A 117,152-nucleotide genomic window follows, 5' to 3' on the forward strand; every position below is an offset into this window, starting at 1 on the left:
TACCTCCTAGGAGCTGGCACAAGTATTGCCACAAACCTGATGACCCGAGTTTGATCCCCTGATTCTGTGTTAAGGAGCAAAGGGAAAACTAACTCCACAGAGCCATCCTCTGATCTCCACATGAGAACCATGGCATACATGTACCAGAGTTCACATATCATGCACACACACAGTGATAACCATAATAACAACAACAGTAATTTAAAACATACATTATTATGGGGCTGGAGCCATGGCTCAGTAGCTAAGAACACCTATTGCTCTAGCATTGACCAGAGTTAAATCCACATCTGGTAGCTTACAACTGCCTGTAACTCCAGCTCCAGAAGGACCCAACACCTCTGACCCTGCAGGCACCTTGACTCAGGTGCGCCTACCCACATACATACAAATAATCTAGAAGATTATCAAAAGATAAAGAATTATATAGCATACTTACCAGTGTGTACCAGTGCTCCTAGTTTTATTATAAATGACTAGCCCAGGTATAGTGTGTGCCCCAAAGCAGTCTCTTACAACGTCCTCATTAGTAATGTAACTAAGACCTAGACAATCTTCAGTTTTAGAGGAATTCATCAAGAGATCAGCCTGGGGACCGGGAGAGATGGCTCAGAGGTCAAGTGCACTCGCTCTTCCAGAGGCCCTGAGTTCCATTCCTCATAACCAACTATAATGAGATCGGGTGCTCTCTTCTGGCCTGCAGGCGTACATGGGTGCAGAATGCTGTATACATAATAAAAATCAGAGAGAGGGAGGGGGGAGGAGGAGGAGGAGGAAGAGGAAGAGGAAGAGGAAGAGGAGGAGGAGGAGGAGGAGGAGGAGAGGGAGGGCGCCCCAGGAAAGATACTCAGAGCCTGGACAGGGTATGTATGTATGTATGTATGTATGTATGTATGTATGTATGTATGTATGTATTCATTCATTCATTCATTCATTTGTTATCTATGTATTTTTTATTTTTATTGAGTGCTTGTTTTATATGACAAAGTGCTCAGACCATCAGGCTTGGTGGCAAACGCCTTTACCTAACCAGCCATCTCACTGGCCCGAGGGTGCAGTAAGATTAGATCTTAATGCTTTATTGGGGAAACTTTAGCCACATTTCCCTTTCCACCCAGACAGCAGTGTGGGCTGAGTGCTAGGAACCCACCCTCAGAGCCTGTGAATCCTGAAGGTCATCCTTCTAACTGTGGGGCTCAAGTAAATAAGGGCAGTGAGCTCACTTTGGGGGCAGAGCTGAAAGGAGGATAGGCATTGCTTCTGTGGCACAGAAGCAACACTAAGCACTTACTGTATACCTGGGCTTTCCAATGACTTTTTTTTTTTTTTTTTGGTTCTTTTTTTCGGAGCTGGGGACCGAACCCAGGGCCTTGCGCTTCCTAGGCAAGCGCTCTACCACTGAGCTAAATCCCCAACCCTCCAATGACTTTTAAAATAAAACTCTGTAAACCATTTAGCCTGGGGCAATGAAAATGGACATCTTTAAGTGTGGCCATGTGGAATAGGTTTGCTCAAGTGGTCTCCACACACTGGTGTCTGCAGGGCTCGGTAGAGATTGGGAACACGGGTATCTGGATTTCTAGCTTGACACACTTGCAGTGTAATGTTGGGAATGGCCAACAGGAGGGTTGTCACTTTGTCCATCTTTCCCCAATAAGCCAGTGATGTAGACGCTGTCTGGATTCGGGGTCTTCTCTGAGTTTCTGTATGTTGTCCCAAGGTTAGTCTGCAAACCTTGATAACTAGCTATTGTGTATCTTTTCTTGGGGAGACACAAAGACACATCTTTTTATCCGAGAGAGAGAGAGAGAGAGAGAGAGAGAGAGAGAGAGAGAGAGAGAGAGAGAGAGAGAGCGCGCAGACAGATGGAAGAAAGGACTCTGAATAAGTCCAGCTTGAATAAGCCAGTGAACTTGTCTGCATCACACAGAGGATGTTACCAGATGGGTGTTCCCAGGCGTCCCATGCATGATGTGATGTCCCTTTATAGCTCAACCAAAGTATGGAGTAAGATGCATGTTTCTGGGAAGTTGGACTTCCCTTTTGCTGGTTCTTCGTCATGTTGATAAAAGAATGTTTTAAATGGAGGCAGAAGGAAGCTTGAGAGAAAAATGGCAGGGCAAAGTGTAATTGCTGGCAGATACCTGGAGCACAGAAACACAGAAGAACGCTATTACTTCCAAGTTAGGGTCAGCAATGGAGGTCAGCAAGCAGCTGTGGGAAAGGAGCATTCTTCAGAGAAGCGTCTTTACCCAGCTCTATCAGGAGCATGGGCAGGTGAGTTACCATTGCGAGGTCCCACTCTCAGCAGCTGTGATGGGAATCTCAGGAGTCTCATTTGGGACTTTCCCCTTCCTTCCTGGATGAAATACTGATAAATCCCCTCTTGCGATGGTCTAGTGGGATCTTCCCCAATCATCTGCTTCAGAATGATGACAGACGTGTTCGATCTGGAGGAGACACCATCATCACACTATCAGCCCCTGCTCTTGAACCGTCCCTCGTCTCCCATCCCAATGCACCCTGGGTCATTGCGTATACTGTTTGGAAAAATGAACCCCAGTGTGGGGAAGTGAAGATCCCTAAAGCTAAACCTAGTTTTGTTGTTTGTTTTGTTTTAAATGTTTAAACGAAAGGCTCTCCTGGGCATTGACTGACTCCTTTGTTATTGAAGTTTTTCAGGTAAAAGACTGGACTCTTGTAGCCCCAACAAGTTAGTTTTAGTCACCCATCCCCGCCTGCTCCCCCCTCCCAAAAACAGTTGAAAAGGCAAGTCATTGTGAAATGCAGAGCAAGATTTAGTCAGGGTGGTCATGTTAGTAGGGAGAGCAATTAAAACGGTCTAGTTGTCATCAGCAAAAGAGACGAATCTCCAAGTCACACTGTCACCTGTCTGAGGGAGTCATTTTGGAGAACTCCACCCAGGCAAACTCCACGGTTTTGACAAAGAAATGAATGTCAAGGTGAGCCAAGTATGAACCAAAGTTGGATTAACTAAAAGGAGAAAAGGTGCCTGGAGGGAGGAAGGAGGAAAGAACCTGAAAGTAGTGTAGCTTCTCTGGGAGAGTCCTGGGGAGATTTTTTTTTTAAAAAAGATTTACTTGTTTAATGTATGTGAATACACTGTTACTGTCTTCAGACACACCAGAAGAGGGCACCGGATCCCCATTACAGATGGTTGTGAGCCACCATGTGGTTGCTGGTACTTGAACTCAGGACCTCTGGAAGAGCAGTCAATGCTCTTAACTACTGAGCCATCTCTCCAGCCTGGGAGATTTCTTTACAGTGGAGATGGATGGAGGATTTTGATGGCTCTGAGGTTACATCTTTAAAAGTTAAGAACCCCCTTTCACCTTTTAACACTGCTCAAAGAGTGTACCTTGCAACATGGCTAAAACTTAGAAGTATCTAGGCTGAGCATAGCGTTGGTCTTTGCCCCCATCACTCGGGAGGCAGAGGCAAGTGGATCTCTGAGTCTGAGGCCAGAGGTCTACAGATCGAGTCTGAGGTCTACAGATCGAGTCTGAGGTCTACAGATTGAGTTCTAGGACAACAAAGTGAAAAGTCAAAGTTGTGGGCTGGAGAGATGGCTCAGCGGTTAAGAGCACTGACTGCTCTTCCAGAGGTCCAGAGTTCAAGTCCCAGCAACCACATGATGGCTAACAACCATCTGTAATGGGATCTGTGTGTGTAATCGTATACAAAAAATAAATAAATCTTAAAAAAAAAAAAAGAAAAGTCAAAGTTGTGAGGTGAGTGTGAAGGCTTGGGAAAGGAGGACAGGCTGGAAGCCTTGAGTAAGCACCATCTGCTTACCTAAGGCTAGCAACCTTGAGTAAGCACTTCCTGTCTTCGGGGAAATGAAAGTTGCCTCTGAGAGCAACTTTGCCTTTACTCTGCTTTACTTTGCTGGAAATTTTTAATTCTATGAGCAGGAAAGGCAAACCAGATTCTGTTCTTGTGCTTTCCTTTCCATGGTCTCAGAAGTGTTTCCTGTCTTCCTGTCCTGCCTCACAATGACCTCAAGTCCCTCTTCAGGACGCTGACATGAGGTTTACCTTCCAATGACCAGAGGTGTGCATAACTAAGGGGTGTCAAGGCGTGGTCCATCCCTTCATTGACTTAGCTCCGTTCTGCAAGGTGATCCAATAGGTTGTTGTTAATCTGTCAGTCACCTGTTCATTGTTGAGAGTGCAGACATGGGGAAGGGGGTATAATCTGTCTTTAAAAAAAAATTGCTCTTCCTGGAGTTCAGGATGATTCAAGAGGAAAAGTTAAGGACAGTGATTTGTCTCTCTGCCTCCAAAATCCAGACACCAAATGAAACAGAGATGCCAGGCTTTCATTAGTTAACTATTATAGCCTGGGATCATAGCTCTACCCCAAGAAGCCAGCTTTGACCACCTGTCCTCCAGAAGCAAACAGCCAAATTCATAGCAAAAATCAGAAAAAGATAGGAGCTAGAGATGTCATAGTGGTTAAGAGTGCTTGCTGCTCTTTCCAGAAGACCCGAGATTGGTTCCAGCACCCACATCAGGCAACTCACAACTACCTGTAACTCCAGTTCTAATGCCCTCTTCTGGCCTCTGTGACTACCTGTGCGCATGCACACATTGTAGAGAATTAAAAGCAATAAAAATAAATTTTTGAAAAGGAGAGTACAGCTGGGCTGTCTCTTTCCTGAGTGATCATTGGATGCCGTCTGCCATAATTTATTGGTTTACATGTCCTTCCTTCTACCCAGTTACACAGCGAAGAAAAGCTTCATTTCTTCCCTACAGACCTCCTGAATGTGGTCCAATTAGGGTACTCAGATGGCCTTACAAAGTAAAAACGAATTAGGTGTGGTGGCCCATGCCTATGATCTCAGCCCTTGGGAGATTAAAGCAGGAAGATCAAGGAGTTAAGGCTAGCCTGGGCTACACAAGACCCTGACTGAACTAACACCAAAAAGAAACAACCAAACTCAGTAGTACAGGGTGGTGGTTTGAGGACTTACTCCTTTTTTATGTCATGTATGTGAATGTTGCCTGAGTGTATGCCTACACACCACTACCATGACTGGTGCCCACAGAAGCCAGAAGAGGTCATCAGATTCACTGGAAATGGAGTTACAGACCATCATGATCCACTATCCGGGTGCTGGGAACTGAATTCTGGTCCTGTGTAAGAGCAACCAGTACTCTTAATCTCTAAGCCATCTCTCCAGTCCTAGTGTAAGGTGTTTTAGAAGCAGAACCAGTGAGTGTAGAGCCCTGACTTACAGAGACTGGACTCTAGCTCCTAGTTGGCAGTACAAGGGTCTGGATCTCGTGCTGATAGGTCGGCGCTGCATTGTTCAAGGGAAGACATGATGAAACCACCAAACTAGATCTCTCATAGGTAAAAGGAAAGGTTTATTAGGGACCAAACTGCCCAGGCTACCTCTGCGGGTGGGGTGGGCAGAGAGAAATGCAAAATGGTGAAAGGCAAGCAGATTTTATACCGCAGTCAGCAAAGGTAGAGGGGCTTCAAGAGATACAAACGTTATTGACCAGGAACTAGATGCCCTTGCCTGAGGTAGATAAGAGATCCTGGCAAATAAGGGATTAAGGGAAGTTCCTGGTAAACGGAAACCTACCTTTCAGCTTGGGTTTTTCTGGCCAAAGTTCTTTTATTTATAACATTTGTCACCAGCACTGCCATTGGGGTGGTGCACACGCACTCGGACATTTGTGTGTGTGTGTGTGTGTGTGTGTGTGTGTGTGTGTGTGTGTGTGTGAAATTCTTTTCCCCAAAGGCTGTTCAGAGGTTATGAAAGCAGACAGGTTTGTGGGAAATGGGAGCCAGTGTGGAAAGGAAGATGAGAAAGAGAAAGAAAAAAAACTATAAAAATAAACCACAGCAAGGGACTTTCACATGTCACCTTAGTCGCTGCCAGTGATTTTAACCCAGGACAGCCAGTCTTAGGGAGGTCTGCCTCCTGCCACCTCTTGGCTTGAACACAGCAGGGCTATGGCATCGTAACCTGTAGGACATTTGATACCAAGCTCCAAAAGGGACAAAGTCCTGTGCCCCAACTTAAATACCACAGGCCAGCATCTTCTGACCTAACTTGAATGAGAATTAAGAGAAGAGGAAAGAATTCCAGGAAAAAGTGGGTGTGTTCTTGCTCCTCAGCCAGAGTCTAGAATCTCTCTGGGTTCCAGGGCTACATGCTGTGGAGTCAGCCGCTAGCTAGCTCTCGGCCACTAGATCTCCTGCGCCCTGGGAATTCCCCAGCTGCCAAGAAAGGCAAGAAAGGGTGTGGCTTATGCGCTTTGGTATTTGGAAAGAGGGAAAGGGTAGGGTAGAGGGAGGAGGGAAGAGGGAGAGAGATAGATCACCTGCCTTTGCCTCTCCCAGCATGGGGTTTCTGAGGGAATTTCCTTGGGGCCCATTGTCCAAATGTTCTAACTGATGAAGGGAGGGGCACTAATGTCTCCTCCCCTGCTGGGGACATTACAGCCCTACTCTGAGGAAGAGCAAACCAGGGAGGTTGCCTAGCTGCCAGAGGAGATGATGTCTGGAGGTCTGGGGTTTAGTGCACTGCACCTGCCCTGGCATCATCTCCCACACCCACCAGAGTCGCCAGATGGTCCCGAATGCCAGAGAGCTCGTCCCAGTGATCACAGAAATAAAAAAGGAGGCTTCAGTACGAGCTACCAAGCAAAGGCTCTATTAGAAATGGGACAAAGGGGTTTGAGGATTTAGCTCAGTGGTAGAGCGCTTGCCTAGCAAGCATGAGGCCCTGGGTTCGGTCCTTAGCTCTGGAAAAAAGGAAGGAAGGAAGGAAGGAAGGAAGGAAGGAAGGAAGGAAGGAAGGAGAGAGAGAAAGAAAGAAAGAAAGAAAGAAAGAAAGAAAGAAAGAAAGAAAGGATGAAAGAAAGAAAGAAGAAATGGGACTAAGGAAGAAGACACAGCACCGGGCTGCTGCTGACAGCAAGCCATTTTGCCAAGTGGCCAGAGGGGGGCAGGGACTTTGGGGACTGGAGAGTGCTTTATGAACTTTCTTCTGCATGGTGGGACTTTCCTGTGTAAGACATGTCAATGGCCAGCTTGTCTCTGTAGGCATCATAGCGCTGTCCTGTACCTGGTTGGGTTTTCCCTTGTGATAAGTTATAAGGAAATAGAGGCAGATATACACCATACATTGCTTACTAAGGAGGGGTGAGAATCAAAGGTTAGCGCCCTTGGTGGACTAAGGGCGTGAGAAATTTGCCTCTTGTTCCTGAATGTATCTCTGATACTATTTTATCAGTACTTACAGTTTTGATGTAGTATCAAGAAGACTATCTGGAAGCTGAGGCAGGAGGCTGCCAGCTCAAAACCAGTCTAGATTACAGTTACTTTCTATAAAATAAGCAATGTAGCAAGCTTATCTCTATTATAATTAATTAATTAGTTTTTTTTTCAAGACTGTTTCTTTGTGTATATTCCTGGCTGTCCTGGAACTTGCTCTGTAGACCAGGCTGGCCTCCAACTCAGAGATCAACCTGCCTCTGCCTCCTGAATTCTGGGTGTGCCACCCCCACCCGGCAAGATTTATTCTTTACTTTAAATGTATGAGTGTTTGGCTAGCGTGCACACTAAGTGGGCCATGTTTGTGAGGTGCCTAACTAGAGCTACAGACGGGTGTGAGCCACTGTGTGTATCCTGGGAACTGAAGCTGAGCCCTCTGCCAAGAGCAACAAGTGCTCATAACTGCGGAGTCATTTCTCCAACACATTTTATTTATAACAACTACAAAATAACTGTTACTGTTACTGTTGTTGTGCTCCTAGAATCCCAGCCAGCAGGAAGTATAGGCAGGAGGATCAAAAAGTTCAAGGTTATCCTTGATTACATAGTATCACTGGACTGTCTCAACCCACCAGCTTCCAATAATGACACAGACACTCTTATTTATTTATGAATGCTTAGGCCTTATAGCTTTGCTCTTTTCCAACTAGCTCAGATAACCTGTTTAATCCAATTTCTGCCCTGCCAAGTGGTCCATTACCTCTCCTTCAGTCCCTCCATATCTGTCTGGCAAATTCCCTACACCTGATTCTTTCCCAGAGTTCCTCTCCGTCCGGATGTCCTGCCTTTCCTGCCCTGCTATAGGCCATCAGCTCTTCATTAGACCAATCAGAAGGTGATGGAGATGAACCTCTAGGAAACACTGAGACATGTTTCAGGGAAATAACAATACTAATGTCAAGACAGTGCTCAGCACTCTGCTGGTACAGAAATCCGCATTTGAACGCTACAAAGACAACCTTTACACAGTGCACAAGAAGATTATCCCGATAACGTAGTGAGTTTAAGGCTAGCCTGGGCTACATAAATCATACCTGGCCACCTTTTATTGGTGGCTGTCTGGGGTCAGTGTGCTTATAGGGTGACTGCACCTTGAACATTATCAACTAGAGAGAACAAATTCATTTTAATGTCTCCCTAAAGCCTGATGTTGTGACTGAGGAAAAATAGCCGAAAGAAGGGCTGGTGAGGTGGCTTAGCCTGTCGAGGTGCTTGCTGCCACGCCTGCTGACTGATTTCACTCTTTGGATCCCAAAGTGGAAGAAAAGAACCGACTCCCAAAAGACACCCTCTGCACCCATCACACATGAGACCCAAATAAAAGTTATAAAAAAAATCATGCAAAGGAAGAAGTGACGTCCTCGTGTCACATGTCACAAAGGCACAAGAAGGAAGCTGCCAAGACTTCTGTTTGCATGAGGAGCCTGAAGGTTTTCTAGGAGGCAGGGAAGCAAGTTGAAAGAGATGGCCAGCCCTTGCCTGAGACACTGGAGAAGAAACAGGGTAAGAGCTGCCTCTTGGAAATGTGAAGCCTTGTTTCCCAGGGTTCCCAAGGTTCATTTCTGAAAATAAAATAAAAATAAAATAACAACGACAACAACAACAACAATAATTTGGTGGCTCAACAGAGAGAGGTGTTATGAGCACTCACAGTCCCACAGGCTGGGTCAGAGTCCAGGCTGAGGTGGCTGGGGAGACTGCCACTCCATCTGCTGTGCTTAGATGGCGGCTGGTCAGGGCAAGCAGAATTGTGGCTTGTGATGTTTTACCTTGTGCTTCCAGACTGCATGAGAAAGAAAGTGGTCTTTGCAGCATGGAAACACATGGTTTTGCTTCCCACCCACAGGCTTTGGTGTGCGATGGACACAGAGTGGAAAAGGAAGAGAAGGTCTGTTATCCCCCCTTTTCTTCCCTGACCCTTTAACCACCCTTCTCTTCGAAATTCACATCTGAGACACTCCCCTCCCCATTCCCCTCTCCTGCCAGTAACCCCAGCTGCCTGGAAAAGAGGCAAACATTAGTTCTGACCTAGAAAGCCTGCTTGGAGCTCACATTAAAAAAAAAAAAAGACAAAAAGAAAAACAACAACAACAACAACAACAACAACAACAACAACAACAACAAAACTAGGCTGGAAACTGGGAAGACACAGTGTTGGAATGGTTCTCAACCTGTGGGCCATGACCCCTTGAGGGGAAGTGTCAAATAACACTTTCATGGGGGTCACCTAAGACCATCCATCATGAATATCGGATATTTGTATTCTGACTCACAAGAGTACCAAGTTTGTAGTTATAAAGTAGCAACAAAGTAATTTTGTGGTTGGGGTTACCACAACATGTACTAAAGGGTCTCAGCATTAGGAAGGTTGAGAACCACTATGTTGAAGTTACAGGCATGCACAGGACCAGAGTTCTTTACAGAGATCTCCATTCAAACAAACTCAGAATACTTAGCAGAAAAGAATTTTCGGACAAGCTAGGTATGAAGCAGAGTTAGGGCTCATTAAGATAACCTTGAGAAGGGTTTCTCTGTGTAGTCCTGGAATTTGCTTTGTACAATAGGCTGGCCTTGAACTCAGAGATCTGTGCCTGTCTCTGTCTCCAGACTGCTGTCACTAAAGGCGTGCACTACTGTGCCCAGCTCATTGACATGTTTATCGTTGATTTTACGTTAAGGGGAAATAGCCACCAGAAGGAAAGTAGGGAAAGTCGCTCGCTTACTGTTCCCACGACTGCTCAGTCTTGTGAGATGTAATGTGGAGGCAGCGGGAGTAAGGGGGTTACCTTGTGGGCCCATGCCAAGGTGTCCAACTGAGAAATCTCACCATGTGACAGACCTAGTATAAGGGAAGTTTATTGTCAGGGAAAGTAGGGGATTGGGGACCTAGAGAAGGGGTAGAGGCAGATTGATTCGCAGGAGCAGAGAAATTGGGGATAAAGGACAGAAAGAAAGAGGCTTGTGGGAAGAGAGAGAGAGAGAGAGAGAGAGAGAGAGAGAGAAGGGAGAGGAGGAGGAAGAGGAGGAGGAAGAGGAGGGGGGAAGGAGGAGGGGAGAGACCAAAAGGGAAGTGGGGAAAGGGGGTAGGTGGGGCAGGGGTAGCAAGCAATCCTCTTTATATGCTGCCACACCTGACTAGCACCTGGCAGGCAATGGTGGCAGGTGATGATGGCAGCTATTGCTAGGTTGCTGTCAGGGGGAGCCTAGCGGACTTGTCTGTAAGCCAACACTTGGGAGGCGCAGGCCAGAGGATCAGATCACAGCACACAGACTGTACACATACACACGGACAAAAGCATTCATATACATGAAATGAAAATAGACAAATATTTTTTTGAAATCTTGATTTCTTATAAATCTGGTACCTTCCTTCTATGCCTAACATAGTAAGATCTGGTACAAAAGAGAACAACTTGTTAGAAAGAGATTTAAAAAGATACTGTGTAGTCATTTGGTTTCTTTTATAAAGTGGTAATCCTTTTCTCTTCTCCAAGCTGGAATCTGTTATAAAACCAAGATAACAGGACAAATCAAAGTATTTATGAGGATTATTTTGTCATTATTATTGAGACAGGGTCATATGTATTCCAGGTTCCTCTCAGCCTTTCCGTGTAGCTAAGGAAGACCCACTTGCTGCCTGGGTGAGGAGATCCTAGGAACAAGCCTTCCAAGCATATGGTGGGGACATAAAACATATGGTTTCTACATGAACACACATAGTGCTTAGCCAACGGGGAACTATAAACTGAAGTTCCCAGAAAAGAAAAGCCACACCTATGTTAAAGATTCTCCAAGGCTGATCAAATGATTAACTTACGGAGTTTCCGGTGTTAAAGATCCAGAATAATTATCTGATCATTCTTAATGGCCCTTGATAGCCATTGGTTGCCCAGCTCTGAGCTGATGTCCTTGCCATTTCAGGTAAAACTTCTGAAATGTGTTCTTAGTATTAACGTCCACCAACCCCAAAGCTAAGAATGTCGTCAGATAGCATCAAGTGGGTTGATCTTTCTGCTCTGGTGTAACCCGCCTGCCAGATCCTGTTGTCTATGACTTAATTTGTGACTTTTTTTGTTCTATAACTATAAGAATTTAATGGCTTTTGTGAGGACCTGTGTCCCTGGGCCATGGTCACTTATATTTGGCTCAAGAATAAAGTGTCTTTTATTCCCTTTGAGAGCAGAGTCGTGTTTTGTGTCCACTGGGGCTACACAGGTGGACTGAGAGAGTGCCTTGCTCCTGGTAGAGAACCTGAGACTCTGAACCTGAGTGACTTTAAGGGAAATCAGCAGTTGTGACTGTGACCACTAGGTGGCAGCATGGAGGTGGCTTTGGCATCTGTGGCGAAGATGGAGTCCTGAACTCTATTGGGACAAGGAAAATGAGAGGAACTGGACCTCAGTGCCTACTGAGACCTGAGTCTGACCACTACTGATCCCTCGTGGGTAAGCACGGTATATTTAGGTGGCAGGTTGTCTGGGGGAATCACCCTCTCGAGTAGGGTATATGAGTGGGGAAATTCTTTAAAAATACCAACGTCGGGGTTGGGGATTTAGCTCAGTGGTAGAGCGCTTGCCTAGCAAGCGCAAGGCCCTGGGTTCGGTCCCCAGCTCCGGAAAAAAAAAAAAAAAGAAAGAAAGAAAAGGAAAAATACCAACGTCACACTTGCCTAGACCTGGAGTTACAGTTGTGAGCAGCAATGTGCATGCTGGGATTTCCAAGTAATAAAGGTATGTAATGTTTTGGAGAAAAAAAAACATAAATTATTCCCTGCCCCCAAAACACACCCTGTAATTTTGAACCAGTTACTCCCCTAGGAAACATCCAAGGGTATAGAATATTCTCCTCAGGGAGTGCAAATTGTGGACTACTACTCTGCTATCAAAAAGCTATTGCTTCATGCATCGCCACTGAAGAACCCCAAAGGCATTGTGCTCAGTGAGAGGAGCCATTCTCAGGAGGTTACATCTGCAATGATCTCATTTCTGTGACCATTTTGAGAAGACTAAGACTATGGTGGAGATGGTGGCTGTCAGAGCTCCGGCCAGCAGGAAGGTGTGACTAAAAATCATAACCTGGGGCTGGAGATGGTTCAGCAGTGGAGAGTGCCTTCGTTCTTGCAGAGGACCCAAGACCAGTTCCCAGGACCCACATATGTCAGCTTATAACTGTTGGATCCAAAGGAGACTCTAATTCTTCAGCTCTGCAAGGCAGAGAGGCTCAGTCTAGACTGTAGCAGGACTTCTGGTAATTAGATAAAAGCCAGCCTTCCTCAGGAATTCGTGAAGCTGGTTCCCTTCTAACAAAAGGAGCCATCTCCCTCACGTCTGACAGAAGGAACAAATGGCTACCTGTGATGCCATCAGCAAACCAAAACACATGCTGGCCTCGGGGCTCCCTCAGCATCACAAGTACCTTTTATGCGCTTCCAAGATAATGGAGCTAGCATCCCAGCCCTTCTTACCTCCTTCCCTCCCCTAACCTTCCTCCAGCTAATGAGCTTTCCTTCCCTCTCCCAGCTACTCACTCTCCTTACAACCCGGCTATTTTTGAGTCTCTGGTTCTCTGTCACTCCTTCCGTCTCTTTTTTTCTGTCTCTGTCTGTCTGTCTGTCTGTCTGTCTGTCTGTCTTTCTGGGGTGTGTGTGTATGTGTGTCTGACTCTCTCTCTCTCTCTCTCTCTCTGGTGTGTGTGTGTGTGTGTGTGTGTGTGTGTGTGTGTGTGTGTGTGTGTGTGTGTGTGTTGCTTCTCTCCTGGCCAGGTCCAGTCTGCTGGCCATGTTCAGTCTACTTCTTTTTCTCTCTGTTCTAGATTCTTCCAGATGCTTCTGAATGTCTCTCTCATCTATAATAAAAGCCTTCCCTGTAACCATACTACGGGGTGGTCATGTTCTCTGTTTAAACATCTGGTACCCAAACCTGAGAGGGGTACAAATGGGCCCCTTTCCAAGGGACCCACTTCCCCTGGGTGAGCCAAGCTGCTGGCTGGACTCTCCTAAGGTTTGGGTCACCTGCTTCGTCTGGATTCCTGTCTACTGTATTATATTCAACAACGAAGTTTAGAGTTCACCTCCTTAGCTGGTTGTTCTCTCTACCTGCTCTCTCCTGCTACTTAGGTAACTGTGACCTGGGAGTTGTCTGTTGTCTCTTGTCAGTTCCTGGAGCTTCCCTGCTCAGCTCCCTCTCGGACTTTACTTTGTCTCTAAAAAAGCCACACCGATGTTTTAGGCAGCTTCTCTAGACCTATTGCCCATCTGAAACATGGAAAGGGACACCTCTCCTTTGTGACTGGAGACATTTTTGGGGACAAGTCCTTTGGCTTCACTTGGGGACACCCCAGATTGGAACTCTTGTTGACACTCTCTCCTCTCTCCCTTCCCACCTGTTCTCAACTCCCTCCAGAGCTTGCTCTGTCTCTAACCTGCCTTCTTTAATTCCCTTTCCTCTTTGGACACAGAGCTTCCTTAAGCTTAAGTGTCTAACTGCAAACAGCTTGGCCTCAATACAGCCAATAGCGCAATGGCACACTAGATTTTCAGATTCTCACAGATTTTTAACAATCTGACACCGCACAAACAAATGGCACCAACATCCCTTACCTACAAACCTTTTCTGCTCTCTGCTCGCAAAATGGACTCCACTGGATTGAGTTAATATTGGTCACTGGCCAAGGAGCTGCTCCATGCCTTCCCTGCCACCAGGGCCCTGGCCAAATGTGGACACTGTTAGGTTGACCACTCTGCTCTGCCTCTCCGAGGTAGGTCAGTTCTCCTAAGTTCTAGCTACTATTATCACAGTCATGGGCTCAAACATTTAAATTTCCTTTGGTTGTTCTCTAAATATAGACTTAAAAGTGCTTCTCTTTGTGCTGCAAACATCTCTGTCATGTGTGTGCACACATGTGCGTGTGCATATGCATGTGTATAAGATATATATTATATGTGTGTGTGTGTGTGTGTGTGTGTGTGTGTGTGTGTGTGTGTGTGTGTACATATGCACCTATGTATGGATAGATGTATTTAGATCTCCAGTCCTCTGGAGAGAGGAAAGAGTGTTCAAGCCTTTGACTCATTCTTTTGGGCACTCCAGCCTTTGCTATGGCTCAAATGCCTGAGGCTATTCTCATTGTTTACAGATGCTAATAACTGCTTTTTCTATAAGGAGGATTCCAGTGCAGCTTGAAGAGAGTGGTCCTGCTAACACATCTAAAACTTTTATCTTTTTTTTTTTTTGTAAACTTTAAAAAAGTCATGTAAGTTTCAGGGAGTCTCAACTTAGATTCCCCTGTCACAGGTCAAAGGGCCTCCAGTTAAGTGTTCCTGTCAGTCAACAGCTTACAGTTTTTCTCCTGCTGCCTATCCCTCCTGCTGGGTTCTCTCTTTTCCCTGTTTTTGGGGCTCTTTCTACCCTACCAGGACCACAGGGCTGGAAATTTCAAGTATGCACTTGTAGAGTGTGAGAGCTCAGGGAAAAGACCACAGACTGGATTTTAATTAGTTGAATTTATTAAAACGGCAAGCAAGACAGCAGTCTCTGAGTCAAACTAGAGGCTGCCATTGCAAAGGGTGGTGAAGGAATAATGTGTAAAGGCAAAAACCACAAGAAGACCCTGAGTATCTGCACAAGGAGGGTCAGGTCGTCAAGGCAACCCAAAAATAGCCCTTGAATGTCTGCACAAGCAGGTTACAGAAGCCAAAAATAATCAATTAGTCACATCACAACAAAGCGAATGGTCATGACTGTCCGTTTCTGGGTAGGGATCAATGAGTCAGGGTTACTGGGAGTTGATCTTCCAGGAACTGGAGTCAGAGACAAATGGCTATTAGGTACCAGAATGGATGCCTAGCATAAAACAGAGCTCATTTAGCCATCACAGACCCAAGATAAAGATTTTCTACAAAACTCCTGAACTTTACCTTCTGTCCTTAATCATTATCTGTCACAGCAGATTTCCACTCAGCTGATAGACAGTAGCCAGGAATCAGCAGCAGGACACAAGCTGTTCCAAAACAGGCTGTAACATGCCAGCCTCAGGCGGTCCTAAAGAACCAGCAATTCTTGCACTTGCTGAAAATCTGATGTAAACCTAGTCTGGCCAGGTGGAAAGAAGTATTTAAGCCCTACATGGAAAAATCTAGGGCTTCCAGGGACCAACTCCTTTGCAGAACTCTCATTTAAATCTCCCTTGGGCCCCTGGCTCTTATGTCTCCTTGGCCACTGATTTTCATACTCCGTAAGGATGATCATTTCCTAGGTCTTTCAGATCATTTCAGGAAAGACTTGGCAGAATCACCCAACAGTATGTAGACCAGATGCGTCTGATGTAATTTCCTCAGGTCTCTACCATCACCTTCCTAAGGCCTAACCCCTTCCTCAGACCAGCATTCCCAACTTCTTCAAAGTAGCCTGTGCTTTGCTCCCTGAGGTGGTCCTGCAGAAAATCAGATGTACCCTGCTATTGCTTGAGTCCCTTCCCCAATCCCAGCCTTTGACTGGAATTCCAGCCTTCGTGGGTCCTGACATCAACGTTCTGATCTCAGCTGAGAAATAGAAGAGTTCGTTCCGTCCCTCATCATCAACAGAAGGTTGGAATGTCAGGTTCAAAGGAGACTCCAGTTCCCCCAATCTCCAAAAGGCAGCCCAGATTGTTATGATTTAAGTGGACACCACAAAGTCACACCATGCAAGATCTCGCAGGGAAAGTTTATTGGGGCTGTGGGGAGGTGGTGTATGCAGAAGCTAACTCTGAGAGAAGGTGGAAGGGGAGAAGGGTAGGGGGAGAGGAGGCACTGTCTTTTTATAAAGGGCTATAACACATACACATGGGGAAGACACAGTTCGTGGTGACTCGTTGTGACAGTGCAAATGTGTTGCATCTTGGTGATTATGTGTCTTGCTGTCTTTAAGTTACTGAAGATGAGCTTGGGGTGGGGTTTCCCAACACAGATATCCAGAGATGGTCTCAACCTCGACTATAAGAGCATTTCTCACATCCCTCTACCAGAGGAGCCATTTTTCTGATCACTGGTAGAAGTGATGTCCTAGCATAGGACATTCTGGCTTCCTGACTCCCTCAACATCACAAGATCCTGTTACACATTTCAAACTCCATGTGAGCATCCTGACTCTTACCCCTCGTAACATACACTCCCTCCAGCTCATGGCCTTCCTTTAACCCAGCTACTCATTCTCTGTATAACCCTGTTTTGGTTTTGTGTTTGTTTTTGTTTTTCAAGACAGGATTTTTCTGTGTAGCTCTGGCTGCCCTGGAACTCACTCTGTAGACCAGGCTGGCCTCGAACTCACAGATCAGCCTGTCTCTGCCTCTTGATTGTTGGCTTTAAAAGTGTGCATCAAAATGTCTCGTTTGGCTTTTTTTTTTAAGTTTTCCAGATAATAGTCTTTGTTTATTTTTTTGTTTGTTTTTTGTTTCATGTGCACTGTAGCTATCTTCAGACACATCAGAAGAGGGCATCAGGTCCAATTATAGATGGTTTGAGCCACCATATTTTTGCTGGGACTTGAACTCAGGACCTCTGGAAGAGCAGTCAGTGCTCTTAACCACTGAGCCATCTCTCCAGCCCCTGGTTTGACTTTCTAAAAAGAATGTCCAATTACCATCTTTTTCTGTGGTACTGAGAGTTAAGGCTTCACATAGACACTAGACAAGTGCCTTTCCCTGGGCTCTATCTCCTGTGCTATCAGCAAGATGAACTCCCTCTTGTTTCAGCTTCTTTCACAGCCCATGGAGAGGGGACGGGTTCCTTCTCTATCTCTGGGGACTAAAAGAAGATGTATAAGCCTTTTCTAAGGACATGGATTTTTTTTTAAATGCTACTTTTAAAAATGTATTCATTTGTCTTAAAAATATTAGATATACTATAAGAATTGTTTTTTGTTTTAATTCCAGGTTTGGGGATGTGGGGCTGCTTCACAGCAGCTGACTATGATTTGCCTCATGCTCTAGCAGAGGAGTGATTTTGCCAGCTGCAGAGAGTTTCTGCAATTGTGTGATGTTTGGAATTTTGGGGACTTTTCAGAGGGTGCATAAATGCTAGGGCCCTGAGAGGTGGGGTGGCTATTTGTTGTTTTGTGGTGGGTTGTTGCTGGTTGGTTGCTTGTTGGTCATGGTTTGTTAAGTAGTCATGCGCAAAGAAGGAGGAGAAGAAAGAGGGAGAGGAGGAGGAAAGAAGAAAAAAGAAAGAGAAGGAAAGGAAGGAAGAGAAAAGAAGAAGAAGGAGGAGGAGGAAGAGGAGGAGGAGGTGGAGGAGGAAGAGGAAGAGGAAGAGGAGGAGGAGGAGGAAACTAGATATTCTGATGGTAAAGATCAAATGTGCCCCAGGAAACTCCATGCCCTAATCAGCAGGAAGTGGCATAACAATAACATTATCCCCTTTCCTTTCTATCCTGTTTTCTCTCCTATTTAGTGTCAGGGGGTTGAAAGCGTAGAAAAAGGATGGAGAAGGGTGGAAGAAAGACAAACCCACAAAGTAGCAAAAGACAAGCAACATCTGGGTCCTCTGCATTGTTGTCTGCAGTCCTCTCTCCAGCTTTTTAAATGCTACTTCTGTAGTCTGCAAAGAAAACAAAAGTTAGCAGGTGGTAGAAGAAAAAGGAAAGGGAGAACTCTAGAATGAAGTTTATAAGTTATGCATATCCAGCACTTATCCCTGCCAGATGCTTGGCTTGAAGCTCTTCAAACTTTTCTGAGAAGTGTTATCAGTGACCCTGGTTTCCGGACGGAAGAATTAAGGCCCAGAAAGATGAAGCAGTTCCCTTAGGACCACACAGCTACTGAACAGTGGTGCTGAGCTTGAACGAAAGGTTAATATCAAGGACTGGAGAGATGGCTCAGCCATCGAGAGCACTGGCCTCTCCTGTAGGAGAGCCAGGTTTACTTTCCAGAACCCATGTGGTTGCTCACAACCAGTGTAACTCCACTCCTGCTCTCCTCTGACCTTCATGGATACCAGGTACACGTGCAGTGCTCACAGATAAGTGTAAATAAACATTCATGCACACAGCAAATAGAAAACACATCTAAACATTTAAAATAAAGTCAGTACCCAAAGAAACTGCGTCACTACACCATTCTCCAATCCCTGCCATGGCAGCCTAATGCCATGGACTTTCTTGATGTCTAGATTTGAGGTTTCTGTGTAGGTACCTCTCCTTTTGACCTACAGGTTCCTCCTGTCTCCTCCTCTGTTAAACAATCCTTGGCTGGTGTTCTGGTGGCCCTTGGGTGAGGTTTGGAAGGAATGAGCATGGTGGCATAAGCAGCAGCAAGCAGGTGTGTGCTTTGATGGACAAGAGATGCAGGTGTGGGCTTTGATGGACAGGAGATGCAGGTGTGGACTTTGATGGACAAGAGATGCAGGTGTGGACTTTGATGGACAGGAGATGCAGATGTGGGCTTTGATTGGCAGGAGATGCAGGTGTGGGCTTTGATGGACAGGAGATGCAGGTATGGGCTTTGATGGACAAGAGATAGTCTTTCTCTGTTAAGCTTGTAGCTCTCTTACCTGGCATTATAGGCTGCTGTTATGTCTGGACAGGAGGGCTGGATCCTGAGTCTCTCATTTCCTATAGTGGATCCTCTTATTAATTCTGAGTGAATTCATTCTTATGAAGCCCTGGGTACAGAGTCTGTGGCCTTGTCCTCTCAGATGAACCTCTTTAGAGGTTTGCTTGTTAAGAAAGATTTTACTGGAGAACTGAGGAAATGAACTTGGGGGCAGGAAACCACGTGCCGAGTGTCTCAGCAGCTTCCCCTTGTCCTGTGGTCTCCCTTTCTGGAGACCCATGAAAAAAAAACCTCTTCACCCCCAAAATAAAGGGGACTGGCTGACCAATTAATGATACTTTAGAAGGATTGTGAATGGGGGTGACTCACTGACAGCCCCGATCAGGTTTTTACCTCATCTTTAGCACGGTACACTTGGAACCTTGTGGTCAAGGGAGAGTCTTGTGACTCTTACAGCTTCTCTAAGAGGCCATTTGAGCCCAATCAATACGACCTAGCTGTCTGCCACATCTTTCTGTTTCTGTCTTTGCCATAACTGCGGGCGGGCTGAGGTCTGATGAGTCACCACAGCCACTTCATCACAATGGCGACGGTCATGCCTAGCCCCAGGAAGCAGGGACACTCTACTGTCCTTGGATTTGGGGGACAGAGCCTGCTTCTCTCTTCACATTGCCTGGGGACCTGGCTCAGAGTTAGGAACTATCTTTAAAAAAATCATTAATTCTCCAATAATCCTGTCCTGGTGAGTCTTCCAGGCCACCTTGCCCCTTTTCATGGCCATTCATTGCCTATTTCTGTGTGAAGGAGGTGGAGGCCACAGAGGTTATTGTCCCAGAGCAAACAAAAGGAAAACTGAAGCATCAAGAGGCCATAATGGGGCAGTCTGTGACAAACATGTAAAGAACTAGAGAAAAGCAGAAAAGTCCCAAGGGAGGTGGGACATTGTGAAATGCTACTCCTGATGAGATGTGAACAAATATCCACTCGCCCCAGATAAGGAACTGGTGACAAAGTATGAAATCCACCAAAGTCCAACTTGGTGAAGCAATGACTTTTTATTGAGATTACTAACAGGAATATGGGTGAGGGGTTAGGTACAGGAGCAGAAATGACTCAAAGACAGCTGTGTCACCAGAGCCCACTCCAACACGCGTGACAGTTCACAAAAGCTGGGAACTTAGAGCTCACTGCATAGCCTGTAGGCATCTGAACGGTTGGACAGTGCCCTCTCCAGATGGCTCAGTTTGCTTGTGCTTCATGGCAGATAGCTCAACTCTTCTATGCTGCTCGGCTGGTCTCTGCCTCTTTCCAGGCAGCTGGGATTGTCTGAGACTTCTTTTCAGCCTAGCTTGTCTGAGGGTGACTCTCAGCAGTCTTACTGTTTACTCATGGACAGAGGGGGAACTTAGTGAATCCAGTCAGTTTCGGGAACTTCCTGAAGCTCTTTTTTTGTTGTTGCTTACTTCCTATTTTACAGAACTTCTCTGCAGGATAGAATGTTTGACCTCCACTACAGCAGTTCTCAACCTGTGGGTTATGACCACTGGAGAACCCCCCAACCATAAATTTCTTTTCCTTCCTTCTTTCCTTCCTCCCTTCCTTCCTTCCTTCCTTCCTTCCTCTCTCTTTCATTTTTCTTTTCCTTTTTTTTTTTTGTTCTTTTTTTTCGGAGCTGGGGACCGAACCCAGGGCCTTGCGCTTCCTAGGCAAGCGCTCTACCACTGAGCTAAATCCCCAACCCCTCTTTTCCTTTTTTAAAAGACAGGTTTGTGTGTGGTGTGTGTGTGTGTGTGTGTGTGTGTGTGTGTGTGTACATGTGTACTCTGGCTGTCCTAGAACTCACTCTGTAGACCAGGTTGGCCTCAAACTCATAGAGATCAGATAACAGTCATGTTCACAGCCATAAAAACAAATGTGGAAAAATATATTAGCCAGCACATCAGACTCATACCAAAGCAATAGCAGTTGGTTTTCACTGGAGCCTATGACTTCCCTGGCCATAGAATTCAAGTAAGCTTCCAGTATGGATGTGACGTCCCTTCGTGGAGCAGATCTTAAGTCTAATGAGAAATCTAGCTTTATCTATAATTATTTGTGCCCTACTGCAGTAGCTGACCCAGCCTGTCTGGGACTTCCATCACAAAACATGCAGAATCCACAGTTAAGTAGTACGTTGGGCTGTGATTCTCTCTGGCAACCTTAGTAGCCTTGTGTATCACTAGAAGAACTAGATGGCAGGCAGGAAACACTTCCAGCTCACTCTTGGTTTCTTCACTCCAACTTTTGTAACCAAAGTCAGGAATCTTTGGCAATAGAGTCTTATCATCCAGTTCTGGAGTGCAGCCAACAGCAATGGCAGTAGCCTTCATTGTTTTATTGGCCTCCAGGGCCTCGGTGGCACTAACTCCTAGTGAGTGACTCATCCTTAGAACTGGGATTTTCTTAACAAAAACACTTTATGATTTTTGGGAACACCTGTTCTTCCTCTTTGTGTGTGTGTGTGTGTGTGTGTGTGTTAACCTGAGCACAGCTGCCTTGGAGACCAGGAGAGGGTGCCAGATCCCCAACACTGGAGTTACAGGTAGCTGTGAACTGCTGGGTGTGGGTGCTGGGAACTGAACTCAGGTCCCCCTTGAAAATAAGATTTCCCATCTTTATTTATTCTGGCGGATGAACCCATTTTCTCAAATGTGTCCTTAATCTGTAAAACACTAAAGGGACATCCCTCCCCCAACACACACACATGCATGCACGCACACACACACAACCTTTTTAGAGGATAAGCAGAACAATTCAAACTCTTGAACTGTCATCCTGTAATAAGTAGGGGGTTATGGAGACAGTCTTAGTAAAGCATGCTGAAAGTCGGCCGGCTTCTGTTCTCAGCAAGCATCAGATGACCTCAGAAATTTGTATCTAAGGAGATGCTAACGTAAATGGCTAGCAGGGCTGATGTATACAGCATGAAAAGGTTTTGCCCTTTTTGTATTAGTTATCTGATTGTCTCATCCTGGGGCCCTCACACAGGGCTTCCATGTGCTTCTTTCACCCCTGATGAACCTGCTGGAGCTGCCTCTGCCTCTAGCTGATTATTCCAGCCCAGGGCCAATGAAGGAATAGTCACTTATTCCTTGGCTATGTCTGCACTCATCTCCTGGGTAGGGTGAGCAATTGCTGAGAAGTCCGCTGTCCACTTCTCAATCAAATGTAATCCCTTTAACCTATATTGTTTTCTATGTTTACCTACTGTTGGGAAACCCTGCTTCTTAAGGTCACAGTCTACCATGTCTGGACATCTCCTCGGAGCTTGCTGCTAAGTGGAGAACTCCCTTTTCCAGCAGAGATTCCCCTTCTCTGACCTTATCTGGGGAGCCTGACCCCCACACCCTTTACCTGAGCCTGCCCAGCAAGTACCTGAGATTCCTGGAATACCTCTCCATACAAACGAGGCATTCCCAGTACTATAAACTCTGGCCAATGATTTACACTCACCCTGAAAATGCCTCTGATTCCCCAAGGTTCACATTTGGCCTTTGTTCACCTCTAGTAAGGTGTATGCATACAAGCTGTGCCACTGAACATCTTCAGAAGAGGGCTTCATACAAAAGAGCCCAACCAGACCAGGATCCTGCAGACCCCACCCATCCTGGGCTCTGCTCCATCCTTCCATCCTCCTGTGATGTAGCATCTGGACACCCTGGAGGGAAAGCGGAAGGAACCTGGAACCACACCTACTGACGTTCATTGCCTTTGAAGCTCCCGGAAGCCATCAGAAACCAAGGCATACCTGCTGCCAGTATTCACGAAAACCTAAATGTCTTCAACATTAGCAGAAGACCGATAAATCCACAACTGGCTTACTTATGTTCAACAAAACTTCCCCTACCTTACAAAGATCACATCCTACCATGGTACTCACCGGAGCCACTAAAACTGCATCCCAACCCCCGGTCACTGATAAACTGGCCTTTTCCTCAACTCTTGGGACCAAAGTCAGGTCATCAGGTTTCGTGGTAAGCGCCCTTAACCTCTGAGCTATGTCTCCAGTCCTGAAAATAGGTTTGTTTTTTGAGACATGGCCAGCCTGGAACCCCCTATATATACAGGTTGGGTGGTGCAGGCCTTAATCCTAGCGCTGGGGAGGCAGAGTCAGGTTGGTTTTTGTGGGTTACAATCCAGTCTGAAAAGGTTTTGGTAAAAAACAAAAAGGCCCCATGATGATGATGATGATGATTCCTGAGAAGTAGCTCACAGAGTTGAATGGGTAGTGAAGACAGTTTGCTCTACGAAACCACAAAACCAACAGAAAAGGAAACAGAAGAGAAGGCAGCAAACTGAATAACACTGGTGTAACTAGGACGATTCTTCTTTTTTTTTTTTTTTGTCAAAATTTCTTCCATATAAAAAAAATGTTCTCCTTCCTTCATAGGACAACACCACAACTAGATGTCATATTCTGCAAAATAAAACCTCCTGAACTAATGATGGGTTACCTCAGAGTTATTGGCCAATGGGGTCCCATGGATCCCTAAAGCCTGTTAGGCTATTACCCCTGCTATTGGTTACCCAGGGCTTGACGGTAAGGCCCTATTGCTGAAAACACTACACTCTTGAGTCCTAGAACATGGAGAAATCTAGCTGGTTCTCTACAGGAAGCGTCATACCTGTCGATTAGCGTTCCTAGTGCTGGAAGGAGCTAGGCGTGCTGCTGGATGAGAAAAGGAATCATCAGGGGTTGGGGATTTAGCTCAGCGGTAGAGCGCTTGTTTAGCGAGCGCAAGGCCCTGGGTTCGGTCCCCAGCTCCGGAAAAAAAAAAGAAAAAAAAAAAGAAAAAGAGAAAAGGAATCATCCATCTTACTCAGCTGTGAGTCCTGTGAGTTACAGTAGCAACCTGTCTGGAAAGACAGACCACTGGTTCAGTAGTACAAATGCTACCACGATAAAAAAAATCGCTTAAAAAAAAAAACTTTATTATGTATGCATGTACACCTGCAGGCCAGAAGGGGGCACCAGATCTCATTACAGATGGTTGTGAGCCACCATGGGGCTGTTGGGGTTTGAACTCAGAACTTCTGGAAGAGCAGTCAGTGCTCTTAACCACTGAGCCATTTCTCCAGCCTAACCGTTCACTTTTTAAGAACTGGATCTAAGGCCTGCTCCAAGAGACAGAACCCATATTTGACACTGTTAATGAGATGAAGAACATATGGCTAGATAGGCCATAGGCATTAGGGGGAAACCTGCTGCTCTTCTGCTCCCAATGGTTTATTACCATAACATAATCAGTGCATCACTCACCACCATTAGAGAAGCTGCTTCTTGTAGTAGATGACACGTAACACAGGAAACCCACGTCAATGTCAGAGAATCAGAGGCAGTGGGATGCTCAGCCCTCCATGGGAGATCTGTATCACATCCCTCCCCTCAAAATTCAGGGATCCGTATGGCAGAGGGAGCACAGAGAGTGTTAGAGGCAGAGGTGATGAATGACTTCAAAGAAACAGTGCTTTCCAGATACAACAGTGCAGGTGCACGTATGTACCCAGGGACTGTGACCTCGAGGACACACGAGGTCTACAGAAGCTCCAGCTACACAAAATCTCAGTGTGGAGGAGGGAAGGTAAGCATGCAGTCTCTCCCCTAGCTGCGATGCTCCTGGCCCTGAATTCCTCCTGAATGAGGGAAAGTCAGTTTTCTTCAATGGAGTGATCCCCGGTTGTTATGTTTTATAAAAAGCCAAGTAGGTTTGGCAGAGTGTAGTATAGTGTGGTGGGAGGAAGTCATAACCGTACTGAGGCACCCCATACCCCCAGGTACCAGCCCTATGACGAGTGTAGTATAGAATAGAGTATTCGGGGGGCATGGGAAGGGGAGTTGAGAAGGGAACAGAGGTCAGAGAGGGAGAGAGAAAGAGAAGAGGTCAGCTGGGAACACATGGAGAGAAGGAAGGGGAGAAAGGGAGAGAGGGAGAAGTTGAATCAGAGAGAAAAGAGGCAGAGAGGTCGAGGAGGGGACAAACAGCCTCTTTTAGAGAGCTAGGCCTACCTGGCTGTTGCCAGGTAACTGTTGGGTGGAGCCTAGAAGGAATACCAAAATGGCACCTTGGTTATTGTTCTATGGCTGTGAAGAAACACCCTGACCAAGGCAATTTTATTTTTAAAAAGCATTAATTGGATGTTTGCTACTAGTTTTAGAGGGTTAGTCTGTGATCATCTTGGCAGGAAGCAGACAGGAAGGATCCTGGAGCAGAGAACTTTTCTTCCTCCTCTCCAGACAGCAGGCAGAGAGAGGGGGTGGGGTACTGGGCCTCCTGTGGGCTTTTTAAACCTTGAAACCCAACCCTAGTGATTCACCTCTGTCAGCAAGGCAATACCTCCTAATCCTTCTAATCCTTGAACGGTCGCACTCTCTGGTGACAAAGCATGGAAATACATGAGGCATGGGTGCCATTCTACTCAAACCACCACTGACAGTATATCAACCACACTAGGCAGAGCCATGTCCCGGTGTCATCAGAAGTACAAACTGGACTTGACTCTTTTAAAGAGAGAGGCAGAGTATAAGGTTGGGTGGGTTGTGAGGTAGAGGAGGATCCGGGGAGGAATTGGCTTAGGGAGATGAACGTGACCAAAAAATTAGTGTGTTTAGACAGGGTTTCTTTGTGTAGCCCTGGCTGTCCTGGAACTTGCTCTGTAGATCAGGCTGGCCTTGAACTCACAGAGCTACAGGCCTCTGCCCAAAAAAACATTTTATGAAATTCTTAAAGAATACATAGAAACATTATTTTAAAAGAAAATAATACTTAAGAGTTAAGTATTAATTCCTGACTCAAACCTAGGTATATCTGGGCTGGGGTGCAGCTCAGTGGTTGAGTATATGCCAGATACAGCCGAGCCCCTGGTTTCATTCCAGCACTGCAGGGGAGGGGAAGCCCATACTTTCAATTCTATTCCAGTTGCCCCAATGCAAGAGAAAGGCCTCCTGGCTTAAACCTGGGTCCTTGCTAGCTGGGAGTCTTAGATATGGTAGCACGCTCCTCCAGTCCTCAGTTTTCTCATCAGTAGAATCGATCGGAGAGGGAGCAGTACAGTACAGAAATGGCCACAAACACAGGTTGAAGGCCAGAGTCCCCTCCCGCTAGCTTGTTTTTTATGCTCATCTCAGTCCAGCAGGGACCCTATTGTTGGGCCCCTACCTTAGACCTGCCAGTGGGACTCCAGGACCGAGTTCCTAATGGCTTTGTCTCCCTGGGCACCCAGAGCTGCCACAGCCCTGAGAAACAGGACTTCCATTGGAGGCGAGCTTCTGACTCCCTTTCATCTTCCTTATCAGACCCAGGCGGTGAAACCCGTGGCCCTTCTGTCAGCATTCTTTCCCATTGGAATTTAATCAGAACCCAAGGCATTCTGCCTTAACCTGCTTCCTGCTGCTTCTTCTGCTGCTACCCGTGTTTTCAGATGCGTCATGTGATTCAAGCAAACACAAACACAAGACACACCTCCTCCCCACCTCAGCCTCCTCTCCCTTCTCAGATAAGCCCTCAGCTGCGAAGGCTGACCATAAACTTAGTGTATAGCTCAGGCTTGCCTCACACCTGCCTCAGTCTCCCAAGTGCTGGAATTGCACACGTGTATATAATATTGTACTGGCTGGGTGTGTGCGCCAACTGACTTGAAACAAGCTAGAGTCGTCAGAGAGGAAGGACCCTCAGTTATGGAAATGCCTCCATGAGATCCAACTGTAAAGAAGGCATTTTCTCCGTGATCCACGGGGCGGGGGGAGGCCTCAGCCCATTGTGGGTGGTGCCATCCTCGGGCTGGTGGTCCTACGTCTTATAAGAAAGCAGGCCGGGCAAGTCATATGAAGCAAGCCAGTAAACAACACCTCTCCATGGCCTCTGCATCAGCTCCTGCCTCCAGGATTCTGCCCTGCTTGAGTTTCTGTCCTGACTTCCCTCAGTAATGAACAACAGTACAGAATGTGTAGAATGTAGGCCAAACAAACCCTTTCCTTTCCAACTAGCTTTTGGTCATGGGGTTTCATGACAGCAATAGAAACCCTAGCCAAGACAGGTATCATGGCAGGCTCGAACACCAGACTTCCTAGTCATAGATCAATGTGGGGAGGGAAGTGGATCTCAAGGCACCAGTTACCTTGAAACCAACAGTGAGACTTGGAGGCTTTTCAGCAAGGAGCCTAATTAAAGATGCTTGGAACCTTTCCCAGTTGTGCTGAGTGGGGAGGGTTTCCCAAGATAAGCACGGTTCCAAGAGTAAAGAGTCCGTGTCTGGTCCAGTGACGGTACACATCTCTAATTTCAGAGTTCTACGGCACAGTGAAGACGATCTTGAGTTTAAAGCCATCTTGGGATGCATACAGAGATCTTGTCTCAAAAAAACCCAAACAAACAAGGAAAACAAAATTTCCAAATAAGCCAAAAGGACAGAGGCCCTTTTGTGGGAAGGCTGCTGTGAGTGGAAAAGGTGTTTTCACTTCATCTCCTTCCAATAAAGTCAGGCTGCTGTGTTCATGGGATCCACTCTGAGGGCTATGCCAGGAACAAAAGTTCCCAAACCCTTGTCTAAATAGCAGAAGGGAAGTCATTTAAAAGCACACTGATTTTACAGTTCCTTTAGTCAGCAAATACTTATTATGAAAGTTTCTTTTGTCATGAGCCTGGGCGGGCACACTGCATGACTATTACCCCGGCACTTGGGAGGCGGAGACAGACGAGATGGAAGGATAAGTTCCTATAAGTCCCTATAGGGGAAGTTGCTTGAGTAAGACGTACATGTATTGGTAATTTTGAAAGATATGGTGAAATTGCTGTACGTAAAGGATTGACTAATTATACTCTTGATGGCAACATCTCAGAGCCTTTTCGAGATGAAAATGTTTTATTGTCTATGACGTCTCATGTCTATTGAATGGTGGCCCCAATCTTCAGTGGGTTCCCTTTGGTCTTTTTTTGTTTTTGTTTTATTGGGGGGGGTGTTGGTTTTTTGAGATGGTTTCTTTGGCTGAACTAGAACTCACTTTATAGACCAGGCTGGCCTCAAACTCACAAAGAGCTGTCTGCCTTTGCCACCAAGTGCTGGGATTAGATGTGTGTCACTACCACACAACAGGTCTTTTTTAAAAATCAAGGTTTATTTATATTTTATTTGGCATGTGTGTGTGTGTGTGTGTGTGTTCATGTGTCTGTGTGTATCCATGTGTGTGAACATGCACAGGCATGCGTGTCATGTGTATGAGTGGAGGCTCAGGAGCTGAGTCCCAGGGAAGGAACTCGGGTCTGCAGGCTTAGAGGAAGGCATCTTTATGCACCGAGATGCCTGCTATCTTGCCAGTCCTTCCCTTCTCTTAAGGTAAAGGGGCATCAGCTAGGGCAGAATATGTGGCATGAATACACCAATCCTTGGCACTCCAGCCAAAGCCTCCATCAAGAACAGCTGACTCCTGAGCTCCCTGGCCTTTCCCCCTGCTAGCCTCTGCCCCTGGCACGTTCACCTTTCGTTTAGTTCTTCTGTAAGCTTGGTAGTGTTGTTTGAATCTAATTGCCTCACGCCTAGACTTTTTCTCCTGTCTGCTTCTTTAAACTCTTCCTTCTTTAAGCGTTTGCGGTAGATTCGTCACCATTTCCTCCAGAATCCTTCCCAAGTATCCCTGAGGAGCCCCTCAGGAGGTGAGTTCTTAGATGTGACGTGCTTCTCCTGTAAGCCAAAGGCTATTAGCTCTTTTCTTCTGTGATCAGCGATGGGTCTCTCTTGCTGACCTGTGAGATCTGTGAAGGCAGATGCCCTGTCTATTTTTTTTTCTATATAGTTTCCCCAAGGTCTACATTGTGTCTAGTGCTTAGCCAGGACTTTGGAAAAACTTACTGCACACACACAGACACACACACACAGACACACAGACACACAGACACACACACAGACAGACAGACACACACACACAGACACACACACACACACACACACAGACAAAGACTTTTAGCTATTTTGTGGGTTCTTCTTTTCCTCCCACACCCCTTTACTTTCAATATCCTAATGCAAGGTAAGAGAGAAAGAAGGATGGGGTAGGAGAGAGGAGAGAGAGAGAGAGAGAGAGAAGAGAGAGAAGAGAGAAGAGAGAGAAGAGAGAAGAGAGAATATCTTCAAATAGAGTCAGGGAAGTGGGGGACAATATTGTTCAACTACTTCTTACTGACTAGGGGCATTGAGTTCCTTGGGACAAGTTTGATCTTCACCATCAGGATATCTAATTTCTTTTTCTTGTTTCTTCTTTGTGCATGACTATGTAACAAATGGCAACCAACAGCAACCAACCAGCCATCAGCCGTCAGCCATCAGCCGTCAGCCGTCAGCCGTCAGCCATCAGCCATCAGCCATCAGCCATCAGCCAACAGCCGTCAGCCGTCAGCTGTCAGCCATCAGCCATCAGCCATCAGCTGTCAGCCAACAGCCATCATCAGCCATCAGCCGTCAGCCATCAGCCATCAGCCATCAGCCATCAGCCATCAGCCATCAGCCAACAGCCATCAGCCATCAGCCAACAGCCGTCAGGCAACAGGCAACAGCAACCCCTATTAGGGCTCCAGCATTTATATCTCCTCTGAAAAGTCCTTAGAATTCTAAATATCTCACAACTATAGAACTATCTGCAGCTGGAAAAAATCATGCCCCTGCTAGAGCACGAGGCAAATCATAGTCACCTGCTGTGAAGCAGCCCCACATCCCCACACCTGGGTTTAAAACAAAAACATATTTCCACAATATTTCCGTGTTTTGTTTTGTTTTTTCTTTTTTTTCAGAGCTGGGGACCGAACCCAGGGCCTTGTGCTTGCTAGGCAAGCGCTCTACCACTGAGCTAAATCCCCAACCCCCCGTGTTTTTTTTTTTTTTTTTTTTTTTTTTTGGTTCTTTTTTTTCGGAGCTGGGGACCGAACCCAGGGCCTTGCGCTTCCTAGGTAAGCGCTCTACCACTGAGCTAAATCCCCAGCCCCCCGTGTTTTTTTAAAAAGAAAAAATTCCAACTACACATATATACTGGACACAGGGTCTCTCTCCCTGGAACGCCTCATGATCTAGCTCAAGACAAATTGAACTCTGATCATCCTGTCTCTACCTTCCAAGTAGTAGAAATATAGGTTTCTTTCTGGGCTTTTATTTATTTTGGGGGCATGGTCACTCTAGAAAAGCAGTCAGAGCTCTTAACCACTGAGTCATCTCCTCAAACCCTCGTTATTAAATTTACAGATTTTTTTCTAGACACTCTTTCGTTTTATGCTGTTTTGCTGGAAGAGAATGAAGCAGAGGAGGAGGGGGAAGAGGAAGAGGGAGAAGAGGAGGAGGGGGATGAGGGGGAGAGGTCAAGGGCATCACAACTGATGAGCAGGCCTTTAAGTCTCCCACCAGTTAACCCAAGAAATGTCCAGGGAGATTCCGAGGGGTGGGACAGGTGGTATACGAAAGGTAGATAAGGGGAGGAATGCAGAGCTACAGGAAGTCAGTGTGTGGAAAGATAGGGTCATCCTGGTGACCTCATGCTGTGACCACAACCAGTGTCCGGAACAGGACCTCAGGCAGTTCCTTGACTCCCAGCACGTCTGTCTTCTCCGTCAGACAGTATAATCTTTCAGTTTTCTTTTCTTCAAACGTCTCAAAGGGATGGCCCCACCTCTCTTCCCTCTGTCTTGCAGGTCTTCATTTGACGCTACTTCTCCCCCACAGCAGTGACTCAGCTGTCAGGAACCCAAGCGGATGGCCCAAACCCAGACCCAAAGATGGACTGCTTCCTCCAGCCCTTCCCCCTGGAGGACCTGAGAGATGAAACAAAGGAGAGGACCAAGTCTTAGTTTGAGAGTGGCAGTGGGCCTTGTGAGTCCTGAGCCTTCCCTTCTGTATCTCCCGTACTATGCTAAATCGAGGAGAAGGACAGTGAGCCCCGTTCCCCTGACTTTACTCTTAGGATGCAGGTCAGCTAGTTAGTGGCAATCCAGGAATGTCTCCTACATTCCAGGTTCCCGGGAAGCTTCGCCAGGGTGACTTAGCAGTGAAAGGTACCATTGTGTTCTAAGTTGGCCTTCAGTAGTGTGGCCAGTCATTCCAGGCCTTGGCATGACTCGACTGGGCTGGAACCCTGGGGCACAGGACTGGGGTCTTTTCCAGAGTGGGGGTTCCATGACTTTCATCTTGTCCAGGCTGGTCTCTCATTTTGGCATTGTGTTTCTGCTTGCACCTACAGTTGTGGGTACCACAGGGACTGAAGCTGTTGTTGGAATGGTAACTCTCGTCCTTGTCAGAGCGTCGCAGGCTTTCCTGGGTGGTCTCCATCCGGCCAACTCCTTGCTTTTGTTCATTCATCGATGTGTGCAGGGGATTCTCCAATTCCCCCTTCCCAAGTAGAGGTGGGTAGTAATTCATCTCCAAGCCACAAAAGTGTGTGCCTAGAGGTGTACATGCCACAGGGCATCTCTAAGCCCTGTGTGAAAGCATCACGACACCCAAATCCAGGCTTTCATGCCAGCTCCTGGCAACCCTGGCAGTATGGGGCAGCAACTGGCAGTTCCTCCTCTGAGCAGAGCAGGCAGCGGATGGCTTTACGGCCCCAGCTCTGTAGCCCACAGCAGGACAGCCTTGAGGAAGGACAGAGCGTTGAGAGTGAGGATGGGCCTCATGAAGGGAGTATGGACTCAAGGGCTGGCTGTAGACGACCCAATGTTAACATCTGGAACAGCTGGAAGACCAGGTCCAGAGGTCCCAAGGTCACAGGGTACAGGGACAGGCAGGGCCCTAACCTGGAAGTCACTGATCATGCTAGAACCAAGTGAGATTGGCCACTAAGGTGTTGCAGAGTGTCCTTGGCCCACCCAGCAGTTAGGCAAGGCAGGAGGCTGAGCAGTTTTATTTTATTTTTTAATTATGTGTGTATGAGTATCTAGCTATGAGTACATGCATATGTATACAGTGCCCTTCAAGTCCAGAAGAGGGTGTCAGATCCCCTAGTGGTTGTCAGCCTCAGAATATGAGTGCTGGGAACCAAATTGATGGTGGGATAGAAAGACAGAAAAAGATGTGAACATGGGAAGGGGAAGGAGTAACCCCCCCCCCCCCCACATCTCCTCATGTAGCCTCTCACCGGCTGAGAATCCAGACATCCAACACTGGGCAGGAGAGATGACTCAGTGGTTAAGAGCAGTGGCTTCCAGAGGACCAGGATCCCAGCATCTACATGCATGTTCACAACAGGGAGACAGTTCGGTGGAGGAAGTGATTTTTACTCTTGAAAGGGGAAACAAATTTCCAGTGCTGGTTATGCAGGACTAGGTTGAAGATTCTGGCACTTGGCAGAGTTCTTTGTCCTTGATCCCGCCCTTGGATTGACAGATAATGGATGGGGGATTTGTTCTATGGCTTTCCTAGAAAATTAGTTTCAGACCTTCACCCCCAATGATACCCCTAACAAACTAAAGTTTGAAAAAGAATTTTTAGCACATGCACACATATGTAGGTGCCTTAAAGACCAGAAGAAGGTGCCAGACCCCCCAGTAGTGGAGTTACAGGTGCTGGGAACTGAATTCAGGTCCTCTTCAAGAACAGCAAGCTGCTTTTCAGTGTTCAGCTGTCTCTTCGGCTAATTTTGCAAGCGAAAAACAGTGATGGGGGGAAATGAGGAAGCATCACAACTGCCTGTCAAAATTCTAAATTTTGAATGACCTGCAAAGATCAGAGGGGCGATGGGAAGAGGCAGGCAGACAGACTTTGTTCCAATCAAAGGCGCTCCAAGGGAAGACAGTTTCTTCTTGGCCACACATCAAAGCCTGACTGTTTGCTTTTTAAACTCATTTTCACTCTGTCTCTTTAAGGTTTTAATTTGCTTTGTTATACCTGTATCTTGAAGTGTTTTCCCATGTTTCTGGAATGGTTTCAAAGTTTTAGGTCTTAAGTTGATCCATTTGAATGGATTTTTGCACATATGTGTGTGTGTATTTGTGTGTGTGTGTGTGTGTGTGTGTGTGTGTGTGTGTGTATTAGATACTAGTTTTAGAAACTAGTATATATCTAGTTTTCCAAACACCATTTGCCAGAGAGCCTATCTGTCTTCCAGGACCAATCTTCTTCTTTTTAATAATAACTTTATATGTTTATACTTGATGTGCATTGATGTTTTGCCCATATGCACACTTGTGTGAGGGTGTAGGAATCCTTCCAACAGGAGTTGCAGACAGTTGTGAGCTGCCATGTGGGTGCTGGGAATTGAATCCAGGTCCTCTGGGAAAGTAGCCAGTGCTCTAACCACTGAGCCAGTCCCCCAGGATCATTCTTATTGCTTCTTTTGGGGGTGGCTGATTATAGCTCTTATGCTGTTGTGTTTACCAAAAGCTATCAGCACTGCCTTTCTGATAGTGAGGCAGGGGGGGTGGGGCTGTGAGTGACATCTGCGAGGCCTCATATAACGGCTGTAAACTTGTCATAGGAGAAATGCTAGTTGGCAAAGAAGGCCGAAAGTCCCAGCTGATGATAGGAATGGCTTGGACTTTTTGGGAAGGCATTGAGGTCATAAGGTGACCTGTAGCTCAGGATGACACCTAAGTACACAGCACCAGGGGGTAGTGGTAATTAAGATGCCAATGATACCTGTGGTGCATGAAGTCATAAATAGAACTACATGTAACAGCCAGAGCAGGAAAAGCCCTCTGTATCTAAACGACCTGATGTGGGTACAGGAAACCAAACTCAGGTCCTCTGACAGCAGTAACACCTTAACTGCTGAAACACCCCTCCAGGCCCTTCTGAATTCTTCTACATTTCTCCCCCCACCCCTTGAAAGGAAGCTGCATCTTTATTTTACTTTTTATCACCATTGTTGTGTTTGTATGTGTGTGTATGTGTGTGTGAGTGCAGCCACATGTGTGCACATGTGGTCAAAGGGCAACTCTCTGGAGTTGATTCTTTTCCCCATCATGGGATCTGGGGATTGAACTGAGCTCATCAAGCTTGTTCACTGCCTTCAGAAGTGTATTAACAATGGACTGTCTGCTACCATCTACACGTCTCTGTCCAGTTTCTTGAGGTCTCCCCCCACCTCCATCTGCTGATATCAAGAGTACTCTGATGTTATTGGAGTTTTAGGGCAAAAGCGCCAACCCTGGGAGTTTCTAGGGACAAGACTCCAGCCACCCATAGCAAAGGGACTAGTAATGGTGAAAAGTTGACACAGGACAAGAGGAACAGATAAAAGGTCTCAGGTGATTTTCAGAGAGTGCACCGACATGAACTGTAGGAAGAAATGGGCGGGGCCAAGGATCTACACGATCAAGATTCTATCTCAAGTCTTGGGTCAGGTCAAGCTCCAATTCTTCAGCAACACGGCCTGAGAGAAGCAAGCCCTTACTGGTTAAAGGGGGCATGCTGATCCCTGAAAATGGCCACGTGTGTTTCAGGTGAAGCTTTCCCACCACCCATAATTCTCCTGATGCTTCTGCTGGGGGGGGGGTAACTTCAGTTGCTGGTTATAAATATCTGTGTATTAGTCCTGCTTTTAGAATCCAAGATGACTCCAATCGTGGGGTGATGGCTAAGTGTCAGGACACTTACCTTTTAATTGCTTTGTGTAACTTCTAAGCACGAGGTTCTGAGTTTTCTAAGAAGACTGCTGTGTTTCTTTGTGTGCATGTGCAAGTGTATGTGTGTGTATGGTTTAAATCCATATGGAATCTAATTCATTTATTTGTATGAATAACCTTTAATACCTTGCAAATAAAAAAAATCACAACCAAAATTAATCAGATCCAACTTCTATAAAGTTAGGCTAGGCATTTGAAATGGAAGCTGTAAAGCTCCTATTATCGATACATATTTGGTATAAAATATATTCTATGCACTTACCTACCACTCAAACCCCAACACATCTGTGACAGAATCAGAACTAAAACTGTAATTAGCTCTATGTCCTCTTTCATAGCATGCCCCTGCCTCTGCTCAGTCCTTCCTCACCTGTATTTAGCTTTCTCATTTCTTCATGTTATACTGTGCTCACAGTCCCTACTAATGCACTTAACACAGTTCCCAGTGTCTCTCTGGGCATGGTGGTGCCCACCTCTAATCCCAGCAGAGGGGAGGCAGAGGCAGTTGGATCCCTATGTATATGAGGCTAGTAGCTTGCTTTACTCCAAGTTCTAAGCCAACCAGGGCTACAGAGTAAAATGCTGTCTCAAATACTTAAATAAAATATACACTTGTTGACTTATTTTTCTTAAAGATTTTTCTTCTGCAAATGATATTATAAAATGATTATTTTATTTCCTTCTATTGGAAATACTTTCCTCATATAATTCTTTCCTCATATACTATATCCTAATTTTGGTGCCCTTCTCTTTCTTCTTCCCACTTTCTCCTAACCTTCCCTTCCAACAAGATTCACTCCCTTTCTGTCTCTCATCAGAAAAGAACAGACGTCTAAGAGATAATAATAAAATATAACAAAATAAAATATAATAAGATAAAACAAGAACTATCACACTGAAGTCGGGCAGGACAAACCAACAGAGGGAAAAGAGCCAAGGCACAAAGAGTAAGAGGCTGGCTTGTTCACACACTCAGGATCCCCTACAAACATTAAACTGGAAGCCATAATACAAACGCAGAGGGCCTGGTGCAGACCCGTGCAGACCTGTGCAGACCCGTGCAGACCTGTGCAGACCCATGCAGATCCTGTGCGTGCCGCTTTGTTTCACGTGCGTTTGCCAGCCTCGTTTCCTGGAAGCCCTCCATCTTCTCTGGTTCTTACGCTTTCCCTGCCTCTGTTCCATGGGATTGCCTGATCCCTGAAAGGAGGGATCTGATGGGGCTATTCCATTTAGGGCTGAGAGTTTCAGAGTCTCTCACTCTTCATAATATCTGGCCTTGGGTCTCTGTATGTGTTCCCATCTGGTGCAGATGGAAGCTTTTCTGATGATGGCTGAACAAGGCACCAGTCTTAGTCTAGCATTAGGGGTCATGTTCACTACTTTTTTAAAAAAAGACCACACTGTCACACTGTCGGGTGTGGATTCCATTGCCTGGAATGAATGGATCACACACACACACACACACACACACACACACACACACACACAGACACTGCAATGGCTGGCTGTGAATCCACACTATGCCCCCAATTGGTCCTTACTTTTAGCTGTCTCTCCCCATAGTCCCTCCCTCCACCCTCTCCCCCTCCCCACTTGATCCTCTGTTCCAGTCCTGCTGCCCCCCCCCCCCATTCCCCATGAAGCACATTGTGTAGGTTTAGGAATGAGATATGGGAGCTAAGGTTAAACTCAAGTCCATCGATGTCAGTGTTCTGGCTCTAGGTCAGCATAGTTTGTTATCTTCTGCAGTCGGTTAGAGATGGGAAGACATGCGCTCTCTCTGTGGTGATTTTGATGTTATCGGTAGTGTTGAACTTTCTTGGCTTTCCAGACAGCAGGATCCTGGAGTGATCTCTTTCTCTATCCTTTCATTTCTCCTGTCTCTTTCTTGTCTGGGTTCTATGTAGCCCCGGCTGGCCTCAAACTTAGCATAAGGATAATCTTGAATTTCCGATCCTTCGGCTTCCCCCTCCTGAGTGCTGGGATTTCAAGTTCACCCACCTACGCCTGCCTGGTTTTATGTAGTGCTTGGGGTCAAACCCAGGTCTTTGTATGTGCTAAGCAAACACTCTACCAACTGAACTGTAGCCCAGCCCCGAGTCTTACCTTTGTGTGTGTGTGTGTGTGTGTGTGTGTGTGTGTGTGTGTGTGTGTGCACATACCTGCCATGCAGGTGTGGAGGTCAGAGGTCAGCTTGAGGGAGTTGATTCTATCTTTCTACCACGTGGGCCTGCAGATCAAACTCGGGACTTCAGGCTTGGTGGCAAGTGCCTTTACCCACTGATGGTCTGGGAGATCAGCTGTGTTATTTTTCCCTCCTGCCTCATTGGCTGCACATGCACTGCTTAGGGCTCCTGACCCTTATGTTTTCTCCTCAAGTCTAGGGAGCTGTTCAAACCCACCTCCTCATCTTCATACTCAACCCAACTAAAGACCACTCTGTTATTCTGTTCTCTGTTCTCAAGTAAGACTTCTTGGGGTCACCCCTAACTGTTTCTTTTCTTAAAATGTGTGTGTGTGTGTGTGTGTGTGTGTGTGTGTGTGTGTGTGTGTGTGTGTGTGTATGTATGCCTGTGTGTGTGCATGCACAGAGGCCAGAGAAGGGTGTTGGATCCTTCAGGGCTGGAGTTTTTATGGGACGCTTAGCTTGTTAGGCCGGGGCTGGGATCCGAACTCCTGTCCTCATGACTGTGCCGCAAGCATTCTTTACTGTGGAGCCAGCTCGCCAGCCCTCCCTTTACACTTTTCTTTTTCTCATCTAACCCATTAATTAGCACAGCCTTTTACATCCACCTCCAAAATACCCCTGTAGCTGAGCATGGTGGTCAGTGAATGTCCTAGCACTCAGGAGGTGGAGATGGGAGAGTCTGGAGTTCAGGGTCATCTCGGCTGTATAGTGATGTAAGGCCACCCTAGACAACATGCGATCCCCTCCCCTAAAAAATAATCTGCAACGAAGTGCTCCCGTCTTCTCTGACGTCAGTGTCCTGGAGCATGCTCCTTTGTTCTCTCATGGAGCATTGAAGAAGCTTCTTGACTGGGCGTTTTACTCCAGCCCTTATCCCTAACATTCTATAAAGATTTATTGTCTCGTGTGTTTGCAGGTCAGAAGAGGGTATCAGATCCCCTGGAGCTGGTGTTGCCGGTGGTTATAAGCTGCCCGATGTGGGAACCTGGAACCGAGCTCTGATCCCCTGAAAGAATAGCAAGCCATCTTCTGAGCCATCTCTCTAGCCTCCATTTTAAATAGACCAGGAGGTCTTAGACTCAGAGATCCACCTGCCTCTGCCTCCCAAGTGCTGGGATTAAAGGTATGTGCCGCTATCACCACCACCCAGCTTTTTAGAGATAGATTCCTTATTGAGGCTTTAATAGAGCAAAGGGTAGGAAATACCCTCCCATCTCCATGCTAGAAACAACAATCCTTCAGGGTTTACGCTCTGGCCTTTTTCTTTGACAGTTACTTTGAGCTGGGGCTGAGTATGGAGGTGCCTGCTGCAAGCCGGTTTGCGTTAACTGAAGGAAAAGGGAAGAATTGGAGACAGAAGGCAGAGAGAATAGGTTTTCCTGCTTCTGCTTACATTACCTGTCAAAGTAATTCAAAAGGGAGGCTAAGCTGTTTCACCCTCTGTCAAGGCAATATTCTGAGGAATTTACCTTTCTCATTTATTTCTTTGTTTATTTATCACATGTATGCATGTGTGTGTGTGCATGTACATGCACAAGCATACATATAGAGGTCAGAGGACAACCACAGGAGTTAGTTCTCTCCCTCCACCATTATATATCCCAGGAATCAAACAAATTTAGGCCTTAGCTTTGGCAGCAAGCCATCTCATCATCCCAGAATTTACTGAATAACAGTAAAGTCACAAGCTATGGCAGATTTTCCATTTCTTTGAGCCTGACCTGGGGAAGTTTTTGCGGTGTCCATCGGTCCGAGGCATGGGAGTCCTTGCCATGACAACGCCTATGTCAACAACACACATTAACTCAGGACTGCATCTGACCTTACACACTCATTCAGAGCTCCCTCTGACCCCCACAATTGTTCCCTTCTCCAACTATGGGGTGCTCAAGGAATGTGGTATTCAGGAAGGAGAATCTTCAAATTGTGAATGGACAATCTATGATATTGATCTGTGTAGATGAAATCCTGGTTCCTCGAGTCAAGATGTTCTTTAAGTGTCCTCTCAAAGGATATAAGCTCTTGGGTGTTGATTAATTAAGAAGTATGAGATTTGGGCTGGAGAGATGGCTCAGCGGTTAAGAACACTGATGCTCTTGCAGAGGTCCTGAGTTCAAATCCCAGCTCACAACCTCACAAGCCACAGGATGGCTAACAACTGTTTGTAACTCTAGTTCCAGGGGATCCAGCAACTACTTTTGGCCTTCGTGGGCACCTGGGAGCATGCGGTGGACATTCAGACAGGTGGACTTGTCTGTGTGCATCATACATGTACACATAGAATATTTAAAAGACAGACTATATGCCAACATGTAGTCCCATGCAATTATATGAGGCACACACACACACACCACACACACACACACACACACACACACACACACACATACACAGACACACACACGAGAAAACGGAGTTATTTCACAGGGGAATGATAATATGGTAATATGGTAATAGTTTCTGATCCTCATTTGGTTACAATTTCTGGGTATGGCTTTTCTTTTGCTTGGCTGTCCTGGAGCTCACTCTGTAGACCAGGCTAGCTTCAAACTCAGAGATCTGCCTACTTCTGCCTCCTGAGTGCTGGGACTAAAGGCATACGCCGCCACACCCAGCTATTGGAAAAAAAAAAAAAGAAAGAAATGAGGACACGCTGCCCCTAGGGTTGAGGAGAAGGATATTGTAGACATGGGGGAGAAAACAGCCAGAGGCATCTGGAACCAGACCAAGAGAGGAGGGGTTGGGGTATGCCATCCCAGATGACTCTAACGGGTATTAGTCAGTGGGACTGAGGGAGATTGGCAGCTAAATTCTGCTTAGTTAAACAGACATCAGTTACTCTTGTGCTGGGTTTGAGATCTAACTGCTATCATGTTCTTTTCAAGTCCAACTTTACTCTTTGACCCTATGTTCTCCCTGGTGCTAGAGGTTGAAGCCAGGGCCTTGTACCGCTACCAAGTGGGAGTCTTTACCACTGTGGTACATTCCAGTCCTCTGCTGGTATTCCACTCAGTAATCATGGAGGGAAAAAATGGAAATGAAGTCCTGGAACTTCAAAGTTAGAATAGCAACAAAATAGATCCACTGCCTTGCCTGAAGAGTTGTCCATAGATTGCAGCTATCAACAGGGTATACAACAATAAAAAAAAAGATGGGGTGAGAAGAAAACCCAGGCCATAAAGCATTTGCCATGCCAGCCAGCATGAAGACCTCAGTCTGATCCCTAGAAATCATATTCAAAACAGGCATGGTGGTTCATGGCTATAACCCCAGCTCTGGGAGGCAGAGACAGGAAGGTCTGGTGAGACCCTGTCTCAAAAAACAAACTAAACCCAAACAAAAACCAAACAGGATATATACCTGAGGAACAGCTTAGGATGACCTCTGGAATCCACGTACACACAATTGGTACCCTAGCCCCTGCTAGGTAAAATTTCAAAGAATTTTAGAAGAATGACTCTTAGGGCAGATGGTAAGAACACAGAGAGAGATATAAGTCACTAAGTAAGAGTTTATCGCTCCTACTGCAGGGTGAGGGTTCTGATTCAATTGCCCGAATCACCTGCCAGGATTTCCCTCCTGCTCATCACAGGTGTCTACTGTACCAAGGAACTGAGCACCTGTGATCCCAGCACTAAAGAGGAAATGGGAAGAAACGAGGGCCAAGGTTATCCTCAGCCCTACTTTTGAGGCTAGCCTGGGCTATATGGAACTCCGTTTCAGGGGGAGTTAAGAAAAAAAGATGTAGGGTTGGAGAGATGGCTCAGTGGTTAAGAGCACTGACTGCTCTTCCAGAGGTCCTGAGTTCAAATCCCAGCAGCCACATGGTGGCTCACAACCATCTGTAATGGGATCTGATGTCCTCTTCAGGTGTGTCTGAAGACAGCAACAGGGTATACACATACATGAAATAAATAAATCTTAAGATCTTAGAAAGAAAGAAAGAAAAGAAAAGAAGACACATAGAGAAAAGCAGTAGTCCAGAAAGAGACAGGTTTTAGAGAGGTTATGTCAAGCTTTCATTAAACCATTGCTTGCACATGAACTTGAGGGAAAGATGGCTTCCATCATATTCTTTGAGGCCGGGTCTTTCAGTCAAACCCATAACTATCTATGGCAAGTCTCAGCTGGCTGGCTCTGAGAATCTCGTCACTGGCCTACCAAGGTCAGAATTATGGGTGGGTCACCACACCCACTCAGCAGGTATTTGGGTTCCTGGGTCCAGCCTCTCCTCTCCTTGCTTGGGAAGCAAACATTGTAACTGATAAAACATTTCTCGATCCTCATGATTGGTAGTTTGAGGCCAGCCAAGCCACATAGCAAGATCTTGTCAGAAAGAGGGGAGGGGAGGGGAGGGGAGGGGAGGGGAGGGGAGGGGAGGGGAGGGGAGGGGAGGGGAGGGGAGGGGAGGGGGATTGGATTCTGGGCTTCTTAGAACTCAAGGCAAGAACAGAAATGGTTGAAAGACTGTGGTTTGGTTTGGACCTTACTGCGTGCGGAAGCGTGAGCCTGTGGTGTCTAAGGAGGCCCATCGTCATTTCTAACTCACTGATCATCTGCACGAGGCCATAGACTCAGATACTTTCAACATCAGTTCAGAGGTGGTACTCAACCTGACTTCCAGAAAGAGGAGCTTTGTGGAGATAACACAAGATACCCCAAAACCCCCAGGGCTTCCTTCCGCTACAGCTTGCACAATGCTGTATTTACCCTGTGTGCTACTGTGGAGAAAGAGAAAGTGAAAACACCAGCTTCGAGTGCTGGGCGGTGCCTGAACGGAGGCTTCAGCCAGAGGGAATTCCCAGGCTGCTTATTTTGGCACTCACACAGTGCAGTCCTGCTGGGGAGTGGAAAACAGCCAGGCCTGACTCTAGTAAGAGTCATCCCTGCTCAGAGGCAAAACTTCCGTTCCTTCTACCCAGAGCAGCAGACAAGCCAGCCCAGTTGCAGTGTTTGATTTTGTATTCAAAGACAGTGTTTCCCCAGGCACTTTGGCTGGGATTCAATTCACTTGTTTTGTTGCCTTCTCTCCTGATTCTTTTGTAACTGCTGGTTCAGTACCACACCAACCCTTCTATCAATCCTGAAGGGCATTTTCAGGGGGTCCTCCAGCCTCTTTGGACTAATAAACACTGCAGCTCACAAGGGAGGAGAACAGAATTCAAAACAGATATCACATCTTTTCGGCTAGCCTTGCCTCCCCCACCACTTTCATTTCTCTTCCTCCTTTAGTATATTGAGCAAGGAATTTAGTTTATAGCTTCATGCAATCATCTCTTTCAAACTAGCAGCTGGAGAAATGGCTCAGAAATTAAGATCAAGGTTTGGTTCCTATCACTCAGTGGCTCACAACTGCCTGATATTCCAAATCCAGGGGATCCAAAACCCTCTTTAGACCTCTTGTCGCTGCAGGTATACAGTGTGCACACATACACATTAAATAAATAACATTAAAAAAAAAACTACCATGAGTATTAGCTGGGCAGTGCTTGTACACCCTTGCAATCTCAGTGTGCTCAAGAGGCAGAGGTGGTCCGATCTTTGAGTTCAAGGCCAGTCTTGTCTACAGAGTGAGTTCCAGCACAGTCTGGGCTACACAGAGAAACTCTGTCTCAAAAAAAAAAAAAAAGTACTAATGAATAACTTGAGATGTCACTGCATATCCATATAACCAGATTGATGTGGTTAATCTTCTACTCTTCTTTGCAAATTAAAAAAATAAAATTTACTGGGGAGATAGCTTAATAATTAAGAGTACTTGCTGCTATTTCAGAGGAAGAGAACCCAAGTTCAGTTTCTAACACTCATGTTGAGTGATTCACAATTGTCTGTAACTCCAGGTCCAGGGGATCCAACATCCTCATCCTCTTGTGCTCTCTGTGGACATACACACACACACACACACACACACACACAGATACAGACACAGACACACAGAAACACACACACATACAGACACACACAGACACACACAGATACAGACACACACAGACACACAGACACACACACAGATACAGACAGACACATACACACACACAGATACAGATACAGACACACACAGACACAGACACACAGACACACACAGATACAGACACACACACAGACATACACAGACACACACACAGATACAGACACAGACAAACACAGACACACACACAGACACACACACAGATACAGACACAGACACACACAGACACAGATACAGACACAGACACACACAGACACACACACACAGATACAGACACACACAGACACACACACAGATACAGACACAGACACACACAGACACACACACAGATACAGACACAGACACACACAGACACACACACACAGACACACACAGACACACACACACAGACACACAGACACACAGACACACAGACAGACAGACACACACACACACACACACACACACGAAGCCAGTGTGGTGGTGTATACCTTTAAAATCGGCACTGGAGAGGCCAAGATGGATCTCTGTGAGTTTGAGGCCAGCCTGGTGTACAGAGTGAGGTCCAAGCTACCCAGGGCTACATAGTGAGACGTCTAAATTTTTTTAAAATTTAATTACATTTATGTATTTATGATGTATGTGTACACATGCATAGCAACCACTGATCCATTGTCCTGGATTCATCTCCCTGTCCCTGAATTCTTATTAATTAAGTAATTAACTAGCTAGAAACAGTTTTACCATGTAGCTCTAGCTGGCCTGGAACACCTTATGTAGATTACGTTGGCCTTGAACTTGTGCCTTCCTTCTGCCCTTGCCTCCAAGGCACTGGAATTCCAAGTGCGTGCCAGCAAACCTTGCCCGTGGGTGATGGATTCTTTGTAGCAGTCGTGCCTCTACAGGCCTGGGCTCATTCCTAGCCTACTGAGTGAGAGGCTGGGGTGAAGAGTGCTGTCTTCTACCCAAGACAGCTGGGCAGCTTTACAGTCAACAGGAGGCCATGGAGGGGCAGGGGCTATGTCCTCACCGTCAACGATAGGGAGACGTCCCCAATTCCCCCACTTAGTTTATGGAGCCGGGACATTCTGCGGCAGCCCATGAAGCTCTGAGCATGGCGGCTCTAGGGTTTTCCCTGCCTGCGTGAGACCTATGATTCACTCTTCTGGCTCATTTCCTTTCCTTGGCTCCAACTCTTGATTTGGTCTTAGAAAAAGAACACTTTTTGGAAACAGGAGTCACTCGACCAAAGCCACTCACAGGGAGTTGGATGTTCACGCACGCATGCATTAAATGCTTTTAAAATAAGCTCCAAGTTACCATGGAAACACTAGTGTCACTAATTAGGAAAGAAATCTAAGCACTTCCCCTTGGTGTCATTGAACCTACAGCAATCCTGGGTTTGAATTCTCTCCTTGGTACTCCCTGTCTTCTGTCCTCTTGTCTGTCTGTTGTATGAGTCAGAATCTGTGCCTGCTTGGAGGCTGTCTTGAAAATCTGTCCCTGTGTCTGTGTCTGTCCCTGTCCTTGTGTCTCTGCCTGTGTGAATGTGTCTGTGCATATCTCTCCATAACAAAGGGCTTTGCTCTCTGATACACTGAATAGCACCAGAAGGGTCAGATGGGGGAAGGAATGAAGGAGACCTTACAGAATTTTTTTTTTACCCCCTTGGAGGATTATCAGTTTCATTTAAATTTTCAGAGCATTTGAAAATAAAGAATATAATGTACCTGTGTTTTGATTGTGTAATTAAAAAATGCTTTCAATTACAATTAGCCATTAAGTGTTACCCCAAACACAGTGCGCTGTTCAGTGAGCGCCCCCCACCTCCCCATTGCTTTCTGATCCCACCCTCGGATAGCAGGGGCGGGGGGGGGGGTAGAGATAGGCTGCTGACAGCCCTGTGGGCGGGGCTTTTCCTGCTCATGCTAGCATTTCCTCCTGTGGCTCTGGAGTGCCCTTCTTCCTCCGGAATGAGATCCGACACTCTCACGACTATGTGGCTACAGCCAATTTTTGGCATCGGGCCTTCTTTTCTCTGCTGCCTTGCTTGAGTTCCATCCTTCCTGCTTGCATTCCATCATGGGAAAAATGGCTTTTCCTTCCTAGGTGCGGCCATACGTTGTTTTTTAGTGATTTCTTCATTTCCATCTGTGTTATAGGGCAGATGAAATTGGTCTGCATCTGGATCAAAATCGTATCCTTATCGGCTCCTTCTGTCCCATCATTCTCTCTGTCTGCATACAGACCACAGTGCTTCTTCAGCTGTTGCTTAACCTGCACAAACTTCTCCCTGCCGTTAAAGTCGGCATCAGAATGCTTATCCTGAAAAATCAAACCTTTCTTCTCCGCTAGTCATGTTAAATGTCATACTTTTTCTGGACATCCTTCTTTTACATGACTTATTATAGGTTGGGCAGCCTTAACATAATGGTTTAGTTCCCAACCCATTTTAGCAAAGTCAACCAGGGCCTTATCCATACTGTACTCACGACTCAACATCAGTCCACTAGGTCCAAGGCATTAGAAACCGTGTCCATTCCAGAGCTGATGCAAAATTGGGAGTTTTTTAAGGAGGAGAGGCAGACTGGACACCACTGAAAGATACATAATAAGTGGAACCCTAATTTCTATTGATATGCTTGGCATCTTGAAATTGTTACCTGGCTGGTCCAAGGAGCACCAGCAAAATATTAATTATGAGATGAGGATGTAGCTCACTGGTAGAATGCTTGCTTAGAATATGTGCAAACCTAGGTTTAATCCCGAATGTGCATGGACACACACACACACACACACACACACAAACACATGCTACATGTACATACACATGCACTCACATATGTGCACACACATATACACACAAACACATACATGCTGTGTGTGCATGCACACGCACATACATGTGCACGCAGACAAACACACACATGCTGCATGTACACACGCTTGTATACATACATGCACAAACACAGAACTCTCCCTTATCTGGTACTATATCCCAGCCTCTCCCTACACACTTTCTCGTGCTTTCTGTAATTTACTCATAGAATGCTTACAGGTGATGTAGGTGAGCTAGGGGATGTAGCCCTTATCTGCAGATGAAGAAACCTGGGAAGAGAGACATTTGGGGACTTGCCCAAGGTTGTAAAGTGGAGGGAGATTCTTTGGACCCCCTACTTTGTTCTTCTTGATTTAAAAAAATTGTTTTATTATTTTAAACATTCTGTTTTCCTATTTATAATTATAAATAATTTTAAAAATTATTCAGGGATTTTTTTTGGGGGGTAGTTTTCAGTGTTGAAATATTTTACCTCTGCTTAAATCGGTTTCTTTTTTTCTTTTTTCTTTTTTTCTTTTTTTTTTTCGGAGCTGGGGACCGAACTCAGGGCCTTGCGCTTGCTAGGCAAGCGCTCTACCACTGAGCTAAATCCCCAGCCCTTAAATCGGTTTCTAAGAATTTTTATTCTTTATTTTCTTTTCTCTTCTTCCTTTCTTCCTTCTTTTCTTTCTTTCTTTCTTTCTTTCTTTCTTTCTTTCTTTCGTCTTGCTAGGCTGGGACTCAAATTAGGGAGGGCCTCACATGTCTAGCAAGCACCTCACCACTAAGCTACACACCAGGTTGGCATTTATCTACTTATTTGGCTATTGATTTTAAATTAAGTTATTTTTATATTTTTCCATAATGTTCTTCCCTACATTAGAAATATAATTGGTATATGAGAGTTAATGTGTATCCTAGAACTCTGCAGAATTCATTGGCTAGTTTTAATGATTTTTGGATGCAACCTTTGACACTTTCTATGTATGCAACAATGTCACCTGTGAGCAGACAACTTCAATTCTTTCTTTCCAGTATAGATGTCTCTGGAAAAGAATCAAAGGGTAGAGTCTCTGGGTCAGAAGCAAGTTGGGGCAGGGGATTGACCCTGGAAATGGGTTGGGTTTCTTTTGTTCATTTTTACACTGTGTGTGTGTGTGTGTGTGTGTGTGTGTGTGTGTGTACATGCACCAAATCTCTGTGTGTGTGTGTGTGTGTGTGTGTGTGTGTGTGTACATGCACCAAATCACATGGATGGAGGTCAAAGGGAAGTTTTCTGGCATTTGAAAGGAAGAAAGCTCTCTTTCTACCATATAGTTTCCAGGAATTTAACTGAGGTCCGTAGGCTTGAGTCCAAGTACTTGTTCAATTGATTTTGGACACAAAACCATTTTTTTTGTATTTTATTTATGGGTGTGTGTGTGTGTGTGTGTGTGTGTGTGTGTGTGTGTATGCACATGTGTGTGCACAGGCAAGCCTGTATAGAACTGTGGAAATCAAAGGAAAACTTGTTGAAGTTGGTTCTTTCCTCCCACCATGCGATTATTATCAAACTCAGGTTTTCTGGGTGGACAGTCAGCGGCTTTACCCACTGAACCATGCCACCAATTTATGGTTTGTTCATTTAATTTTAACACCTCTCTCCCCTTTTCTTGCCTAATTGCTCTGGCTAGCACCTCCAGTGCACTTATTTTACTGTTTAATGTGGTTTGCTAGTATTTTGTTAAGCACATTTGTGCAATATTCATCAGGGATACTAAAATGTAGTTTACTTTTCTTACAGAGCCTTTGTCTGGCTTTGACCTCAGGTAACTTGGAACTCATAGGATGTCTTAGGAACTGTTCCCTTCTCTTCAGTTTTTGGTAATTTTTGGGAGAATTAATGTTAATCTAAGTCTCTGGATTTACCAATAAAGCCTTGGTCTCTCTCTCTCTCTCTCTCTCTCTCTCTCTCTCTCTCTCTCTCTCTGTGTGTGTGTGTGTGTGTGTGTGTGGTGTGTGTGTGTGTGTGTTGGCATTGTTACACAGCTTTGCCTGTGTGCGTAACTATAAGCCAACCTCCAGTGGTGTCTTCACTAGCCATCCACCTTGGTTTTGAAACAGGATCTCCCATGGCCAGGAACTCACGAAATGGCTAGGCTGGCTACCCAGCAAACTACAGAATTCCTGTTGTCTCTGTTTCTCCAGTTCTGGGATGACAAGTGTGCACACCTTCATCCCCAGCTCCTGATACGAGGGATCAAACTCAGGCTCTCACGATCGTAGAGCCAATCTTTTACCGACTGAGCCATCCCCGCAGTCCGAGGAAGCATCTGCTGTTGATTCTTTCTCCCTTTTCACCTGTGTAGGTCTGTGTAGATTTTCTGTATCTTTGTGATTTGGTCTTGGAGGTGTGTTTTCTAGGAGTTTGTCCGTTTTGTTGATGGTGCTCACCAGTAATTATTTTCCTCTGTGTAAAATTATTAGGTGCATCCCGATTTTAGTTATTTGATTCTGGTCTTCCTCCCAAACCCCTTGGTTGTCTGGTTTGTCTCTGGGAATTTGGTGGTTCTAGGGATCCCATGGACATGAATGTTGGTCCCTTTGTGTCTGGCTTAAGTTCACTCAGCATCTCACTCCTCCCTGCAATGATGTCACATACTTTCTTAAACACACCTGATGGAAACTCAAGATACGCAGAAGGGGCAGTAAGCCTTGTCTTTTCCATAATGATACGAGAAGAGTGGCCTATTGACTATTCAAAGTCATAAGCTAGTTAGAAGCAGGGCAAGGGCTAGAGTTTATTTTTCTTGGCTTCGGGGTATTCTCTGAGCTGCAAGTGAGTGAGAATGGAGATGATGCCGCAGGGTCCCCAGTCCTTAGGCTCTGGTGATAAACGGAACTGGAAAGCACAACTTCCCAGTTGCAGTTGGGAAAGAAGATAGGATGATGATCTTCTCTGGTGTCTCAGGTGTTTCTGTTTTCTTCTTCCTACTTGAGATCCCAGAGTCTCAGGCTCCAACAGGGTCTGTCACTGTGCCTCTGAGCAACATCTTTAATCCCCATGTTCTCGTGAGCGAGAAACGCTGATAAGGATGCAGATGCTTTTCATTGTGTTTGAGGTAATAACATAATGATATCACTTCTCTCTTCCCAGTCTTTCTCCAAATCCTCCCTTATAACTCTCCCCCCACATATCTTTTTCCCCGCACACCACCACCCTGAATACTTCTCCCCAACACACTGCTCCTTTACTTTTCAAATGCAGGACATCTACTTTTCATTCACACACACACACACACACACACACACACACACACACACATTTATATATGTGTATACACACACAATATAGCCTGCTCTGTGTATTATTCTGCTTGTGTATATATTTTCTGGACTGACTTCGGATATCAAGCAATCAGTCTGCCTATCCCTGGTTAAGACTATTTTCTCCTGCTCTCTACCAAAGTCATTCCGGCACCTAATAGTCAGGGAACATTGTGGAAGAGGAGGTGAGAAGATTGTAAGAACCTAAGCATGATGGAGTTTACTTTGACACATCGTCTCTTAGTAATGTCAGACCTGTAAGTCTCACCAGCATGGCTACCTTAACATGAACTGAACAAGGACGACACCAATAGACATGGTGTGGTTGGTATGGATGGAAAAAAGAAACATTGTTGATAGAGTTTAAGATTTGCTAAAGTAATATATTAATTGACATTATGAAACATAAACAATACATTGTTATATTTACACTGTAAAAGTGTTTGGAGTATTATTTTGGTTTGTCTAGTGGCCAAATCCCCAATCATTACTGCATTTGAAACACTAATGACTCTAAACTGGAATTTTATATATATAATAATTATTAAAATGAGAATTGTATCATTAAAAAAAAGGATGCAGATGCTAGGCAACCAGGGAGATGACGAAGGTAGGGCTAGGCAGTGGTTAGGACACTGGCTCCTTGGCTCCAGCTGTGACTCTATCTGTGTCAGGGAAATCTGGCCAGCAAGTCACATAGCCTTATTTGGTCAAACCCTTTTCCCATTAGGAAATCTAAAAAAAGATAAATATGTATCCGATGGGGCAAAACTTACAAAGTTGTTTTAAATGACTTATTCCTGTGTCAATCTTCAAGAACTGTGGGAGTTAACAGGATCAAAGGAGGCCAGGACAGTGCGGAGGGGACTGGAGAGACATGTTACTTTCGTCAGTGTGTCTTTATCTGGTTCAGACAGCCTCAAGACCATAAAGGCCTGACCTGGTCACTCTTCAGATGGTACCAAATGTTAAAAAGCAAAATACTCAACTTCTGTGCTCTGGGACCTAAGCGTTTTACTTATGAGATGACACAAATTAAGTTCATTCTCTCTGTCACGACAAGGTCTCTTTACTGTACTTAGAAGTCACTGTTTTGATTTGACTGGCTGTCCAGGAGCCCCGGGATGCACCTTTCTGTCTGCCCAGCACTGGGACTACAGGCACAACACCCTGCATTGCTCTTATGTGGGTGCTGGGAATGAAAGTTAGACTTTTGTTTATTTTTTTATTAATTTTATTTTTTATTAATTATTTATTTACAACCCAAATTTTACCCGCCTCCTTTTCCCCCCTCACAGAATTCTTTCCCCATCCCCCTAGCCCTTCATTTCTAAGAGGGTACTCCCAGGGCATCCCCCTTCTCTGGAGCTTCAAGTGTTTAAGATTAGGTGCATCCTCTCCCACTGAGGCCTGACAAGGTAGTCCTCTGCTACATATGTGCCTGGGGCCACCGGACCAGCCCATGTATGCTCTTTGGTTAGTGGCTTAGTCTCTGGGAGCTCCCGGGGTTCCAGGTTAGTTTAGAATGTTGCTCTTCCTATGTGGTTGCCCTCCCCTTCAGCTCCTTCAATCCTTCCCCTAACTCTTCCATAGGGGGCCCAACCTCAGTCCAATGGTTGGCTGGAAGTATTTGCATCTGTCTTAGTCAGCTGCTGGTAGAACCTCTTTATATTATGCACCCCAGACCCACTTATCTCCCTGTCCCTTCATATCCTCCTTCTGCCCTTGCAACCTCCCCCCACCTCCCAAAAAGAAAACAAAAAGATAGAATAAAAAAATTTTGACATGGAAACTGTAGTGTGTCACACAGTGTATCTTTTCTGTTGTTGTTCATACATCTTTACTTGCAAATGTTCATTGCGATGAGTCATTGGTCTGGTTTAAGGTCTCTGGCTTCTGTAACATAATCTATACCAGATTCTCAGAGGGACTCCTTATGGATGATCCTGATGTTGCCCTGTGTCATGGGGATCTTTGGATTTGCAGGACCGGCCCTTTCATGCACTCCAACAGATCATACATGGGGTAGATGTTAGGGTGGGCCAACTCAATGCCCCGGATCTGGGCCTGAGTGGAAGTTGCCAGCTCTTCTGCACCCTTACCACCAGGACGAGCTCTCCAGCACCGTCCTGGCTAGATCACCCATTGCTGCAGCAAGGAGCAGGGTCAACTCTCCTGCTCCCATGTCCCCAGGGCCAGCTCAGCCATGGCTTCTCTACCAGGGCCAGTTGTACTGGGCTGCCTAGGTGATGTGCAGAGCCCACACTCCCAAATGTTGTAGCCAGTGAGGGGCAGGGACAACTCTCCCTTGTTCAAGCTCTTGGGGTCCTGACCAGTTACTCTGCTGCAATCAAGGTCAGATGTATGGTGCTGCCCAAGTGAGGGGTAGCGTCCACTCCAAATGTGGTGATCGGCCAGGAGCAAGGATAGCTCAGCACAGTGTCACAGACATTTGCATGGTCTTTAGTGGAAACAGGGACTCAAATATTGCTATAGGACCATGACCCAGACATGGCTCCCCAGCATCAGTCTGGACCTGGATGCCCCTCATGGCCTCAAGCGGCAGTGCAGGCCACTCAGATCAGCATGTTCTACCCTACCCCAACCCCCAGGCAGCACAGCCCTCAGATACCCACAAGGTCTCTGGTGGCAGCTCCAGCAGGCATCCTCTTGGCCTTTGGTGGTAACTTGGGCCACAGACATAGACACAGGCTCTAGCTGCAGCAGGACCATGACCCAGACATGGCCCTTGGTGGTATCCCAGGCCAGGACCTCACCATGGCTTACTCATTTCTGCCTGTTTCTCATTGCTGTCAAGTCTCTAGTTCCAAATGTCTCCATGATGTACAAATCCTTTGGCTTGACCTTCTTCTCCTCCCCTCTCCACCAGGCACTCCTCTTCCCCTTGTCTCCATCACATACTCATTCACCATAGCAGCACCCTCAGCAGATGCTCGGGTGTCTTTTTTCTGGCTACTCTGGGCCAACATGGCCAGCACGGGTGCCTTGTTTTGTTTTGGGTTTTGTGTGTGTGTGCGTGTGTGTGTATGTGTGTGTGTGTGTGTGTGTGTGTGTGTGTGTGTGTGTGACAGTTTCTATGTGTAGCCCTAGCTGTCCTAGAACTCACTCTGTACACCAGGCTGGCCTCAGATGAAAGTTGGATTTTTATGCTGACATTTTTATACTTTACCCCCTGAGCCATCTCTCATCCCTGTTCATGGCTGGTTGTTATGTCACAAAGGCATAACTGAGTAATTGGGAAAAGACTACGTGGCTATAAACCTAGAATGTTTATCTGGTTATTGACAGAGTTTCCCCACTTCTGGCCTTGGCTAATCCAGGTCCCTGTATAGAGATAATGGAATTTTAATTGAGGATGCATTTCACCTCTAGAACAATGTCAGCTTATTCTATCTTTCATGGCACCAATGTGGTACCTCTAATTATTTATACCTTTAGTTTGTATCAATAATATTTGTTTGAGATAGTGTCTTATCATGTAGCCCTGGCTGGCCTGGAACTTGCTTTGTAGACCACATGAACTCAAACTATCAGAGATCTACTTGCCTCTGCCTCTCCAGTGCTGGGATTAAAGGTGTTTTATGGTTTTAATGGAGTTCATGTATATCTTCTAATAGATTTAGTCCAAGGCCCATGATGCTTTGATATTACAAATTGTATCATTTAAAAAAAAACTTTAACTGTATGACTGTGTTACCTGTATGTATCTGTGAAGCAAGTGTGTGTGCCTGGTACCTGTACTGAAACTGAAACTGTTACAAATGGTTGTTAGCTTGGGTGCTGGGAATTGAACCCAGGTCCTCTGGAAGAGCATCCAGTACTCTCTCTTTTTTTTAAAAGATTTTATTTATTCATTTTATATATGATGTCACTGTCTTCAGACACACCAGAAGAGGGCATCGGATCTCATTACAGATGGTTGTGAGCCACCATTTGGTTGCTGGGATTTGAACTCATGACCTCTGGAAGAGCAGTCAGTGCTCTTAACCGCTGAGCTATCTCTCCAGCCCCGCATCCAGTACTCTTAACTGTTGAATCATCTCTCCAGCTCCTACATGTTACATATTTTAGCTTTTTATTTTGCAATAATTTCATCCAAGAAAAAGTTGCAAAATTAAAATGAAGAATTCTATGTGCCCTTCATTCAGTGTTGTAATTTAGATATGAAGTGTCACCCAAAGGCTCATGTGTTGGAGACATGGTCCCCAGCCAGTGGAGGGAATCACTGAAAAGTGAATTGGTTTCTTAGTGAACAGACACTATAATCATGGCAACTCTTATAAAGGGCAACACTTAGTGGGTGCTGGCTTACAGTTTCAGAGGTTCAATCCAAAATCATGGCTGGAAGCATGGCAGACATAGTGCTGGAGAAGCCAAGAGTTCTACATCTTGATCTGAAGGCAGCTATGAGAAGACTCTCTTCTGTAGGCAGTCAGGAGGAGGCTCTCTTCATCACTGGGTGGAGCTTGAGCATTAGGATTCCTCAAAACCTGGCCTACATAGTGGAACACTTTTCCCAACAAGGTCACACCTATTCCAACAAGGCCATACCTCCTAAAAGTGCCACCCAAAGGACCAAGCATATTCAAATCACCACAGTTGGGTAGAAGGGCTCCACCATCACTAACAGATTAATCCACAGACAGATTCGTAATTTAATGGCATTTTGGGGAGCTTATGTGAGTCAGTGCCTGGCTATATGAGGTCACTGAATCCATGGCTTGATCTGGGCCTTTTGTGTTTTTTCTTTCTGCTCCCTGGCCATCACAAGGTGAACAGTTTTGTCTCAATATACCCTTTCCCTTCATGTTCTGCCTCATCATGGGCCAGAAAGAATGAAGGAATTCACTGTGAAACCCCAGAAACTATGAGCCAAAATGAATATCTTCCATCCCCAAATTGTTTCTCTCTGGTATCTCATATTGTATTGAGAAACTAACATTCCAGGATTCCCTAAATGTTAGCATTTAATCCTGTCTGTTTTTTTTTTTTACAAAAACACTTACACTCCATAACTAACAAGCAGTACTCCAAACATTTTCAAATATTGCTAATTATATAGAGCTTTCTTTGTATTGGGCTGACAGTTAGTGGCTTTTGTAAATCCACTTGCTGATTTCACCACTGCATTGCCTTGCTTTCCTGTTTGCAGATGTGTTCATGCCATCTGCAAAAGGAAAATGGAAGATCACATTTTTGCTTTCTTTTTAACTTTCTTTCATTTCTTTGTCTTCAGTTATTGCACTGGCTAGCAAGCCGGATGGAATGTTAAGTAGAGAAGTAGAGATGGCAGTTGTCTTTATCTTGTTCTCAAGTTCAGAAGAAGGTGTCTCATACCACTAAGGTGGATGCTAGTGTTTCGTTGATAGTATGAGAAAAGAGATCGACAAAATATCTCTAAAACCCGAATATCTATCAGATAACGTATGCAGCAGTGGAAAGGAAGGCATACTAGCTTCAGCAAAATGCAGCATCTCATCAGTTCAACAGAGTTTTAAGAAGTCCAGGGACTGGGTTAGAGAAATAGCCCAGGAATAAACAGCACTGGTTACTCTTCCAGCTGATGCATTGTTAGAAGATTTGTGTGTGTGTGTGTGTGTGTGTGTGTGTGTGTACATGTAGTATATGTGTGTATACACTGTGCATGTAGGAGCATGTCCAGGGTGTGTTGGATCCCTCAGAATTGGAGCTCCAAGGGGTTATGAACTGACACATGGGTGCTGGGAACTGAACTCAGAGCCCATGAAAGTCAGTTGTCTTACATTCTGAGCTGTCTCTCCGGCCCCAGCAGCAGATGCATTTTAATGACAAAAAAAAAAAAAAATCGTGCTTTACTGGAAGATTCCAAATTCTGTGGGTTTTACATAGAATTCTTTGGTTTCTCTCAGTAGCAGTTGTCAGCATGAGCTGGCCCACATCCCCACACCTCCCACTCCCAAATCCCCAGTTTACCTACAGAGCACACCTGAAAGGTGTCTTTAGACTCCTCGGATCTACCCAGTCACAGGACATCCATGCAATACTTCTCAAACTTTCTCATGACCCAGGCAATGATTCTTTGGTCCAGTTTCAAAAAATATCTCTGACTACCCAAAGAGCCATGGTGGGGTTTGTTTATAGTGATTTCTATGAGTACACAGGCATCTGGACTGTGCTCCTGCCTTGACTTGTGGAAATTCTGACAGCTTCCAGAGGTGTCTATTTACCTAGCCCAAAAATCAGTGGTACACGCTGGATGTCTTCCAGAAAAGGAAGAAGGCCAGTCTGTAGATAACTCCTTGGCGAGTCTGTCGTGGTACCTACAGATTGAGGTACTTGGACAGCCAGTCAGGGACCCATCTAGAAGCTTCCAGAGTTGGCATGAAGTCCCCAGTGTGAGGATTCTCACCTGTTCTGCTTGAAGGTAGTTTACTTATCTCAGCAGCCATCCTTCCCTCTTCCTGTCTCCATCCAGGTTAATATTGGTCATCTGCTATGTGCAGTTGGAGACACCCAACCTGATTAGGAAAGGAAGTTACATGGTGACAGCTACTTTAGAGCCTATGGTGGGACTCTTTCCTCCAAGCATGAAAGCAATTTATATCTTCATTAGAGCAGCCTTGACTCCTTGCAAAAGTCAGCCGAGACCAGCCTGTTGATATCCCTCAAAGAAGGAGGAGGCAGGGGGATCATTTTTAGCCTCTCAACTAAGACTCACTCACTCCCATCTACACCTCCTTCCACCCTAACTCGTATAGCACTCTGCCCCAGCTGCACATGCTCTTGGCAGGTGGTAGATAGAGTACAGTGTGGAACTGAAGAAGAGATGGATTCCATCTGTGCTGGTTGACTTGACTTGTCAAGTTGAGATGACTTAGAACCACCTGCGAAGAGAGTCTCAATAAGGGATTGTCTACCCCGAGTTGGCTGGTGGGCAAATCTGTGAGGAATTATCTTAACTAAGCTAAGAGATGTGGAAAGACCCAGCCTACTGTGGGAGGCATCATTCCCTAGACAGAGGGTTTAAGAGTGGAGAGTTGAGCATAGCACAAGCAAGTAAGTAAGCAAGCAAGCAAGTGAGCATGCAGAAACCCATTCTTTCTGCTCTCGGTTGTGGATGTGATGTGACCAGTTAGTTGTTTGAAGCCCCTGCCTTAACAATCCCACAATGATGAACTATAGGCTATAATCATAAGCTGAAATAAACTCCTTTCTCCCCGATGTTGCTCTTTGTCATAAACGAAACTGGAATGCCCTTTATATATAGCTATGGGGAATTCATCATCCATCCTGGAGCGAGATTTTTTGGTCGGGGTCACCCATGCAGTCCCTCATCTATTCTGTAAGTAAGCCCAAGAAACATTGATTCCTCCATGCTGGACTTTGGTGCAATCATTATTTGGCTTTGGTTTGTCACTGATGCCCTATCTAGGTGAGTAGACATTTGTTCACATCTCCACAGGAAAAGTTCATGCAACAGACCCACTGACATGTGTACATACCTTCAGTCAACCAATGACAGAGGATAATTACAAAGGGAATCTGATCTTCTCTCTCTGGGGCATTCAGGGGTCCAGATTCAGATCCTGCTTTTGCCTCAGTGTTCATTCTCTCCACCACTGGTGGTTTCCTTCTTAACTACCCTGCCCCAGAGTGTGCTGCACCTTTTGGTTTGAAAATGAAGACTCCTTTGTTGAAGGCCTGCCTGGAAGTGGATGTTGAAGAGCTCTGCATCCTTCTCATTCTGTCTGTCCTCCTACAGTTTGGCCTTGCATCTCCAGATCCTTGACCATGCAGCCCCAATATTCCTCCAGTTGTGTCAGTAGTGTTCCATTAACAGGAAATTTTTATCAAGTGGTTTAGAGAGTGTCTTCCACTTTGAATCATAGATATATTAGTATTAAATATTTTTAGATTTGTTTTTTTTAGTGTGTCTTTTGCCAGTTTGCATGTCTGTGATCCATGTGCCTCCCCAGTGCCCAAGGCGTTCAGAAAAGGAACTCTTAGAACTAGAGTTAAGGATGGCTATGAGTCACTACATGGGTGCTAGTAATCAAACCCAAGTCCTCTGGAAGACCAGCCAGTACTCTTAGACACTAAACCATCTCTTTAGCCCCAAACCCCAGTATTTTAAAGTTTCTCCTTGAGGGGGATAGAAAATGGCTCAACAGTTAAGGCCACTGGCTGCTGCTCTTCCAGAGGACCCAGATTTAGTTCACAGCACTCACATGTCAGCTCAAACCTGTCTATAACTCCATTTCCAGGGAATCTGAGGGATGCAGGGGATGCCCTCTTCTGCATTCTTCAGGCACCAGGCGTGTATATAGTCCACTTACAAATGTGCAGACAAAACACTTATATATATAAAATAAAAATACTTCTTAAATAAAATAAAATATTTATTTATTTATTTATTTATTTATTTATTTATTTATTTATTTAATGTGAGTACATTGTCTCTGTCTTCAGACGCACCAGAAGAGGCATCAGCTCTCATTACAGATGGTTGTGAGCCACCATGTGGTTGCTGGGAATTGAATTCATGATCTCCGGAAGAGCAGCCAGTGCTCTTAACCACTGAGCCATCTCTCCAGCCCCATATAAATACTTAAAAAAAAAGGTTTTGCTGAGCCCTGCAGTAAATAGCCTGTCTAACTTCACTGAAACCCCCCAGGGACCAGCACACGTACCTGTGTGCACATCCGTCTATACACACATGTGAGCTGGGTGAGGTAGATTTGAACCTGGACTGTATCAAAAGAACTCACTGGTTACAAACCTGGGATTATATGGTCAATATTTTGGAGGAGCAGTTATGAGGAGTTTGGTGGGAAAAGAAGTGTTTCCTGGAACAGAGTTTGGAAAATTCTGACTGACATAGCACATCGACCTCTAGGCTTGAATCAAAGACTCCATTGTCTGGCCATTACAGAGTCTATTTATCTAAGCTTTGGTGTATCAAAGTAACCTTCTCACGGGGTATTATTAGAATTCAAATAAGATGCAAGTTCTTAATAGCAAAGAGTTGCCGGGTGCTCCTGCACTGGGCACACAAGCCTGCCCCTCATTTGTCAACACCACCCTTGGTGTACCCCTACGTGGTGGATTCTGTCATCATGTGTGACAGTGCTCCCCACCACCTCCACAGCCACCCAGTCCCTGCATGGAGAAGCCAGGGTTTAAACCCAGAGGGCCTAGTCTAAAGTCTAGACCTTGTCCCATTGCCCCTCCCTATTTCCTTCTTCTCTGTGCTCTTCCGTTACCAGGATGCCCTGGGAGTATGGCTCAAGCTTCTACCAATTCATTTCAGCCTTGGTTACTTTAGCCCAAAGGCAATGACGATCTCTGAGCACTTGGGCCACATCAGCGTGGCATGGAAACTCCACACTGACACAGCACAGCTTTCTGACCCTGGGTGTGGCATGACTTTAAGACAACTTGTTCCTACCACAGAATGAGGATGAAGCGGGTGAGGAGGAAGCCCACACGGCATCTGACATCACTGTGGCTACCCCTCCCTTCCAAGCCTGGGCTTATACCTACTCTGAACCGAACTTGCTCTCCAGAACAGACCCACCTGAGGACGCTCCATCAGACCCTTCCTTCCCTTTCCCTTCTTCTTATCTTTAAAGTTTCTAATAGATAAAATGTATGCCTGGTAAATACATCAGATGGTACTGAATGCACACTAAACACTTCGTTGCTCCCAGCTCAGTTCTCCCTCACTCATACCCTGCCTCCCTCCTTGAACCAGACAAGTGCTGGGCTATGCATTTCTGATGTGTAAGAGCATAGAGAATTGCTTGGAGGCTGAGGCGAGAGGATCCTGAGTTCAAAGCCAGTTTAGACACCAAATCAAGACAACATTTATTTAACAGCAACTGAAGAAGACAGGCAAGGTACAGGTGTGTCACATGCCTCTCCACTTCTGCAAACCTGTGATTCTCACCCACTTTTTTTTTTTTTTTTTGGTTAAGGCAGAATCCCAACTACAAGGCTGACCTGAAATTCACTATGTAACTGAGGCTAACCTTGAACTTCTGACCACCCTGCCTCTATTTCCCAAGTGCTGGAATGATAGGCTTACTCCGCCACACCCAGCTAACGCTGTGCTGGAGATGAGCCCCAGGATCCATGCATGCGAGGCAAGCATCTATCAACCAAGCTACATTCTCAGCTCTGTACCTATCTTTTAAAAAGTCCCCTTTTAGTGAGTGTCATGTCTTGCTGTTCTCTGTGGGCACTCACAGAGGACTCCAGTGGTTTTTTCTGGTACACCAGTCATTCAGCTTGGCTAGCCTCACCCACAGGGCCCAGCACTGGGACCCCTGTGTACGTCTACACGTACATATACCCGAGCTGGGTGGGGCAGTTTTGAACCTGAACCACATGATAAAATCCTGAAGTTATGCTGGGAAAGGCTGAAGGCCCAGATGTGAATATGGTAGGACCTCTCTGGACAGCCTGTTTATCTCACTCTGAAAGCTGGGCTCAGACGCCAGCAGGCTCTGGGAGAGGCATCCACAGAGCCTACTCATCAGATAGCATCTTCACCTAAACTTTGCTGGATGAAATTTTCACACCTTGCACATGGTCCAGCGTCATAGAGCCTACCTCACCCCCCTGCTACCCCTGCCTCTCTCGAATCCTCTGCTGCCGTGTCTTCCTCTGGTTCTCTTTCCTCACAGTGTGTCTGCCAGAACAGCCCTTAGGAGTTGTCATCGATGAGGTTTTCTGCCTCCCTCACACCCTGATCTTGAAAGCAAAGGAAGCTGGATGGAGCCCGTGAGATGGGTAAAAGCAATGCTACCAAGCCTGTGCTCCTGGGTTGGATCTCTGGGATCTGTGTGGCAGAAGGAGAATCCACTCCAGCAAGCTGTCCTCTGACCTCGACTCCATGTGCCATGACATATGCATATCCATGTGCACACCCCAAAATAGATGGTAAATATAAACATTTTAAGAGAGAGAGAGGAGAGAGAGAGAGAGAGAGAGAGAGAGAGAGAGAGAGAGAGAGGAGAGAGAATGCCAAGCTCCCAAGAAATTTATGCCTGAAGTGTAATAACTGGAAGCTTGCATAGGTACTGTCAGTTGGAGCAGGCTGACAGGGTCAAGCGGCATTAAATGTGGTGCTGAGTGGGTAAGAGGATGCCTGCTATGCAGTGCCTTGCTGGGAGAAGGTTGGTCCCTGGCGTTGCTACAGTTACACTCAGTACAGTCACTGGGATGGAGAGGGGCTTGGCTCTTTCTCTTTCGGGAGACATCGATTTAGGGCCAGCATTTTAAGAATGGAGGGAGGTAGCTGGCTGAGAGACACTCTCTTCTCCTGTCTTCAGACCTGGGCTTCTCTAAAGTGGTCTTTTGGGGCTACTGAGATGGTTCAGTGGGTAAAGGGGCTTGCTGCCAAGAAAGACAACTTGAGTTGGGTTCCCAATACCCACATGGTCAAAGGAAGGAACCAACCCTGCAGCTTGTCCTCTGCCCTCCACATGCTCATACTGCTGTGCATCTGTGAGCACCCATGGAGTAATAGAACAGCACAAATCTTCTTTAGTTCTTAAAAATGTGGGTGGATGGAGAAGTTGCAAGCAGACAGGTGCACACATCTAAATGGATACAATTTAATCTAATTACACATCTGGAACCACTAACTCCAAGTAGCTGCCTCTTACCCTCTGTCTCCATGAACACTATGTAAATGGAAGAAACAAGATGTAGGCTTATCTTTGCCTATTTATATATACTAGAAATAGAAGCGGTTATTGGTGTTTATTTATTACGGGAAAACAGGGCTGGAGAGAAGGCTCAGGGGCTGAGTCTATGCTGCTTTTGCAGGGGCCTGGAGTTCTGTTCCCAGCAATGAAGTTGAATGGCTCATGATGCCCGTTAACTTCAGCTCTGCACGATCTGTCTTAGTTTGGGTTTCATTACTATAAAGAAACATCACGACCAAGGCAACCCTTTTAAAGGACAACAATTAAGTGGGGCTGGATTAGTCGTTCTGAGGTTCAGTCCATTATCATCAAGGCAGGAGCATGGCGCTGAAGGGTCAGGGAGCACAGGCCTATGTTTCCGTTTGCACATGCGATAATAGACGGTATACAAACCCACACTGGGCTGCATGGTAGCCGTCTGCGTTATAGAGCTGAGATCTCTGCTGTGCGGTGTCTCATTTGGAGGACAGATTACCATGTATTTAGTTGTCTGTTCTCCTGGGAAGGGCACTTGGGTTCTTTCTATTCTTGGAGGAAGGTGGTCTTGTGTGTTGGTGTATGTGTGTGCCAATGCCAATTAGGAATGCACATTCGTATTTTGTAGAGTGGAGGAGTCTGCGCTAGGTTGTGAACGGTTAATGCAGCCTTAGCTGGCACTGCCAGATTCCAAAGTGGCTGGACCAATTCACGTCCCGCCAGTGAGGCTGCTGCACGCTTCGTCACAGTCAGCGGCACTGGCTACTCGTTATAGTTGGCTGGAAGTGCAGCAAATCCACTGCTGGAACTGAGCAGAATCAAAACTGCAAAGAAAATATAATGTGCACTTGTAAAGAAGGAGAGATGCTGGGGCTGGGGATTTAGCTCAGTGGTAGAGCGTTTGCCCAGCAAGCACAAGGCCCTGGGTTCGGTCCTCAGCTGGGGGTGGGGTGGGGGGCGGCAAAATAACAAGAAGGAGAGATGCCTCACCAGGAAGCTACAGCTCCCCTGAGCTGAGCCTAAATATGCAAAGTAAACCAAAGCCAGCCGGATCTTTCTCCTCAGTGTCCTAGCTTCCTGGAGTCTTCCTTTACCTATAGTATGTTACTAAGACGCTGGACATTGCCTGGAAAATGCCACAGAAAAAGCAAGTCCCTGATTTCAGATACTTCTGCTCATCACCCTGTAACCCCACCATCACCACCCCTTCACCCCGTTTTGAAAACGAGAGGTGCTTTTCTCCAGATGAGACCTCTACCCCATTTTTCCGAAACTGGACTTGAATAAACTGTTTCTTCCACCAGTTTCTGTCTCCCAGTTTGCTTGGGTAGAGGATTCAAATAGGAGGACTCCAGGCACTGGTACCAACATGGATTCTAGCTTGTAGTTTCCTGACAACTAAGAAAGGCAGCATGGCGCCTTTCGATTGACTGTTGGCCACTGTGTAGTTTTTAAATGTCTTCTTCCTCTTCCTCCTTCTCCTCTTTTTTCTTCTTCTATGTGTATGTATGATGGCGGTGGCGGCAGCGGTGGTTGTGTGTGTGTGTGTGTGTGTGTGTGTGTGTGTGTGTGTGTGTGTGTGTGTGTAGATAGGGTTTTATTATAATAGTCCAAGCTTATCTCAAACTCATGGCAACCCTTCTGCCTTGTCCTCCAAAGTGCTGGGATTACAGGTGTAAACCACCATACTTGGCTTGAAGTGAAAGTTTTCTCCTTGAAGTTGGATGCTTTTCAGCTCATGGCATCCATTTGTCACAATGGGGAAGGCTGAGGCAGTGCGCGGCAGTGGCAGTGTGTGGTGGAGGCTACTTACGCTCCAGTGGGTCAGGAAGTTCCCTCCCACTCACCAGTAGCTGGGTGAGTAGTTAATATCCATGTACTGTATCTTCCTTCCATCTGCTTCTTCCTTCTTTCACAGAGTCCCACCGTGTAGCCCAGACTCAGCCTCCTTAGTGCTAGAATTACAGACCTTCACACCACACCTACTAGCTACCTAGCTCAGCCTCTCTCTCTCTCTCTCTCTCTCTCTCTCTCTCTCTCTCTCTCTCTCTCTCTCTCTTCCTCCCTCCCTCCCTTCTTTCCCCCATCCTCCCTCCTTTCAGTGATAAGGATCAAACTCAGGATCCCACCATGGCTCTCCTTTTCCTCCCTCACTTCCTCTCTTCCCCCTCTCCTCCCTCTCCTCCTTCTTTTTTTTTTTTTTTTTTTTTTCAGAGCTGGGGACCGAACCCAGGGCCTTGCGCTTCCTAGGTAAGCGCTCTACCACTGAGCTAAATCCCCAGCCCCCCTCTCCTCCTTCTTAACAGGGCCATGCTTCATAGACCTGGCCAGTCTGGAGCTTGCTGTACAGATCAGAACTGTCCTTGAGCTCTCGAGCAACCCTTTTGCTGTCTCGTGAATTCTGGACTCACAGGCATGTTTGTCCATCATGGCCAGCTATTACTTTCATGATAATATCTCTTGATGAAGTCTTTAACTAGGTCCACCATTGCAGTCTTTTCTTTTATGGCTGTGCTATGTACATCCTATCTAAAGCATCGCTAACCTGCGCTGGAGTCCTGAAGACGACTCGCCATGTTCTCTTCCCAGAGCTCTCTTTGCCTTTATCTCTGTGCTTGTGATTCCTTCCAGAATGGAGTCTTGGGTTAGTTGTGAGGTAGGGGTCAAAGCTCAAGAGATTCCATCTGGAAAGCAACCATTCTAGAACCATTTAATGAAAAGACTTTTCCTCCCGTGAATGGATACAGTGTGGAGATGTGGTTGGGGTTTTGGTGCTGAGGCTGGAAAAGCTGGAGATTTCCAAGAAACTTCCAGAAAAAAAAAGATTCCAAATTCAAGTTAACATGTTTTCATTACTTGCTGTACTTTGCAGGCTGCACTTATGGTCATAAGGGAATCTGTAACCCACAAGAGATTCCAACCAGTTTGTGCTGGCAGTGGTGGCAACTGGGAACGTCCCGTCTAATCCCAGGCCTCACACTGTTTATTTTTGTCAGGAATAGAGAACGTGTGTGGGCTCAGGTTCCAAACACATCTCACCAAGAACTCAAATTTTCCAGACAGATGTCTTCTTACCAGGACTTTCCTGGCCTCTTCCAGAGCTTCTTGCTGCTATGTGAATCTAGGCGGCCACTCTGTCATCTGCAAGGGACAAGACAGCTGCTTGCTCCTGGTCCCAGGATGAAGTGGAGAATGTGTGTGATCCCTCACCAATTCCACTACAGGAGCAATGTGTATAGGGACGTGGACTTGGCTAACCCAGATTGGGATGAGAGATGCAGCTCTTAGAGCAGAATAAGCAGGTTACTCCTGAACACCAGCCCTCAGACTGGCTTCACCTGGGCATAAGACACCTTCAGATCCAGCTCCATTAACCCGGGTGTATCCTTGGGGTCCAGTGACATTAACGAATTATTTCTTCTCTGCCATGTTAATTCATTCACTCAACAACTCTTTGTGAAGGTACTGAACCAAGTACATCAGTATGCGGGACAAGCTCCCTTCTCTAGGGGCTTTCGTTCTAGAGGGGCTGGGAGGAAACAGCGCACAAGAGAACAAACTATCCAAGGTGGGAGGCGGAGCTCTGGGGAGGATGCGCAGAGTCAGGGGATGAGGAGGGTCAGGCAGAAGGGCTGGGATTTTTAAATAAGGACGGCGGTGGGGAGACCAGGGTGTGACAGGCTGGTAGCACACTTCCCCGCTGTATGTTACATCTGCTGCTACAAAAAATGAATGAGCGAGGGAACAAATGGATAAGCAAATAAAAATAAATAGGGATGGCGGAGTTGGCCTCCACAGGGAGGTAATGCATAAACAAAGATGGCACGTGGTTGAGTTGTGGGTCATTTAGAGGAAACGTTGTTCCTTCACAGGTCAACTGCAGAGGCCCCAAGCATGGGCTTACCCCAACATTAGGGTGATGCTAAAGCTTAGTGGAGTAAAATGGGGGTCTCTAGCCTTCCCTTCAACTCGCTTTAGTTGGGTACCAGTTGCAGATCAGCCTCTCACGCCCACCACCTTGAGAACCCAAAGTTTGAACTCTCCAGCTATTTAAACAGGAACTGGACATCTTCAGAAGCCCTTCCCCCACCTGCTGTGGCAGAAGAGATAGAACTGAGGATGGATTGGGCCTCTCTAGTGTCAGAACCCCAGGGGTGCCCCTGGAATGAAATTGACTTGGAACATGTTCACTCCAACTAGCTTCATTTCATCCATAACCCCTGTCTTGGCTAGTCTTTGATGGGCATTTTAATTAAGTCCTGAAGAGTCCTTTGTCTCCAAGGGGGATTACAGCCTCTTCTCCCTCCCATTTTTATCCTGCCCAGACAGGAATGTACCTCCTTCTAAGCAGAGTACCGGTCAACAAGCCCCTCCTCCCCAAGGCGCAGAGAGACTTCGTCCTCCTGGCCCCAGACATTGCTCTGTAATAGCATAGGTAGATTTGCTGCATGGATCAGGGAGTGGTCATCAAGCCTGTTACTGAGGCCTTCAAGCCATAACCACCACAAGAGGCCATAGGTGTAGCAAGCTCCCTCGTTCCATGGTGAAATTTGCATGCCACGTGCGACAGACAGGTAGGCTCTTGACCCTGGAGCTGCCATTCACTAAAGGCGCATGAAGCTGGCGAAGGCATTCTTTGCTCTTTCCCAGGGATCTTAGCCACGCTCTTGCCACCCCCTCCCCCATGCAGAAGCCCCGTGAGGCTGCTAGCAGGGCATTTCAGACCTCAAGCTCCCTTCCTTCCATTTCATTTGCTTTTGTATTTTATCATGGAACTGGAGGCTTCCACGGTAAAGCAGGAGCACCCATGTTGGACTGTACTGGGGCTGCAGACGAAGGGTTTACACTCTTCCTGCTAGTGTGCCTATTACAGATAGGGACCTCCCAAGGCTCTGAGGACAAAAGGAGCCTGCACAGTTGGGAACATACAACCTGTCTACGTCGATCCATAGCCACCCAGTTCCTTTACATCATCAGGTCTAACCCTAGGCTACCTGTAGCTTTGTTCACAGCTCACATTCCAACACCTTGCCAGCACCCCACTACCTGTGTCTCTGCTGGAGGGCTTTTCCAAAACCACAGAAGGCAGGTCTGTCCACAGCAGGCCTTGAGGAATTAGCGGTCCCTGCATCAGCCTACGTCTATGATGCTCTAGAATGGTTGGAAACAAAGGCCAATGCCACCCTGAAGACGGGACCACTCAGTCCTGTGCACCGCATCCCTTCCTTGTGGGCTGCACTCTGTCTGCCTGTTGGTAGATGGTCTACATTGCACCCCTCCTGACTATATGTTTCCACCCCGTTTCCCACTCCCCTACCATTTTTACCTTCCAGATACCCTACCTGCACCTGACCTTGAGCCTTCAAACCTCAGATGTCACCTGGTTACTAGTCCTCAACCTTGAGGGCCAGTGGAGAGCAGGCAAGAGAGCTGATGGGGTGGGGTGTTGATAAGAAACTGGCCCTTAGCTGGGGACAGAGCACTCACCATCTACCTGATGTGAATCTGTGAGTTTGATCACAGCACTGAAATAAAATAAAAGAAATTAGCCCTTAGAGGCATACCTGGCTGAACCCCTGCCACTAGCTGTCAGGCTGCCTGCCACATACAGTCTGTAGCAGTCCGTGCCAGCAGCACGCAACAGTCTAGGGACTTAACAAGCAAGAATTAACCACCTCCTGGTCCACCCTGGGCTACTGAGCCCAGGATAGCTGCCTGGGCATTTCCAACAAAAACCCCACCTCTTCCACCAACGCCAAGTCGTCTAAGATGACAAAAAAAGGAGACTTTGGTTGCAAAAGTTTGTGTGACTCAGGCCCGTGGCTGGTCATCCAACAGATGACATGGGCTCAGAGGCTGCTGCCCAGAAAGGGAGGGCAGGTATGGGGCTCCTAAATGAGTCAGAAAGCTCCTTTAAAAGTTGCTATGCAGTGCCTTTTCCCCTTTTGACAGATGAGTAGGATGGGTTGAAGTGGGACACATGACACGCATAGGTCACACAAGTGTGGAAATGTTTCCTCTACTTCCCCCTGGCATCCTGTTTTCATAATTAGGCATTTCTGCATTTCCTTTATTTATGTGTTCCTGTGAGTACACATCTGTATGCATAGATGTGTGTGTGTCTTTGTGTATAGATGTGTTTGTGTGTTATAGGTGTGTGCATGTATATGTATGTACAGGTGTATATGTATGTATGTGTAGATGTGTGTATGTATAAGTGTGTATATGTGTATTTGTGTATATAGGTGTTTGTATGTACGTGTGTATGTGCACACATGTAGGTGTGTTTGTATGTGTGAGTATAGGTGTGTGTGTGTGTGTGTGTGTGTGTGTGTGTGTGTGTGTGTGTGTGCATATAGACCACAGGGCAACCTTCAGAAGTCAATTCTTTCCTTCCACCATGGGATCTGGGGATCAAACTCAGGTTCTCAGGCTTAGCTGAAAGCACCTTTGTTTCTTAAACCGTCTTGTCAACCCCTTAGGTAACTATATTGCTGAAAAGCATTTGTCATTGTTTTTTTGAGACATTTATCCCATCCTGGAAGAACTTCAGAGGCTCTTAACTGACAACAAGGAAGCTCAGAGGGTTCACGCAAGACAACTAACGAGGCATAGCCACTTACGGAAAAGTCAAGTACGCATTGCCACTTACGGAAGGTTGAAGACAGCCATGACACCAACCTCTTGCCTTAGCTTCCTAGTGCTGAGATTATAGGTTTTTGCCACCAAGCCTGGGCTAAACTGTCTTCTTCTATAAGTGCAGAACCAGTCAATTGCCAGAGACAACGATCATCACATCAAGAGATATTTCAATTATCAAAAATTAATATGCCACATGTCACTTATGTCCCCTTTGTATTGCTTTGGGATCATTGATCATTCTGTGAGAAAGCTGTTATCTGACCACGAAGAAGCTAAGGCATGCTCACATGCTGACCCCAAAATTATGTCATCAGTCGGGGAATCTGCTGAGTGCCTACTGTGTGCAGGGGTGTTCACAGTACACCGTAGGCAGCTGTATACCACAGCTGTGCCACCAGTTACCCATGTGGTGCAGGCATCCAGGAGGCTGAGAGAAGAAAGCAGTGGGAAGGAGCCTCACAAGAGGATCTGGGGACAGAAACTAGGACCTGGGAGCCCTCACCTCATTTAGTCCCCTAAGTCCCTCATGGAAGCTTGCCGGTTCTACTTTTTCAGTTGAAGAAACTGAAGCTGGGGCTGGGATGGAGGGATTCAGCCAGGTTTACCTGCAGGGCGGGACTGGAACATAGGCCACAGTGAGCTCTTGGGCCATCTGCACAGAGGAGCCAAATGGCAATGCTTACAGAAATGTCAGGCAGCCAGCTATGGCACCACTGCTGACTGCTGTGGCTGGTCTGAGCTAGGGATGCTCTGGAAGCCAGTAGGCAACCTGAGGACCATGTGACATGGCCTTCAAGAAGACTCTGCAGGTTCACAAACCCTCTTTTGTTGTTGCTGCTGCTGATGTTGTTAAGATAGGGTCTTGCTGTGTAGTTTAGGTTGGCCTTGAACTCACAGCAATCTTTCTGCATCTACCTCCCAAGTGCTGGGATTGTTCAAGATCACCCTTGGTACATAATGAGTTCCAGGCCAGCCTGGGCTACATGAGACCTTGTCTCAATAGACCAACTTACCAAACAAACAAGTGAAGAAGAATTTCAGGTGTGGATTGTACCTGTTCTTAAGGGCATCTGAGTGGTATAGCCTGAGACCAAGGGTCACAGGGGTACAGTGCCTCACAGAGGATCATCTGTGAATGCCCTGACGTTGGAGTGTGAAATATTCATCTGTGATCTGTGAACCAGCAGACTCTCCTGCTCCCCGAGCCTCAGTGTTTCCCCCTCCTACAAAATGGGACAATAATATAACCTTACCTGTTGTCCTGAGACTGGGTATCATGCCATGGTCAAGCAGTGTGTTGATCACAGGTGTCATTTGAGTGGAACACTGCTAGAACCATGGGAAAACTGGATGACCATGGCAGATGCTCTTCCTCTTGAGGCCTGGGTAGCATGGGCAGAAAGCCTGCACAGCCTTCCAGTTTCACCAAGAGGATTCAAGGAGATGACCATGCTGAGTGTGTCTTTACAGGCTTCCCATAAATACACACACAGTTCTAGGTTTGAATCCTGGATCTGCTCCTTCTCCCCTCAGGGACTCAGTCCCCACTTGTCTAGGGGTGCAGATCCCTCTGCAAATTGAAAGTGAGGGTAGTACTTTGCCAAGGCAGGCTCTGGGAGGCAGCTCCTTTGTCCCCCACCTGAATAAGGACTCTGCCTGCCAGCATTTCTCTTTACAGTGTCACACAGAACTGCCACCAATGGAGGCACATTAGGCAGATCCACTTAGCTGTTACCACTCTCTCAGTCTCACCTCTACTGTGTGAACTCTTGCAGTGAAGTGGACACACAAGTCAGGAAGTCCTCTGGGCGTCAGCAAGGATCCTAGGCCTCAGATCTGAGTTAAGTCTCAACTCTACCGCTATAAGCTAAGTATGTTGGGCCAGTGGCCCACTTTCCACGTTCCTTTTATGAAATCAGGGGAACAGCAGCAGCTGTGGGTAGAGGGCTCAACAATGAGTGGAAAGCCAGGCTTAGCTATATTCCCTTGGCAGCATTCAGGACATGGAGCGTGTAAGCATTCCAACGATTGAAAATTATTACCTAGGGGTTATGCCAAGAGAGGCAGTTGAGGGGTACCAGGGTGCAGGCCTTGAACCCAAGTTACCTTCGGGTCTTGTCCTGTCTCTCAGAATATATTTGAGAGGTTGGAGAGGGAAAAGAAAAGACACTAGTTATGAACTGGGACTTTGCCTGACTTCCCCAATTCTCAACATTACGTGAGACTAGTCACAGTAGCTCTGAAAGAACTGCCACGTCGAAAGGGCAGGGACCTTTAAGTGCCCTGCTCAGCAAGTCTTAGCTATGTGGCCCCTGGTTTGTTTTTGTTTTAGATTATATTTATGGGTGGGGGTATCTGTACATGAGGTCAGGTGTTCACGAAAGCTAGGGGAGTCAGATCTCCTGGAGCTGGAGTTACAGGTGGCTATGAGCTAGCTCAGATGACGGCTGGAATTCGAACTTAGGTTCTCTTGTAGAGCAAATACATACTCTTAACTGCTGAGGTATCTCATCAGCCCTCTGGCTGCTGTGTGGGTTTTTTTTTTTTTAATTTTTTTTTCCAGAAGGAACTTTGAAGCTGCTGATCACAGAGGGCTAGCACATGTCACCTCCAGATCCTGTCAGGGACAGATCCATTTTATTCGATAGACACCTACCCTAGGATGGAGGGGCTGAAGGACTCCACAGTTTGGGTGTTATTGGTGCCATGCCTGAGATGCCTAGGTGGTGGGGGAGGAGGGCATTTCTCCCTGGCTGTCTACGTTGGGGCTCCTACTGCTACCCACAAGGGGCCTACCTTTCTCCACCTGCCCTTCAAAGTGCACTTGGATTTTGCCCCCGCAGAGCTCACCTGCTGTATCCATCATCGGGAGAGGCCCAGGAATGCTGCCTGTTGGGTGAGCAGCGCCAAGGGAAGGTGGCTTTTCAGGCCCAGAAGCTGTGGGCAGTTGGGAGAGGGGAACCCGTGATAATCTCCATCAGCCTTGGACCTGCTGACAGAAGCACGTGGGGGGGGGTGTAGCAGAAACTCATGGTGTCTTCTGCCTCACAGGCTGGATGCTTTGTGACTGTGGTGAGTCTCTCAACCTCTCTGTGCCACCGTGGTCCTTATTGATATATTTTTTTTACTCTCCTCCTCTTTATGTTCAACAGTGGAATCGCGGGGCTGTCCACAGAACACCCTGAACAGAGTGTGTTCTTGCCTCCATGGCTTTCCCATTCCCAGAATCTACCAACTGTTGACCAAAAAGAGAAAAATTTAAACTGTATCTCTAGTGAACACATACAGACACTAATCCCTAAATAATATGGTATAGCAATATGACACGTGTCATTTATTCCGAATTTGGTGTTAAAAATCATCTAGAAATGATTTAAAGTATTTGGGAGGAGGGGCTGAGCTGTGGTTCAGTAGGTAGAGGGCTTGCCTGGAGTGGATGAGGCCTTAGGATCTATCCAGCGCTCCACACCAGCTGGAAATGGCCGCACACGATAATCTCAGCCCTCAGGAGGTGGGGCAGGAAGACAAAGCTTCAAGGCCATCCTTGGCTTTGTAGTGACCACACTGGCCTGTGTATGGGTTACTTAGGAGGACAGGAAGGTCAAGTCCTACCTGGGCATAGAGGGGACAGAAAAACAGACAGTACAAACACGATCTAGGGATGTCTCTCAGCGATAGAATGCTCACTTAGCATGGAGAAGACCCTGAGTTCAACTCCCAGGTCACACACACAAAAGAGAGAGGTGAACTGGTGGCCAGTGATGTGACAGGCGAGTGGTTGCTGTCACTCTTTGTCATGGGAATGGTCCAGTGTAGAGTGGAGCTTTTCTGAGCCTACACAGTTGATCTGAGGTGGAACTGTCGCTAGAATCCAGGACCCTTCAGGTTTGTCCAGATATGTCCTTAAAGCCTGGTGCTCAGGGGACACAGTCATCAGGACCCAAGTCCTGTCCCCTGCATCAGTCACCACGGTTGCTGGAAGGTGTGTTGGAAAAGCACCAGAGGAGACATTGCGGCTAGCATTCCAAAAGCTGGTACATGACCAAAATGCAAAAGAGACTGGTAAAAAGGAGAAATGGTCACCAAGCCCTTACCCTGAGCCAGCCCATCAGAGCCCTAGCTGGCATCCACCATTCAGGTAACAACACAGGCTCACCTAACCTCCAGGCCACTGGGTCTCTTGCCTCCAGAGAGTGAAGAGTCAAAAGGCCATGGCTAGTCACCACAGAAAGGTAGCCCTAAGCACTGTGCTTTGGGTAGTGAGCTTCACACAAGCCTAGGTTTCTTGTTGAGGGACACTAGCAGCACAGGACAAGGCCAGGTAGATGCCCCCCACCTCCCAGATGTACGTGTCTAAGAGGGCCAACAGGGCACAGTGTTGAGACAAGGATACTCCACACACATCCAGGAGCCTCGCTGCTCATAGCCCCAAATCTCTTGCCACAAGAACAGATATTTTGGACCTATTAAATAACAAAATTCAGCCAAGTATTCCAAAGCAAAGTAGATGAGACTCCGGAAGGTTCTACAGATGGAAAGTTATAGTATCTGTTTCACAGAGTCCAGGGGTTGATTCATATAATTTGTCGCAGGCATAGCTGTAATATTTGGAAGCATTAACAGGGGCTAGGGGTCCCATTGTGGCAAACTTCTAAACCTAGTGTAGTTGCTCCTGTATGTATCCATCCTCTGAGCAGTGTGGACCAAGCTTCTTCAGGGGCAGGCCATCCACATCACTCTAAACTTTAATCGTCCATTCTTTTTTCTAGACTTCACGCTCCCCATTAGAAGCTCAGTCTTTTCCAAGTATTGGGGTGGGGGTGGGGGTGGGGGTGGCTTTCCTGGATGAAGCCTGAAGGGAGGTCGACTTTGATATACTGAAATTCATAAGCTCTGTGTGTGCGTGAGCGCGCGTGTGTGTGTGTGTGTGTGTGTGTGTGTGTGTGTGCATATGTGTATATGAGAGTGTGCAAGTATTTGTAGGAGCTAGAAGACAACCTCAGCTCTCGTCTCTCAGCCACCCACCATCTCTCACCAGTCCGAAACCTGCCTAGTAGGCTAGCTGGCTGACCAGCAAAACCCAGGCATATTCCTGTCTTTGCCTCCCTCCCTAGATCTTATTATAAGTGTGTGTCACCACACCCAGCATTTTATCACTGACCAATTGACTGGTATGTGTGGGGGGAGGGGGCGTGTGTGTGCATGCATGCATGCATGCTCAGTGGTACACATGTGGAGGTCAGGGGACAATTTATGGGAGTTTGTTTTCTCCTTCCACCGTGTAGGTTCCAGGAATCCAACTCAGATCGCCAAACTTGCGGGTAAGTTCCTTAACCTGCTGAACTATCTCACCAACCCACGCCCAGCGTTTGAACTTAGGTCCTTGTACGTGCAAGGCAAGCACTTTGACGACTCAGCCATCTCCCCAGCCCAGCCACTTGATTTGTAACTCATTTATTCACTCAACAGTCTATTTGTTCGCTCAACTTTTGAGGCCACACCACACACTTTTTGGGTGACTCTTACTTGGTGTACCTTAGACAAAGGCAAAACACGAGGCTGAGCTGAATTTGGGAACCATGGGATGATGAGTGGACCCTGGCGGGATATGCCAGGGGGATTTTCCCTCTCTCTGTTTGTTCCTTTTCCCCTAATACTGTCAATATTTCACTTTCATAATGGAAAATCCCATGCCATGTATGAATCGTTGTAGGAAATTATAATTTGCTCGTTTTTGTTTGTTTTTCAAAACAGGGTTTTTCTATGTAGCCCTAGTTTGTCCTAGAACTCACTCTGTAGATCAGACTGGCCCAAACTCAGGGATCTGTCTTTCTCTGCCTCCTGAATCCTGGAAGTAAAGGCGTGTGCCACCAGACCTAGGTAGGGTATTATAATTCTGTATATAAGAAGTCACACTTAATTCCGCTGTGGGGGGAAAAAAGGCTTCTCTCAGCACAGCCCTACCCACTATGCTGCCCAAACTAATTTACTAGTAGTGGGGAAAATGAGGGTCAGACAGCATCCCAGGGGCCCCGCTGTGCCACAGCTTGCCTTTCTAGAAAACCTCCCGATGAATGGTTCCTGGGCGTGTTGGAATATTGGCACCATCTAACCGCACTGGTCATTTGGAACCTGGACTTTTTTTCCGGCATGATCCACACTGCCAGTAATCCACAGATTTCTGGACTTCTGCTACAAACTGCAAATGAGAGAACAGACAGAAATGAACCAGAGTGCTCCATGCCCAGAACAAAATCCCCAGCAGCTGCAAGCCAGGGTCTGTGGTGCAGCTAAGAAAAGCCTCCCTCCTAGTGAGTCCCAGTTTTCAAGAGGCCACTCGCTGCCAAGGGACCATTGCCTTGGACTGGGGACCAGGAAGAGGTGGCCTCACCGAAGATACACCACAGAGTGACGTAATAATGCATACAGACTAGGAGTGTCCATCGCGAATGAGCTAACTTGCACACCCTACTGGGGACTCTCCCTTTGGGAACAGTGACTTTATGCAAAACAGCTCTGCAGAGCGTGGATGGGTATAAATACCTGATGGCTACTGTCAGGGCCACAGCTTTACAGGGAGTTGAAGACTGAGACTCTGGCCCCACGGGACACAGTGTCGCTGGTTTGAAACTTCTCAGCCACCTTGGTGAGGGGACTGGACTTTTAGAGACGCTTCTGAGGTTCCTCAGGCTTGGGTCTTGTTAGCCTAGTCAACTACAAGGTGAGTCTTGTATTGGGGACAGCTGCTCTCAGGGGTGTCTTCCTGTTTGAGAAAGCTCAGAAAACTAGGCTTTCCGCCCCAACCCTTTTGTGGCCGGACTGAGGCTAATGTGAAAGGTGTGGGAAGAGCGACCACAGGAGGGTCTGCCAGTTGAACCACCACGCATGTGGTCAGATTTCTTCTCTGCAAATGTTTGCTGTGGTGATTACACTACAGAGAATAAACTTTCTAGAAAGTTCAGAGTTGGGGGGAGGGGATGCCCTGCTGAGAACTTTTAATGCACATAGCTTATTTTGCTAATCTCTGTGAGATGTACCCCTTACCCACCCCAGGTCTGATAAGGGGGACATTGTTAATCCCATTTCAGGGGTGAAGAAATGAGTTTCGGTTAGCTAACTTGGTTTAGATGAGTAGCTAGAAAAAGTCAGGGCAAGATCCAGGTCACCAGGACCTTGAGGTTCACCAGCCCCCTTATGTGTGTTCTTGTCCCCATTTCTATCTTCCAAGTGTATCTTTCCTCTGGGAGGACATTGGCTACAGAGATGTCAGATTCCCGCCCGTCCCCCAGGGAAGTTTCTCTTTCTTTTTCTTGTCATTTTCTAAAAGATATAACCTCAACTCTTGAGAGTTCAATTCTCTCTCTCTCTCTCTCTCTCTCTCTCTCTCTCTCTCTCTCTCACACACACACACACACACACACACACAAATCATTGACTTCTCAAATAACAAAGAAGGAACACGTGATATAGTGTCCTTCGCTTAGGATGCATGATCACCCCCAAATCAAAGGAAAAGTGGCCAGGACTTGAGTGCCAGCCCCAAGTGCAGGTCCAGAGGGAAGGTTACCTCTCATGAGCAGGTGGCAGACAGGGTCAGGCAGATGCTTTAGTGATCCCAGCTCCTGCGGGCCCACTTTGCTGGAGGCCAAGAAGTAAATCCTGCCCAGAGTAACTGGATTCTCCTAAGGGGGCTTTTGGGTGTTTGCTGTCATTGGTAGGTGGCTGTGTGGCATCCCAAGTCATCCCTTTAGTTTGTTATATATCTTTGCAGAACAGGAGTCTATCCCACAAGATTTCAACCCCAAATAAAAACCCAGAGTGCAAGCAAGGGGAGAGAGAGCGACCATGCTAACCTTAGCTAGGCTTAGCTTCATGGGGACAGTAGCTGGGAACAGTGACTGTGCAAGCCCTAGCTGAGCCTTAGCAAGGCTCTGTCTCCATTCTCTGGACTTTAGCACCTGTGAAAAGGCCCTGTTCTATTAGGCACTTCTTCAACCTCACCTCACAACCTCCCTCCCCTTCCTCAGCCCCACGGAGAACAGCAGAGTTGGTGCAGAAGCACAAAGTCACAGACATGGCTTGCCCCTGGAAGTTTCTCTTCAGAGTCAAATCCTACCAAGGTGACCTGAAAGAGGAAAAGGACATTAACAACAACGTGGAGAAAACCCCAGGTGCTATTCCCAGGTAAGCAACCTCTCTCTGGCTGTCTCCTCAGGGCTGCCAGGCCCCTGCTGCCCCAATCTGTTCCCAGTCCCCCGAGAATCTGGTCTCCAAGGCCCCGAATTCTCTACTGAAATCTGGTGCTGCTCCTGAGAGAGTCTGGACGCTCTGGAAGAAGAAGAGAGGGGGATATATTTGAGAATAGAGGCTGGAGAGGCTAGTGGTCAGCTCAGTGGTAATGTCCTGAGGTACCTCACCAGTTGTTAGATATTTTGACTATTAGACAACTGAAGGATGCCAAGGATGTGCTTAGTGACGGTGTGACTTTGAGCAAGTTCACCTGAGTCTCAGGTAGGTCTGCAAAGTGTCTTAACCTGAGGGCATCCTGGGGAGTGAACTAAGATATACATAAGGCACAGTGAAGTGTGTCTGTCACAGAAGGGTTTGTCACCATTTACTGAGGCTTCTTTGTCACCAGGACTACAACAAGGCACGCACCTACACTCTTTGAACTTGACCTCCATGGGGCCCTCTGCTATGATCTCATTCTGCAAATGAGGCTCTGGGAGGGCAAAGTCTGGGTTGCATGACTGCTAATGTCAGAGATGAACTCTGAAGTTGGCCTGGGGCATCTTAGAATTGAACAGCAATGTATATGGAAGAACTAGGAGAATTCTACTAGGAATCTACAGTCACAGCCCAGGACTTGAGGCTAACTAAAGTAGAAAGATGACGGGCTAGCTTACTTTGCAATGTGACACACAGAATCACATTGAAGCCTCATCTGTACCTGGCTCAGACATTGGCAAGACTGCAGTGAACAGCGCCCCCTGGAGGCAGTAAGCAGGGAGGCCCTAAAATTTCCTGTCCTGGTGTTGCTAGGTTTAGAAAGGGAGTTAGGCAAAAGGAAGTGGCTTTGCCACTTCCTAATCCTGTGGTATTTGTGACGTCCCTTAGCCTCCAAACCTTCGTTCCCTCCATTGCAGGAAAAAAGTCACTATGTTAGGAATAAGGAGGTAGATGGCCCAGGAGTGAAAGGCAGAGTAAGTGGGAGGGGACTGGACCACCGCTGTCAGGAATCCTGGGGCTTGGGTGCCTATGCAGGGCATCGGAGCCTCTAGCCAACTGGACAGCACTTCAGTCTCAAAATATTGTGACTTCATCCAGTTTTTCTCTGCAACCCCTGCCTTCTGTCCCCCAGAATCCAGGTGCCCCCACACCTCTTTCCCTCCAACTTGACTTCATACAAGTCATGCCCCTGCTCCAAAATCTTGGGTAGCTGCCCATGACCTGTCACCAAACTGAGACTTGATCCTGCCCAGAAGAGGGGCACACCCTCTGACAATCCAGAAGGGGACTGCGCCAGATCGTCCCACTTTAGGGAAGAGGACACAGAAGTCCACCATGCTTGAGTCATCTTAAGATCTCATGGCTGGCAAGTGGCAAAGCAGGCATTCAAACTGGACAGCTGGCTTACGGCCACCATCCCGGTTGCCACACTGGAGGCCCCAAATGAGATTCCATCCCATTAACAAGGACACTTGAGGCATGGTAATATGCTGCCAGTTCACATGTCAACAAAGCCCTTCTACTTAATCAATGGACTGACTGAAGCATTTATTAATTGCATATACAGCCACGGATATTTAGAGTGCCCTTAATACTATGTCAAAAGCCAGGCGGGAACTACTTTTATCTTGTCTCAAGAGGTCAGTCTCTAGAAAGTAAAGGAGCTGAGCTTTGAGCTAACTCCAAGTTCTACAGTCTATGTGCTCTTTCTCTGAGGACCTACTATGCACTGGGCTGAGAAAGAGAACCGGCAGATCCGGTAGCTACCGTCAGGGAGGAAACTTGCAGGAGGTTGTGGAGAGGAGCAACAGCTTCCTCCCTAGTTGGGGGCAGTCTTGGCAAAGGGAAGCCTTAGAGAGGTTTATGTGTGGGGAAGGGTCAGGCAAGGGAGAGGTAATAGGAGAATGTGTTGCTGACTCTCCTAAGGGCAAGGCCTGGCTGTGGGGTCGGAGGGGCTAATGGGCTGCAGATGGCTTTCTTAGGGGAAGGGGAGCAGCCGAAATGGGACTGCCCAGGAAAGGTGGCAGGAGGATGTTGCTGGAAAAGGAAGCAGCTTACAAAGGGGATTTTAGTCTGAAAGCAGCGGGAGCCCGTTATTTATTTTTATTTTAAAACATAATTTTCAAATCGATGCAACCCAAAAAGCCTGTTCCTGCTGGCTTTCAACTTTGTGTAAACAAGAGATTCAGAAGTGTGCAGGGTGTGTCCATGCATGTGTACACGTGTGTTTTAGAGACAAAGGGTAAATGTGGGACCATCTAGGAGTTTAGAGCAAAGGGTTTCAGAATGTTAAAGAAAAAAAAAGAAACAAAACAAACAAAAACAAAAACAAAAACAAAAAATCCCTACTACTCACACTGTAATTGGGCTTGGGGATTCATTTGCTGAAACATCAGCCACAAGGGTTTCCTACTCCACCTGGAACAGGGAGAAAGGACAAAACATTTCCTGGGAGTGGTCTAGTGAAGCAGAGGTGAAGGTGGCCCTAGGCTGTTGTGTTCTCTGGTCCCCCAACTTCTGCCGCCATAAAGCAGAGGTAGTAAAGACTTGCCTTCTTGCTTGGATTTCGTTAGGGAGTGAGGAAATAAGCCGGTGAAGGGGGGAGTCTAGGTAGCGATCCTTATTGTCCCTGCGAGAGGAATACCTAAACCAGGCATTCCTGCGGTCCTGCTTGTCCTGGGCCACTAGAAGCGGAGCTCTGCTCTCAGCAGGAGGGCGGGAGCTACGGGGGCGGGCACTGAGGGGTTCCGCGGCGATAAAGGGACAGCGTCAGCGAGGAGCGCTGGCCCAGCTATGCGCGAGGGTCTGAGCAGCGCTTGCGACGCCGCCCGGCCGCGGCTCTGTCGCTTCCTGCGCAGGATCTTTGGCCCGAAGGTCGCCAGTCGCGTGGGCCCAGCCAGGTACAGCGCGCGCACGGGACCTGGGGAGGCGCCCGGGTGGCCCCGCTGGGACGCGAGAGAAGCTAGGCAGAGCGCCCAGTGGGGGATTCTGCACCAAGGAACTTTTGCTCAACACTGCTTTGAGACAGGTTCTGGCTGCATCGATTAGTTGGTATCAAACCTGGAAATCCTCCTGCCTCAGCTTCTCAAATGCTGAGATAACAGGTGTTGTGCCCACCGCTTAAAGTTTGTTTTGTTTTTTGTTTGTTTGTTTGTTTGTTTGTTTGTTTGTTTGTTTGTTTGTTGGTACTGGGAACTGAACCACATTTAAGCAAGTGGTCTTCCACTTAGCCACATTCCCCTCTCCCACCTTGCTGCACTTCCCCTCCTTATTGTGCTCTAAACAAACAAGGTTAAGAGGACAAAGCGGAACTTTTACAATAAGACATTCTCCACTTCTCAAGAGAGGTGGTCTGGCTGCCCTAAGTCCCCTGTGAATTCTGCACTCCGCTCAGTACCTAGATCTGGGTGACAGCAGGTGATTCTATGGGCCTGAGCAAGCCACGGGTTCCCTTTGTCCGAAGAAAGTCCGTAATGGTCCTTCATCCCGCAATGGGCCAGCCAGGTCTCAGCAAGACTGTGTGTTTGGAACTGCAGTAATTTGGAACCAAGGGTCCTGAGCCTTAAAGTGCTCACCTGATTATCTGGTCCCTAGATTCCCCTTTAACAGGTGGCAGAAGACATCTGCTAGCAGGACATAGTAGCTGGGGGAAAGCTCTGTTTATTCATTGCTGTGGGTTTTTCTTCCCAGTTATAAAATTACTTCAAAATTTATAAAACTTCCAATTATAACAAAGACATCAAGATACTTAAAAGTTAAAAGAAAGAGATTTAAATAGCACGTGGCTTATCATATCGGGCTAATCAGTGTGAACCTTCGCTGGCGTTTCCTCCAGTTGCTTTCAGGCTGCTGGAGCCCGCATTTGTTCACGCGCAAGCACACATTGCATACGTGCACCAAGACTGTCATCATAGCGTCAGCAGATATCCAGGCTGAGGCACAACCTCAGGCTGTGGACCCTGAGGCCAGCATAACTGTGGCTCGTGTTAACAGTGAGATTTCAGGCATTTAAAACATTTTGATGTCTAGGGGAAGCACTTGAGTAGACATTGACATGGTCTTTAATTCTATTACCCAGGGGATGTCTTTGATACAGTTCTATCCTCCAAACTGTGAAGCCCAAGATGGGCTGGTGTGAAGGAGGATTGTAGGAAAGCAGATCTTGGCTTCCTTTTTTTTCCCCTCCTTCTGGTGAGGCATACCAGTCCAGATCAGAGGAGAGTGTTAAAGAAAATATTATTCAGATGGGCGTGGTGGTGCATGCCCGCAATCCCAGCATTCAGGAGGTAACGGCAAGAGTACAAGGGCATTGTCGGCTGAATAGTGAGTTGGAAGGCGGCGGGAGGTGCGGGAAACCCTGTTGCAAGCAAGAAGGAGAGAATTGTTCAATGATTTTGTTGGTTTGCTTTGGTGGGGGTGGGAGTTGTCGTCTTGCTTTGTTCTTTGAGGTAACTGCTCACTCTACAGCCCAGGCTAAGCGATTCTCCTGCCTCAAGCCTTCTGACTGCTGGGGTTTCACACACCAGTCAGTGACTCCCACTTTAGTGATATCTGCTAACTTACCACAAGGAGGGCTTTACTGAGGACGTCCCTCAGGAGAGCACAGGACCCGCTGCAGAGGGAGAGATAGGGTTCCACCCAAACACAGCAGGGGCCAGGGCAAGCCATAGCGAAGGTAAAGAAGAATCTCACTAAACTAACCTAGCAGGGTCCTTGCTGATGGTTAAGCTGAACTAACAAACCTCACTGGGGATGAGGGACCAGAGAGCGAGTTATGACTAAAAGACCAAGCAGGGTCACCGCTAAAACTGGAGTTTGCGGTTTTTTGTTTTGTTTTATTTTTAGATTTATTCATTTTATGCGTATGGATGTTTTGCCTGACTGCATAGATGGCCATGGCTGTCCTGGAACTCTGTAGACCAGGCTAGCCTCAAACATAGAGCTCATCTTGTCTCTGCCTCCTATGTGCTGAGATTAAAGGCGTATAGCACCATAGCTGGCATATTTTCCCCTCCACTAATTATTTTAATTTTATTTTTATCTTATTTCCAAAACAGGTAGCATGTAGCCCAGGCTAGCTTTGAATTCCCTACTTAGCTGAGGATGACCTTGAACTCCTGATCCTCCTGCCTCTACTGTCCAGGTGTTAGAATCACAAGTGTGTGCTATTCATACCTGCCTGTGTTCCTTTCACTCTTTACAAGATAAATACTTGGAGTAGCCAAGCACTGGGGCTTGAACCTGGAATCTCGGCACTCAAGAAGCTCTGGCAGGAGGATGCCTCAAGTTGGAAACCAGTAGGGTGTATGGAGCAAACAAACTAGTTTGGGGTGCTTTGTAAGTTCTCGTGGAGCCCAACTGGCTTTGAACTTTCTTTGTAGTTAAGGTTGGCCTCAAACTCCTGACCTTTCTGTCACACCCTGCCAGATGCTGGGATTCCGGGCATGTACTTAAAATGCCCAGTTTATTAAATAAAAGATTTGAGCTGGGCCTGGTGATGCACACTTTGAACCCAAGCACTTAGAAGCCAGAGGCAGGTGGATCTCTGTAAGTTCAGGGCCAGTCTGGCCTACATAGAAAGTTCCACGCCTCAAACAAGCAATACCCACCAAAGTGAAAACTGAAATAGATAAGGTAAAGGTTGCTAAGCCAAGTGGGTGGTGAGCGGTGGGCCCTGCTGGCCTGGGAGGGCTGGGCTGTTGGAGCTTTTGCACTTGTCTTTCTGAGGCGGGCATCTCCCCAGAGCTTGTGTGTGTGCCTCTGTGTCTGAATGGTTTGGGCTGGCTCCCCTCAGACCATTTTGGCTTTGGGTGGTCAAAGCAAAGATGAAGAGAGAAGTGGGGATGAGATTCTCTAAGACTGGGTCCCTCATCCTCCCGGATTGGAAGCCGGGAACAGATCATTCCCACCTCTAGCCCTTGGTGCCCCATCTGCCGATCTCAGAGGCCACTCAGATCCCCTCCACAGCCAGACTCCTTCTCACGATGACTGTTTCCTTTCACAGCCCAACAACACAGGATGACCCTAAGAGTCACAAGCATCAAAATGGTTTCCCCCAGTTCCTCACTGGGACTGCACAGGTCAGTAGTTTGGTCACACTATGGGAAGCGCTTCATTCTTCTACTTGGTAGATTCAGGCTAAACAGCCCTTTGGAGGCTGGACAGGAAGGCACAGGAAGCCAAGGACTGGGGAGTGAGTAGAGCAATTCAGACCTGGGGTACAAAGGGAGCCAAGGGGGTTGCAGACAGAAGGACAGTCATGATGTTCAGCAGTGGAGGTCTCCGGGGTTCTCTGCTACCCAGGTAACTTGCCTGGTGGGTGACAGAATAGTTTGGGGTAGTGACTTAGTTAGGGCTCCATTGCTGTGAACAGACACCATGGCCAAGGCAACTCTTATAAAGGACAACATTTAATTGGAGCTGGCTTATAGGTTCAGAGATTCAGTCCTTTATCATCAAGGTGGGAGCATGGCAGTGTCCAGTCAGGCATGGTGCAGGAGCTGAGAGTTCTACATCTTGTTCTGAAGGCAAACCAAAGAAGAATGTCCCTTCCAGGCAGCTATGAGAAGGGTCTCAAAGCCCACACCCAAAGTGACACAGTTCTTCCAACAAGACCATTCCTATTAGCATACCATTTCCTATGGGCCAAACATACTCAAACTACCACAGGTAGTTTAAGAACATTCATGGGATCAGGGGAAGGATGATTTTCTAGAGTGATCCTAGACTCAGCTGCTGAGTCCCTAGTCTCAGCCCCTAGCTTCTAGCTGTGGACCCCTTCCTGGAACCCCTTCCATCCTAAGGACTGCAAAGAAGTGGCAGAGAGATGGGGTCGGGGAAAGGTGTCCCTGGGGAAGGAAGACAGTGGAGTATCTGTTAGCCTCCCAGCTCTTCCTTGGCAGTCCCTAGCCCTCCCATCATACTTGAATTCCCCTTATGAGCCAGCACTGGCCAGGCCTTGGTAAGGACAGAAGCCTGGCCTCGGTCCAACCACCTGCAGTGCTCAGCTGCCACTAGCCTAACTTCTGGGAAGGGTGGGGGACTGAGGACTGCCTCTCGCCTCATGTGCCCACACAAAGCTCTGTCCTTCACCCAAGCAGAGTACAGAGGCCCAGGGGACACTTGTATGGTTGTTGGGGTTACAGACATTTGGAAAACTCTGGATGTTTACCTATCTTAGAATGTTCCAGAATCCCTGGACAAGCTGCATGTGACTCCATCGACCCGCCCACAGCACGTGAGGATCAAAAACTGGGGCAATGGAGAGATTTTTCACGACACCCTTCACCACAAGGCCACCTCGGTGAGCAGTCTTGGGGCTGGGGAGACCTTTGTCCCAGCTAGGGCAACATAAGGGCCCTATCGATCTGGGAATTGTCTAACAGAACTGCCCAAAGCTGGCCCAAACTGACAGAGGAAGCTTCCTGTCGTCTCTGTAAGGACAGCTAGGTGACAGTGAGGTGACAGCAGTTCAAGCAGCCAGGGAATGAAACTAACCATCCTTCCAGGTTCCTTCCTGCCTGCCTAAATTTATGTTCCTTACTCTGACTTTAGAATTCACGCTATGAGGCTGGGCAGTGCACACCTTTAATTCCAACATTTGGAGGAGACAAGCAGATGTCTGAGTTTGAGGCCAGCCTGGGCTACATACTGAGTTCAGGAACAAGTCAGAGCTACATTGTGAGACCTTGTCTCAAAACAACAACAATAACAACAAAACATAAAACAAGCCAGGCGTGATACATACCTTTAACCCCAGCACTTGGGAGGCAGAGGCAGGTGGATCTTTGAGGGTTCAAGGCCAGTGTGGTCTAAAAAGGAGTCCAGTACAGCCAGGGTTCTGAGAAACCCTGTCTCATAAAAACCAAACCAAACCAAAAGAGAGAGAGGGAGAGAGAGAGAGAGAGAGAGAGAGCGAGCAAAAGAAAGACCCATAAAAGAAAACAAAGGAGAGACAGAAAGAGAGAGAGAGAGAGACAAGAGACAGACAGACAGACAGACAGACAGAGAGACAGAGAGACAGAGAGACAGAGAGACAGAGACAGAGAGAAATTCATACTGAGGTTATAAAGTGGGAAAGAACCAAAAAGCCTTTGAAGGCAGGATGATTTCTTGAACCGCACAGAAACTGTCTTTAATGCCAGCTTGGAAGACAGAGGCAGAAGGATTAGAAGTTCACAGTGACCTGCTTTATAGTGAGTTTGAGGCCAACCTGGGCCGCATATGATCTCGTCTCAAAACCTAACATCAAACCTCAGAAAGAAAGCAAAACAGAGGAGCACCCCAGTCGACACGTGGACATCCATCTCTCTGGCGTTTCTTTCCAAGCCTCCCCTGACTTTGAAATAATCATCCTCTCGTTCAGCTTCTCTAGGCTGACATTGGAGCCATGCTCCCTGAGGAGCTGGCTGGGTCTCTTTAGAAAGGAAAGCAGAGGTGATATCCCCTAAGAGAAGCCATGGAATTTTCTCAGAGGCTGTCACTGTTTCTTTAGCTGACTGCAGAGCAGGGACAGAGAGAAGCCAGCTCACACCCACCTGGTCTCTGGAAAGGAGAAGGGAGCTAGGCTTGGAAAAAGCTTGATGACCCCAAGGAGGAGGAGTCATTGTGAGCATATCGGTTGGAGAACGACCAGGCTTAATGACTGGCTTGGGATATGGGGGTCATGGTGGGGTGGGGAATTGGAGCCCTACTCAACCCCTGTCTCTCTTTCCAGGATATCTCTTGCAAGTCCAAATTATGCATGGGGTCCATCATGAACTCCAAGAGTTTGACCAGAGGACCCAGAGACAAGCCCACCCCAGTGGAGGAGCTTCTGCCTCAAGCCATTGAATTCATTAACCAGTATTATGGCTCCTTCAAAGAGTAAGTCTGGCTTCTGTCAGGGTGACGTCCCCTGCTCTACTCCCTGGGGCTGACCTGTTTCCTCCTGTTCCACTCTGACCCGTGAACTCTGCAGTCTTCAGACTTGCTGGGGCTCCAGCCTAAAGGAGGCTTAGGACCTGCAAAAATGTCTGAAAGTTTGGAGGAGAGTGTGACTGGCCTGGATTCTGGCTTCCCCAGACCACTGCTGAGTCCTGGAGAAGTCCATTGGGCCTCAACCTCCTTATCTGTAAAGTAGGCATCTTATAGCATGGCTCACTGGACAGCCATGAGATGTGTGCAAATTTAGAACAGTGTCTTAGCCTAGGGGCTGTAATACAGTGACTTGGAATAGATCCTTCAATCCTGAAATAGAAGGAAGTTTAGAGGGTGTCTGGTCAGGCTGATGTTACCTCTTACAGAGCAAGATTCCCAGAGACAACCCTGACACTATCCTAGCCTAACTAGAGTCCGGGAGACAGACTTGATGGGAGTGCTCTCATTTTACCCCATAGGGCCTCTGTGAGTTTAGGGCCCAGACCGCTTTATTCTTCAGGTCACCAGTCAGTCACCCCAAGCACCAAGTGTGTCCAGCCTGGGAAAGGACATTTTCTTCATTGCCAGTTGCCAATTCTGTTGTCAATGCAGAGTTGCAATCATGGAGAGGCTGTGTGGCCTGGATAAAAGTTGGGGTCCAGGAAGCCATCTACTGGGGGTTCAAGCCTGGGAAAATGCCTTGGTTTTCTTGCCTCAGACTATCTATTATAATATACCCACCTTGTAGGGGTTTATATGAAAATTAAACGGATTAGAGTCTACAAACAGCTAGGAACAGTGCCAGCCTGAAATGAATACCACTGAGATCTTGGTTATCATCGTACGTATTCAGTTTTTTAAACGTCCGTTTACTTGGTGGAGAATGGGATGCCTGGGCCACAGCTAGTATGTGGACGTCAGACAACGTGCTGTGGGAGTCGGAAATCTCCTTCCACAGTGTGGATTCCTGGGGTTGACCGAGGACATTTGGTGGCAAATGTCTTTACCTGCTCAGCCATCTCTCTGGTCCCTCATTGTATGTTTTGGAGACAGCATCTGCCCACCACTGCTCTTCAGAGTGCCAGGGTGACAGCGATGATACCTCAGTATAGAACACTGTAGAGGGACTGAGTTACCCGTCCAGTTGTAAGAACGACAGTGAGTGTCTGCTCCGGCAGCTGGGGACAGTGTGGCAGTGTCATTTTGTGGCACAGTCTCACACAGGAGTTTCATCTGGGGCATGAGACACAGAAGGGTATCTGGGACCCAGAGCAGAAGTGGCTGTTCTCGGTGACACCTGCTCCACCCTGGAATGCCAGCGCTGGGAGGGCGCTTGACAAGAGGCAAACAGAAGGAAGGAAAACAGCCAAAAAAAATGCAAAAAATCAAATTCACTGGGCACGGTGGCCCATGCCTTTAATCCCAGAATTCTGAAGGCAGAGGCAGGTGGATCTCTGTATGTTCGAAGTTACCCTGGTCCACATAATGAACTCTAGGTCAGCAAAGGCTGCTTACCGAGACTCTGTTCCAAAACAGAACAACAATGAAAAAAATTCTAAGGGAACTGAGAGAAAACATGAAAAACAATTTTAAGAGCAACTCCCAGACTCAAAACAAACAAAAAGCAAAGGAAAACACTTAAAATTTTAAATTTAAAATATTCTTTTAAAAGTTCTCTCTCTCTCTTTTTTTAACGTGGTCCCACGTGTGTTGAGATTCTCTTGGATGTTGGAGGCTTCACTGTTAACTGTGGGAGTGGGTTTTTCTGAGAAACACTGCTTAAAGCTTGCATTTACAAACAAGTCACCCAACCTGTCACCAAGTTGACAACGTTCTTTGAGATCCTTTCTAACTGTATGAGAGCTTCCCTCTGTTTTTTCTCCTTTCGTCTGTGATACAGGGCCTGAACCTAGGGGGCCAAACCAGGCCTATTCTACCAATGAGCTACATATTCAGTCCCTGGCCTCAGCGCTTATTTTTTGAACTATTTACTTTGAGACAGGTTCTCACTATGTTGCCCAGACTGGCCTGAATTTGCCTAATCTACACAAAGCCATCTTGGAAATGACAAGTGTGTATAGTGAGATAAAGTCTGGCTATGGTTTGTTTCATGAGCTGTTCTGAGTCCAGAAGGCCAGAGAAACAATTGTCTCCCTCCTGACACTCCTGTGAAAGACAGAGACTCCCATTGCTTCTTGCTACCATAGTTACTGTGCTGTTCATTACAGAAAGAGGATGGCTTTGCTCAGGACTCCTTAGATTACAACAGGAGAGGCCAAAACTCTTCCAAAGATGTCAGGCCCACTCTTGGGTAAATGTCACCAAGTTTTCATCTTCCTTCTTTACACGGTGTTGCCATAACTGTGGACACCACTGTTTTCGTGTTTGTGTACAGAGTCGGGGGTATTTCTAGAGTCTACCTCTGACGATGAAGGACACTGACCGCACCCAGAAGTTCCCCCTTACAGGGATCACTGAAGACAAATAGCACTAAATGTTTTGTCTTCGAGTCTTTCTGTAATCAGAAAGTAGTTGCCAAGACCGTCCGCCTGCACCGAAGGCTGTTTCATTCCTAGTCCTCCTGCTGACCTTAATCCCAAGTTCATTCTTTAAATAATTTTGTTTGTTGCTGTTTCGAAAGCCTCTGCTGGTGCTGGTTGGAAATCTCAAGGTTGCTGTGTTGGGTGTGTGTGTTTCAAAGTCTTTGCGACCAAGCTCCTCTCCCTTGAAATTATTTTGAAGTATACTTAAATCAGTGAGTGTGGCTCCGTTGGGTGGGCTCTAGGGTCCTTCAAGTTGAGTCCTGACCTCAGGTCTTGTCTGGGCCTGCCTTGCCTTTTGAGGAGCCCTCAAGGTTTGCAGTCTCCCTTTGGGTGGAAGGTGGGAGGTCCTATCCACTGCAGACAGTTTGGAGCCTGGGGTTGGCAGCGAGACCACCCGGGTCTGTGTCCTCTCTTCTCTGTTACTATGCTTGTGTTCTTGAGCCTGGTACTGTACACTCTGGAGTCTTAAGACTGCAGAGTAAACACAGCAGAGCCTCCTGCGTTACTTGTGATGGCATGCAGCTACAGTCTCAGGTATTTGAGGGAGGGAGGACAGAGGGTTAGAAGTTCTAGGCTACATAAGACCTTATCATGACTATGACAACTGCCAGGGTCCAGTGTACGAGTGGAAGTACGGCTTTCTCTCAACAGGACTGAGAACCTGAAGATGGAGATGTCAGGGTATTCAAAATTGGCCCCTAGTAAGCTAAGAGTGAGTCACAAAACCAACCCTAAGGAAGACAATGTCCCAGGGGGTGCAATTTGCCCTTCTGGTGTCCAAAATCGGTTCTTGCTTTCTGGGGATTGAATTAATCCCCATGTAAGGTCCTGCTATTGTTGGTCTTCCTGACAATTTCCTGTCCCCCAGGGCAAAAATAGAGGAACATCTGGCCAGGCTGGAAGCCGTAACAAAGGAAATAGAAACAACAGGAACCTACCAGCTCACTCTGGATGAGCTCATCTTTGCCACCAAGATGGCCTGGAGGAACGCCCCTCGCTGCATCGGCAGGATTCAGTGGTCCAACCTGCAGGTGAGTCTTGTGGGCAGAGCAGAAGGAGGAACAGAGGTGGGCAGGCCCAGAGACAGAGCAAGTGGCCAGGGCTCTGCAGACTACAGCCAAATCCTGAGTGGGGTATCTAGACCCCCTCCTGGGAGTCTGCAGTCTTACTTTAGCACCAGGGTCTCTAGATGACCCACCTTCATGTTAAATGCGGGGGAACACACACCATCATGAGACAACCAGCAACCTTGGATGTCTTACTCCTGAGGTCTTGGTGTTACAAGTGTTTGCCTCCAGTGTTTGCGTTCCTGGCTCCTAGAGAGCATTTTATTTATCCTACCCTCCTAGGCCATTGTCTCCTTTGAGGGTCATTTGGGGTGAGTGGGGTTGGGGGGGGAGGTTGGGTCCTATTGAGTGCACTTGGACTAAGAAAATCCAGGAGCCTCAATGGTGGTACACACTCCCATGGGGAAGATCCAGGCTGTGGGGACCCTGCCTTTTGGTTCTTTAAAGCCAGATGCTCTTGGTAATTTGGTTTCACTGGGGCCTTCTGACTCAAGAGCCAAGGGAATAGAGCAGCTTAGAGACGGGCATGGGGATATAGGGAGGAGTATGTAACCCTGTGAGTGAGATGCACTCTGTCCCCAAGGACTTTCAGTCAGCCCCAAGTCTCTGTCCTCACAATCTTCCATGGTGTGTTTTGGGTGGGCCCCGTGTAGGTCTTCGATGCCCGGAGCTGTAGCACTGCATCAGAAATGTTCCAGCATATCTGCAGACACATACTTTACGCCACTAACAGTGGCAACATCAGGTGAGGCACCTTTCCCAGCTGTGCTGGGCCCATCCTACCGCTCTCAGGCAGAAGAGGCTGGAGAGCACAGGAGAGGGGCCCCTGGTTCCGGGAGAAACTAAGGAGAGAGAAAAGAGGAAGGCTTAGCTTCTCTGGGTTGTGGAATGGTGAGAGCAGCCTCCTCCCCATTAGCTTCTGTCATAGGCCCAGCTCTTTCCCCACCCCCTTCTAACTTAGGGCTGTTATACCCTTAGAAAGCCATTTCTAGCAGGCCATGGTGACACAGGCCTGTTATCCAAGCACTTGGAAAGGTGGAAGCAGGAGGGTCAAGAGTTCAAAGCCATCCTTGGACACATAGCACATTCAAGGCTAGCCTAGGCTCCAAAACAAAGAACATTTTTTTTTAAGTTGTGCATGGTGGTACATAACAGCAGTTTCAGCAGTGGATAGGCTGAAGCAGGAGGATTCAGCACAGGACTAGGCCAGGAGCTGGGGAAAAGGAGGTGACAGGGTGGGATACAGAGGTGACTGAGACCCTAGAATGCAGCTCCATCCAGCTGCAAACCTATGATGTACAGCCACCAGTGGTGAGAGCCGGGGATGTGGAAGGGACATGAGGCTTCCCAGAGTGGTGGCCAGGCCCTTGTTGGTCTTGATGGTTAAGAAGAAGCTGGCAGGAGGAAGGGGCAGATGATTTCAGGGTTATTGGGGTGTGGGGAAGAGTGGAAGGAGACTGGCTGGGAATCCCTGCCCCACTCACCCCAATCAGGGACTGTTGGTAAACGACTATGTTCTTGTTCTGGGGAAGGTCGGCCATTACTGTGTTCCCCCAGCGGAGCGATGGGAAGCATGACTTCCGGATCTGGAATTCCCAGCTCATCCGGTACGCTGGCTACCAGATGCCCGATGGCACCATCAGAGGGGATCCTGCCACCTTGGAGTTCACCCAGGTACTGATCTAGCTTCTGATGGGTCCCTCTGGGCAGGGGACCTTGAGCAAATTCAGGGCCTGGACCTGCGGACTTAACTGGGCTCCTCTATCCCTCAGTTGTGCATCGACCTGGGCTGGAAGCCCCGCTATGGCCGCTTCGATGTGCTGCCTCTGGTCCTGCAGGCTCACGGTCAAGATCCAGAGGTCTTTGAAATCCCTCCTGATCTTGTGCTGGAGGTGACCATGGAGCATCCCAAGTAAGTCACAAGAGGGTACAGGTCATACGCATGCAAGCCCAGTCTGGGCAGTGCCCAGAGGACGGATGTCGCAAGGCCTCTTTGCCCTCTGCAGCAGCCCTGGCCTTTCCTCTCCAGTTCCAGCCTTATGAGGAAGTGCTGATTACTGAGGGAGCAGCAGCCTAGCAAACAGGGTTCTGGGAGAGTGGGAGGCAGTGACTTAAGGAGAGCCCCTGAGCTTCTATCTGAGCAGAGCATGATTTTTGCTCACCTCCCAACGACTTCCTAATTCTTTTCTTTCATTTATTTAGTGTGTGTGCACAGGTGTGTATGTGAATGTGCGTACGTGAGTGTGTGCCTGCATGTGTGCATGTGTGTGGTATGTGAGGTATGCATGGTATGTTTATGATCATGCGTGCGTGCGTGTGTGCATGCATGCGTGCGTGTTCAGAAGTCTGTTGCAGGAGTCAGTCAATTTGCTCCTACTATATGGGTCCTAGAGATTGAACCCAGTTTCTCAGGCATGGTAGCTAAGTCCCCTTACCTGCTGAGCCATCTCGATGGCCTCCTCCCAGCTTTCTTAGGAAAAGATCGTCCCTCCCGGACAGAGGAAGTGCAGGGCCACAATGACTTTAAGAGTGCAGCTGATTGAAGCTCTGCAAAAAGCCTCCATATATGGAGATGTAGTAGCAGGTCCTGGGCTGACGGCTCTTGTCCTTTGAACACACTGAACTCAGACCTGGCTCAGGACCTCTGCTCCTCCTCTACCTGATATGTCCTTTCCTCGGAATTTTCAAGGATCCAGTTTTCCCATCTAAAGGCGTTCCCTATGTCATCTGAGAACTCTCTCCTGATTTACCCGTCTTCAACCCCATACCACACTTCATTTCTCATTTTCTTGCTGGTCTATTCGCTTGCCCCTCTATAGTCTATGGTCTCTAGTCTGGATGCTGGGCTGCAACTTTGGGAGTAGACTCTTACTTTTCATTAGTGTGACCCTCATTATCTACAAAGTGCAGGGCACATAGTAGGTGCTTAATTATAGGTATTCGTAGAATGTCTAACTATCCAGTGATTGATACTGTTTGCAGTAATCCCATGCATTTGTTGTTGTTATTGGCTCTGTGTCGAGGATGGGGATGCTGAGGGGCTAAAAGCACCTTAGTCAGTGCTTGAACGCCGGCTGTCTGGTGCCAGCATTCTTAGCTGCTGTGCTATGTTGGAGTCTCAGTAAATACCTGACCCATTTTCATGAATGACTGAGTAAAGAGATGTCTTCTATAATGAGTGCCCCTTGGTACTCCCTGTTATGTCTCCTGGTGGGGTGACAGAGATGCTGTCTCCAAAAGGACTCTGCTGTGGCTCAGTTGAGCATGGGTGCTTAGCATGTTTGAGCCCTAGCTTTGATCACCAGCACCGCATTAACCCAGTCTGGATGACACATGCCTAGAACTCCAGCACTTGGGAGATAGAGTCAGGAGGATCAAAAGTTCAAGGCCATCCTCAGAGACATAAAATCAAGACCCTATCTCAAAAAGCAGAGAGAAGGATTTGACTTCTTTGGTAGACCCTTTTACTGAAGTTAACTACTTTTTGACTGGGAAAAGAGGGCAAAATAGATGACCCTAACTGCAGCTGACTCTGCCTCTCTGCCAGGTACGAGTGGTTCCAGGAGCTCGGGCTGAAGTGGTATGCGCTGCCTGCCGTGGCCAACATGCTCCTGGAGGTGGGTGGCCTCGAGTTCCCAGCCTGCCCCTTCAATGGTTGGTACATGGGCACCGAGATTGGAGTCCGAGACTTCTGTGACACACAGCGCTACAACATCCTGGAGGTGACGAGGGGTTACCCAGCTGGAGGGTCTGGGAGGGGGATCCCCTCCAAAACCTGCCTCACCCTCATCACTTGGCTTCTACAGGAAGTGGGCAGGAGGATGGGCCTGGAGACCCACACACTGGCCTCCCTCTGGAAAGACCGGGCTGTCACCGAGATCAATGCAGCTGTGCTCCATAGTTTTCAGGTATGCCAGGAGTCTCGGTTGACACATCTACGCCTGTCATAGTTGTCATCATCTGCTCGCTCCTGAGCTTGTCCCGTTCAGATATCCAAGGGCATTTTATATGTGCACAGGCAGTACCTGGCTTGTGATGGTTCCACTTGGGAATTTCTTACTTTACAAGGGTGTGAGGGCACTGTGAATCCAGAGCAACTCTCCTTGGGTGTTTTAAACTTTTTTTTAACCTTTTACATATATATATATATACATATGTATATGCATATGTATATACATATATATGTATATATATATATTTCATTTTATTTTATGTGTATGGGTGTTTAGCCTGCACCACATGTGTGCAGTACCTGGCCAGAAGAGGGCATCAAATCCTCTAGGACTGGAGTTGGAGAGGATTGTGAGCCCCCATGTGGTTGCTGAGAATCAAACCCAGATCCTCCGGAAGAGCAGTCAGTGCTCTTACCCACTGAGCCATCCTTCCAGCCCCCTACTTGGCTTCGTTGTTGTTTGGGATCTTGATTTCTCTCTAACCCCACTTTTGCTTTTTATTATGAGACAAGGTTACCCAGGTTGGCCTTCAATCACTCTGCTGTTTAGGCAGACCTTAAACCCTAGTCAGCCTCCAGAGTATCTGTGCTTATAGGCCTGAATGGCTAACTGCATAGGGATTTTTAATTTCAATCTTTCCTGGACTAACAATGGTGGCTGCGTGCTCTCTTGAAGCTGCTGGCTGCAGCCAGCAGCCTCAGCCAGCTGTGGCAGCCACAAGGACTAGAAACTGACACTGCAGTGTGCTGTGTAGTCAAGCTACGCTGGTTGGGAGGCAAGATGCTTTATCAGGAAGACTTGGGAAGGAGTCTCATGTACCCCAGGCTAGCCTCAAACTCACTGTGTGACTTATGACCTTCTTGCCTGCCCCCAGAGTGCTGAGATTACAGGTGTGAGCTACCACATCTGAGTCGTTGGTTTTTGAACATGGTACTAGGCATCAGACCTCCAGGGCTCGGTGCATGCTAGGCCAGCATTCCACCCGCTGAGCTGCACCCTAGTTCCCATTCTGTGTATTCTTGACTGAGAATACTTTCATCTTGTGATGGCCCCATCAGCATGGAGCCCTGTCATAAGTCAAGGAGCAGCTGTATATGACATTTAAAGTGTGGTTCTACTCATGAGCCTGACATCAGGGGGCAGCTGCCAACCTTGGCCACCTCTCCTCTGGGCCTATCCTAGGCGTTAGGCTTTCCCCTGTGTCCCTCCCAAGCAGTGTGCCTCCCTCACACATCCCAGGAGGCCTTGTGAAAATGCCGATTTCCTTCAACCTCCCCAAGAGGCTTGCTGTTTGCTGACAATACATGGAGACCATCTCTCCTTTGCCCCACGGCCTTCCTCAGTACCCAACAGATAGACAGGAGCAGGTAGAAACCCATTGAGCTCATAAGATGCTTCACTGTTGGATCTCTCCTTCTACTGTGTGAATTCCTGGGATGAAACTCAGGTCGGGCCTGGTGACAAACGCCTTTACCCACTGAGCCCTCCCCCCAGGTCATAAATATATTTCTCTTGGTTGAATGGATCTCCAGACTTTGGTAGGATAGGTGCTTTGACTGGATTGTTCCAGGCTAGTTTAGACTTCATGGCCTCTAGGTTTTAGGATGTGGATGACCTGTCTCCCCTACACTCTGATCCGCATTGTCCCCACGGATGACTCTGGTGGTTTTGTGTTCGCTTGTTTTGGAGACTGAATCTCTTGTAGCCCAGGCTGGCCTGGAACTCTCTATATAGCTGAGGGTGGCCTTGAACTCCTGATCCTCATCCTGTACCACCAGAGCGCTGCTGAGGTTACAGCTGTGTAGGGCTTCACGCATGCCAGGCAAGCACCCCACCAAGTGAGCCTCCTTTGAGTTTGTATTTTCTTTACCTTAAACAAGATGGCGCAGTGTGGGTTGCCCACACCTGAGGCTCTCTGTCTCCTGGCAAACCATGGAGACAGGTTGGTGTGAATTTCTGGATGCTGAGCTGTTGGCAATGGTCCTCATCCTTCCTGATGCTGTGACGCTTTAATACAGTTCCTCATGCTGCGGGGACCCCAACCATAAAATTATTTTTGTTGCAACTTCATAACTATAATCTTGCCACTGTCTGAGTCATAGTGTAAAGGTCTGAAATGCAGGATACCTGATAAGTGACCCCCAAGGGAGTTGAAGACCCATAAGTTGAGAACCTGGGAACCTCTCATGCGATGAGGGCTGGCCGCCTTCTGAGTGGCTGTGGTGATGGCCTGGGTCTCTAAGTCTGTGTGCCTTTCTGAGCAGTGAGAAGACTAGAGGCAGGGGCAGAGCCATTGTGTAGACCACCGGCGCTCCGTCGCAGTGACTCGCCGCTCTCCCCCGCTGCCTTATCTCATCCCACTCCATCTTCTCCTTCAGAAGCAGAATGTGACCATCATGGACCACCACACAGCCTCAGAGTCCTTCATGAAGCACATGCAGAATGAGTACCGGGCCCGAGGAGGCTGCCCTGCAGACTGGATTTGGCTGGTCCCTCCGGTGTCCGGGAGCATCACCCCTGTGTTCCACCAGGAGATGTTGAACTACGTCCTATCTCCATTCTACTACTACCAGGTCAGGGACGACCCTGCCGCCCTCCCCATCTTGTAGCTCAGCTGTGGAGGCTCTGCAGTGTGATGACCCAGGGTTGTACACGCCAGCTGAGTGCCACCTTGTGCTCTCTAAGGTGCCCAGATTAGACTGTACATTGTCTAGTGTACACAATAAAAAGATACTAAAAGCAGGCGGGCCTCTACCCACGACTGTGGCCATGACAAGCGAAGCCAAGTGCCCACTGCTTGTGACTGATGTGGGGCCCAGGAAGCACTAGCCTTGGTGGGATGGACCTCCATGAGTCCAGTAGAGGGTCCTCCGTCTCTTCAGCATTCCCCTACCCAAGCCCAGCCAGAACCCCACCCTCAACTCTCCTTCTTTTCTGCAGATCGAGCCCTGGAAGACCCACATCTGGCAGGATGAGAAGCTGAGGCCCAGGAGGAGAGAGATCCGGTTCACAGTCTTGGTGAAGTACGTGAAAGTGGGCATGTCCCTCTGTCCCTGCTGTGTCCCTTTTACTGAGGCAGCCTTCCTGACTCCACCATGAGGGGCAAGGCATACGGAGAGTGGCCTTTATGGTGTTGGCTACCAGAACTCTAGACACCAATTCTGAGACTGGTGTCCTGTAGTTCCGAACTTGCCAAAGAGACCGAGTCAGGATGCACAGGGGCTGCCAGGCCAGTGCTCCATCTCTTCTGGAGGCTAACTCAGCTGGCCCTGTGTCTGTTTATTCCCACAGAGCGGTGTTCTTTGCTTCTGTGCTAATGCGGAAGGTCATGGCTTCCCGCGTCAGAGCCACAGTCCTCTTTGCTACTGAGACAGGAAAGTCGGAAGCGCTAGCCAGGGACCTGGCTGCCTTGTTCAGCTACGCCTTCAACACCAAGGTACCCTCTTAGGTGGAAGGAGCTTGGGGTGAGTGTAAGGGACCCCCTGGGAGCTGAGGGCTGACATCCATGGTGTGCCACACAGGTTGTCTGCATGGAACAGTATAAGGCAAACACCTTGGAAGAGGAACAACTACTGCTGGTGGTGACAAGCACATTTGGCAATGGAGACTGCCCCAGCAATGGGCAGGTAGGTAGCAGGGACACTGCTCATCTGGGGGCAGAGGGGCTTAGGAGGACCAAGAAAAGGGCCCAGGGGACTCGGTGTGACCTGGAATTACTCGGGCCACTCTGGGTCCTTAAGCCATTTCCCCATTGGCACACAGGGCTTTCCTGTGACTTGACCAACTCTTCTTTATATATGTCAGATTACTTGAGGTGATTAATTACATTTATTTATTTATGTTTCCTTTGTGTGCATACACACGCCCCACAGCTTGCATGTGGAGGTTAGAGGACAACCTGTAGGAGACAATTCTTACCTTCCATAATGTGAGTCCCTGAGGTTTTCAGGCTTGGTGGCACTTTTACGTCCTGAGCCATCACTGCAGCCAAAACCTACTTTAAAATAAAATTCAAAAATTCTTATTTAACTGGGTATAGTGATGTGCACTTGTAATCCCAGCACTTGGCAGCAGAGGCAGGAGGATCCCAAATGTGGGCCCAGCCTGGACTCCATAGGAAATCTTGTCTCAAATTCCCCTTCAACAGGGATTCATATTTAGGGGCTGGAGAGATGGCTCAGCAGTTAAGATGGGTTGCTTCACATCCAAAAGACCACAGTTCAGCCCCAGCACCCACATCAGATGGTTCTCAGTCTCCTGTAACTTCAGCTCCAGGGACTCCAACATTGTCTCCTGGCCTCCCTGGGCACCCACACTCCCTGCATAGACGCACTCTCTGACACAAATCTTTTGTTAAAGGGAATTTATATTTTTTAAAAAATGTATTGAGGCTGAACAGAGGGCTCAGCAGTTAAGATCACTGACTGCTCTTCCAGAGGTCCTGAGTTCAATTTCCAGCAACCACATGGTGGCTCACAACTATCTGTAATGGGATCTGATGCTCTCTTCTGGTGTGTTGAAGACAGCTACAGTGTACATACATATGTAAAATAATAAATCTTTAAACAACAGCAACACAAAAGAAACAAACAAACAAACAAGCATTTCATTCACAAGGAAACAAACATTTCATTCAAACAAACAAACATTTCATTCACAAAGGAAAAAGGGGACAAACATAAGAATTTTACCTAGCTGGCCTCACACAGGCCTACTTAGCCTTGTGCTTTGAACAGAGGCAAGTATGAGCAAGATGTTAAGGCTTGGTTTGCACCAATTTGAGTTCGACTCCCTACTGTTGGAGGGATGAAAAGGCCATCAAAAGAAAGACCATGAGAAGAGATTACACAAGGCTTAGCTTCCTACAGTGTGATGGGGCCCACGCTGCCTGAGACAGTTTCCTGGAAAACCAACGTTATTTTAGAGAATCTGTTGTTTCTAGCAACTTCCAAGCAAGAAGCAAGGGTCATATTCTTTTTGAGGAACCTTGTGTTCTTCCAGAGCTAAGTGGGAACACCAGGGTCTTCCACTGAGGGGCAGGGCCTCCGTGAGCTGGTTCAGCCGGAGTGAGGGGCGATCTGGACTTGCCCAGCGGCTTTCTCCCTGGGATCTGGATTCTTTGCCTGCTCAGTGAGGCCAGTATTTAGACACACCACCACAGTAAAGGAAAACTGTGGTTTTATGGTTCCTGGCCTGAGAACTCTGGTTCCTTTGTCTTTTGTAGACTCTGAAGAAATCTCTGTTCATGATGAAAGAACTCGGGCATACCTTCAGGTAAGGCACTCTCCCCTATCCCTGCCTCCTGGGTCAGCCTGGGATCAGACCAAGGAACTGGGTATGCACAGGATGTCTCCTCAGAGATGTCCAGGGGCAGACAGAGTCCTGGTCTGAGGTTTGTCTTCTGAGAGGGTTGAGGATCAAGACATAGAAACCGAGTCCCTCCTGCGGGTTTGGGGCCTAGAGTCCATTGTTCACACCATGGGCACGGCTGCCAGGTGTCCTGAGCCTCTGTGTGTGTCCTCCTTGGCAGGTATGCGGTATTTGGCCTGGGCTCCAGCATGTACCCTCAGTTCTGTGCCTTTGCTCATGACATCGACCAGAAACTGTCTCACCTGGGAGCCTCCCAGCTTGCCCCAACCGGAGAAGGGGACGAACTCAGCGGGCAGGAGGACGCCTTCCGCAGCTGGGCTGTGCAAACCTTCCGGGTCAGTTCTAGTCAGACAGGCCGTAGTGCACTCATGCCAAACTTGTGTGGGTCCAGTGTCCCGGGTGTCATGACCTCTGTCAGGTGTAGGGTGGGGGGATGGGCCCGAACCACAGATCAAAGCTGCTTCCCCAACCCCCACCCCCACCCCCACCAAGAAGAAGGTCACTCCAGTGTATTGCTTCATGTGGGAGAGAGTAGTGATCAGTCCCCTTGCCATGACCTTATGACCCCAGGGCTCTTCCTAGTGATAGACTTGTCCACCTCACAACAGTGAGGTAGATCTTCCTTCGGTCTCTCAGCTCTGCAGAGGAAGGGACACAGGACACTGCTGAGCTCTGTGACCTAATGTTATCATCTCAAATCTTTACTCTCTGGGTTCCTCCCTGACAGTGAGGGGAGTTTTAACACTGAAGTGAGTGGACAGCAATGGGAAGCCCAGCAGACCTGGTTCCAAGACTCAGGCCTCCTCCATGAGCTTTTCTATGAGGATAGGGAAGCCCCAGACCTCCCTCACTCAGTGAGAAGGGATAACCATATGATGACAACTTTACTATCCATTACAGTATCCATAACCACTGTGTGCCAAGCATGAGATTCTCTGAGCTTCTCCAGCCCCTTCAGAGGACACACTGAGGTGTTCTATGACACATCCGTTCAGTATTTGACCCATGGTGAGGGGTAGTGACGGTGATGATGAATGCCATTCTTCCTAACTTTCCAGGCAGCCTGTGAGACGTTCGATGTTCGAAGCAAACATTGCATTCAGATCCCGAAACGCTACACTTCCAACGCAACATGGGAGCCAGAGCAGTACAAGCTCACCCAGAGCCCAGAGCCTCTAGACCTCAACAAAGGTACCAGCCCCTCCCACCCTACAGCTCTTTCCTGCGGGAGTTGGGGCTATTTGAGCTCTGAACCAATAGTCAAAGAATCCACCATGCCCTTCTGAATAAAGGCAGTCCCCTGCAACTCCCAGGCATCTGTCTCCCTGGCTACAGAGCCTAGGCTCTGTGGGAGAGCCGGTCAGGAGCCCTGGGAGAGTAGTATTGAGCACGGGAAACCAGCATCAGTGGGTGGGTGGTGGAGACAACTCTGATAGGCACTGTGCCAGCCTCTTGACCACATGAACTGGCCTGTGACACTTGTCCTGGCACTTGACCTGTGACAAATCCAGAGAACTTAACGTTCACAGAAACAAAGCAAGTGTGACAGCATGGGTGGGGGGTTGGATTAAGTCTTCCAAAGGGAGCAACAAGCCATGAAGGAGGCTTCTGAGGTGATTCAGGGCGACAGTGAGTGGCTCAGCTCTGCCCACCCTGGGAGACATACTCAGTTTCCTGAGGCCAGACATCATAAATGTGTCTATGTTTTAGGATATGCCCAGCTTTATCCCTGTTCTCCTGTAAACCACACAGCTGTCCTGAGTCTTCTGTATTTTAATATCTAAGTTGAATCTCCCGGCACTTCCCAGCCACGAAGGCGCTGTTCATCGAGGGCCCTTTTGACTATCTAGTTTTAGTTACTGGTTTTTTGTTTGTTTTGTTTTGTTCTCTTCTTTTTTGTGTATATCTGGAGGCAGGCAGCTGAGACAGGGTCTCATGTAGCCCAGGCTGGACTCAAACTTGCTATGTGGCCAAGAATGGCTTTGAACTCCTGATCTTCCTGCTTCCACCTCCAAAGTGCTGGGATTACAGACCCAAGTCACCACCTCTTGCCAGGCCCAGGGTCTTTACTTGGGATCTAAAAATAATGGGGAAAGGAAACAAATCTAGCAGGCCCTGTCTCAGGACACCAAGGGCAAAGGTAGCATGCAGGGATGCTCAGCCCAGCATATGGGGTTTCCCCCAGCACAGCATAGGGGCTCTGACCATCTCTGTCTGTCTCCTCAGCTCTCAGCAGCATCCACGCCAAGAACGTGTTCACCATGAGGCTGAAATCCCTCCAGAATCTGCAGAGTGAGAAGTCCAGGTAAGGATGGGCTGGTACACAGGATTGCTCTGGAATGCACAAAGAACCAGAGACAGTCAGTCTGTAGGCGGGGAGGGAGACAGGCCCCCCAAGGGGATCACTGTGGGGACCACCTTCTCTGCTAGTCTGTGCCTTTGTCTGGTTTGGAAGCTGGATGTCTGCCTCACTGGCCCTTCCTCCTCTCTGAACTCTCAGACCAGGGGACACGCAGAGCATCTGAGTCTTCAGGCCTTTTGTGGTTGTTAGGCAAGGGTGGGGATTTCCCAGCCAGGTGGAGGAGGGTTGTGAGCGATCCGATCCGTGATTTTATCTGCATGGTCCCTCCTCTCCTTTCCTCCTATCCTGGGGGAAAGTAGCCTCAGTTCCAGTGAGAACAGGATTTGTTTTGGAGATAAAGAAGGGCTACCTCTAGTGTCCACACACTCTGAACGAGATGCTCCTTGTGGCAAAAATGTGGCCAAGTGCTCCATGATACCCACACTTCTAGGGAAGGCTGTAGCCAAACTCCTCTGGGAAACTCTGGAGCACTGAGGGGCTGTCTTGTCACTAACCGGCTGGTGGCAGGAGAACACTTTTCCTGGGGAAGCCCACACTCACCCATGACTCCCTTTTCTTCTGTAGCCGCACCACCCTCCTTGTTCAACTCACCTTCGAGGGCAGCCGAGGCCCCAGCTACCTACCTGGGGAACACCTGGGGATTTTCCCAGGCAACCAGACGGGCCTGGTGCAAGGGATCTTGGAGCGAGTTGTGGATTGTTCTTCGCCAGACCAAACTGTGTGCCTGGAGGTTCTAGATGAGAGTGGTGAGTTCCTGGGCCCAGACAAAACAAACCTCTATCCCCTCACTACCATCCCTGAGGACTGGGCTCCTGACTGTCCTGAGCTACTCCCATCCCAGCTTATGGGAAAAGCTTCCTGGCCTTCAGTGGTAGTGATGCCTCCCCCTAGCCTTGGAGGAGGCATTGGAGAAGCAAAACCTGGCTCTGTCCACCACTGTCAGGGAGAAAGGGAGTCAGCCTGAAGCTTAGAGACAAAAGACCCTAGGCCTCCTTGGGGCTGTAAGAATACAGATGTGATCCAGACGAGATGCATTAATAATAAAGCCCTGTCTCTGAAGGAGGCGAGGGGAGAGGAGAGGGGTGAAAAGCAATGTGCTAACATGCACTAAATACCTGTGGACCTGGGAACGGGCACTGTGCCAGCAACTTCCCAAATGTGGCTTCTGCTCAATGCTAATGCCAGTCCAGACTGTATCATCACGTCTGATTCTCAAAGAAGCAGCTGGAGGTCACAGGATTCAGATGCTCAGCTGGGAAGTGGAAGCCAAAGTTCACACCCGGGTCACTTCCTGACTCTCCCATGCTGTCCTGAAACCAGTCACCTCAATTTACACTGATCTGTTTACCTAGAGCCTCTTGCTTCGAAACCCCAGGAGACTGTGGCCATAAACCTCTCTCTAACCAGCCCCTGGGGACTCGGTCTCCAGTGGACTTAGTCACTAAGTTTGAGATTCATCTGGGGGCGTCAGAGACTCGAGTATGGGCCACAGGAGGATGTGCTTTGTCTGTCAGGACAAAGTCAGTATGGGTGGAGGGAGTTGTTCAGCTATGCTGGCAGCCCCGTCTCATTCCGCACCAGCTCCCGATCTTCACTCTCTTTGGAACCAAGATGTCAGTCATCCCTCCCTTGCAGGTGGAGGATAGGAGTCGTCTGAGAGACCCAAGGAGGGCCTTTCCTCACCTTGACACCTTTCTTCCTTCCAATTCAGGCAGCTACTGGGTCAAAGACAAGAGGCTTCCCCCCTGCTCACTCAGGCAAGCCCTCACCTACTTCCTGGACATCACTACCCCTCCCACCCAGCTGCAGCTCCACAAGCTGGCCCGCTTTGCCACGGAAGAGACGCACAGGCAGAGGTTGGAGGCCTTGTGTCAGGTAAGGGTCTGGCTGGTGGATGACACACGGACATTTCATAGAGTGGAAGGAACCCAGAGCTGAGTTCAACCTTTGAGACCATCCTCCTGAGTCCCTAGGTGTGCCTTGTCTGTGTCTGGTGACAGCCAGGCCTTGTCTGCTGCCTCATCTCTTGTACACAGTAGTACTGGGTGAATGAGTCTCTCTGGAGTCAGCATGACGTAACCTGTGTTTGTTACATGTCCCGATTCTGTGACTTAAGGCAAGACAGAAGAAACTTAAGGAAAGGAGGGTTCATTTTGGTTCATGAGAGTCCAGTCCATCATGGTGGGGTGTCAGGATGGCAGGAGTGTGAGTGGCAGGTCACATTGCTTCTGGAATGAGGAGGCAAGAAAGGTGGATGCTAATGTCCCCCTCACTTCCCCTTGTCATTTAGTCTAAAGTCCCACCCATAGGAATTCAGGGTGGGTCTTTCCCAGTTAAACCTTTAGAAACACCTTCACTGAGGTGCGTTTCCATGGTGATCCTAAATCCAGTCAAGTTCACAGGGAAGAGTAGCCATCAGTAGCCAAAGTACACTTCCTTGGAATCTGACTAGAGGGGCCAGCCTCTATGGACGGCCTTTGTCTTCCCAAGTGTGGAAAAACTTGATGGTTGGTAAATGGGTGTGCAGGCAGGTGGGGAGTTGAGGTAGTGAGTTGCTGGGGTGATGCATTAAGTCCTTTGCAACTTCCAAGTCCGTGTCTTGGTAAGAGGTTCTGGATACCAAGTCACCGGACACAATGTCACTGTCTCCACAATCCTGTGTGAATGGCTGCATCTGCCTCACTCCACAAGGACTAGGGTTAAGTGAGGAGGGACACCTGGCTGTGATCTCAACCCAGATCCAACTGGTTCCAAGTCACAGTTTAATAGAGAATTTAGCCCAGCTGGATAGGGTGGCCATGCCTGTGATCCCAGCACACAGGAGACTGAAGGCAGGAGGATAGTGAGTTAGAGACCAGTCTGGGCCAGCAATGAGTTCAAGGCCAACCTGAGATATGCAGGAAGACCGTGGCTATACATCCTACGTCCAGAGAAAGAGGGTATGGAGCCCTGCCTGTGAGCTGCTGGTGTTGGGGATGTTTCTGTGTTTTGACTTTTGTCTTTGTTTTATGGGTATTTAAGGTTTCCCTCAGACATCCACACATGCCAGGCAAGTGCTCTACCACTGAGACAAACTCTTGTCTCTTCTCTTACTTTTTATTCAGATTCTTGGTCCCACCAAGTTAGCTAAGCTTGTTCTCCATTCCATCTGTAGCCCCTGCTGGCCTTAAACTAGGAATCCTCCTGTCTCAGCCTTTCAACTGTTGGGGCTGCAATCCTGCCCCACTGTCATCTTAATCCCACCCATAGTAGAGTTCTAGGCACAAATGAGAAATTCCACTAGCTGCCCCAGATCCAGGCTTCCCACCCAATGTAGTGCCCTCAGCACCCTGGACAGCGCCCAATGGCCACATTTGTTGAAGGAATGGATGGATGGATATTGGCTGGGGTGGAGGGGTCCTTCTCCCACACATGGCAGGTCTCCCAATCCCTCACACTGCCCTTGCCTTTCAGCCCTCAGAGTACAACGATTGGAAGTTCAGCAACAACCCCACGTTCCTGGAGGTGCTGGAAGAGTTCCCATCATTGCGTGTGCCTGCTGCCTTCCTGCTGTCGCAGCTCCCCATTCTGAAGCCCCGCTACTACTCCATCAGCTCCTCCCAGGACCACACCCCCTCGGAGGTCCACCTCACTGTGGCTGTGGTCACCTATCGCACCCGAGGTGAGACAGGCAGACTCCGGTGTTCTAACTGCTGTAGCTGAGCTCTGTTTGAGGTGGAAGGGCTGGGAAGCCTCCACATCTCCAAGATCTCTCTCCTTTATAAATACTGGACAGAGCCTATGTCTGTCCATCCTCACTGGCCATACCTCACCACTGAATGGGAGAGGGGATGTGGGTGAGCCCTGAGAAGGCTGGTTCATGCAGAATAAAACCAAAGAACTATTCCAGTTGCTAAAGGCCTCCGTACAAGTCAGGCCATGGGGAAGTGAATGTGACCCAGAGGAAACTGGTGTACCCACAAGCCCAGGAAAGGCTTCTGGGGAAGACTGGGATGGCAGAGCAGATAGGGGGCGGGGAAGACCACCCTTCACCTAGAGTCCTTGTTGAATGGTCTCTTTCATGAGGACACTCAGCAATGGTTGGCCCTGGGAGATCATTTCATACTGCTGTGGGCTGCTGTGGGCAGAGCCTTAGTTTGGAGAGGGGATGCTGGGAGGGTCCCTAGACAAACACTTGGGAGATGCTCTAGCTTAAGATTGGGGAGCCTGAGCAGGAACTGAGTCCACCATGACTTAAGTCACCTGCTCCATTATGTCTCTGTGACTCAGTTTCTACAATGGTAAAGGGGCAATTGCTCACCAGGTCCCCTACTGCCTTCCCTGACCATGTAGACAGTTGGGAGAGAAGGTAACTCCTCATTCAGGAACCAACCACCCAACAGGGCTTGGCACTGTAGGGAGAACACCCAGCTGGGTTGCATGAAGGCCACAGGGCTTGTTAGTCAGGCCTGTGTTATCCTTGCAGATGGTCAGGGTCCCCTGCACCATGGCGTCTGCAGCACTTGGATCAATAACCTGAAGCCCGAAGACCCAGTGCCCTGCTTTGTGCGGAGGTAAGCGCCCACCCGGAGCCCTTCAGTGCCCCTGCACCCAGGATCCTGCAGTGCAAGTGAAGGGTCTAAGACTGAGTCTTCCCTTGGCCTGTGAAGGTTTGGGGTAATTCCTTGTCCCCCCATTTTGCCATCTGGCTGTAAGGTGTAGTGGAGTCCATGGCAAGGGTACAGTGATGCTGTGGTGGGATCCAGAGACCGGCTTGGTGTGGAGAGATGCTATGCCAGGGACAGGAAGATAAAGCTGTACACAGGCCTTGGGAATCAGCGTTTCCCTCGACCACCACCCCACAGGAACCCAGGTCCCCAGTCCTATCCTGCATGTGCTTCTGGCTTGATATCTAAAGACCAGGGTCTTCTTTTGTCTCCCTGCAGTGTCAGTGGCTTCCAGCTCCCTGAGGACCCCTCCCAGCCCTGCATCCTCATTGGGCCCGGTACAGGCATTGCCCCCTTCCGAAGTTTCTGGCAGCAGCGGCTCCATGACTCTCAGCACAGAGGTACAGCTCTCAATAGGAAGGGGGTGTGCCCGTCACCTCAATCGATCTGATTATTACTTGGGCACATCAGATTATTATGCCATATCCCATAATTAGGTACACAGATTTGGAGCGTTTGTGCCCATCTCCATGTCTCCTTGTTAATTTTTAATGAATCTAGAGAGCCATGTGTGTCCTGGTGCACGTGTGGAGGTCACAGGCCAACTTGCTTCTCTTTTTCCAGGAATCACATTCAGCTTGTCAGGCATGACCGCAAGCACCTCTCCCTGCTGAGCCCGTTTTGCTGTTGGTGTCGTCCATTAAATAACAGAGTAATAAGCCCATGTAGAGGTTCCCAGAATTAAGGGGGATGAGAGTAACAGATTTTAGATGAAGACATTTTCTTTTCCTTTGAGAAATAGCTGGGAAGGATGGACAGCTCTGTCTGGAATCCTCCGGATGAAGCTTTTCTGGAAGGAACTTAGCAATGTTTGACCTTCAAGACCCTGAACGTGAAGTCCAGCACAGCTAATAGCATCAGGACGTTGTTGTGATTTCCTGGATGCCTGAGGCCTCGGCACCTGCATTTAGTGTAGCAGCTGTGTCAGGGGAGATGATTTTCACAAAAGAAGGCCACACGTGTCTGATATTTCACTAAAAGAATGTCCTTAGCATGTTACACACACACACACACACACACACACACACACACACACACACACACACATACCTATATGTATTTGGGACAAGGCCTTGCTCTTGTAGCCCTGGCTGGACTGAAAGCTCCCCATATAGACAAGGCTGGCCTCTAATTTGCAGCAATCAATCCTCCTGCCTCTGCTTCCCACGAACTGTCTATAATGCTATTTTACAATGAAGAAGTAAAATTAAAATGCTATATGCTAAATAAAAGAAAGGGTAATGTGTGGGCATAATCAGAACTGTTACTGAACCTTTTTCCCCCCCGAACCGTGTTTTTTTGTTTTATATATTCTTTTTTAAGATTTATTTTATGTATATGAGCACACTAGCTGTCTCCAGTCACACCAGCAGAGGGCATCAGATCCCATTACAGATGATTGTGAGCCACCATGTGGTTGCTGAGAATTGAACTCAGTGCTCTTAACTACTGGAAGAACAGTCAGTGCTCTTAACTACTGAGTCATCTCCCAGCCCCTGAACTGTGTTTTTTAAGAGTGCCTCCATTAGGTTTAAAATGGGGACAATGCCAGAACAGAACCTACTCATTGGGTACCTGGTGGTCACGGGGTGCCCTCTAGTGGCCATTTGGTAACTGCAACCTTCTGGTTTTCAAGGGCTCAAAGGAGGCCGCATGACCTTGGTGTTTGGGTGCAGGCACCCAGAGGAGGACCACCTCTATCAGGAAGAAATGCAGGAGATGGTCCGCAAGGGAGTGTTGTTCCAGGTGCACACAGGCTACTCCCGGCTGCCCGGAAAACCCAAGGTGAGAGCAAGCTGGCAGAGTGTGCCTGATGGCTACTGCCCAGGCCTATATGGCCCTTCCTCTTCAAGCCTTCCCCTCTGTTCCACAGTGAAGACAGATGCACAGCGTCAGGGAGATAGGAAGAGCACTAAGATAATATACAAAACTCACTGTAGTTTAATCTTCACAGCGCAGCCACCTGCAGGCGCCCAGCAGCTCTGGGATGCAGGGCTGTGCTAGGAGGTGTGATGTAGGCTGGCTTTAGCTCACTCAGCAAGACTGGAAGGTGGTACTGATCCCACCAGGGCCCTCCTGTGGGCATGCTCCTCCAGGGGCATGAACAATGCATTCAGACTCTCCATTCAGAACTGTGTGAACATTCCCCGAAGACCCCTTTGCGCCCTATGACTGGACCACTGGTCACCTTATGTAAAAACAAAAACTGAAAAACAAAAACAAACAAAAAATCCAGACTCCCAACCGACTGCAGGACCTTCTTTATAAGGGGGGGAAGGTTGGAGCCTATATCCAAGCCACAAACCAGACCTGGGACTGATCCACACTGGGAAGCCTCCTCTCTCAGGGATGTAGGTGGGCAGACCTCAGAGCTCTGGGCAGAGCTGTAAGTTTGATGTCTCTGAAGTGCGGTGAACTCAGGGAAGTTCTGTGGGCCCCATTGGTCAGGAGGACAGGATGCTTGTGTATCCTGAGCTGAGTTCCTAACGGAACCCCTCAATGGTCCTCTTCCCTCCCCATGGCCAGTGTGCCCGACCACAGTGACATCAGCATCCAGGGCTGGTCTCACCATGTCCTCTGCTTACAGGTCTACGTTCAAGACATCCTGCAGAAAGAGCTGGCCGACGAGGTGTTCAGCGTGCTCCACGGGGAGCAGGGCCACCTCTATGTTTGTGGCGATGTGCGCATGGCTCGGGATGTGGCTACCACTTTGAAGAAGCTGGTGGCCGCCAAGCTGAACTTGAGTGAGGAGCAGGTTGAGGATTACTTCTTCCAGCTCAAGGTATGGGAACTGGGGTGGGACCCTCGAGAGGGGAGTAGGCCAAGGTCACATGCCGTTGGAACCAGGACCAGAGCAGCAGAACCGGGGGAGGGGTGTCCTGAGACCCTCTGCAACACTGCGGAAACGGGGCTAGCTGGCCTCTGGGGTCTAGACTTTGCCTCCCACAGTGGTTGCCAGCTAGCTGAGAAGTCAGGCCAGTGTGCTCCACTTCCCTATCTGTGGAACGAAAGTCGCAGTGTCTGCCCCTCACACTCCTGCACAAACGCCCAGAGATAGAGCAGGCTGCAGAGGCCTGTCCCCACGGGGAACACGGTTATTTATAATTGACTGCTGGCTGGGTGCCTTCAGTTCTCCCAGGAAGGACTCTAGGTAGCAGGACCTGCCTTGTGTCAGGTGCTCACCAATGATTGACCTGTGACCTCTCCTTCTGCCCTTCTGAGGGCTGTATGAGGGATGGGTGACTGTTAGTTCATTGTTGCAGATGGATGGGGCCCTGGTGCCCCAACAGTGGATGTGAGAGACCAGGCACATGGCCTCTCTCTCCTTCTCCCTCTCTCTGTCTCTCTGGTTCCTAAACCTGCCTTTATGGCTTGCAGTTATGCTCCACATTTATATCAGGCGCCTACTATGTGTTAGAGGTAAGAAGCAGTTAACACAACGGGTGGGCAGTGTGTCAGTATCACGATAGATTCCCGAGCACACCTGCAATGTCAGCACTGGTAAGGTTGAGGCCCAAGGGTTCTGAGTTGGAGGTTGTCTCTTGGTTTCATACTCGGTGCAAAGCTGGCCTGGGTTCCATGAGATCCTGTCTCAAAAGTACAAAAGCAAAAGGCCTACCTAAGCGGAGCTTACATTCTGGCAGAGTTGATTAAAATCAAGCACATGGGATGTGTGCTGCTTTGGTTAAGAATTACGTAGAGCAGCAGCTCAGAGCTGGGGTTGTTCGTGGTTTAATAAAGACATTTGGGGAAGGGGTCACTGGGCTGTGACATTTGAGAAAATAGCTGAAGGTAAGGAAGAAGCCTTGTGCACACTGGAGACAGAGGTCCGGACTATCCTGCAGGGCAGCAGCATGTACAAAGGTCCTGGGGTGCAGACTATTCAGACACCTGTGGTGCAAGGGCATCGTGGGTGCTTCCCAAAATATGTTCAGTCCTTGCCAGGTGTGATCATGGGTGTTTGACATCATTACCAAAGGGCTGTTAGGAGAAGGTGGGGCAGAGGCAGTGCACACCTGTCAGTCCTAAGGCTGTGGGGAACCTGAGGCAGGAGAGTAGCAAGTTCAAGTCAGTATGGACTACCTAGGGCTGCAGAAATGCAGAAATGCATACCTGTAACTTCAGCTCCAGGGGGTCTGATACCCCAGGGTACAGCACTCATGTATGCGTGTAAACACACATGCACATGCACTCGCACACACACATGAAACTAGCATTCAGGAGGCAGTGGCAGGAAATAAACCCCTTTATTTTTTATTTATTTTAAGAGAGAATAAGTGCCAGGGGTATAGCTCAGGCCTTGTCAGATTTTATTTCTAGTACCAAGGGGGGAAAGATTCCAAGGCCAGGTCATTTGATACACATGTCGGCTCCACAAATAGCAACAGGTGTCTTTACTGTAAGATTTCTCTCGGAGCCCTCAGCCCGCTGCTGTGTGCTCTGATTTCAAGACCTGGAGAGAGGGTGGCATGCAGAGCCCGCCCTGCACATGCTGATGTCAAAGCTCACATTGGATGTGGGATGAGCTCTAGGCAGGCAGTGGGACCACCGTCCATCCATGAAGAGGCTAAGGTGGGCCACACACAGGGGATTGGAGAAACCAAACCCGGGCATAGTGGCAGCAATCCAGACACAAGGCTAGGGAGCGCCTGTGTCACCAGGAAGCTGTTGCAGCCCCAGGGTTTTGTCCCAGCCTAGACATGATAACTGGGAGGTGGCTGGGCCAGCAGGGTGACACTGTGAACTCTGTTTCCCCTCATAGAGCCAGAAACGTTATCATGAGGATATCTTCGGTGCGGTCTTTTCCTATGGAGCAAAAAAGGGCAACACCTTGGAGGAGCCCAAAGGCACAAGACTCTGACACCCAGAAGAGTTACAGCATCTGGCCCTAAATAAAATGACAGTGAGGGGTTTGGAGAGACAGAAGTGCGATCCCCCCCAAACCCCTCACATCATCTCCCCTCCTCTACCCTACCAAGTAGTATTGTACTATTGTGGACTACTGAATCTCTCTCCTCTCCCCCGTCCCCTATTCTCCCTTCCCTCCCGTTTTCTCTGCCCCTCCCCCACATTCTCTTTCCTTTGCCTCATACTTCCTCAGAGCTGAGAGCAGAGGAAAATGAACCACCCGACTGAAGCACTTTGGGTGACCACCAGGAGGCGCCATCCCGCTGCTCTAATATTTAGCTGCATTGTGTACAGATATTTATACTTTGTATTTAAGAAAACATACCTTCGTCCACTCCCAACGACCGCTTGGCCCTTCCGTGTATAATTCCTTGATGAAGATATTTATATAAAATGCATTTTATTTTAATAAAATGAGTGTTTGATCAAGTTTTGCAGCGAAAGCATTCTCGAGTCCTCTATGGGCTGGGGTTGGTGGGTGCCACAGTCTGGACAGCGATGCTCCCACGAGGGAGCATGCTCACCAGGTCCCCAGGGGACAGCAGATGAGGTTTGCGTTTGTCTGAAGCCATGTAGTCATGCAAAGTGGCCCAGATCAGAAGCCGGAGCTGGTGCTTCACACTCAAGGCACCTTCTGCAGGGTGTGGTCATACCTGGGCTTCTTCGTGAGAGCCACGGTTGCCTGAAGACCTCGCCCCTCACCCTAGCTTATGAAGTGATGTGCTTGGGCGCTGAGGATGCAGCTCAGTTGGCAAAGTGTTTGCCTAGCATACGCAAAGCCCTGATTTGGATCCCACGCACTGAGTAACCATAGGCAACAGTGGCACTCGCTTGGAGTGGCCAGCACTTAGGAGGTGGAGGCAGGAGGATTTAAAGTCTAAGATCATAGACCTCAATACAGCTACATAATGACTTTGAGACCATCTGAAAAAGAGAGAAAGTATTGGCTGTGTCCCGTGACCTGTTTGATGAGAGTTTAGCCAGTCATGATCTGGTATCTTGGTAGGACAGGTTTAGTTCTCTGCAGGTGACACCTTGCTGTGGTGGGCACCACCATCCTCACCTGCTGTGGAGGCCATGAGCTCCTGTTTGCACCAGCCAGCACAGCTCCGTACCAGACAGCCCCATTGCTGGTCTCTGCCCTGCGCCAGCATAAGCTAGTTCTCTCTTCCCAGCTGCAACAGATGGGGCAGAAGAGGCAGGACCAAGGGGCCTAACAGCCTCTCATTGCCCATGGAAACCCCCTGCCCCTGGCAGTAATGCATCAACACTGTGACCTGTCCAGTCACTTGGGTCAGGGTTTCCCATGTGCTTAGGTACCCAGAGTCACCTGGGCAATCTTATTAAAATGTAGACTGGAGCCGGGGTGGGGGATGGCTCAGTTGGTGAAGTATCTGTTATGTGTTTGGTTCCCAGCACCCACACTAACAAAGCTAGTTGTGGGGTGTGTGTGTGTGTGTGTGTGTGTGTGTGTGTGTGTGTGTGATCCCAGGGCTGGGAAGGTAAAGACAGGCAGACCCCTGGAGCTCACTGGCCACAAGCCAAGTCAATCAGTGAGAGCTGGGTTCAATGAGAGTCCCTTTCTCAAAAGATAAGGTTGACAGAGATAATGGAAGACCCTCATCAGGGGTTGGGGGATGGGATAGCGGGGTTTCTAGAGGGGAATCTGGGAAAGGAGATAACATTTGAAATGTAAATTAAAAAATAAGACAGAAACCAAACAAACAAAAAAGGAAGACACTCAGGCTGGGTGGTGGTGACACACACCATTAACCCCAGCATTCTGGAGGCAGAAACAGGCAGATCTCAGAGTTTGTGGCCAGCTTGATCTACAGTGTGAGTTCCAGGGCAGCGGGGTCTACAGAGAGAAACCCTGTCTCGAAAAAAATAAAGATTCTTCTTCTCCATCTCTGTGCCCTTTCTCCCCCCAACCCCACCATGGCAACTCCCCTGGCCTCAATCTTTGAGGCCAGTGAACTTGCCTGAGAGCAGCTTCCCAATAAACCTGCTTTAATAAAATCTAAGAGAGAGAGAGAGAGAGAGAGAGAGAGAGAGAGAGAGAGAGAATTGGCCTATGACTACACAACTTCACACACATAAACCCATACATACACACCACACACACATACAAACTACACACATACATACTACACACATAATTCCACATACACATACATACCACACATACGAAGACACCACACCCTCAAATACATACACTATACATATACTCATATATACATATCATACATTCATACATACCACATACACATACATACCAAACACACAAACACCACATACATATATATACATACCCACATACATACACATCTTGTATACATACATACATATCACACACACCATACATAAACATACCACACAAATATCTCTCCTTCATTCACACACACACACACACACACACACACCATACATAAACACACCACACAAACATCTCTCTCTCTCTTTCTCTCTCTCTCTCTCGCTCTCTCTCGCTCTCTCTCGCTCTCTCTCTCTCTTTTACACACACACACACACACACACACACACACACACACACACACCACAGACATACACAGACTCTGGCTTAGTAGGTCTGGAAGGACCCACTGCTGCTTTTTCTTTCACTTGTGTTTTGTGTTTTGTGAGACAAGGTCACACTGTGTAATCCAGGCTGGTCTTGAACTTGCCATGCTCCTGCCTCAGCCTGCCAGGTGAACGACTGCATTTCTGACAAGCTCCCAGGTGTTGCTGATGATCTGAGGCCCCCACCCTGGTTCCTGAGGGATGGGAACCTCAATGAGTAACAGCATTCAGGGGTTCCTCATATGTTAGGTCTTCACCCCAATCTCCTCTGCTGGGGAGCCCACAGTAGGCCAGCTCCTCCTGACCCCATTACCTCACCTCCCTCCCAGCACAAGTTGCCAAGGCTCCCACCACCTCTGCCCAGCACCATCTCCACCTCAGGAGCATGGGTTGGTCCCTGGTTTACACCGAGGCTGGCATTCTTGTCAGAGACCCTGGGCCCCAGCCTACACCCAGTTATAACAGCACCTTGTGGAGTTTGGGAGGAGGGACCCCTGTAAGGAGGTGTGGGCAGACTTGTCTCCGCCCATTCCCTTTGGTAGGTTCTAGAATGTCTCCAGACCCATTCAGTAACCCAGCCATCTCATGTGTGTGTAGACAAGTGTTGATATTCTTTATTTTATGGGCATTGGGAAAGATTGGGGAAAAGTTAATGTGGACATTCTGGGTCAGTTGGAGGCCAGTGGGATGACATCAAGGTGGCCCTCCTGGAGGGGTGAAGGGAAAGGGTCAGAGAAAGGGGCAAACCCAGGGAGGTCACTTCCCTCAGAAGATGACTAGCTTGGGAGCAATGGCTGACACTGTGGGCTCACAGCCATGTGTCCCACAGCCCAGGACTCCCCCTTTGTGGAGGGTGTGAATTGGGAATGTCACCTTCCTGGAACTCCTGCCAATGAGGCTCTCTTTGATGACAGGATTTGGGGAGGCAGGGCTGAGACAGGGAGGAGGTGACAAGACTCAGGTAGGGTTCCTCAGCCTTCATCCCTAGGCCAGAGACCTTCCTAGGTCTCCATGTGTGTCAGCTGGATATCACCAGCCACCTCTAGAGTGTTGATATCCGGCAAGTTCATCATGCGGTGGCGGTATTCACAAATATGCTGACCGTCCACGGCCACCTTGAAGCAGTGACCTTCACATAAGATCCACACCTGGCAGAGACACCACAACAGGGCATTTGAGAATCCAGGCTGTGCCTTCTTCCCCGGGCTCTTCCCTTAGAAGCAAGTCTCAAACCTGGCCTTTAGACAGCCTGAATGCTCTGCCGTTTACTAGACAACAGCCTTCTCTTTGCCTAGTACATTCACACACGCTGTTCCCCACCCTGCAGACAGAGAAAAGTGCTGGCACCCCCTCCAACAACCTTCCATGCCCTTCACACCTCCTGACTCCCACCCATTCGCCCAACCATCTACTCAGACGGTGTCCCCACCCCCATCTCACTCTCTAGATGAACCCTAAGCCATTAGTGACAAGACTTGGCTCAGGCTGTCTGTGTCTCCAGTGTTCCCTGCCTGGTCTCCACCAAGCCATTTTCAATGAAACAACTGACACAAATGTTAAAGCTTGGGGTTGGGGATTTAGCTCAGTGGTAGAGCACTTGCCTAGCAAGCACAAGGCCCTGGGTTCGGTCCCCAGCTCCGGAAAAAAAAAGAAAACAAAACAAAACAAAACAAAACAAAACAAAAAAAAATGTTAAAGCTTCCTGACCCAGGGACACCGCTAACACTCATAACGCACTGTCTGAGCACCAGGCTAAGACATCACGCTATATGCGGTCACCGCCCAGAGTGTGCTGCAGATCCCATCACGTTCCCCTCCCGCTCTATGAGACTCAGTTTTATTAGCTCTGTGTTCTCATGAAACTAAAATCCAAGCTCGGGAGGCTGGAGAGGAGGCTCAACAGCTAAGAGCACCGTCTGCTCTCGCAGAGGGTTCATTTCCCACCACCCACATGAGAGCACACAACTATCTGTGACTCTAGTTTCAAGGGATCTGATGCCTTCTTCTGACCTCTGAGGGCCTCAGGCATGCGTGAGCATGGTATGCATCCCTGCTAAAAAACACTCGTACATTAAAAAAAAAAAAACCGAGCCAGGCAAGCTGCACGTCTGTTATTCATTCCAGCACTTGAAAGGCAGGAGGATTAGGAGTTCAAGGCCAGCTTTGAACATATAGCAAGTGTGAGGCAAGCCTGGGCTACATGTCTCGACAACAACAGTAACAAAATGCAAGCTCGTTTTATGACATTGCTCTGTGCTCTAAGTCTTGTGGCAGAGAATGCTGCCATTACATTTCCGGGGGCAGGGTCTCAGCATTGATTTTTCTTATTAAGCTCACTGGGTAATCTGTTGTCAGAACCAGGGTGGATAAGGTCTGCTCAGGGTCTCAGGCTTCCAAGCCTCAGTTCTACACCAGCTCTTCCTCCTCGGTGACACATGACAGCATAAGCAAGCGAGTGAATGGCAGTTCACCCTCGGCTTTGATCGGCACACACTGGGTGTGCGACCTCCTGCAGGTGAACCGTCCTTGTGAGCTTATCTGCCCCTCTATAGAATGCAGGAACAGCCAAGCCCCACAGTGCAGGGCTGTATGCTGCCCTCTTCAGGAAGCCAAGGCAGCATCAGAAGCTCAAGGTCAGCCTGGGCAACAGAGTGGGTTCAAGACTAAGCTAATTAAGACCCTGTCTCAAAATAGAAGGAAAGAAAGAAAAGGAAGGAAGGAAGAAATAAAAAGAAGAGAAGGCAGGGTTTGGAAGCGGGCATGGTGGCTGAGGCCTGTACTCTCAACAAGATCACCTGAGCTCCAGGCCAGACATCCTACAGAGTGAGCTGTAGGTAAGCCTGGGCTAACGTGAGTCCCTGCCTAAAACAAACAAACAAATGAATGAACGAGGGCTGGAGATTTAGCTCAGTGCTACTGTGCTCGCCTAGCATAAGGCTGTCTGCCCGTCCATCCCCAGAACAGGGGGAAGTGGGCACAGCACATACAAACCCTTCCTTTGCCCTTACCTTTCAGGACTCATGAAATAATACCAATCTGTACAACACCCTCTCTCCTTTGGGGTGCACACCCCAGGCATCTGCCTGTAGCCCATCACAGACCCCTGCAGCCTCCTCATGCACCCCAGCATCTTACTGAGAATCTCTGGCCACGACTGAAGGGCATACTCCCAGGCAGGCTTCGCTCTTCGGGCCCCCAGGAGTTGTTGATCTGAGTGTTTCGGACCACAACCTTCTCATTGAAACGGGGGTTCAGGTGGAAAGCAATGTCACCCCCACAGCGAAGGTTGATCTGGAACCTGGAATGGACAGTTCACTGGGACACTGTTTGGCTACTGAGCTCTGGGCTCGGCCCCTACCCATCACCCCAGGTGGCTCAGAGCCACAGGCTGGCCAGAACAACTCTGGGAGCCTCTGTTCTAGGAGCCCCAGGGGCCCTTCTTACCTCTTAGCATCTGACAAGACCACGCCTGATATGACGATGGACTTGGATGGGTAAAGCCCATTTGAGATGCTGGTGAAGAAAGGTACAGTCTGTTGGGAGGGTGAGAAGAGAGTATCTTCAGCTGGGCTGCAGCAACAGCAGGGGACTCGGCACAAGTGTCTAAGGATGCCAAAGACCCAGAGCAACTTCCCCTAGATGTGGCAATTAGCTCTTCCTGAATCACCCCACAACTGCATCCCACAACTCACTAGGTTCGGGTATGGAGGCTGGGTGCTGAAGGAAGACATCTCTTCTGTCTTGGGAGAACCAACGCTCTCTTCCTCACTTGCTGGACAGAACTCTGTACAGGGCGGGATTCAGGTAGGAAACAGAAACCACAGCTCCCTGGCATTGGCTCAACGGGGAGGAGCCAGGAATCAGTGGCTGAAGGAAGTGTCTAGAGAAAAGATAAAGGTGATGTCAGGGTGGAGGGCTGAAGGTGGGAGGACACTGGGTGCTCCCTGCGACACCTTGCCTTCCCCTTCCTGAGCTTTGCCCAACAAACCAGTCACTCGGCCAGCAGGAGTTTCTCCACAGCCTCAGCCAGAAGTGAATGTGCTTCTAAGCCTGTGTCGTCACCCCATCCAGCAGAGCCGAGGCTTCGCTTGCCCTCTGTGTGGGCATCTGTGTTGAGGACCCTCTTCAGTCTTTTGTATGTGCAGCAAAAGTCATGCTCAGAAAATTCTAGGGGCATCATGAGCAAGGTTACCTAACTCCTGACCGGCACTCTAAAATCCCTATGGTGATTTAGGCTTTCCAAGAAGTATTTCTCCCTTATGTAAAATCTTAACCATGTAGAACTATTTTTCAAGAAACATACCACCCCTGAGGTTGTTAGTAAGGGACATGTGAGTACCCTGGGAACTTCATTTCCATCTGCCTGGGAATTTATTGTCCTTCTTGTCTCTCCCCTATTCTCCTCCCTCATTACCCCTAGTACCCTCATTTTGGGGTAAGAAGAGGAAAAATATTTTGGACACAGAATATCCCAAGTGACAAGGAAGGAGACCCAAGGAAATGTTTGAAGTCGTTTTCAAGCCAGGCAGAATGACACATCATGAATTTCCAGCATACCTTATCTACAACATACATACCTCTTCCCTTCCCCTTTCCTCCCTCCCCGTTTCTCCCTCTCCCTCCTCTTCTTCATGTAGGCCAGGTTGGCTTGAACCCAGTATATAGTCAAGGATGACCTTGAACTTCTGATCCTCCTGCCTCTACCTCTAAATTGCTTGAATTATAGCTTTGACTCACCTGTACCTGATGGTGCTGGGGTTCGGACCTAAGACTTCCTAGGAGTTAGACAAGCACTCCACCAACCCATCTACATCACCAGCCTTTCCGTGCCTAAAACCAAACACAAAACCAAAAGCCCGCTCTTGTGGTTTAGGTTATGGGGTAAGGAAAGTAATCGAAGAAGCAAAGAATTGCAGGATGGGTTTGGGGTGGGGGTGGGGAGCCAGGACAATAGACTTTCCTGGGTTCACTCAGGTCTTTGGCATTGCACCCCTGCTAACTAGGAGCAAGCTCACTGTGAGAAGCTGTTTCTTTATTTCCAGAGAAGCATGGGCTGCAAATTTATTCCCACAGCATCAGTGCTGGGAAGTGCACCCTGCACCATGGGAGCTGATTGGGTTTGGGGACTGGTCCTTTACATGGACCAGTGTGGCTTAGCAAGAGACATTCTCTGTGAATTTGATCTCGTACCTATATTTCAACCTCTGCCTTCAACCGTGAGGTCATCAGACAGTATCTTGGTTTGTGCTTCCCGCCCTCCAGGGTAGGGAGAAAGAGACACACATTCTCAATGAATTAGTGAACCTGCAGCGTTCTGCTACAATCTCACAAAATGGCCCTCCAGGTACCAAGGGGAAGCCCCTCATTTGCCAGGCCAGGCACTTAGCTGGGACACTCTTCTTACGCTCAGTTGAGACACCAAAATTTGCGAGGACTAATTCTTAGCTATGGTTCCTTAGAGGCCACG

General features: G+C 47.9%; 2 protein-coding genes, 3 long non-coding RNA genes and 1 pseudogene across 6 annotated transcripts; 2 read left to right on the forward strand and 4 right to left on the reverse strand.

Annotated features, from left to right (window-relative positions):
- Positions 1–30,208: 30,208 nt before the first annotated feature.
- LOC120095150 (uncharacterized) lies at positions 30,209–40,619 on the forward strand. The gene is made up of 2 exons (XR_005490371.2): positions 30,209–31,256; positions 37,583–40,619. It is a non-coding gene; the product is annotated as an uncharacterized LOC120095150 (long non-coding RNA).
- A 3,780-nt stretch (positions 40,620–44,399) lies between these two features.
- Nsmce2-ps2 (NSE2/MMS21 homolog, SMC5-SMC6 complex SUMO ligase, pseudogene 2) lies at positions 44,400–49,011 on the reverse strand (annotated as a pseudogene).
- An 11,476-nt stretch (positions 49,012–60,487) lies between these two features.
- Positions 60,488–66,745, reverse strand: LOC134480831 (uncharacterized). Its single transcript, XR_010055693.1, has 2 exons — positions 62,973–66,745; positions 60,488–61,251 (listed from the first exon to the last, which is right to left on the reverse strand). It is a non-coding gene; the product is annotated as an uncharacterized LOC134480831 (long non-coding RNA).
- A 6,902-nt stretch (positions 66,746–73,647) lies between these two features.
- Positions 73,648–109,534, forward strand: Nos2 (nitric oxide synthase 2). Of its 2 annotated transcripts, NM_012611.3 has the most exon segments (27): positions 73,648–73,790; positions 75,097–75,253; positions 81,303–81,378; positions 82,479–82,601; positions 84,015–84,163; positions 87,608–87,770; positions 88,460–88,551; positions 89,339–89,480; positions 89,579–89,718; positions 91,354–91,528; positions 91,613–91,714; positions 94,138–94,332; positions 94,700–94,782; positions 95,051–95,195; positions 95,281–95,385; positions 96,984–97,033; positions 97,290–97,464; positions 98,188–98,320; positions 99,356–99,434; positions 100,056–100,237; positions 101,203–101,366; positions 102,945–103,152; positions 103,957–104,044; positions 104,417–104,538; positions 105,834–105,982; positions 106,785–106,979; positions 108,960–109,217. In NM_012611.3, coding segments are annotated over 26 exon segments (3,444 nt in total). In that variant the 5' UTR covers positions 73,648–73,790; positions 75,097–75,143; the 3' UTR covers positions 109,059–109,217.
- On the reverse strand, positions 108,960–109,531 carry LOC106736471 (antisense transcript of iNOS gene). The gene has a single exon (NR_133655.1). It is a non-coding gene; the product is annotated as an antisense transcript of iNOS gene (long non-coding RNA).
- A 2,754-nt stretch (positions 109,535–112,288) lies between the features above and the next one.
- Positions 112,289–115,450, reverse strand: Lgals5 (galectin 5). Its single transcript, NM_012976.2, is given in 4 exon segments — positions 112,289–112,833; positions 114,821–114,983; positions 115,130–115,218; positions 115,378–115,450. Coding segments are annotated over 4 exon segments (438 nt in total). The 5' UTR covers positions 115,417–115,450; the 3' UTR covers positions 112,289–112,686.
- Between the last annotated feature and the right edge of the window lie 1,702 nt (positions 115,451–117,152).

Source organism: Rattus norvegicus, chromosome 10 (genome assembly GCF_036323735.1).
Source record: "Rattus norvegicus strain BN/NHsdMcwi chromosome 10, GRCr8, whole genome shotgun sequence".
NCBI lineage: Eukaryota > Metazoa > Chordata > Mammalia > Rodentia > Muridae > Rattus > Rattus norvegicus.

Bases quoted from the DNA above. Each gene is read 5' to 3' on its own strand.
- Nos2 (XM_039085203.2), top strand. From the start codon at position 78,092: ATGCGCGAGGGTCTGAGCAGCGCTTGCGACGCCGCCCGGCCGCGGCTC. The intron at 82,602-84,014 runs GTGAGCAGTCTT...CTCTCTTTCCAG, and splicing joins TTCACCACAAGGCCACCTCG to GATATCTCTTGCAAGTCCAA. The intron at 84,164-87,607 runs GTAAGTCTGGCT...CCTGTCCCCCAG, and splicing joins TATTATGGCTCCTTCAAAGA to GGCAAAAATAGAGGAACATC.